General features: G+C 43.1%; 1 protein-coding gene across 2 annotated transcripts; it reads right to left on the bottom strand.

The window, feature by feature from the left end:
* Positions 1-68,857: 68,857 nt before the first annotated feature.
* On the bottom strand, positions 68,858-103,136 carry dipk1c (divergent protein kinase domain 1C). Of its 2 annotated transcripts, XR_008723394.1 has the most exons (5): positions 102,695-103,136; positions 84,886-85,581; positions 82,605-82,769; positions 78,278-78,356; positions 68,858-69,085 (listed from the first exon to the last, which is right to left on the bottom strand). XR_008723394.1 is itself a non-coding variant. In XM_055634889.1 (4 exons), the coding sequence occupies exons 1-4, from the start codon at positions 102,878-102,880 to the stop codon at positions 68,882-68,884; spliced, it is 1,251 nt and encodes a 416-aa protein (XP_055490864.1). In that variant the 5' UTR covers positions 102,881-103,134; the 3' UTR covers positions 68,858-68,881. The 2 variants fall into 2 exon arrangements, 1 of the variants encoding a protein (XP_055490864.1); XM_055634889.1 differs by lacking the exon at positions 78,278-78,356 and having other exon boundaries at positions 102,695-103,134.
* Between the last annotated feature and the right edge of the window lie 19,094 nt (positions 103,137-122,230).

Genomic DNA, 122,230 nt, shown 5'->3' with positions numbered 1-122,230 from the left:
CACTGCTAAGGCAACCTAGATGGTGTAGTGCCAGTAATATGTTTGTGGCTGCAGGAGTCAGTACTTTAGAAGCTATCCTAAGACACCACATGTATAAATTCATTTGCAGGATAAATGACTCTAAAAATGTAATTATTGTGGCCTTGACAAACATAAGGGTTAGCACTACACGCTACGTATCCCAGCTGTGGAGACACTGGTATCGTTGTCTTGTTGTAGGACATTGATCATCTTTTAATCTGGATTTTTAACTTAAGTATTGTGGGTTTTTGTTAAATATAAATTATGATGTTTTGTTGCGATATACCATGATTTTATATATATTTATGATATTTGATATGCAATGCATTTTTACTGTAATTTTGCCCCTTGTCTGGACCTTGAGTCTGAAATAAAGTTTATTATTATTATTATTATTATTATTATTATTATTCATGTGGCCCTGATAGGACAATGAAATTCTTGCTTTGCTTCAGCACACAGAACATAGTAGGCATTTACTACAAAACAGATCAGTGTGTCCATATACCATAATATAAATATATATACACATGAATAAATAAATTGATAAAGTGCAAATAACAGATAATGGGTTATTAATAATCAGAGTTTTGTCCGAGCCAAGTTTAATAGCCTGATGGCTGTGGGGAAGTAGCTATTCCTGAACCTGGTTGTTGCAGTCTTCAGGCTCCTGTACCTTCTTCCTGAAGGTAGCAGGGAGATGAGTGTGTGGACAAGATGGTGTGGGTCCTTGATGATATTGCCAGCCTTTTTGAGGCAGCGACTGCGATAAATCCCCTCGATGGAAGGAAGGTCAGAGCCGATGATGGACTGGGCAGTGTTTACTACTTTTTGCCGTCTTTTCCTCTCCAGGGCGCTCAAGTTGGCGAACCAAGCCACGATGCAACCGGTCAGCATGCTCTCTACTGTGCACCTGTAGAAGATAGAGTCCTCCTTGAAAAACCGACTCTCCGTAATCTTCTCATATCTCTCAATCATCGCATATTCCTTTTCTCTGGAGATGCTGCCTGACCCGCAGAGTTACTCCAGCTTTTTGTGTCTATCCTTTTTGTATCTATCCTTAAACCAGCATCTGCAGTTCCTCCCTACACATTTACTGAATGATGTTTGCCCCTCTGGCAGCTGCTCTGAAACTGCTTCCACTGGGTCCTGTCATGCATGTGCTTCCAGTTTTTGCTGCCAAAATAACGCCTTCCTTCAGAGGCACTTCCTGCGCCCTGAAATTCATTCTCAATGTTGACTGCTGTGTGACCAAACACTCCACTTATTTGCCACTATCATAACACCTCTTTAAGGACGAATACAAATCTTTATGAGCTGTTCACATTTTTTTGGCCCTCTGTTCTTTCTGAATACAATTTCCAAAAATCAAAAATCAATTTGATCTGAAAAACAGATCAGATTTGTAGGAAATCTCAATACAAAATTGTTAGCCCTTTAGAGCCTCCCACCTTATCATCTCCCAGCACCATACTGCCTCTATATCCTTCCCAAAATCCACAAACAGGACTGCCCTGGAGAACCATTGTTTCTGTCTGCTCCTGCCCCTCTGAACTCATCTCCATATACATTGATCCCATCCTATTGTCCCGCCCCTTCCTACCTACATCTGAGACACCTCACCCACCCTTCAACTCTTCAATAACGTACAATTTATAGGCTTCCATCAAATGGATGCTTTCACTTTAACATGATGAATGTCAAATTTTAAAATAGATATGTTTTTCTTTCTGATTACACAACTCTCTATACTGTTCTATAATCCTCACTAACGGATGAAGGCCAGAACAAAAGTCAATGTCACACTTGCTAAAGGACTAGTTTACCTCCTCGAATATATAGATGAGATCATCTTTGAAGGCTTAGAATAGTTTAAATGTCACATGAATCTGATCTTTGAGCAAATGCCATTCATCCTTTGAAAGTACTCAGATCTTAAAAGAACCCAGGACCGGATCCAGCACCTGCGTCATAAATATCTGAACTGACAAGTCATTTGTCAATAAAATACTAACTCAATACCCAATGCCCCATCAACAATCACTCTTTCAAAATATTTTTTATGGCTTTCCTCCTCTCCGCTTGAGATCCGACTGTTTCAGCAAAAAATGCACATGTCATACAAAATACCTTTCAAAACATGTCACTATCTAACCTGCTGGATAGACTAGATCATTGAGAGATACAGCATACAGCCATACAGGCTCGTCAACCCACTGAGTCTACACTTTCATCCATTAGTAAGGATCATAGAAACATAGAAAATAGATGCAGGAGTAGGCCATTCGGCCCTTCGAGCCTGCACCGCCATTCAATATGATCATGGCTGATCATCCAACTCAGTATCCCGTACCTGCCTTCTCTCCATACCCCCTGATCCCTTTAGCCACAAGGGCCACATCTAACTCCCTCTTAAATATAGCCCATGAACTGGCCTCGACTACCTTCTGTGGCAGAGAATTCCAGAGATTCACCACTCTCTGTGTGAAAAATGTTTTCCTCATCTCGGTCCTAAAAGATTTCCCCATTAAACTGTGACCCCTTGTTCTGGACATCTCCAACATCGGGAACAATCTTCCTGCATCTAGCCCGTCCAACCCCTTAAGAATGTTGTACGTTTCTATAGGATCCCCCCTCAATCTTCTAAATTCTAGCGAGTACAAGCCAAGTCTATCCAGTCTTTCTTCATATGAAAGTCCTGACATCCCAGGAATCAGTCTGGTGAACCTTCTCTGTACTCCCTCTATGGCAAGAATGTCCTTCCTCAGATTAGAAGACCAAAACTGTATGCAATACTCCAGGTGTGGTCTCACCAAGACCCTGTACAACTGCAGTAGAACCCCCCTGCTCCTATACTCAAATCCTTTTGCAATGAATGCTAACATACCATTCGCATCATAGAACAGTATTTAGAGTTGTGTAACCAAAAGGAAAAATATTAATTTTAAAATGTTATTTTATTTATGTTAAAATGAACGTGTCCATTTGATGGGGGCCTAGAAATTGAAAGTTATCGATGTGTGGAAGTGCATGTAAGGTGTCTTGGATGTAGATAGGAAGCGACTGGACAAGGGGTGGGATAGGATAGGATGCCGACCATTGATTACTTGTTCTCACTAGTTCTATGTTATCACACCTTTGCATTTACTCCCTACATACAACTGGCAATTTACAGAGGCCAATACAAACCCCTGCATCTTTGGGATGTGGGAGGAAACTGGAACATGCAGAGGAAACCCTTGCGGTCAAAGCACCTGAGGTCAGGATCGAACCCAAGTCTCCAGTGCTCGGAGGCAGCAGCTCTACCAGCTGCGCCACTGTACCACCCGTGTAAGATTAAAATGCATTGTTACAAAATATGAAAGATTAATACTTTATGCAGGTGCTGCAAGGAAAACCAAGACAGTCTAATTGATATATACACACGCAAGCACAATAATGGGTGAATTGAGGCTGAATACATATACGCAAACACATTAACATGTGCGCAGCGAAAACTTGCTTGAAATTTGCAAACAACTGTGTGATGTGTTCGGAAGGAACTGCAGATGCTGGTTTACACCGGAGACACACACAACATGTAACGGGACAGGCAGCACATCTGGAGAGAAGGAATGGGTGACATTTTGGGTCGAGACATTTCTTCAGACGTGATGTTGAGTTGATACCATTTAGAAATTCATACCTCCAGCTAATGGCCTCTTTTCTTTTTTTTCACTTTAGTCTTTATTGCTTTTATGCATACACGAATAAAACACAAATATAACCAGGAAACATACAACGATGCAGTGAAACGTACAATAGTGTAGCGGGGGGTTCAGTTTACAATTAATGATGCAGTATGCAGAACTATTTTCTTATTAAAATATTTTCCAATAACCTACATTATTTTATTTTTTATTTATTTAACTTTATTACAGACTCGAGGTCCAGACAAGGGGCGACATTACATTAAAAATGCATTGCATATTAAATATCATAATGCACATATAAAATCTTAGTATATCACATAAAAGCATCATAAATTATATTAAAAAAACACAACACATGAGTGAAAAAAATCCAGATTACAGGAACGATCAATGTCCAACAACGAGACAACGATACCAGTGTCTCTACTGCTGGGATTCGTAGCATGTAGTGCTAACCCTTATGTTTGACAAGGCCACAATAAGCACATTTTTAGAGTCATTTATCCTGCAAATGAATTTATACATGGGGTGCCTTAGGATAGCTTCTAAAGTACTGACTCCTGCAGCCACAAACATAGTACTGGCACTACACCATCTAGGTTTCAATATAATTGTCAATACAATTATACAGCGTTGATGTCTTTATTTCTATAACTAATCCATTGTTCCAATTTTCTGTTAAACTCGTCTTCTTTCACTCTTAGAGAATATGTCATTTTCTCCATCACAAATATTTCCTGTACTATGTCTAACCATTGTCTAAGTCTGGGTGTGCCCAGTGCAAGCCAGTTTCTTGTAATGGCCTTTCTGCCAGCTGTGAGTGTGATTTTAACCAAGTAATGATCTCCCTTCAGCACCACTGTATTTATGTTACCCAGGTGTAAAATGGAACACTTCTTGGAGACTATATATCCTAATACCTCCTTTAATGCTGAATTCACTCTGTCCCAAAATGGTTCTATTTTTGGGCATGATTTGGTCACATTGCCTCCAGCATGTTTGCAGCCTTAGAATTCCCTTGCTTTTTATGTTAGGCATAATAAAGAAACTAATCAAATTTTTCCAATTAAATTCTCTCCACCTCTTTTCATCTCCAATGGCTGAGTATGCATGCAGCAGCCTGGAGAGACCCGACTCTTGCTATTGAAAGATGCCAATAGCTATAAGAATATAGGAGACACTCAGCCCAACAAGCTGTCTGTCCTCTCCCCGTATTCTGCAGGTTTGTTGCTGGTTGATGTCGACTTCTGCTCCACACCGTTACAGTGCGGAAACAGACCCTTCAGCCCACTGGGTCCGCGCCGACCAGCGATCTCCACATATTAATGGGCCTGTCCCACTGTACGAGGTAATTCAAGAGCTCTCCCAAGTTTGAAACAAAATCAAACTTGTGGTAAGCACGTAGAATGTACGTAGCGGGTACGTCGGAGCTCGGGACGTCTCTTAGCGGCTCGTAACGCTAATGGCAGATACTCGGGAAATGGGGTAAGCTCTTGAAGACTCGTGAAGATTTTTCAACATGTTGAAAAATGTCCACAAGAGCCCCGAGTACCTGGAACGGCTATTACCGTAAATCTCCGCGTTCGAATCAGGGGAAACTCGGGAGAACTCTTGAATTAGCTCGTACAGTGGGACAGGCCCTTGAGACTATGGTACACACACTAGGGACAATTTTTACATTTACCAAGCCAATTTGCCTATGAACCTGTACGGCTTTGGAGTGTTGGTGGAAAGCGAAGATCTCGGAGAAAACCCACGCAGTCTCAAAATTTAATCCTGATAAGAATGAGATGTTGTAGTGAATAACAACAGAAGTCTGTTTTGTGAAACAAGGCAAGATATTGCTGTGGCCCTGACAGAGATGTTTGTAACTTCAATAGCCACCAGTGAGGGATGGGAAGATTGGAAGATGGTTATTGTTATGACTTCTTTGGCTACAAAGACAACCCGGAAAATTATAGGCTGGATAGTTATTGGAGGGGATTGTGAGAACCAGGTTCTCTACACATCAGTTAAGGACTGATTAGGGATAGTCAGCATGGTTCAGTGCATGGAAAATCATGTCTCTTGAATTTGATTGAGTGTTTTGAAGAGGTGGCTAAGAAAATAGACAGAACAAGGCAAAGGATGTTATTCACATTGGTTTTCGCAAGGCTTTTGACAAGGTCCTGCATGGTAGGCTAATTTGGAAGGTGAGGACACAGGGGATACAGGATTGGATAGCCAACTGGATACAAAATTGACAGTGGCAGAAGCCAGAGTGTGATATTGGAGGGTTATTTCTCAGATTAGATGCTGTGACTAGTGATATACTGCAGAGATCATTGTTGGGTCCCCTGTTGCTTATTATCTATATTACTAAATCTCTGATCTTGGCCGCTTTTGGACGACTGTGCTGCGATTTCCGAGAGAACACCGCCACCTACGGCTGTAATTTTTGGCCACCTCGCCTAGAGCCCCCCTCCGCCGCATGAGTGCAGTGGATTTTTTCCGTTGATGAAAAATGAGAGAGATATTAAAGTTTTTACAAAATTCCCCATTCTCTCTGCTGCCCCCGCTGAAGGCAAGGGGAGGGACTATAAACCAGGAAGTGTCGTGCCTCACTCAGTCTCTGCCAGAACCAGGAAGAGAGAGGGTCACAGCTCACGGTTCTCTGAGCTGTGAATAACAATGAAGGCACGTCTACTCCACAGTGAGTCCCCTCGATGCGGCTGTAAAGTGGCTGCAGCCCTTTTTAAAAAGTTTGTGTTCACAAAATGAATTTTGGTTGTCGGGTGGCTGCAGCCCAATTGTTTGCCTTGGCTTGGCTTTTAAAATCGTTGCAACAGTTGGATGCCTGCCCAAGCTTCCATACGGTCCACAATGTCTATACTAGCCCTCTGGAAACCAGTACCTTCGGCCCGCACCACCCATACTAGCGCAACAGACAGCCCCCCCCCCCACTGGCGAGCAGTATTGGAATTGGTGAAGAGGTGGAATATTGCGTTGGTGACCAGCCGCCCCGTGTGATGTTGGGACCCAACGGGTCCCACTTAGTCTAGTACACACTAATGATTTGGATGGGAATGCACATACCTTGAAGGTCAGCGAAGGAGTGGCAGTTGAAGGAGCGAACGCGGGGATTAGCTGCAGAAGTTAGAGCCTTGATGAGTTTTTACAGAGCAGGTAATTTAAAAACCGGTAACCAAATAGCTAATTAGAACACAGCATGCAGACCCATTGTAACATCATCACATCATCAACCAAAGCCAGCCGGTTTTATTTTTCAAAGTTTCTTCAGATTTTTGAACATTTTGATTGTTAACTCGAGAAAGAATGCATGAAATTTTTCAGACTAGACGATTTTGGACTCTACGGGATAAATCTCTATCGGAATATGTAAAAATGTTACCGTTAGCACGTCGGTTTTTCAAGAAGATGTGATTACACATAAACACGCACACACACACGCACACACATCCAAGATTAGAGTTTTATAGTTATACTAGACCAAGTGAGACCCGTTGGGTCCCTGTCACACGGGAGGCCTGGTCCCCCAACGCAACCCGTTCCCCAATGCAATATTCCGCCACTCCCCTATAGCCGACAACTGTGCAGGAGCTGCTCATTTCGCCTTATTCACCCTCCCTCATTTTTAAACTAAAAAAAAAAGCAATTGCACTTGCTCGCTAGCAGAATTCAGTGTACTGTGACTTTAAATAAAATGCATTTGCACTTGCTAGGGCTGGCAGGACTCAGTGTACTTGGATAGCAACAATGTTGTGAGCAGGGCTACAATCCCATTGTGATGTCACTGCTGTCAGCACAGGGAAAAGGCAGGGGCATTATCATTGATGTCGAGAAATATAGCATGAAATTTTGAGATAAGGCAATTTCTGACCACTGGAACATTTTCTACCGGAATATGTAAAAATGTCACCGTTATCGCGTCGTTAGGTATCATGAATGAAGTGGACTGACGGGCCAGTTTCCTTATGGGCTTGTCCCACCAGCATGCGACTGCGTGCAGCTAGCGCGACCTAACGTGGTCGCTTGAGCCGTACGGCCTCGCGGAGCCGGTCCCACTTCGATCACCGGAGGCATATGGAGTTGTGCGGGCTGGTCCCGACATCGCGTGGGGCTCCAAAAAACAGACACTGTCCAAAAATTCCGCGCGACGACGGCCTGTCTGCCCCCAACCGCATTGAGGTCGTACGCAGCGCCTCGATGGGCGTATGCAGTGTCTCGATGTCATATGCAGCGTCTTGACGGCGTACACCTAGCGCGTGGCGTTGCGTGATGACGTAACCGCCTGACGCCGTGCGATGTCCAAATTCAGTCGGCCCGCCTCCTGCCCAGCTGATTGGTGAGTATGATGTCGGGACCAGCCCCGCACAACTCCAGACGGCTCCGCGGTTGGAAGTGGGACCGCCCCCTGAGGCCGTACGCCTCAAGCCACCACGTTTTTTCGCGCTAGACGCATGCAATCGCATGCTGGTGGGACAGGCCCTTTACTATATAACAGTGGCACAGCTGGTCGAACTGCTGCCTCAACAACTGGAAACCTAGGTGCAATCCTGACCTGTCACAGCTTAAGGATAAGGGGGAAATCCTTTAAAACCGAGATGAGAAGAACTTTTTTCACACAGAGAGTGGTGAATCTCTGGAACTCTCTGCCACAGAGGGTAGTTGAGGCCAGTTCATTGGCTATATTTAAGAGGGAGTTAGATGTGGCCCTTGTGGCTAAGGGGATCAGGGGGTATGGAGAGAAGGCAGGTACGGGATACTGAGTTGGATGATCAGCCATGATCATATTGAATGGCGGTGCAGGCTCGAAGGGCCGAATGGCCTACTCCTGCACCTAATTTCTATGTTTCTATGTCTGTGTGGACTTTACATGGTCTCCCTGTGACCACATGGGTTCCCTGGGTTTTCACCCACATCCCAAAGACGTACATGTTTATAGGTCAATTATCTTCTGTAAAACTGCCCATAATGTGGAGGGAGTGAATGAGAAGGTGGGATGACATAGAATGGTCGATGGATAGCATGGTCTTGGTGGGCCAAAGGAAGTAACCATGCTGTGCCTTCCATCTAAAAACTAACCTCTGGGACTCGTTCAAGAAGGAACTGCAGATGCTGGAAAAATCTTTTGCTCCATAGATGCTGCTTCACCCGCTGAGTTTCTCCAGCATTTTTGTCAACCTCTGGGACTGTATGACTTTCACACCAGTACAACATGCTGACTAGTGGCCGCTCATATTCACACATTCACTCTGACCTCACCTTACCACTCTGGTCATTCACAGTCCACGGATAACATATTGGATTCATAAGCAACAACACTTACCCAACTACTTCAATAGTGCTCCTTCTGGGTAATTGTTGATCAAAGATTGTTCCAATTGTTTATATTGATCAAACTAGAATGGATTACTTTTTACTGGGAATTTCTTCCAGGTATTTAAAATCTTAGGGTTCATGTGATGAAAGTTCAAGGGATTTTTTACTCTCATTTTAGAAAAGTAACCAGCATTGTCATAAAGAAAACATTCCTATATGACGTTAATTAATTTATTCTCAATAATGCACTGCCACTGATTAAATGCTTCAAATGTTATACATTATGCAATGAACTCAATTGAAACTGTCAATCACAGATTATTAGAATTCCTTGTAAATCATTTAGATATAATTTTCTAAAGATTTCCAATGACTTTGCAATTATTTCCAGTAACAGGCCCATGATCATATTGAATGGCAGTGCAGGCTTGAAGGGCCGAATGGCCTACACCTGCACCTAGTTTCTATGTATCTATGTAAATAATCAAAGCAATCACTCCAGGTGCAATGATACAGTATATTATCGTTTATTTCCTGTCAGTTTATGTTCCATTCCACTGTATTCACCTTTTAGTTACTAAATACACAATAAAAGTGATTTATCATTCTCTTTAGTTCAAACTGATGGTTTTGTCAATATGCAAATGAAAGTGCAGTAATCTGATAGAGTTAGGCATGTTGGCACAGGTTTCAACAGGAATAGTAGTTAATTATATCAGTAGACACGAGGCCCAATTTCAATATTTTCTATTTTGTGAATCTTATTCTTTGCTGGTAATCTGTTTGAGTCTTACCTGCTCGTTCCAGTGACAGATCAAGCTATGAGTGCTGAAGGAATGGATAATAACACCGGCCTTGCCAATGAGGACTACAACCTGTGAAACAAAAATAAATAAATTAAGCACCACACGAATGGTTAAATCTTAACTGAGAACAAAGTTGGATTACTGAGCTACTGAGTGCTAACTTGGTCCTCAGTTAAGAGTCGTACAAGAGTCATACGTCCTCCAAGGACCTGTATGACCAGGGTCAAAAATTGGCCAGATTAGGAAGCAAAGGCTGAGTTCCTTCCATGAAGGAGACTTGTGAACAAAATGTCATTTTACAGAAATCCAGAGGTGATCATTTACATCATAACTATTTACATTGCTCAACCTCGCGTTGTATTCAGGTGAAGCTCTGGATTAATAGTCCAGGCCCATGGATACTAGTCCAATCTCTTAACAGCCATGTGACTCTTCCCTCTGAGTGTTGTGGATTGGGAAGGGAGGATTGTGTGGTGGGGTTTTATCTCTCCATGTACCAGTTGAGGAGTGTGCTCAATTTTGTCTTCATCTTGAATTGGGGATGGAGGGAAAATGGCTACAGTTGTCTACATTTGGAAGCTTTAGTGGACGTATGGCCCTCTCCTACTGTGGGCATCAAGGTGTACAGGATCATTGGGTTGATGGATGTCTTGCTGGTCTCCCTCTTTGGGCAGAGGTTGTGGTTTGTGCTCCCTGCTCCCACCCTTTCTTCTTTGCTTCCTCTTTCTCTCACTGTCCTTCTTTCATTGGGCATTTAAGAAGGGAGAGGAATTTTGTTACCTGTGGAATGGATGGCCATTTGTTAGATATTCCGGTGAAATTATTCATTTCCCACCCCTAGTAGTTTTACACTAAAATAGCTCTCTGCTTAGGATGCCAGCATCTGTAGAAAATGCAAGGTCATTTTTTTTCCTGACAGCTGAACAATTATACATTGTTCTTACAATACAATACAATACAATTTATTTGTCGTTTGGACCCCGTTGAGGTCCAAACGAAATGTCGTTTCTGCAGTCATACATACAAAACGAAAAAGACCCAAGACACAACACAATTTACACAAACATCCTTCACAGTGCATCTTCTCCTCGCTGTGAAGGAAGGCAAAAAAAAAACATATCTTGTTGGTAGGGCCAAAGAGGTCATTGGCGTTTTTGTTTGATCCATTGTTAAACTGCAGGTGGAATTTGTAGTTGGTTCCCATCGCCACCAGCAGCTCCCTCTCGACTGTCCGGTCTTCGGGCTCCGAGCTTCCCCCACACGGACCTTTGGGTCTTCGTTCTTGTCGGCCGACTGGGTCTTCTCAGCGGCTGATGGGTCTTATAAATGTCAAGAACTTTCAATAATCCTCTATGCCCAACATTAATGGAGCCCTCAAACCATTAAAAAAAATTGTGATTTAAGTCTTCTGATTAAATTAGAGGCACGAGATAGTAACATGAACATAAACATTTAATTTGGCTAATGTGGCCAAACTTTGCTGTCATCCTGCTTAGTTTCACTGTTTTTGTCCACTCGTTATCACCTTCTCCACAGCCAACAATGGACCATTGTGGGCTCCACCTATCCTTGATCATCTGGTTGGCTATGATTTGTTCCACTTCCCTGACACTCTGAAGAATGGTCTTGACCCAAAACGTCACCTTTTCCTTCTCGACAGAGATGCTTCTTGACCCACTGTGCTACTCCTACATTTTGTGTCTATCTTCGGTGTAAACCCGCATCTTTAGTTCCTTCCTACACCTTTAAATTTGCATATTTTGAATGGAAATTCGTAAAAGCAAATAAATTATTCTTAATAGTTGTCTGAACTTCAGTAATACAGACAAACTGCGTTAAAACACTGTGACGGTGTAAATTAAGTCTGATTCATAAAGTACTAATAATGTCGCCATATTTTCACTTCAGAAATTGATGAAGTATATTTTAATTTCAGCCAGATTTCATAGGATGGTCCTATTCCGTGAAGTTCCCATTAATGAAAGGCTGAATTTTAATTTCCTGATGCACTTTGTGCAAAGAGGCAAGGAGAGGAGTTGTTTGTGGGATGCAGCCCAGCTTTACTGCAACATGGATGAGCACAAACATGGCATTTTATATTGGAAATGTTTGGCCATTTAGGGTGAGTGGGTGTGACAATGGCATGTTTGACTCAATTCTATCTCACCTCTTCCCATTAATAATAATATTTAGTGGATTCTGAATTTGGCTCACAATAATACAGGATGCAAATGGAGTCCAGGTATACCGAGGCATGCCCGAGCGATGGTCACACCTCAGTGAATCTCATATTCAATTCAATTCAATTCAACTTTAATGTCATCACACAAATACAAGTATGAGTACAACGAAATGCAGTTTTGCGTCAGTCCGTAGTAGTTGTACATAAAGAAATTAAAAAATAGAAAGAGAGAAGATACAGAATAATCAAAAAATACAGAATAATTAAACAATGGGGACGGAGGGACCGGAGAAATCTATCGGCGGGACTCCGAGTTCAGCAATGTGATTGTATTGTTGTAGAAGCTGTTGCTCATCCTACTAGTACGTGACCCGAGGCTCCTGTACCGCCTCCCTGATGGGAGGAGGGCAAACAGTCCATGGTTGGGGTGTGAGGGGTCTTTGATGATCTTCCCAGCCCGTCTCAGACACCGTTTTCGGTGGAGGGCATCCATGGCAGGGAGCGGGGCACCGATGATGTGCTGCGCGGTTTTCACCACCCGTTGTAGTGCCTTCCTGTCCGCTACGGTGCAACTGCTGTACCATACCGTGAAGCAGGTGGTCAGGATACTCTCTATGGTACAGGTATGGTATGGTATTGTGGCTTCAAGACCCATTGAGAGTTAACATCCCCTGTAGACAAAGAAAAGACGCCTGCCAGTGACACCAAAACATGTGGTTGAAGGATGGTGCAGGCGTGAACACATGCAGAGTAATTCCATGTTCCTTGACTCAATGCCATAAATAATTCAATGATATTATCAGAGAATTAATGATGCTCTTCAGATACCTGACAATTAACACCTGCAGAATAGGCCCTGCAGGAACTGGCATGATGGAAGTTGTGACCTTTAGAAGTGAGAATCAAGAGCCTTACAGCTGTCTGGTAACAGCACTCCTTCTCTCCCAGCCCTGTCGCATGCAGCACATACCTCAAACTGTCATGAAGTTAGTAATGTGTGAAAAAGTATTATATTCTTCACAATAAGCATAAGCATTCTTACTCTGAGAGTTCTAATTTGTGTCGGTCATATCCCAGTGTTCTCGGCTATCTATCAGGATGTGAGGAGGTCATGCTGAGGACATGAGTCCATTATTCATGCACAAGATTCAGGGCTGTTATGCTCCAATCAAGATTCCTCCCATTTAATTGAGATATTGAAGATTATTTGCATTTTACTTGTGCCAAAGTTAGCAACTTCAGATGGCAAAGACATAAGCAGTTCTGGAATGTCCACAAAGAGAGTGGATGATCTCCAAGCTCTGCTCAAATGGAAAAAAAGATACTGCTCATATAAAGTTGACAATGAAGAGTTTACTGAAGAATCAGTAGAGAATGAATGATGCTCTTGCAGACATTCCACCTACACTGTTTTTTCAGAAAACATAATGTCCTGACTGATGAAGACCAATGTTCTGAAAGTCATTTTGGCCACTGTATCTGATTTGTGCTGAGTGGGCCGAAGTGCCTGTTTCCACGCTGTAACTGGAAAGTAAAGTCTTCAATGGAAGAGCTAGAATGTTGTTCGATTTCAATGAGATAGAACAGTGCTTTGCCATCTAGTTGGGTGGCCTACTGAAGTTTAAGTGAACCTGGGCATCAATTTATGCTACCTCTTTTTCATTGCTTGCAATAAGCATTCCCCGTTACACATAATGGGTCTACAGCCATCCCTGCTCCAAAGAGCACAGAAAGTTCTTGCTTGGTGCATTTTAATGTACATGTTGTGATTAACATCTCCAAAGCACATAAATGCTGTAACCTCAATGCATGCTGGTGTGAGCTTATGAAGGTCTGATATCTTCTGCCTATGCAAACAGAAGAGTGACAGAACTTTTTTGACCTAGATATATTCTGCCATGTAAATCATTTCCAACTGTACCCTAGTGGGGGAGAAACCGTGTGATGCCTTGAATATAGTTTAGGAATTTCTGCTAATGCTTGACCATTGCCTTCCTTGGGTGTAAGAGTTGGACCCGCACTGTCTTGTTTACTGATCCTTGGCCAACTATCCTTTCAGATGCATCTCATGCTACTTTTAGAGAGCATTGTACCAACACAGACTCTCACATAGAAACATAGAAAATAGGTGCAGGAGTAGGCCATTCAATATGATCATGGCTGATCATCCAACTCAGTATCCTGTACCTGCCTTCTCTCCATACCCTCTGATCACCTTAGCCACATCTAACACCCTCTTAAATATAGCCAATAAACTGGCCTCAACTACCTCCTGTGGCAGAGAATTCCAGAGATTCACCACTCTCTGTGAAAAATGTTTTTCTCATCTCGGTCCTAAAAGATTTCCCCCTTATCCTTAAACTGTGACCCCTTGTTCTGGACTTCCCCAACATCGGGAACAATCTTCTTGCATCTAGCCTGTCCAACCCCTTAAGAATTTTGTAAGTTTCTATAAGATCCCCCCTCAATCTTCTAAATTCTAGCGAGTACAAGCCGAGTCTATCCAGTCTTTCTTCATATGGAAGTCCTCACATCCCAGGAATCAGTCTGGTGAACCTTCTCTGTACTCCCTCTATGGCAATAATGTCTTTTCTCAGATTTGGAGACCAAAACTGTACGCAATACTCCAGGTGTGGTCTCACCAAGACCCTGTACAACTGCATAACCCTGTACCCTGTATAACAATCATCATCGATAAGAAACAAATCAGAATGGCACCAAAAAGGCAGCAGCCCAGAGGGAGGGTACAACTCAAAAAAAAACCGGCCATGCAGGTGTTGCCCACCCAGGAGGAGGAGTGGCAGGAGGTGATGTCACAGGAGGTGATGGTGCAGGAGGTGATGGTGCAGGAGGTGATGGTGCAGGAGGTGGTAGCTCTGCATGGGAGACCCCTGGAGGAGGAGACCTGGCTCCTCCACCACCACCCCATCCTTCACTGCCTCATTTGAAGGCAGCAAAGCAGCCCTTTCTCCTGTGTCTGACACAGCATCAGAGGCAGATGCCCCATTGGTGGTGAGGGAGGGAGAGCTGGAGGAAGGTTATGCCCTGCACCTTTAACAGGCAGCAGGAGGAGGGACCTCGAGGAATAGTTCCAGCAGAATGCCATCCTGTACAAAAAGGAGAATGAGGGGTACAGGGACAGGGACAAGAATGACATGCCTGTCATTCACTGCACCAACATGTGTGCTTAAAGTTCCATCTCTTGTCAAAGCCCAGCGCCACTCTCTTCCAGTCATCCGGTGTACTGGGACAGTCCATCACATCATCTCCATTCACCCATTGAGACCGCTTCTTGTGCATCCTCTTCACCCTTGCTCTTCCCTTTCTGCCTTTCTTAAAAGGCTGCTGAAGCAAAAGGGCTGCTGCAAACAGCAGTAAAAACGTACATGGTCGAGGCCAGTCTTCAACATGGTCGTGGGAGGTCGAAGGAGGTCTTCAACATAGTTGTGGGAGGTCTTCAACATAGTCTTGGGAGGTCTTCAACATAGTCGTGGGAGGTCTTCAACATAGTTGTAGGAGGTTGTAGACATGGTCGTGGAAGGCCGTAGGAGGTCATAGGTTACCGCGACCTTGAGTTTTATTTGAGGTCGTTTAAGGTCGTCAGAGGTCGCGATATAGGTCGTGGGACAGGGGCTTAAGACAGCATCTGTGGAAAAAGAGACAGAATTAATGTTTTGGATCAAAGATCTTTCAGCTGTGAACAGTTCAGGCGAAGGGCCTGGTTACAACATGTGGAGGAAGGAACTGCAGATGCTGGTTTATACCGAAGATAAGACACAAAATGCAGGAGTAACTCGGTGGGGCAGACAGCATCTCTGGAGAAGAGGAACATAGAACATAGAAGAAGGGTTTCGGCCCGAAACGTTGCCTATTTCCTTCGATCCATAGATGCTGCATCATCTGCCGAGTTTCTCCAGCACTTTTGTCTACCTTCGATTTTCCAGCATCTGCAGTTCCTTCTTAACCATAGAAACATAGAAAATAGGTGCAGGTGTAAGCCATTCGGTGCTTCGAGCCAGCACCGCCATTCAATATGATCATGGTTGACAATCCAGAATCAGTGTCCTGTTCCTGTTTTCTCCCCATATCCCTTGATCCTGTTGGCCCGAAGAGCTAAATCTAACTCTTTCCTTTGATTTTCAATTGAATTTTATTTCAATATTATTCTACCAACATTTGCTTCCGATTAGTGGATTTCAGGGATTTGTATTGGAGGCTGGGATGAGCATTTGATCCGCTCTTGTTAAAACCAGAATCTCTGCATTCCTATTTAAGATAAATGATTTAAGAAAAGTGGATTTTTGATTTTTATCCAAGAGACAACTGTTGGCTCGTGGTCCAAAGGTGAAAAGGGTAATCAGCACATGTGAGAAACAGCTGTTGTCAGGGTGATAATGTACACTTAAAGTAAAGTGCCACACTGTGGTTACAGCTAATCGTCAGTGACTTATTTTAATTTAAATTACTTTTCGAAATCAATCCAATCTAAAAACTTAAATAAAATGAGCAGATGGGATGTTGAGGAAGGTTGCAGATAGATGGAGCACCTTATTCTGCTTAAAACATTTTTTTTCCTGTTTTTGCCAGTTTCTGATCAAATGTCAAAGCTGAAATATTATTGTCTAAAATTCGTACTTCCAGCATTTTTTGTTTTTATTTTACATCTTTGACAAAATAGTTTTATTCAATGTGTGTAAACACTGTGAGGGTTTTATTGTGTAGTTTTCCAACAACACAATGGAACTGGTGCAGCTTACAGTAGCCTCCTAAGTCTCTGGATTGCCTCCAAAGTTTGCTGCAATAATCTGCAGATGTGACTGACTAGGTCATGAAGAAATATCATTTCTAATGAAGTGCCATGAAAACATAGTTCTCCGTCAGGGGCCAATGATGTTTCCCAACAGAAAACATGACCTCATTTCAGCTGCAAATTGTCCAAATGATGTGTGATAGATGATGACAATCTGTGTGTTTTTTTCTATGCCAAATATCTGCTTGGTACTGGTGCATACCACTCACAGGAATACCTGGCCAACTTACTTAAACTGTTCAATCTGTGCAAATGTATCACATTCCTGACACTTGCATTTTGAAACAAAAACACCATTCAGTTCCAAAGCTCAGGAAAACAGCTCTGAAAAACATCTCTATAGGGTGATTTCACCAAATGTCAAATGAGCGTAGATCCCCCCTCACGTGACCGAAAAATTTAACTGGAGGACATATGTCACTTCGGTACATGTTAGTGAATGGGGAAACACGCACTTTCACACCCGTTAAAAACATGGAAAACGGCCGGTTTTTGAGCTGAAATTTTCTGTGCTAGTCGGGGTGACCGTGAAGCACAGCGACCTAAATTTTCAGGCAAAAAAAAGATAGAAAGTAAGGTAATTACAAGAGGAACTGAAGGTGGAAAAACAGCGGAAGTGAACAGCCGACATTTGCCGTGGAGATTTAAAGATCCAAAATATCGGGAATTATCGCGTTTGCTCGCTGAATTTCATCAAAAGTAAGTCATTAATGACTTTAATGAGGGAGGGATCTATGCTCATTTGACATTTGGTGAAATCACCCTATACAGTATAACAAACCCCAGAAGTCTAGATATTGTATCTAAAACACCACACCACCTTGAAATAACCCATCCCATTATCCTTTAAGGCTGTGTCAAATTTCCTAGGCAGATTATTCAGTTCCACTAATTTAACTTTGCCTGACATTCAACAGAGCTTTTATTGGACACATAAATTAACTTAACCCATAAGGGTCGGCTGCAATTCTCTTAGCACAACCCAAAAATATAAGCTCTTTCTGTTCCTGTCAACTGGTTGCCACAAGGAAGAAATAATGAGACCTAAATGTAAATTTGAATTGGGACCTGCATTGTCATCAAAAACTGTTGTACCACGTAAAAGGAAAATCTTATTTACAAGGTCAAATCCTGGTTTGATAATTTCTACAATCCTTGTTCAATCTATTTAAATAATGTAATTTAGAGATACAGCGATCAAACAGGCCCTTCGGCCCACCGAGTCTGTACCGACCAGCGATCCTGGCACACTTACACTACCCTACACACACTAGGGACAATTTACACTTATACCAAGCCTATTAGCCTACCAACCTGTACGTCTTTGGATTGTGGGAGGAAACCAAAGATCTCGGAGAAAACCCACATGGTCCACACATGAAAACCCTGAAAACCCACAGGTGGGAACATACAAACTCTGTTCACTCAGCAACCAGCGTCAAGATGAAACCCGTGTCTCTGGCGCTGCAAGGCAGCAGCTCTACCGCTGCGCCACCCTCAAAGTGTCGATTTCCTGTCAACCAACATAAGATTTGGTTGCGAGGGAGTTAACTTGTTCCGTAGCCTTAATGTGCAGAAACCTGTGGGATCGTTGATCGTCTGTGCTCTTTTAATCCCTTCAGTGGTAAAAGCAAATGGGAGCCTTATTTGATCCAAAGATCGCCCGTTAGCATAAATTGCAGATGAGAATTTTTTTCTACGATGAATTTGCTCTTTTGCAACATAACTTTCACTCAAAATGAACCGCTAATTAGCCGTGTCAATGCTATTACATGGCCACATGTGTAGTCAGCTTTGTATGCATTTTATCACGACTGAAATGCGAAATGAACAGTGCCTCAAGTTTTATTTGTCCTTAATTAAAAATTAACAACAGTAACTTTTTGTGAAAGATATTTTTAGAAGTGTGTGATGGAGTTGAGAAAGATCAATTACTGCCATAGCATTGTAAAATCAATAGACAATCTCCAGTTTTCTAATATATTTGACAGTAGGCGAGGTTTCTCAAAATATACCTGCTAAGAACTAAAGACAGTAAATATCAACAGTTTATTAATCAAATGCTGTTTATCCATGCTTCTTTCATTTATGAGTAGATTTGTAAGGTACCAATATATTGCATTCCACTGGGTAAATCAGACTCAAGTTACTGTACATTGCCAGATGTAGTTGCACTGTGAACAGCAACAATAGAGCACTGTGTATATATTTACCAGCCAGTTACATTTTAAGGTGGGGGGAGTATGGCACAGAAGATCAACTTCTTAATACCTTTTAGCTTTAAAATGCCCAGAAGAAAGTTTTATGCTGCATGAGTAAAATGTTACACTAATGTGCTTGGTTTATATACATTCAGAGACCAGTTGTTAACCTATTAAGTTTGCTTTTGTATGATGTGCCTTTTCAACTTAGCATGAAAATATTTGAACAAAAACCTAGTATCTGGCACTCCTTAAGCTATAAATATTTGATTATCTTATTGCAGCAGGCCAAGGATGGATTTCCATTGAATGAAATGGAAATGGAAGTATGGGAAGGAGATAGAAAACTACAGAGAGGACAGGAAGGAGATCGAGAACCTGGTGTCCTGGTGTTGAGACAACAATCTTTCTCTCATTGTCAGCAAGATCAACTTCAGGAATGTAAGGGCAGTTTGCAACATAGCCCAGTTTGCATTGATGGTGACGAAGTAGAGATGGTTGAAGACTTCAAATCCTCGGAGTAAATATCACCTACCACTTCTACTGGACCACCCATGTTGAAGCAATGACCAAGAACGATTCTACTTTCTTAGAGGGCTTAGCAAGTTCGGCATGTCCCCAACAACTCTCACCAACTTCTACAGATGCGCCGTAGAAAGCATTTTATTGGGATGCATCACAACCTGGTTTAGGAACAGCTCCATCCAAGACAGCAAGAAGTTCCTCTCCCGTCGGGCAACAGGTGTAGAAGTGTGAAAGCGCACACCACCAGAATCAGTGACAGTTTCTTCCCAGCTGCTATGAAGCCAATGAACCATCCTACTACAACTAGAGAACATAGAAACATATAAAATAGAAATTAGGTGCAGGAGTAGGCCATTCGGCCCTTCGAGCCTGCACCGCCATTCAATATGATCATGGCTGATCATCCAACTCAGTATCCCGTACCGGCCTTCTCTCCATACCTCCTGATCCCCTTAGCCACAAGGGCCACATCTAACTCCCTCTTAAATATAGCCAATGAACTGGCCTCAACTACCCTCTGTGGCAGAGAGCTCCAGAGATTCACCACTCTCTGTGTGAAAAAAGTTCTTCTCACCTTGGTTTTAAAGGATTTCTCCCTTATCCTTAAGCTGTGACCCCTTTTCCTGGACTTCCCCAACATCGGGAGCAATCTTCCTGCATCTAGCCTGTCCAAACCCTTAAGAATTTTGTAAGTTTCTATAAGATCCCCTCTCAATCTCCTAAATTCTAGAGAGTATAAACCAGTCTTTCTTCATAAGACAGTCCTGACATCCCAGGAATCAGTCTGGTGAACCTTCTCTGCACTCCCTCTATGGCAATAATGTCCTTCCTCAGATTTGGAGACCAAAACTGTACGCAATACTCCAGGTGTGGTTTCACCAAGACCCTGTACAACTGCAGTAGAACCTCCCTGCTCCTATGCTCAAATCCTTTTGCTATGAATGCTAGCAGTGCTGAAACGACCTCATTGGAGACCGTCAAATTATCTTTGATCGGACTTTGCTGGGTTTATCTTACACTGAACGTTATTCCTGTTATTCCCTTTATCATGTATCTGTACACTGTGGATGGCTCGATTGCAATCATATATTGTCCTTCCACTAGCACACAACAAAAGTTTTTCACTGTACCTCGGTACACATGACAATAAACTAAACTAACCAAAACTAAAAAAGGGGAATTCCAAGTATGCCCAGACTGAAAGTTAATCCACACTAGGTCTAAACTATAAATAGTCACACATTATATGAAAACTTTATTGCACACTTTCTACACAATATATAACGTAAATGGAATTATTCTAGTAGATGATTTTGTGCAGAATGTAAGTTTTGATGTTGACTGAAACATCTCAAGGTGGGAGTGCAGGAATACACTCTTCATGCAAAAAGACAGAGTGGTGGAACGCAATGGAACTGTTTGCAGATTTGCTATCTGCAGATGGTGTCAATCTGAGTTTTCCTACTCAAAAGTGCAAATGCAAATCTTTAGTAATTTTTTTTCCAAAGAAAGACTAAATGAAAAGAGGCATATTGAAAATAGTTCATTCCAAATCATGCCCACAGCTGGAGAGGATGGATGAGAATATATGGCAGAAAAACTTCATATTGGCTGAGTTCTGAATGAAAGCACACATAGAGGCGCCATTGTTAGGCAAATCATTGTGAAGAAAGAAATGAGAGATGGTTTGAAGCATATAGATGTTCTCATATGATTGAATTAACTGCTGGGACACGATAAGAGCAGTCCCTGAGGAGATTTAGGTATTGATATGATACCAAGTGTGAGAGGAATTGCAGGACAGCCAGGTATCTGTCATACAATACATTTCTTGAAGTACAGCAGCCCCAACAACATTAATTCCAACAGAAAGAGTTGAAAGAACTCTTAACCAGTTACTTTACGGTGTAGTGCTCTAATAAATAAGCACCTGTTTCCCTGTATTTCACACATCTTGCTGAAGTATACACAGCCCTGATACCAGTAGCAGGCCTGAAACTACACCAGAGAAAGCCGGCACGTGATGATCTAATTGCTGAGATCTGTCAATGTCACTGTTCTTTCACGAATTATTAGTTCACGTGGAATATGGGACAAGGAAAAAAAATGTGTTTGTTGGAACCCCTGTTCCAATCTCATCTCCACTCCTACTCCCATCCCCAACCTCTGCTTCCTTTATATCTTTATGCCTCTGCTCCTCTGTGATTTGTTTAAAAGGGGCCAGCAATGCCTTGCCTTCCATTTCTGTCTACATTTACTGTATATCACATATATTGGAAAAATCTGGACAAGTTTTATTTTTAGCCTGAAAGATTAACTCCACTGATGCTGCCCGACATGCTGAGTCGAGGCATAGAGTCATGGAGTCATGCAGTGGGGGAAACATGCCCTTTAGCTCAACTTGTCCACGCCAATCAACATGCCCCATCTACACCAGTTCCACTTATCTTCGTTTGGCCCAAATCCCTCTAAACCTATCCTATCCCTAAACCTGTCCTAATTTGAGGAAGGACATTCTTGCTGTTGAGGGAGTGCAGCGTAGGTTTACAAGGTTAATTCCCGGGATGGCGGGACTGTCATGTGCTGAGAGAATGGAGCAGCTGGGCTTGTACACTCTGGAGTTTAGAAGGATGAGAGGTTATCTCATTGAAACATATAAGATTGTTAAGGGCTTGGACACACTAGAGGCAGGAAACATGTTCCCGGTGTTGGAGGAGTCCAGAACCAGGGACCACAGTTTAAGAATAAGGAGTAAGCCATTTAGAACAGAGACAAGGAAACACTTTTTCTCACAGAGAGTGGTGAGTGTGGAATTCTCTGCCTCAGAGGGCGGTGGAGGCAGGTTCTCTGGATGCTTTCAAGAGAGCAAGATGGGCTCTTAAAAATAGCGGAATCAGAGGATATGGGGAGAAGGCAGGAATGGGGTACTGATTGGGGATGATCAGCCATGATCACATTGAATGGCGGTGCTGGCTCGAAGGGCCAAATGGCCTCCTCCTGCACCTATTGTCTATTGTTTCTTAAACATTGTGATAGTACTTGATAGTGACAGTAATCAACTATCTCCTCTGGCAGCTCTTTCCATACATCCACCACTCTTTGTGTAAAAATGGTGCCACGCTGGTTCTTATTAAACCTTTCCTCCTCACCTTAAATATATGCCCTCTGGTTCTTGATTCCCCTACTCCAGGTATAAGACTGTGCATTTACCCTATCTATCTCTCAATCTTATAAACCTCTACGAGATCAGATCACTCTTCTCTGGAATTCCCTGCACTCAAGGAAATAAAGTCCTAGCCTGCTCAACCCCGCCTTATAGCTCAGCCAATGAGTCTTGGCAACATCTTTGTAAATCTTATCTGCACCCTTTCCAGCTTAACAACATATTTCCTTTCACAGTGTGACCAAAACTGAACACAATACTCTAAATGTGGTCTCACCAATGTCTTACACAACTGTAACATGACCTCTTATCTTCTATACTCAATACTATGACTGATGAAGGCCAATATATCAAAAGCCTTCTTGACAACCCTATCTACCCACAATGCCACTTTCAAGTAACGAGGTATCTGCACTTCTAGATCCCTCTGCTCGACAATACTCCCCAGAGCACTGCCATTCACAGGGTAAGTCTTGCCCATGTTAGACTATCTAAAATGCAACACCTTGCACTTCTCCATAGTATACTCCATCAACCATTCCTCAGACACCTGCTGAACCAATCAACAATTACAATTTTTGACAACCATCTTCACTATCTACAATACCACCCACTTTTGTGTCATCTGCAAATTTACTAATCATTTCTTATATGCCTTATCCAAATCATTGATATAGGTGACAAACAGCAATGGGCCAGCACTGAACCCTGAGGCACACCACTAGTCACAGATCTTCAGTCTAAAAAACAACCTCCCCACCATCACCCTCTACTTTCTTCCATGGAGCCAGTCAGCTATCTCCCCATGGATCCCATGTGATCTAACCTTCCAGCGCAGCCTACCATGTGGAGCCTTGTCAAAGGCCTTGTTTGAATCCAATGTCTACAGCTCTGCTCTCATCAAACTTTGTGTTCACAACTTCAAAAAACTCAATCAGATACACGGAGGCACAAAACCATGCATGCTGCCTATCCCTGTTCAGCCACTGTCCATCTAAATGCATATCTTATCCCTCAGAATACTCTTAACTTTCTGAGCACAGATGTCAGGCCCATTATCCCTGGGATTCCCCTGCAGCCCTTCTTAAATGGACAGACAACATTTGCCACCTCAATTCTTTCCAGCTTGCATTATTTTCAATTAACTTTTGATATCACAACACAGACCCTTCCATTTTTTTGTGTCAACCGTTGAGACACCCTTCTCTATCAAAACCGCAGACCTCCATCTTGCCACCAGTTGTCACTGCTCTAGTGTACCTCTGATCGATCTCTTTCATCCCCTCCCCATTGATAATGGTGTCATGAAACGTCTGCAGTCCAAATCTATTGCAACCCAAGGCCAGTTCACCCATCACCACTGCTCTTGCTGATTCCTATAATCCCCTGGATAAGCAAGAAAACCACAGTTCATCTGGACAGTGGCATCTGTGTTTTCATTTGGCGTGGTCTGTATTGTTCTCTGTGGCAGATGGCTCTGTTTGCTTGCTGCACACATACCACTCTGCTTGTCACACAGTAGCCCGACTACCCACTTTTGTTTGGTCATGTCTGAAATGCAGGAGAGAATTCTCACACAACGAGTGCATCGTAATTGTGGTGGCAGTTCTGGCCAGTCATTGGGAAATAGCCACAGTCATGCACTGGCTGCACATTAAGGGACTGGATTCAATATCAGTTCATGTACATGATTGAGTTCTCAGGAGGTATTACCACCCCCATCACCTCCCCAGATTAGTTCAGAAAGAGGGAATGTGTAAGGTGGATGGGAGGGGGGGGGGGCGGTGGGGAGAGCATTTGGCAAGTGAAGAATATAGAGAATGAGGAAGAGAATGGGGAAATGAAAAGAGAGGGGCTTGGTAGGAAAAGACAATGTAATGGATAAGGGAAACCAAAATCATCTTAGCCAATAAATCCTGTCAATGGGACTTCTGGTTTCCATTAGACATTCTATTTCCGTTCTGGCTTTCATTAGACTTCACCAACATTCCAGCGCTTAGATGGTGCTGGGAGAATGGGTGGGCTCATTGCTTCTGGATTTCAGTGGCATTATTGGCCCTGTTACTACCTGTAAGCTGCCTTGTTTGATGGGAGAGTATGTGTTTTCTAGCTGTAATAAACTGCAGGAGCTAAAAGCCTAGCTCAGAAACTGTGTCGGGGCCGATGCCTTCCTCAGTGAGCTGAAATATATACGTATGGATTTGTATAACGTGGAGTACAAGGTAGTGTGTACCTTCACCTCTAAATATCTTTCGCAATTGAACTAAGTTTTTGACTTGGAATACCTTCTCAAACCCAAAACATCTTCTAAAAGTAGGGAGGGGAAGAAGATACATTATGGCCCTTAATGATATTCCTTAATAACCATTAATCTGCTATTTGCGGAGGAGTGGACAAGGGTGGAGGTTCATGTCATCGAGATTCTGCTTTTAATTCTACATTCAACAAACATTTTGTATCTTAAGCATTTCATATTTGAAAAGCCCCAACAGCAATTTTGTCCTCGCCATTTCAAGCACATTCAGACTGAACCAGTAATTTAAGAGAACTGTTTGTAAAGATCATACAAACCATGTTCTTTCTTGCAAGTGTGACTAATTCGCTCATCATTCTTATCTGTCTTAAGCTAATATTGGCTGAAACCATGTTGAACGGCTGATAGAATTTAGTGTTATTTCCACCTCAGAGACAGCAAAAGAGCAAACCCAGCCACCCCCTTATACCTCCCTCGGTTTCCTTTAGAATTTTCCTTCACCTCTCTCATGGGAGTTACACTCTCTCTGTTAGCTATTTATAGCAAAGTTGTAATTGAGTATGTGTAAAAAATGTGTAGGAAACATGATTCTTATGATTGTAAATGGTTCCTCAGGCAATTGCATCCCTCCAGGGAATATCAGTAAAGTATTTGACTTTTGGAAAATTCACAAACAACCCACATCCCTTAGACATCAGTCTGAAGAAGGGTTTCGGCCCGAAACGTTGCCTATTTTCTTCGCTCCATAGATGCTGCTGCACCCACTGAGTTTCTCCAGCAATTTTGTGTACCCACATCCCTTAGTTGCCACATGCACAGGCTTTCCAACTTGGACCATTGAATATCATCCTGGACCTCAAACCCCAGTTCATTTTTTTTCCCCACTGACTGGACATTTCGGTACTTCCAATAACCAGACATTTTTGCTGCTTAATATTTAACTATGATATGTAATATTTAACTATGATATGTTATTGAAACGTTAGAGGCAGGTTGATAGTAATAGCAACTTCCTTTGATACTGAGAAAACTTAAAGATCTAGAAATTCATCAGAGCCACGGAGGGATGTTAACTGTGAGCTGCGCCACTTGGTTACTTGGCCTGTCCTTAAGTATTCAGTGGTACGTAAGGTCCAGGGTGCTGTTCCGTGGAAGTACCATATAACAAAGCAAGCTCTTTATCTAATGAGCTGCAGCCGTGGTAAACACACAAATAACATTTGGTGAGGCTGGGAAGGACTGGTTCAATGAAGATCTGGGAGAAATTGAACCAAGGAGAAATTGATCAATAGACAATAGACAATAGGTGCAGGAGTAGGCCATTTGGCCCTTCGAGCCAGCACCGCCATTCAATGTGATCATGGCTGATCATCCCCAATCAGTACCCTGTTCCTGCCTTCTCCCCATATCCTTTGACTCCGCTATTTTTAAGAGCCCTATCTAGCTCTCTCTTGAAAGCATCCTGAGAACCTGCCTCCACCGTCCTCTGAGGCAGAGAATTCCACAGACTCACCACTCTCTGCGAGAAAAAGTGTTTTCTCGTCTCCGTTTTAAATGGCTTACTCCTTATTCTTAAACTGTGGCCCCTGGTTCTGGACTCCCCCAACATCGGGAACATGTTTCCTGCCTCTAGCGTGTCCAAGCCCTTAACGATCGGGTGGCACAGTGACACAGCTGTAGAGTTGCTGCCTTACAGCACCAGAAACCCAAGTTTGAACCTGACCGTGGGTTGCTGTCTGTATGGAGTTTGTACGTTCTCCTTGTCACCTGCGTGGGTTTTCTCTGGGATAGCCGGTTTCCTCCCACACTCCAAAGACGTACAGATTTGTAGATTAATTGTCTTGGTAAAATTGCCCCTAGTCTGTGTAGGATAGTGGTAGTGTGCGGAAATCACAGGTCGGCGCAGAGTCGGTGGGCTGAAGGGCCTGTTTCCGTGCTGATATCTCTAACCTAAACTAAACTAAATTACCAGGAATTGAGGGAGGTTTGATGTTCGAACATAGGAATTGAGTCCAGGGCATGGACTAGTGATCAGTGGTGGAGGGTCCTGCTGTCACTGGCCAGGATCGAATGTCAGGAGATCAGAGCCCAAGGCAGGGGTCAACCATTGATTGGGGCATGGAGCACTGAGTTGATGCAGGAGCTGGTGTAAAATCAAGGGTGGATCAAGTAATGGGGACAAGACTGCTGAATCAGAGTGTGGTGATTAGGGGTGTAATTACTGACATCAGGACATTGATCCAAGATAGGAATGCTGACTGAAGGTAATGAATGCGGGCGGACACAAGAGTTTTGGACCCAACGCATTCCTTATCAACCACAGATGCTGCTTGACCTGCTGAGTTCCTCCAGCAGTTTGGTTGTTGCTTCAGTGAGTTGGGGGCTGTGTTACCAAATCAGGGAGAATCAGTGGGATGGGTAGGTTCACTAAGTCCATGGATGTTTGATGAATGGATAATGTGTTTTTTAAATCAGGAGCCAGTAGGTGATAGAGGCAGAATTTCGGAGTCGGGGAAAATCGGTAGGTGGGGTAGTGTTGCAGAATTAGAGTGAATGATATGTATCCGAGGGGGTCATTGAAATGGCATGATCAGTACTTGGGGCATAGTTGCTGACTCGGCAGCTGATTGATCAGGAGCAAGCTTGCTAAGCCGGGGGTAATTAGTGAGTAAGTTGATCGTTACTTGGCTAGGTCCAGTTGGTGAGTTGATAGAGTTTTCTTTGAATTGGGATGAAATGGTGTGAGGAGTGATTGGGAGATGGAGGACTGGTCTCAATTGATTAGTGCCCAGGGATAAGGAGTTCAATGGATGGGCTGAACAATGGTATCCGTTTGGGTGAGATAGAACCACTTCAATAATGGTGAATGGTTTTGAATGGGATTCCTAAGGGAGAGAAAGTAAAGGGCCTGTCCCACTTGGCCGTCATTTGCGCCTCATATGTAAATTAGGTCGACACACAAATCACGCGTCATCATGCCGTCTGGTGCACGTGACATCATTAGAATACCCTGCGGCGCGCAGCGATGCATGGTTACGCACGGTGATGTAACCATGCGTCACCGTGAGATACACGTGAGACGTCGGGACGCCAGTGCGTACGCGATACGTCATGCAGGTGGCCCGCGAGGATTTCGTGCAGCACGCACAGCGTTAGTGGAAATCACAGGTCGGCGCAGCACGAAATCCTGGAGCGCCGCGCAATACCGCACGCAACGCCATACTCCTCCACGCCTCTCCATGCGCCCGTCCCCCGCTACCCGTGCTTCACAACGCGACAACCACACTTTTGGAGGTTGCGTAAATGGCGCGCGAATGACGGCCAAGTGGGACGGGCCCTTAAGTTAGTGGATTCAGGAGAAACTCCCAGATCAGGTTTCTGGTGATGACCTGGGATCTGCTCCAAGAGTCCCTCTTTGAAATACATTACTGCAGCCATGAAAAAAAAAAATGGATGGACAAGTGTATTTCGGAACCAAATGCTCTAATTTTTCCTGGTAATGCTTGAAATGATCAACATACAACGCAGGTATATGGGACTAGGGGAGAGAGATTATGTGTTTGGCACAGACTAGAAGGGTCGCGATGGCCTGTTTCCGTGCTGTAATTGTTATATGGTTATATGGTTATACTGAATATTGAGGTTTAATTGGATAAGTGTAAGGTGCTGTATTTTGGGAAGTTAAACCAGGGCAAGACATCCAGTGAATGGTAGAGCTCTGCAGAGCATTGTAGAGCAGAGGGATAGAGAAGTATAGAGTTCCCTGAAAGTGGCATCGCAGGTAGTAAGTAGGGTGGTATAGAAGAATCTTGGTATGCTGGCCTTCACCGTCAATGAATATCAATGTTAGGACGTTTTGTTACAGTTGTAGACCATCTGAGACCATCTCAGAATATTGTGTTCAGTTTTGGTCACCCCATTATAGGAAGGATGTTGTTAAGCTGGAAAGGGTGCGTACAAGATTTACAAGGATGTTGCAGGACTTGAAGGCCTGAGTTATAAGCAGTAGTTGGGCAGACTAGGACTTTATTCCTGAGAGCGCAGGAGGTTGATGTGGGATTTTATAGAAATACTTAAAATCATGATGAGAATAGATAGGGTGAATGCACAGTCTTTTTTCCCAGCATAAGCAAATCAATAACTAGAGGGCATAGGTTTTATGGTGAGAAAGCTAAGGTTTAATAGGAACCTGGAAGGCAACTTTTTCACACTGAGAGAGACGGCTATGTGGTACGAGCTGCCAGTTGAATTAGTTGAGGTAGGTATAATAAATTTGTAAAGAAATTTAGACATGTACATGGATAGGAAAGGTTTAGAGAGATATGGGCCTGGCTCAGGCAAATAGAGTCACATGGCGTAGAAACAGGCCCTTTGGCCCAAAGCATCCATGCCCACCAAGATACCCTATCTAAACAAGTCACATTTACCTGCATATGACTCGTACAGTTTCACTGGATGGTAGTTCAGTAATGCTATCTCAGATTGCTGTCAAAATGTCCCCCTTAATCAATAAAACAACGCATCCTCTCTTACCCGCACCCCTATCTCACCTGTTGCTCCGGTACCTGGAATATTAAGCTGCCAGTCCTGCCCCTCCCTTGGCCAGACTTCCATAATGGCTATAATGACCCAGTCGCACATACCTATCCACGCCCTAAGTTCTGTCTGTCTTATCTGTAAACGTTTCCAGCATTGAATTAAATGCAATTTAAATGGGATTGACTTGGATGGGGCATGTTTTTCAGCATGGACAAGTTGGACCTGTTTCTGTGTTGTATGACTCTACATTCTATATATAACTTTAATTGGTTCTTGCAATTAAAACACAGTTTGTTATTGATGCAACAACTAACCATATCCAGAAATCGGCAGTTGAATTTATGGAATTATGTCATTCAACTCGGTATTCCTGTTCCACTAAAAAATCATATGTGATACTCTGAAATAAAGAGTTATATTATAGATTTTTTTAATGTGTGTATACCCTACAATTTTGTATGCATTAATTTTGCCCATGCGGAAAACATGATCATGTGGTATGTGGTTCTAGCCCCTGTATCCTCTCCGATATACATAGACAAACATAAATAAATATGCATGGATAACACTTACAAATGTTTTAATTACATACACATGTCAAGATATACAGATCTGTTGAAAAACACATTCTTATCTAGACTTGTGTGCAGGAATATACATACAAATATATACAAGTACTAGACTAAGTGGGACCCGTAGGGTCCCATGTTCACACGGGAGGGCTGGTCCCCCGCCGCAATATTCCACCTCTCCACTAATTCCAATATTGGTGGCCTGTGGGGGGGCTTTCTGGAGCGCTGGTGTGGGTTCTTGGGGTGGCAGCTCAGTCCCTCAAGCCTGATCTGCTGGCAGCTCACTCACGGCTGGTGAGCTGGCAGTTGACTCATGACTATTCCTTGAAATTCCATTTCAAGCAGGGTGCAAGGCCACCAAATTCAAATCCATGTTCCTACCATTTCAAGCAGGGTGCAAGGCCGCCAAATTCAAGTGCAGTTTCACTCCACTTCAAGCAGGGTCGAAGGCCAATGGACCATGTGTCAACTTCATGCCACCATTTGCAGTAAGTCGTGCCTTTCAACTTCAAGCCAAAGCACCCAAGCCACCATTTGCAGTAAGTAGTGCCTTTCAACTTCAATCCAAATCACCCGCCACCATTTGCAGTAAGTAGTGCCTTTCAACTTCAAGCCAAAGCACCCAAACAACCATTTGCAGGTAGTGCCTTTTACTTCAAACAAACCATATTTTCATTTTCAAACCACATTAAGGGTACTCACAGTTGTGTAGACATTTGTTCAGTTATTCAGAGCTCATAGAGAAGTGACCCTTGGCTTCATCCATCATGCAGAGAATGAGTGGGGCACACCACTTCCTGGTTTTATAGGCCCTCCCCCTCCCTCCAGCAGGTGCAGGAGAGAGAATGGTGATTTTTCTAAGCTTCAAGCCAAAGCTCCCAAGCCACCATTTGAGTAAATAGTGCAATTCAACTTCAAGCCAAAGCAGCCAAGCCACCATTTGCAGCCTTTCAATTAGTGCCACCATTTGCAGTAATTAGTGCCTTTCAACTTCATGCCACCATTTGCAGTAAGTTGTGCCTTTCAACTTCAAGCCAAAGCACCCAAGCCACCATTTGCAGTAAGTAGTGACTTTCAACTTCAAGCCAGAGCACCCAAGCCACCATTTGCAGTAGGTAGTGCCTTTCAACTTCATGCCACCATTTGAAGTAAGTAGTGCCTTTCAACTTCAAGCCAAAACACCCAAGCCACAATTTGCAGTAAGTAGTGCCTTTCAACTTCAAGCCAAAGCACTCAAACAACTATTTGCAGGCAGTGCCTTTTTACTTCAAACAAACCATATTTTCATTTTCAAACCACATTAAGGGTACTCACAATTGTGTAGACATTTGTTCCGTGTTATTCAAAGCTCAGAGAGACGTGACCCTTGGCTTCATCCATCTTGCAGAGACTAAGTGAGGCACACCACTTCCTGGTTTTATAGTCCCTCCCCCTCCCTCCAGCAGGGGCAGCAGAAGGAATGGTGAATTTTTAAAAAACATTAATATATCTCTGATTTTTCATCGATGGGAAAAATCCTCCGCACCCGTAAGGCGAAGAGGGGCTCTGAGCGAGGTGGCCAAAAATGACGGCCGTAGGTGGCGGCATTCTGTCAGCGAATCTGATCAGAGATTTAGTAATATAGATATAGGGAACACATAATCCTCTCTCTCTCCCTATAGATATATAGATATATATAGATATAGATATAGATATAGATATATATATGTGTGTGTATATATATATATATATATACACACACACACACAGATGGACTCACATGCGAGCAGAACACATGAATGCACATGTGTAAGAATGCATATATAAACTGTAAATTGACATGGTCTGGAAAACAGATGGCAAATTATATGTAAGAAAAATATTTTATTTGAGTGTATATATGCCTGTCATGTGCAATCTGGACAGTTACCATTTTCAAGTAATGAGTTAACTTCCTACCAGCATGCAGGGCAGAAAAATCTTCACATCAGATTGATTGCAAAAATCTGCAATAGGAGAAATTCTTAGCAGAAAATACAGTGGGTCAAGCAGGTGTTAATTGTTTACACGGTTGGAGTGTCCAGACTCAATCCATATGTGTAAAGATTGCCTTTGTACTCAGTAGTGAAGGATCCCCATGATTTAGTGTAATTCTGAATGATGTGGTCATTTGTTTCTGTATAACTTCAAAGTTGTTAAGATCATATTTCAGTGGGCAACAATGCCCGAGGAAGGAGTCAAGCATTATTTATCCATTATCAAGCTTGTAGGCAGAACTCATTGAAGATCTGGATTAGATCTAAGGTTGCAGCATGTTCCACAAACCAAGAATTTGATTTTAAACCATTAAGTGTATTCACAATTTAATGTTCATTCAACTGTGTCATGGAAATAAAAGTATGTGTTAGTTTCACTATTCATTGACATTTTTTTCAGTTCTGGAGACCCAGGTTTACAATGAGACAGTGGCTGGGGCATAGTGGTGTGGCACAGTAGGGTGGTACAGTGGCACAGCAGTAGAGTTGCTGCCATACAACGCCAGTGGCCTGGCTTTGATCCCGAGTACGGGTGCTGTCTGTTGTGGCGGGGACTGGCAGGAGTCCAGCCAAAAATTAGTCGGACACAGGTTGTGTGCTCTAGATGTGTTTATTCTTCTGCATACAGCTCCCTACTCCTCAGCTGACACTTAAATAACAACTTATGCCCCTGTCCCACTTAGGAAACCTGAACGGAAACATTTGGAGACTTTGCGCCCCACCCAAGGTTTCCGTGCGGTTCCCGGAGGTTGCAGGTGGTTGCAGGTAGTGGAAGCAGGTAGGGAGACTGACAAAAACCTCCGGGAACTGCACAGAAACCTTGGGTGGGTCGCAAAGTCTCCAGAGGTTTCTGTTCGGGTTTCCTACGTGGGACAGGGGCATTAGATACTGACCCCGTGACTCACGCCTCCCCCAGCAAGACGCCGCCCTCTAGAGCCGATGGTTCGTTGGGACCTTGGGTTGCTATCAGATGCCGCCACACTGTATGGAATTTGTACGTTCTCCCTGTGACTGCATGAGATTTCTCCAGTTGCTCCGGTTTCCTCCCACATTCCAAAGACGCACAGGTTTGTAGGTTAATTGGCTGTGGTAAAATTGTTAAATTGTCCTCAGTGTGTCGGATAGTGACAGTGTATGGGGTGATCACTGGTTGGTGCAGACTCAGTGGGCCAAAATGTTTGTTTCTGTGCTCCATCTCTAAAGCTTGGGATGTTGACCGTGACAGCCTCTCTACAACACAATACAATACGGTTTATTTGTCACATTGCACATAAAGTGCAAGTGAAATGAATATGTCAGCAGCGATACAATGATAAAGAACACACACAAAAACACAATAAAAATTTAACATAAACATCCACCACAGCATTCATCACTGTGGTGGAAGGCATACAATTTGGCCAGTCCTCCTCCATTTTCCCCCGTGGTCGGGACCTCAACCCTCCGCAGCCGTTGCTGCAGGCGTCCAGATGGTAAAAGGACAAGGTACAAGTCCAGGTAAGTCCAGAGTCGGCTCTTCCCCACCGGAGCCCGTGGCTTTAAGTTGGTGTAGGCCGCAGGCTGGCGGTCGAGATTTAAAGTTTAAAGTTCCCGCCTCGCCGCAGCCAGAAGCACGGCAGACCACAGGGCCGGCGGTCGAAGCTCCCCTCCAGGGGTGATGTTAAGTCCATGCAGGACCCGCGGTAGAAGTTGGCCGCGGGCCGGCAGTGATGGCTTCTTCTTCCCCCGGGTCCCCCACGAGGGATCCCAGGCTGTAGACGCCGCGCCAGCTGGAGCTGTGCAGAACGCACGCGGCTTCAGGCTGCCAGTTGCCCCGGGCCAGCGAAACGGAGCGCTCCCCTCCAGCGAGCCCCAGCGAGGGCTCACCTGCTCCATGCCGAGAGTCCACGCTGCGCCCGCCGCTGAAGCCCCGGGCGCGTCTCCGGGAAAGGCCGCGCCAATCCTTGCTGTTAGGCCACGGGGGAGGCGACCTGGAAAAAGTCGCCTCTCCATGGAGGAGGCGGCCAAAACAGTTTCCCCCTCACCCCCCCACACAAAGAAACATTAAAAACATACTTTAAAACATACTAAAAAAAATTTAAAAAGTTGAAAAAACTAACGCGCTGCTGACAGGGCTGCCGCCATTGCAGCGCCCCCACCGATCTAACGCAGTAATCCAGCCCGTCTGCATCAAATTTATGGAATAAAGAAGACATTTTGACAATTAAGATGCCTGAATGCTTTTGAAATCAAATTGGTCACCAAGAGAATTTTACTTTCAAATGAGGGAGAAACCCTTAAGACAATATTAGTGCTGGAGAAACTCAGTGGGTGCAGCAGCATCTATGGAGCGAAGGAAATGGGCAACGGTTCGGGCCGAAACCTTTTCAGTCTGAAGAAGGGTTTCGGCCTGAAACGTTGCCTATTTCCTTCGCTCCATAGATGCTGCTGCACCCGCTGAGTTTCTCCAGCACTTTTGTCTTCCTTCGATTTTCCAGCATCTGCAGTTCCTTCTTAAATATTTGACACAATGCTATTTTGAGTTTCATGAAGAATAAGAAATAAAGTGCTGATAAAAATCAAAATGCCAAACTCAAAACCGATACTCCAAGGCCAAAAGAATTAGGTGAATGCCAGTGTGACTGGAGCAGGCAGTCTAATTCCCTTATTCAGACAATATTTTGCTGGTTTAACTCTCATGCATTCAGGTTTTTTCAATTTTGTTATTCACATGGAATGGATTAAATGCGCAGATGGAATAGATCTGGCAAACACATTAAAGAAGTAAAACAAGACATAAATGGAGAGAAAGTTACATCAGCAGGAGATTCCATTGTCGACTAAGTTTATCTTAAACAGTCAATTTAAAGCAGGGCTTTTAAGAAAAATTGTTAATAGATTATAATTTTGCTCCAACTCAAATTAACTTTAACGTAGTCGTTATGTTCTGTTTAATCCTGCATCTGGATTTTTCTGCCTCGATTAGATTTATGTGACAGCTTCATATTACTCCACCCGAGTCAAACGACAATGGCAGAGATGGAATTTGGCTTTGGTGTTGCTCATAGAAAGCTTCTCATTTAATGCTATTCTCTTCTCTTTCCACATAACCCTGGGTTCTTTTGTCAAATTTTAATCCGATTCACTTTTGGAAGCAAGAATGAACCTTGAATTGGTATTGGTATCATTTAAAAATAAATTGGATAGGCATATGGATGAGAAGGGAATGGAGGGTTATGGTATGAGTGCAGGCAGGTGGGACTAAGGGGAAAAAAATTTGTTCGGCACGGACTTGTAGGGCCGAGATGGCCTGTTTCCGTGCTGTAATTGTTATATGGTTATATGGTTATATGGATCTGTCACTATTCCTGTAAGCATTTCTTCCCTCTCTTCCTACTCCAAGCTACAGTGTTTAGGTGCAGACAAAGTGAGAGCTCTCTGGTCCCCACAAGCACTGTAGACTTTGGCCTACCTTGCAAACGTGGCTCAGTTTGTGCTTCGGATTAAATTCCAGTGTAAACTGCACCCAAAATTACAGAGATCTTAAACAGCTCATCTGGATTTGTGTTACAGAGTCATAGTCACACAGTGTGGAAACAAGCCTTTTGACTCAACTTGCCCACACTGGACAACATGTCCCATCTACACTAGTTTCACCACTAGCATTTGGCCCATATTCCTTCCAACCTGTCCTATCCATGTACCTGTCTAATTGACTCTTAAACATTGCCACCTCTGGCAGCTCGTTCCATACACCCACCACTCTTTGTGTGAAAAAGTTACCCTTCAGATTCCTATTAAATCTCTCCCCCTTCACCTTAAACCTATGTCCTCAGGTTCTCGATTCCCTTACACTGGGCAAGAGACTCGGTGTGTCTTTCTGATCTATTCCCCTCATCCTCCTGCTCTCAAAGGAATAGTACCAGCCTGCCCAAAGTCTCCCTGTAGCTCAGACTCTTGGGTCCAGGCAACATCCTGTGTCTTCTCTGTACCCTTTCCAACTTGACAACATCTTTCCTGTAACATGGTGCCCTGAACTGAAAACAATACTCTAATGTGGCCTCACCAATGTCTTATATAACTGGAACATGACCTCCCAACTTCTATGCTGAATACTCTGACTGATGAAGGCCAATGTGCCAAAAGTCTTTTTGACCACTCTAGTCTATCTACCTGTAACACCATCTTCAAGGTGATCTGCGGTAAGCACGGATTAAATCGTGTCTTCCCCTCTTGGGTGTAAGCTGTGATTGCCTACAAAATGTATGTGTACATTTTGAGCATTTAGGGTTACATGTCAGGTTGAAACATGGTGGGCCCGATAATAACCAATTCAAAACACACAACTGCCAATGCCAATGCTCCAGCCCTCACAGGCCATTTACTCTAAGCCATAATACAAAATGGAAAGAGAAAATGTTGGAAGCACTGAGCAGGTCAGACAACATCACTTGCTTACATGGAAAAAGAAAGTGGAAGGTCGTGTCATTCTTACTAAAGCTGGCAGAGATTACAGAATATCCATCCAATTCATCCTTCTCATCTTTGCTATAAATTAAAACAAACTTGTTTTCTTTCTTTTCTCATCTGACAGAGGTATAGATACATCGAAACATAGAAATTATGTGCAGGAGTAGGCCATTCAGCCCTTTGAGCCTGCACCGCCATTCAATATGATCATGGCTGATCATCCAACTCAGTATCCCGTACCCGCCTTCTCTCCATTACCCCTGATCCCTTTAGCCACAAGGGCCACATCTAACTCCCTCTTAAATATAGCCAATGAACTGGCTTCAACTACCTTCTGTGGCAGAGAATTCCACAGATTAACCACTCTCTGTGTGAAAAGTGTTTTTCTCATCTTGGTCCTAAAAGATTTCCCCCTTATCCATAAACTGTGACCCCTTGTTCTGGACTTTCCCAACATCGGGAACAATCTTCCTGCATCTAGCCTGTCCAACCCCTTAAGAATTTTGTAAGTTTCTAAAAGATTCCCCCCTCAATCTTCTAAATTCTAGCGAGTACAAGCCGAGTCTATCCACTCTTTCTTCATATGAAAGTCCTGACATCCCAGGAATCAGTCTGGTGAAACTATTTGACATGAAACTATAACGGTTTCACTTCCATAATTTCCAGCATTTTCTGCATTTGTTTCAGATTTCCGGCATTTCCAGTTAGTTTTTAAGTTTTACCCCGTTAGAAAATAACTTTGAAGTGTTTTGAGTTATATCGACTCTAAATACTACCAGCTTTAACATACACGATTTTCAGACCACATATAATGCACATGGACACTCTCCAACTACAATCCCATTTCTTCAGCTACTCTCACTGTTTTACCCCTTTCTTAGCAATTCGTACTTCACAGACGTGTCCTTCACACACATATATCAGAAGTCAAATCATTGCAAAATGTTAAAAATAACTCTCCCTACATTTGCCAGGGTACAGTTGCTTTCACACCAAACCGGAGAGGGATTTTTCTGATGCTGAATGATCACCAGTCTGATAAATGGATTGCCATCCTCACTAAATTTGGAGTAATTTGGGCAAAAACTCATGCTGGAGTTGAATTTGTCTATCTATTTGACTTTTGCAATGTCATCTTCTGTCAAAGAAACACACGTGTTATCAACAGTGTATGTGTATGTTTTGCTGGCCATGTTGCCCTGCAGAACCATGCATTCACCATGTGTTTCAGCGTTTATCCATACAGAATCCCAGCTGTTATAACCCACTCAGCTACATTCAATACCACATCACCATCCAGGTATAAAGGAATAGCATCTATCAGACGACAAGGGAGAGGGACACATCATTACAGCTGAACACCACATGAATACGCACTGATGCTGGCACTGTGAGGATATGGTTAATGGAGTGTGTTTCACATGGATAGTCACCTGGCATAGTGTACTACAATAAGACCAAAGGGCAACGGAGGATAATGGGCCAGAAGTAAAAAAGGGAGTAATTGTGTGTAATCTGACCTTTATGTAGCTCATGACTGATAAAGAACCAGCACAAAACAGGTGCATGTGGAAGCATCACCTGGCCTGGTCAGATTGCAAGAGGTGTCAAGGAGCAGGGGAATTCATTCATAGAAACATAGAAATAGTTGCAGGAGTAGGCCATTCGGCCCTTCGAGCCTGCACCGCCATTCAATATGATCATGGCTCATCATCCAACTCAGTATCCTGTACCTGCCTTCTCTCCATACCCCCTGATCCCTTTAGCCACAAGGGCCACATCTAACTCTCTCTTAAATATAGCCAATGAACTGGCCTCAACTACCTTCTGTGGCAGAGAATTCCAGAGATTCACCACTCTCTGTGTAAAAAATGTTTTCCTCATCTCAGTCATAAAAGATTTCCCCCTTATCCTTAAGCTGTGACCCCTTGTTCTGGACTTCCCCAACATCGGGAACAATCTTCCTGCATCTAGCCTGTCCAACCCCCTAAGAATTTTGTACGTTTCTATAAGATCCCCCCCTCAATCCTCTAAATTCTAGCGAGTGCAAGCCGAGTCTATCCAGTCTTTCTTCATATGAAAGTCCTGACATCCCAGGAATCAGTCTGGTGAACCTTCTCTGTGTAACGGGTATAGCTTGGACCCAATAGCAGCACAGAATCAGGCAGGTATAATGGGTCATGAACTTTATTACAAAACTGTAACACAGAGTAGTAACACAGGAATGGGTACACCGTACTCACACAGAGGCTCAGGATTGAGCGAGGGTTCCGAAGAGGGGCAGGCAGGAGACGTAGTCGGGGTAGCGGAAGGTCCGGTAACCAGGAGATCCAACACACGATGCAAACAAACCAGCGAGGGACAGACGAAAGGGAGAGTCGAAGCCAGGCAGGAAGTCGAGGAGCCGTTGCAGGGATACACCAAACAGCCCAGGAGAGAGGCAGACAGAAACCAGGAGGCACGGGACGAAGGCCATGGTCGGGGACAGAAGGCTGAGGTGATATCCGGGAAGATGACAGGACGGAATGGTCAGGGGGCAGGCAGGTTCGAATCCGTGTAGTCAGTCGGGAAATCGCTGGAGAGTCTTGCATGAATGCTGAGAACAATCTGGCACTGTGTGAACGGTGAGGAGAGTCTATATACCGGGTTAATTGGTGATCAGAGGCAACTGAGTGCAACAGGTGAGAGTTGGGCTGATGAGAGGGGAGTGGCAGGCAGGTGAGGAGAAGGAGGGACCGGTGGAAAAGTACCAGGAGGTGAAGTGGATGAGAATGAAGAGAGGGCAGACTGTGACACTCTGTACTCCCTCTAAGGCAAGGATGTCTTTCCTCAGATTTGGAGACCAAAACTGTACACAATACTCCAGGTGTGGTCTCACCAATACCCTGTACAACTGCAGTAGAAACTCCCTGCTCCTATACTCAAATCCTTTTGCTATGAAAGCTAACATACCATTCGCTTTTTTCACTGCCTGCTGCACCTACATGCCTACTTTCAATGACTGGTGTACCATGACACCCAAGTCTCGTTGCATCTCCCCTTTTCCTAATCGGCCACCATTTAGATAAAACGTTCTTGTTTTTGCCACCAAAGTGGATAACCTCACATTTATCCACATTATACTGTATCTGCCATGCATTTGCCCACTCGCCCAGCCTATCCAAGTCACCTTGCAGCCTCCTAGCATCCTCCTCACAGCTAACACTGCCCCCCCAGCCGTGTCATCCGCAAACTTGGAGATGTTGCATTCAATTCCCTCATCCAAATCATTAATATATATTATAAATAGCTGGGGTCCCAGCACTGAGCCTTGCGGTACCCCACTAGTCACTCCCTGCCATTCTGAAAAGGACCCATTTACTCCTACTCTTTGCTTCCTGTTTGCTAGCCAGTTCTCTATCCACATCAATACTGAACCCCCAATACCGTGTGCTTTAAGTTTGTATACTAATCTCTTATGTGGGACCTTGTCGAAAGCCTTCTGGAAATCCAGATACACCACATCCACTGGTTCTCCCTTATCCACGCTACTAGTTACATCCTCGAAAAATTCTATAAGATTCGTCAGACATGATTTACCTTTCATAAATCCATGCTGAGTTTGTCCAATGATTTCACCACTTTCCAAATGTGCTGCTATCCCATCTTTAATAACTGACTCGATCAGATAGATCAGAGAATGTACACACAGATAGATAGATATGCCATTTATTGTCACTATACATGTACAGTGAAACTGAAAGCTGCTCGTACTCAGTGCGTACATACAATTTAGCACAAAAAACAAGAAACAGAAAAAACAAAAAACAGAAGGGAGATGGGGGTTGGAATAGGTGCACAATTTCTGCGGCGCTACATACATATATACATATATACAGATGGAAGTCCGTGTTGGGCGGTGTAGTCAGTGCATGTGTGAATTCTCGTAGACTCCTAGTTATGAGAGATACAGCAAGGTAACAGGGCCTTCAGCCCACCAAGTAAATGCTGACATCAATTACCCATTTGCACTAACTCCACATTAATTGCTTACTTATACTCCACACATTCTCATCAAGGGTGGCACAGTGGTAGAGTTGCTGCCTTAGAGTGCCAGTAGACCTGGGTTTGATCCTGACTCGGGGTGATGTCTGTATGGAGTTTTACATTTCCCTCGTGACCATGTGGGTTTTCTCCGACATCTTCGGTTTCCTCCCACACTCCAAAGACTTACAGGTTTGGAGGTTATTTGGCTTGGCATAAGTGTAAATTGTCCCCAGTGTGTGTACGATAGTGTTACTCTAACTAAACTATCTTTATTCAGAAATATTTGCTTGGGGTGTTGCTGCTGATTGCAAAGAAGATGATTACAGTGTTATTGAGAACTGAAATGCCATCAAACATTCAACAGTGGAGGGAAAGTCTGAAAAGTGTATATTTGATGGAAAGTATAACAGCTAAACTCCAGTTAAGGACTGATGCTTTCAACATTATGTGGACACTGATATTACTACAACTGCCAAGACTGATTAAGGACACGATTGGATGAGCTTGCTCTGGTGCCTGTGAATAGGATGCTTTTACGATAGAATGTTAAGATGATTTGATGTGATGCGATGTGATGCGATGCTGATACATGCTAGGTGATTTGTATATTTTGTTTGTATGTGTATTTTGTCTCGGCAATAAATATTGAGTGCAAAATAAATAAATAACTAAACTCTCTCTACAATGGTGAAATGGTTCAATGGAATAAGTAGCCCCCAACATTGGTTCCTTTTAAAGTTTTTACCATACATTGATGTAGACATAGTCACTTGTTGCTGTGCGTTTAAAAACAATGCCTGCCTTGACCAATGTCTGCCTCGACCAATGTCTGCCTCTTGACCAATGTCTGCCTCTTGACCAATGTCTGCCTCTTGACCAATGGAAATGTTGGTTTACTCTCAGCTGATCTTGTGGCTGCCCACAGAGTGAATGGTGATTGGCTGACCTATGGGGAGGTTTGTTGCAGACGCTGAAATCTGAAACATAAACAGAAAGTGTGGAAGATCTCAGTCAGTTAGTTAGTATCTGTGAAAGAGAAACCAGTTGACTTGTTTGTTCAATGATCATTGACCCAAAATGTTGATTAGTTTCACATTCCCAGATACTGTATATGTTTAGTATAATAATCCAGTTCATTAAATGTGAACCAAAAATACTCTTGCTGCTGGAATTTCTACATTTGCAAAATCAATAAGCATTATCTTCTAATTTAACTGCACTAAAATGTTGGGAGATCTTATTGTTTCCGTGTATAGCATTTATTTAACACACTGTCTGCTGTATTCTCTTATATTAAAACTTAAACTCACGTAAACAGAGTCTGATAACAATCTTTCCACTAAAAACATGAAGTGATTTTTTTGAAGTCTGCAGACTTTTAGTGGGACAGGTTGAAGGGGGTTGTTGAATAATTACTTCGGAGAATTGTGCTTGGAGCTTGCTATGTCTGATTCAAGTATTTGCAGATTTGTACTTTTCATTCATTCACTTCCGTAGACATAATATCCTGCAGGAAAGTTGACCTCCACCACGGGCCGATCAAATGGATACAATATGCCCTCCTCCAGCAACGTTCATTAAGAAACAACAAATATTTCCTACGCAGCAGACATTTCCATCTACCTTCACGAGGGAAAACATTAACCATTCCTAAATTCTTATCCTTGCTAAAGGCATTCCAACAATCGTGCAGTTTGAGCAGCCATTCGTGAGAACATTGAAGGAGGTTTTCTACATATGCTTCTCATTAATGTTTTTCTTCTGGTGGGTGAGTTCGTACCTGACTGCAGGACAAAGTACTGATGTCATGCTGCTTCCTGTATTTTTTTCTATTGTACTACTCAATCCCCGCTGCTCATTATCCTGCTCAGATTTCCAGTTTTGTCCCAATGGTGTTTATTACACTCATTCAGTGACATTGTGAATTCACTATTCTGCATTTTTAAAACAAGAATATAAAGTTGATTTACTGACATTAAATCAAGTTTGTAAAGATATGTCGTGTAACATGTGCGTGTGACAAGCTATCGCAGCAGTCATATGGAAGATGTTGAGTACTTTATTATTATGGGTAATAAAACTCAAGAATGATTCATTGAGTTAACAACCAGATTTCAAACTTTATGATGGATCCAAGCCCATGATTTACTATACTATTTGAAACAGTTATATTTTATTTCTGAATGATTAGGCGCAAATCATTTCTCTCTTGCAGTTTGGGAATTTGTCCGTTCCACATTTTGCAGCTTGAAGGCAGAACAAGTCTCTGGTAGGGGACTTATTCCCAAACTTCCATCGATAATTGGTCACGAGGCAGTCTGTGAAAGCAATCCACAGAAGACTTGTTTCAGAACTTTTCCTCTCTGTGTCTTGCAGAAGCACAATGTTTCCGTACTGTCCCTTGCAGAAGCTTTCGTGGAATATAGCTTCAGGATCTCATCCCGCGGGGGACAATACAATGTGATATCCACTTCACCTGGTTACTAGATTTCATTACCACACAGTTCTCAGGATTTTATTTGGCATCTGGATGGAACTATCAGTTTCCATTGCAATGTTCTTTCAATCCACATTTTAAATCTGATCCAGATATGTATTGCAGCAACAATACTAATGTAAAATACAATGTTCTGCTGAACCTATTCAGTTTGAAAGAGGTGAGAAGAAAGGTTGTCTCCATGTCTAAGCTACTGCCTCCATCATTGCCTTCAGTTCTGAAGTGGCCTTAATTATCTGTTCCTACCACTTGTGTAAAGCCGCAGCAGGTTATTGAAAATACATACTGTTGGCAGACCTTGAAAGGTTATCTGGCTTGGTTCCACTTGTGGAAACACAGAATCTTAATTAAGATGCTGAGAGGGTAAAAAGGCCCTGATGAGTATTATATACAGGCCTCGGGATAACAGTCAGGATGTAAGGCACTAATTACATCAGGAAATAGAAAAGGCATGTAAGAAAGACAATGTTACAGTGATCATGGGAGATTTCAATATGTAGGTAGATTGGGAAAACCAAGTTAGTACTGGATCCCAAGAGAAGGGATGTGTAAAATGCCATGAGCTGGCTTCTTAGAGCTGCTTGTAGTTGAGATCATTAGGGAAGGGGTAATTCTGGATTTGGTGTTGTGCAATGAACCAGACTAGATTAGGGAGCTTAAATTGAAGGAACATTTACAGTGAGAGGCAATGATCATAGTATAGAATTCAACCTGCAGTTTGAGAGGGAGTAGCTGAAATTGGACTAATCAGAAGGGGTCTCTAGCAGGAATGACGGTGGAGCAGAAATAGCAGGAGTATCTGCGAGTAATTTGGAAGATGCAGGATCTTTTCATCCCAAAGAGGAAGAAACATACCAAGGGATAAATGAGACCATTGTGGCTGACAACAGAAGACAAAGATAGCATAAAAGCAAAAGCAAAAGACAATCCCCTGCTAGGAAGCGGCCGTTCCAGGTGGCCCAGCCACTATGAGGACTCTCCCGACGCCGGGGCAACTCCACCCGGCCAGAACGGCCAGGAACATCGGGCCTCCATAGAGGCAACTGTGGAAGCCTCAATAGGCCTGACTTCTGGGAGAACTGGGGTTGGAGACTGGACTTTGTGCCTTCACCCACATTGGTAACCACAGTGGGGGGATGATTTTTCTGTCTGTAAGTAAACATGTTAGTCTGTGTCCAAGATGGCTGTCGGAAGAGAGAGTGGACGCTGGCACGCTTTAGCTGCCGCTGCTCTCTCTTCACATTGTGTTTTTTTGATTTTCTTTTTTGATTTTGTGTCTTTGGAGCGATTTCTATCTTTAATTTGTATATTGATGATGTCCTTATTATTTATTTTTCTCTGACTATATGTTTTTTTCTCTTCTGTTTAATCTTTGTAAGGTGTCCTTGAGATTTGAAAGGCGCCCGAAAATAAAATGTATTATTATTATTATAAAAGAGAAGTGATGTAACATGGTAAAGATTATCGGGTACAAGAGGATTGTGAAGTTTTTAAAAACCAACAGAAGGCATCTGAAAAAGCAATAAGCTGAGAAAAGATGAAAAATCAGAACTCTGAATGCCTTCATTTGTCATTGGAAGCACTGTATACACCAAACTCCATTGGTGCATAATATACAAACATAAAAACACAGGACACAATTTAAAGTAACATAGCATAGAATTCAATCTGCAGAATGAAGATAAGCTAGCCAATAAGAGAATGCCAAAAGTATTTTCATAGATATATAAAGAGTAAAAAAGAGGGAAGTGTGGACATTGGAACACAGGAGAATTACAACAGAGAAGTAGTAATGGGGTCAAAGGAATAATAATTGAACAGAATACATTTTTTACATTTGTCTTCACAGTGGAAGATACCAGCCATGTGCCAGAAATTCAAGAGAGTCAAGGGGCAGAAGTGAGTGCAGTCGGTAATACTGAGGAGAAAGTGCTTCGGAAACGGAAATATCTGAAGGTGGATAAATCACCTGGACCAGATGGACTTCACCACAGGGTTCTGAAACAGGTCATTGTGATTGTGGAGGCATTAATAATGATCTTTCAGGAATTACAGGTCAGGATGGTTCCAGACTGGAAAATCACAAATGTAACTCCAGTGCTTAATGGGCCTGTCCCACTTGTGCGTCATTTACGCTTCATTTACACGACATCCTAAAAATTGGTTTGCGCGTTGTGCGGCGTGGTGGCGTATGCCGTGACGCGCGGTAACGTGAGCTGCCCTAGGATTTTAGAATGCTCAAAATCCTCGCGTGCTACCTGCATGACGTATTCCTTGCGCATGCTGACATACTGATGGCGTACACTGACGTACTGACGATGTACGTGTAGCGGGTGGTGACACAAGATTACGTGCGGTGATGCAGGAACATTGCCTATGCTAATTTATTATGCGTCACCGTGCGTCAACGTCCATACCCATGCACCGCCCGTACGCCATTAACGCGCCATTTGAGCGACGCACCGCGTGACCACCCGGGTATAAAGCGCGCGTAGTTTTGAAACATTTTCACTGGGAAAATCCTTGCCACGGAGATCGGACTAAGTGTGAACGACATCGCAAATGGCTCCCAAAAGAAGCAGGGCCCTCAAGAGCACTTGGCACGCGACTGTCGTGCATCAGTCACTACCGGCCTGTTGCGTAAATGACACCCAAGTGGGACAGGCCCTTAAGGCAAAAGAAAGGAAATTATAGGCCAATTCGTCACTTTTGTGGTTGGTAACATTTTAGAGTCCTTTATTAAGGACGAGGCCCCGAGTACTTAGAAGCATATGATAAAATAGGCCAAAGTCAGCATGGTTCTCATAAGGGCAGATCTTTCCTGACAATTCTTTTGGGAGTTTTTTGAGGAGGTAACAAGCAGGATAGACAAAGGAGAGTCTGTGGGTGTTGTTTACTTAGATTTTCAGGCCTTTGATAGGGTGGCACACGTGAGGTTGCTAAACAAGATAGAAGGCCATGGTATTGGAGGCAAGTTGTAGAAGAGTGACTGACTGGCAGAGGACAAAGAATCAGAATAAAGGAGGCCTTTTCTGCTTGGCTGCTGGCAACTAGATTTGTTCCATGGAGGTCGTGGTGGGCCCGCAACTTTTCACGGTGTATGTCCATGATTTGGATGAGGGAATTGGTGGCTCTTTGGTCACATTTACAAATGATACAAAGATAACCATATAACATATAACCATATAACAATTACAGCACGGAAACAGGCCATCTCAGCCCTACAAGTCCGTGCCAAACAATTATTTTCCCCTAGTCCCATCTACCTGCACTCAGACCATAACCCTCCATTCCTTCCCCATCCATATACCTATCCAATTTATTTTTAAATGATAAAATCGAACATGCCTCCACCACTTCCACTGGAAGTTCATTCCACACCGCTACCACTCTCTGAGTAAAGAGGTTCCCTCTCATGTTACCCCTAAACTTCTGTCCCTTAATTCTCAAGTCATGTCCTCTTGTTTGCATCTTCCCTACTCTCAATGGGAAAAGCTTGTCCACGTCAAGGCACCCCACTAGTCACCGGCCTCCATCCCCGAGGCACCCCACTAGTCACCGGCCTCCATCCTGACAAACAGCCATCCACCATTACTCTCTGGCTTCTCCCATTCAGCCACTGTTGAATCCATCTTGCTATTCCTGCATTTATACCCAACAGTTGAACCTTCTTAACCAACCTTCCATGAGGAACCTTGTCAAAGGCCTTACTAAAGTCCATATAGACAACATCCACTGCTTTACCCTCATCAATTTCCCTAGTAACCTCTTCAAAAAATTCAAGAAGGTTAGTCAAACATGACCTTCCAGGCACAAATCCATGTTGACTGTTCCTAATCAGACCCTGTTTATCCAGATGCTTATATATATTATCTCTAAGTATTCTTTCCATTAATTTGCCCACCACTGACGTCAAACTAACAGGTCTATAATTGCTAGGTTTACTCTTAGAACCCTTTTTAAACAATGGAACAACATGCGCAGTATGCCAATCCTCGGGCACTATTCCCGTTTCTAATGACATTTGAAATATTTCTGTCATAGCCCCTGCTATTTCTACACTAACTTCCCTCAATGTCCTAGGGAATATCCTGTCAGGACCTGGATATTTATCCACTTTTATATTTTTCAAAAGTGTCAGTACTTCCTCTTCTTTGAATCTCATAGTATCCATAGCTACTCTACTAGTTTCCCTTACCTCACATAATTCAATATCCTTCTCCTTGGTGAATACCGAAGAAAAGAAATTGTTCAATATCTCCCCCATCTCTTTTGGCTCTGCAGATAGCTTTTGAAAGAACCATGCATCTTTAATGCAGCCCTGAGGCCAGATGTGAGCGTCACTTAATATCTCATTCAATAGATAATATATCTGACAGTTGAGCACCCCACCCTAGGCTTTTATGTCAGGTTTCTGCAGTGGGGATTGAACTTGCAACTATCTAGACGTCCTCAGGCATGTGAAGGTAAATAAATCTCCCAGGCCTGATCAGATATATCCAAGGATACTGTGGGATGCAAGGGAAAACATTTCAGGAGTCCCGGCTGAGATATATGGATCATTATTAAACACAGGTGAGATGCCGGAGGACTGGAGGATGGCTAATGTTGTGCCTTTATTTAAAAAGGGCTGCAACTATAAGCCTGAGAACTATAGGTAAGTGATCCCTGACATCTGTGGTAGACAGGTTACTGCAGAGGATTCTGAGGGATAAAATATATATGCATTTGGATAGATAAGGACTGATTTGGGATAATCAACACGATTTTGTACATGGGAGATGGTGTCTTACGAATTTGATTGAGTTTTGAAGAAGTAACTAAGATGGTCGCTGAGCATAAATTCATAGATGTTGTCTGCAGCGACTTCAGCAAGGCATTATAGGCCTTAGCAAGGCTTCATAGCAAAAGGATTTGAGTTTCTACTGCAGTTGTACAGGGTCTTGGTGAGACCACACCTGGAGTATTGCGTACAGTTTTGGTCTCCAAATCTGAGAAAAGACATTCTTGCCGTAGAGGGAGTACAGAGAAGGTTCACCAGACCGATTCCTGTGATGTCAGGACTTTCATATGAAGAAAGACTGGATAGACTCGGCTTGTACTCGCTAGAATTTAGAAGGTTGAGGGGGGATCTTATAGAAACTTACAAAATTCTTAAAGGGTTGGACAGGCTAGATGCAGGAAGATTGTTCCCGATGTTGGGGAAGTCCAGGACAAGGGGTCACAGTTTAAGGATAAGAGAGAAGTCTTTTAGGACCGAGATGAGAAAAACATTTTTCACACAGAGAGTGGTGAATCTGTGGAATTCTCTGCCACAGAAGGTAGTTGAGGCCAGTTCATTGGCTATATTTAAAAGGGAGTTAGATGTTGCCCTTGTGGCTAAAGGGATCAGGGGGTATGGAGAGAAGGCAGGTACAGGATACTGAGTTGGATGATCAGCCATGATCATATTGAATGGCGGTGCAGGCTCGAAGGGCCGAATGGCCTACTCCTACACCTATTTTCTATGTTTCTAAGTTACTGCATGGTAAGGTGCTCTGGAAGGTTAGAATGTATGGAATCCAGGGCGAGCTAGCCAACCAGATATTGAATTGGCTTCATATAAGGAAGCAGAGAATAATGGTGGAAGTTTGTTTTTCAGACTGGAGGCCTGTGACTAGTGCCGTGCCTCAGGGGTCACTGCTGGGACCATCGCTGTTTGTCATCTGTACCAACAATTTGGACGAGTGGACTCCGAGTGTTCTAGGAGTGCAAGTATATGTTTTCCTGAAAGTAGCATCATATAGGGTGGTCAAGAAGGCTCTCTCTATATTGTCTTTCATTAGTCAGGGTATTGAGTACAGAAGTTGGGATGTTATGTTGCAGAAGTTGACGAGGCTGCATTTGGAGTATTGTGTTCCGTTTTGGTCACCCTCCATGTTATTAAGCTGGAAAGAGCGCAGAGAAGATTTATGAGGGTGTTGGCAGTATTTAAGGGTCCAATTGTGGGATGTTGGACTGGTTAAGATTTTATACTTTGAGCGCAGTTCGCTGAGGGGTGATCTTATAGAGGTTTATAAGATCATGAGGAGAATTGATAGGGTGAATGGACAGAGTATGTTACCTATAGTAGGGGAATGAAGAACTAGAGGACATAGTTTTAAGATGAGAGGGGAAAGTAATAGCAACCTGAGGGGCAACGTTTTCACACAGAAGGTGGTGGTATATGAAATGAGCTGCCAGAGGAGATAGTTAAGACAAATACAATAACAGCATTTAAAAGACAATTGAATAGGTACACGGGTATGAAAGGTTTGGAGGGATATGGGCCAAACGCAGGCAGGCGGAACTAGCGTAGTGTAGCAAATTGATTGCATGTTTGAAGGGCCTCTTTCTGTGCTGTTATAACTCTTTATGACTCTAAGAAAAATTCAGTGAACAGGACAGGCAGGAGGATGGCAAGGAATGAAGCAAGGCTGATGGATTAAACTGCATTTGTTGTTAAGTTATTAGAGGGGATTCTGAGAGGAGGGATATGCATACATTTGGAAATACAATGAGTGATTATGGATAGTCAGATAGACACAAGGAACAGCAAATGCATGAAACACTAAGTGCCGGAATAACTCAGGGTTAGACAACATCTCTGAAGGACATGGATAGATGGCATTTCAAGTTGGGAACTGTGTTCAGACTGATTGTAGCAGGGGGAGAAAGCTGGAAAAGAGGTGGGGCAGGTCAACTTTTGGCAGGTGGATACTGGTGAGAGGGGATTGTTTGACAGATGGGTTGAAAAGGAAACAAAATGAACAAAAGGAGACAAAAGAATGTTGGACGAGGGAGGAATATAGGTAGAACGGGAAGATGGGGGGTACGGAAGGAGGGGCAAGATAGTGGGAGAAATGGGTGCACACTGGGATTGGGGGGGTGAGGATACCTTATTGTTTCCATGTTGTATAGTTCTGTGACTATTGCTTCAAGGAAAAAACATCTCCTGTAACATGATGAAGGCAAAGGGTCTCCCTCCGATCAGAGCAAGATGGCCCTCAAATGACATGCAATCTTCAGATAGAAATATATTTCTCCATTCCTGACTAGTTCTTTGTTCACTATTTTGGAGCTGCCCTGATGACAGTATTGTTATGAGATTCTTCACCTGCAGCTGGCCAGGAGGGTAGCCATCAGCACATTGACAGAGAGTGGCGATCAATAAATGCAGATCTCACAGTTACACTCACCACATACAAATAAAGAGAATCCCAAATCCCCACAGGAATACATTTGCAAAGCATTTTTACTAATCATCCCGGGTGAAGAGAGGGTTAGGACTGGTCGAGAGGCGGCACGGTGGCACAGCAGTCGAGTTGCTGCCTTACAGCGCCAGAGGCCCAGGTTCGATCCTGACCACGGGTGCTGACTGTACACAGTTTTTTGTTCTCCCCGTGACCTGCGTGGGTTTTCTCTGAGATCTTCGGTTTCCTCCCACACACCATAGACGTACAGGCTTGTATGTTATTTAGCTTGGTATAAATGTAAATTGTCCCCAGTGTGTGTGGGGTTGTGCTTGAATACGGGTGATCGCTGGTCGGCACGGATTTGGTGGGCCGAAGGGCCAGTTTACATGCTCTATTTAAAAAAAAATGAAAAATACTATTATTCCAATTTAGTAAAATCCCCAAAACGAATTGAACTGTATTTCTCAAGATACAAAATGTTCCTTTCCCACAAAGGTACATAAATTGTATAGTTATCAAAATGAATTCTAACATCCAGATTCCCAGTAAGTTCAAAATAATGCTCTTTCAATTCCTTGTTTTTAACATTGTCCTTCTTGAGTATTGGCCTGTCTCTGTGCCATGGAAGCATTTGCAGACTGCAATGAGCTGCTTAATCTAATTGCTGTTTAGTGAATTTCCTGGAAGAAAGTCAATAAGGGCAGCCTGTGTCATGGAAATTTTCAGAATTGTTTTTCTTTCATTTCCACCTTTTCTTAAAGTTTCCTCCTTTTGGAGCGGTGAAGTCGCGTTTTAGAAAGGTTATTATAATTAGATTAATATTTATTCCAAAACAGTTCAGATTGGTAATTTGAGATCTCTTTCATTGCTTTCTGGCAATGAAGCCCATGCAGCAAGCAAGTGAGTATGGCCAAGTATAATACACAATCCACACAAGGAATGGCTGGAAGTCTGCTTCTAATGAAAGTCCAAACATAATGTTTAATCAGATTAGTTTTGTTATTGGTTACTGTGTAAGACTGGTGATTGTTATGTCTAAGATGCTGCACATATCTTTTAAGAGTGGTGAACAATTAATTAATAGATGAGAAAAGATTTTGTTTTGCAGCCATGATTAATCAAAGTGAAATGCAGCAATGCACTGTCTCCATGGTTGCAGTTCCTATTACAGCGAAAGCTATTTTTATGTTCAGCATTAGTCTGGAGGGGAAAATCGGACATGTTATAAAGCAGGTTGCTGATATACTTTTACCCAAGTTTCACTGCTGAATAAGACCAATAAGCTCCAAGTTGTTTTAAGTAAAATGTAACATCAAAGACGAAAAGCATGTTGAAACCTAGAGTTTGGATTCAGATCCAAATACCATTTATATTCATGCTCCATAATGCTGGAACCATTTATTCAACATCTTTCATTCACTGAGGCTGAATAATAATATCTACTATTTTCATTTCTCTACTCTCCTATATCTTGATTAGTAAAATCTTAGGGATTGTAATATCCAGTCCTGCTAATCAATCTATCTAATAATGATGATTGGCAATTAATGTGCTTATTGGGAATTAATCCTAACATGTGCCCGAGATTCAGATATGTAGTTGGTTTGAAAGTATTTTAATTCTGTTACGGGAGTTAAGAATTTGGTGGGAAAGTCAGATACAAAGGCATAACGCCCATTCTAACATATCCACTGAATTTCAAATAGAATGACAAGCAATAATAAAGGCAAAGCTGAAATCCATCTATTCATATTACAATCGTGCAAGTAAGTTAAGATTTTGAGAAGAGGATTAGTAACCTGCAAGACTTGTTAAACCTGAAAATGGTTGTTTTCTACATTTTAAATATTTAGTGAGTAGCTCTTTGACTGAAATGAGTTTTTAATTCTTATCTTGGGTTGAAGCACTATTTTGTTATGGTCTTCAATATGGGATTCACGCTGTTGATCTCCTTTGAGTGAAGGAAGTGCAGAAGGAAAAGATGTATGACGGAATGTGTGTGCCAATCTGAGTCTTTCTCTTAATTTGCCCACAATATCTTTTCAAACCCTTATTGTATTGTATTGTATATCTTTATTGTCATTTTCCTGAGTACTCACATACCCAGAGGAAACAAAAAAACGTTGCTCAACCAGTGTCCATGCATTTTAATCCTGCATTAAAAAATAAATAGAAATAAAAATACATATATCATGAACAAATTAAACACTACTCTCTACTAAACATCAACAGGCGTTCCGATCGGCAGCGGCACAACAGTGGCTCTGCTGCAGTGTGTCCAGGTTGGTGGTTGGTGCGCGATACTTTGGCAGGGGGCAAAGTCCGTTTATCAGTCTTATAGCCTGCGGGAAGAAGCTGAGGAGCATCCTGCTGGTTTTGCAGCTAATGCTCCTGTACCTCTTCCCAGATGGCAGGATGGAGAATATGTGATGCGATCTGTGGTAGGGGTCTTTGATGATGGAGATGGCTCTGCTGATATATCTCTTCCTGTGTATGTCCAGCAGGAAAGGGAGTGGAGCACCAATAATCCTGCTGGCGGTCTTCACAATCCTGTCTAGTTGGTGCCGTTCGTACGCCTTACAGCTCCCGAACCAGGAAGTGATGCCGTAGGTTAATGTGCTCTCGATTGTCCCCCTATAAAAGGTTCGTAGGTGTGTAGTGGGGAGACCTGCTTTATGTAGTCTTCGGAGAGGGTGTAGTCGCTGCTGGGCTCTCTTGACCAGTGCTGTGGTGTTGGTCGTGGACGTCAGGTCATCTGACAGGTGGAGTCCTAGGAACTTCACACTGCTGACCCTTTCCACATCAGCTCCATCAATGTGCAGAGGTGTATGGTGATGTTTTCCCGCCCTCCTGAAGTCAACCACCATCTACTTAGTTTTTCCCACGTTGAGAATGAGGTTATCAGCCGATATGCAGTTTCACTAATCAGGTAACATTCTATTCATCACCTGTATCTGAAGAAGGGTTTCGGCCTGAAACGTTGCCTATTTCCTTCTCTCCATAGATGCTGCTGCACCCGCTGAGTTTCTCCAGCACTTTTGTCTACCGTCAACATTCTGTTCACAGTCTCGCATAAATATTGAAAGATTGTGGTAAAATTGTAGGTATATCATTTTCCAGGGAAGCCACTGAGCACACAAACGACTGCATTTCGTTGTCTCTGTACTGTACACTGACAATGACAATTAAAGTCGAATCCGAATGAATCTGAATCTAATGTTACATTAAAGCAGAAAATTAACAAGAAGGGTCCATTCCCTTGATTAATAACTGTCTTTCTCCCCTGACAATGTCTCAGAGACTTCTGATTCAAGAGTCAATGGATCAGTTGTGAAGTTTAGTAGGGGTTTGAATAGTTCGTCCGTCATGCTACCAGGGATGAATATATTAAATTTTCTCAGAACAATTCATCAAAGCATTTGGCAATATACCATTGGTGAAGGGTTCTGTAAAGTTTCCAAACAATAGAGAGCAGTCCTTATTCAATGGCCTCATTTATTTGGTATCATCTTAATAGATTAAGGTTTCAATAAGACTTGTCTGCAATATAACTTCAGTAACTCTATTAATACTTTAACTAACAATACTAAATATATTCAGCATATGTTGGAATAAAATCAGACTGTCTTACAAGGATTTATCACACGGAATATGGAGAGAAGGCAGGTACGGGATACTGAGTTGGATGATCAGCCATGATCATATTGAATGGCGGTGCAGGCTCGAAGGGCCGAATGGCCTACTCCTGCACCTAATTTCTATGTTTCTATGTTTCTATGGAACCGATTTGCCACTTTGGAACCGATTTGCCACTTTGAAACATGTAATCAGTGAGTATCCTTGTTCAAACCCCACGGTGACTGCTGCCAAATCTGTTGGCCCCATTGGAATCACCAAATATCTTGAACATTCAACAATAGCAACTATGACAGGGCACTTGCAGGATTCCTTTTGATCACAAATTGTGTCAATGAATCTCACTTGTTAACTTCATGAGGGGAACTTGAGGGTCCAAAACTTGGTATTCAATCTGTTTGCATCATTCATACTGTTATCCCAGTTATCCTGTTATCCCTGTTATCCCAATTGTATTTTGCTGGGAGTATCCTCAGAGTATCCCAATGGGATAAGGGATATCAGAACAAGGGGTCACAGTTTAAGGATCAGGGGGAAGTCTTTTAGGACCGAGATGAGAAAATCATTTTTCACACAGAGAGTGGTGAATCTGTGGAATTCTCTGCCACAGAAGGTAGTTATGGCCAGTTCATTGGCTATATTTAAGAGGGAGTTAGATGTGGTCCTTGTGGCTAAAGGGGATCAGGGGGTATGGAGAGAAGGCAGGTACAGGACATTGAGTTGGATGATCAGCCATGATCATATTGAATGGCGGTGCAGGCTCGAAGGGCCGAATGGCCTACTCCTGCACCTATGTTTCTATGTTTCTATGAATTCCAAGGCCTTTAAGTATGAGATGAATCCCAGAAATCTCACCATAGCAATGGCACCTATTTGGGAATATTTAGGGAAGATTGGTAAAATCATTGGTGAGGGTTGTAAACAGACAACAAAACAGTAGTGGTGATGTTGATTATGGTTACAAACAACAAACTAGAGACACGGTGATATGAATACATTTCTAATTATGCATGACTTCAATCTTCATCTGGCCTGAGCACAGTAAATGAGTGAAACTAATGAAAGAGTAGGAATACATGAGTACATTTGGCCTTATTAAGAAACCAACTAGAGAAATGGACATCTTAGGCAGTGTGCTATGAGAAAAGATTAATAAACATTTTTTTTCATGAGGAGAAGACTGGAGAAGACTTAACACGAGATGAAATAATTCATAATTGGGATGGATGGCGGAAAGAGTTGATTCTGAGACGAAGATCCTGAATCTAACAAGGTACTACTCCCAGACAAGCTCAATCCATTATATGCTTCAATGGGCAGAACACTAATGAATGGCAGATTAGATTAGTTTATCTTGGCATTATGCTTGGCACATACATTATGGGGTGAAAGGCCTGTTCCTGTGTTGAATTGGTCAATCTTCAATCTCAACATATCTACATGCCTATTTAAAAACTTCTTAAACACATGCTCTGAAATATGTGTTCGATTGATGAACATTTGAAAGCGAGAGATCACAATCACCAGGAGTTGGGTGAAAACTTTACAAACTGAGTTTAGTTAAGACACTTCTAGTTAGAAAACATGGGACTGGATAAGCGTGAGGTTATACATTTTGGTTGCAAAAAAAGGAAAGCAGACTATTATCTAAATGGTGGCCGACTAGGAAAAGGGGAGATGCAGCGAGACCTGGGTGTCATGGTACACCAGTCATTGAAAGTAGGCATGCAGGTGCAGCAGGCAGTGAAGAAAGTGAATGGTATGTTAGCTTTCATTGCAAAAGGATTTGAGTATAGGAGCAGGGAGGTTCTACTGCAGTTGTACAGGGTCTTGGTTAGACCACACCTGGAGTATTGCGTACAGTTTTGGTCTCCAAATCTGAGGAAGGACATTCTTGCCATAGAGGGAGTGCAGAGAAGGTTCACCAGACTGATTCCTGGGATGTCAGGACTGTCTTATGAAGAAAGACTGGATAGACTTGCTTTATACTCTCTAGAATTTAGGAGACTGAGTGGGGATCTTATAGAAACTTACAAAATTCTTAAGGGGTTGGACAGGCTAGATGCAGGATGATTGCTCCCGATGTTGGGGAAGTCCAGGACAAGGGGTCACAGCTTAAGGATAAGGGGGAAATCCTTTAAAACTGAGATGAGAAGAACTTTTTTCACACAGAGAGTGGTGAATCTCTGGAACTCTCTGCCACAGAGGGTAGTCAAGGCCAGTTCATTGGCTATATTTAAGAGGGAGTTAGATGTGTCCCTTGTGGCTAAGGGGATTAGAGGGTATGGAGAGAAGGCAGGTACGGGATACTGAGTTGGATGATCAGCCATGATCATATTGAATGGCGGTGCAGGCTCGAAGGGCCGAATGGCCTACTGCACATAATTTCTATGTTTCTATGTTTCTATGACTTACAGGCATCAGCTTTGTTTTTGTCTGTAACATTAGTTTCTACATTGACAAAGGTAGCAGAATGGCTGGTTCTTCTGATAAAATGTGAAATTCCTTAATATCCATGGCATGGGGATCAGGCTACAACTCTAGATCCAAGCTTCTGAAAGTAAATTTTTTTAAAATCTCTACATAATCTAGCTTTTTATAGAGTTTTTGATAAAAGGGTTTGAATTTTATCTGAACTGGTTTAAACCAAGACAGCTATGGTTGAATAGCTAAAGGGCCTGTCCCACTTTCACGACCTTTTTTACTCGTGGGGGACATTTTTCATCATGTTGAAAAAACGCCCCGACCTACTTGAGGCCACGAGTACCTACGACTAGCATCACGACCTACCTACGACCTCGTGACGACCATGCTGCGAGTATGAGTCAAGGGCAAACTCGACAAAGGTCGTGAATTAGGTCATGAAAGTGGGACATGCCCTTAAATTGGATCATTGATAAACGTTTATTTATTTTTCCGTATTTGGGCTCTGCTGGCAAGGCAAATATTTATCCCTAATTGCCAAAAACAGGTGGTGGTGAGTGACTTTCTTGAACTGTCACCTTCCTCAAGGTGGATGTGTTCCTATGGTGTTGTTGCATCCAGTGTGCCAGAGATTAGACCCAGCAATGATGAACAAGTTAGACTCAGCAATACATCTCCAAATCAGATGTTGTGGGGTTTGGGGGACTTTAAGCAGATGTTGGTGTTCCCAATTGTCCTGCTTTTGGATATGAAGATTAGTTTTCATTTTTTTTGTTTTTAGTTGTAGAGATACAGCGCGGAAACGGGTCCTTCAGCCCATCGAGTCCGCACCGACCAACCGTCTCCGCACATTAACATAAGCCTACACACACTAGGAACAATTTACCCTTATACCAAGTATACCACCCCAGCCAATTAACCTACAAACCTGTACGTCTCTGGAGTCTGGGAGGAAACTGATGATCTCGAAGAAAACCCACATGGTCACGGGGAGACTGTGACTGTGAAAGCACCCGTAGTCAGAATCTAACCCGGGTCTGGTCAAAGGTGTGCACTAGATTTAATGCGTTCTTCAATCCTTTGCATTATTAGTGGAACAAAGTTTTGCCTGATTGATTAAATTCTCATCCTCAACATGTTACCATTGCCTATCTGCAACAACAGCCACTCCCTGCAGTAATTCGGAATCATGTCCCTGTGCTCAAAGCTTTCATTGAATGTATACACTGTACTTTATGTGCAGAATGCTAGGAAAGACCTGAAGCAAGTTTTCACCATTCTGGTAATGATCTTGCATCAGCAGGAATAGTTTAAAATGTTTGCCATGTCTCTGCCAATGACTATTACATCTGCCAAAGAGTTTGCTTTTTAATCCAATATATCATCTCTGAGATATTTTAAACTAAGGAACTGATCGACGTTCCTTAAAATATCGAGTGCTGATCCACCATACAAAAGCCACCCAACTGGTCACAAAAATGTCTTGCACATTTAATCAAAGACAGTGGAGGATTTGTTCAAGTATCAGGCTTGAGGCTGCCAATGAGCTGAAGTACATTTTTGTTTAGTACTTTCATTGAACGCAGCTGCAATTGTGACAAATCGTCAAGACTATTTTGGAAGTTTGATGTCGATGGTGATTGAAAATATCTGTAGTTTTGCATGTCACAACTAAGATACATTAAACCAGTTTGTCAGGAAATATTACACAAATCAGGAATTGAATTAAATGGAGTAAAGCTGCATTCAGTGTAAAACTAAATCAGTTTGAGACACTGCTGCAGGTGATCTGACAAAGCATTAAAAGCGACTGGATTCAGCTGCTGTTATTCCTGCGATCTCTATGACAACAGGAGGCGGGATGGATGTAGACTAGAAGGTTCAAGAGTTTTCTCCACGGGCCAACAACCAAAGTTCTTTTCAGATCTTGTGATTACTAACTGTTTCAAAATCAAAGCTCTGATCGTACCTCCAATCCCCTCCTCATCACAATGTCCTCAGAGGCTTTGTGATCTCCCCTCCAACCTTCTCAATATTTGCCTCAAATTCACTCTCCCTCATCCTCCAATGTCTTTTCTGCCAATTTCATGTCTCCCTAACTTGTGTTTTAAACTTATAGAGGCATACAGCATGGAAACTGTCCCATCGACCCAATTTCCCCACACTGACCAACATTTCCAATTACATTAATCCCACCTGCCTGCATTTGTCCCATATTCGTCTAAACGTATCCTATCCATGTACCGGTACTTGTCCAAATGTTTTTTTTTTACATTCTGAAAGTAACACAGCATTAAACATTTCTTTATTAAATCAGACCTGTCACTTGTCTGCCCATTCTGCTCACTTATACATATCCTATTGCAGTTGATGGGTGTCATCTCATTGTTTGCCATATCCACATGTTGGGTATCATTATCAAGCTTTACAATGCAATGCTTTAAACTAATCCAAGTTATTTATATATATTAAGAAAAACAGTGGACTTGGCACTGTTATTTAAGGCACATCACTGTCTTCCAAGATTACTTTCGCAAAACAACCGTTTGTTTAAACAGCCAGAGGTATAGTTGTGGAAGATGATAGTATTTCAGCATTCAAGCTGCTTGTCTGCTGCTATACAATTCTACCCATTGAAGTTAGACAGAGGTAACATGCCACCAATCACAATATCCAGGCTAATACACTTTAACAATCTCATGTTGTAAACTGTTGGAAGAGCTTTAAAATGTTGCTTAAAGATTGGTCTTAAAGGTTTGGGTTTGGAAATTGTCCAACCATGGGATGAAGGCTGCCCTATACTGATTCAGTATGAGCAGCCAATCTTCTACATAGGTGTGGTGGTGGTGGTGGTGGTGGTATGTTGGTGGAAGTGAAGCTGGAATTTCTTTTTTAAAGAACACCGAGAGAAATGGCATTACACTTGAAATTCTCAAAGAAGTGAGGTGAAGCAATGTTGCAAACGGAGCTAGTCATTATTGGGATCCAGTGGCATGTCTCCCCTCAGTCCTCCCTCCAGTCATTATTTCTGTATTTCCTATCCCTCTGTACACCAATCCACATTTATTTATTCTTCTTAGAATAGAATAGAATAGAATGGTTTCTTTATTGTCATTGTAACATGAACCATGTACAACAAAATTAAAAAATGTCAGCCAGTCAGTGCACCATTCAATCATTTCTAAAAGCTAACGATACATACAAGGTAAAATATTAAAAGATAAACAACTAAAATAAATATCACAAAAATAGCACGCATAAACACCCAACCCTCCATCCTTCTGTCGATTTCACAGTGTACCACAGTCCCTTAGTATGTCTCGCCCCTGCGTTTCTTGGCGGCTACATTTAGTGCTTTTATAGCAGTGGGGTAAAAACTGTTTTTTAGTCTGTTCGTCCTTGTCCTTGTAGATCTGTACCGTCTGCCTGACGGCAACAGTTCAAACAGGGAGTGTCCGGGGTGGGAAATGTCCTTTATGATACTCTGGGATTTTTTGGTGCAGCGGGAACTGTGTAAGTCCTCCAAGGTAAGGAGAGGGCAGCCGACAATCCTCTGGGCGTTGTCAATGGCCCTCTGGCCCTTCTTAGTTCTGCATTAATGTAAGTAGCAAGATTAAATATTTTTTTGCAATGTTTTGCATCAGTATACGTTTAAAATAAATGTATTGTATCTCAGCATGGCTCTTTTTAAATGAATCACTGCATTAGTGGTAGTGACTCTGCTTTGTTGCTCGTGGGCACCTGCACTGTGGACAATTCATTACTTTTTTTCAAATTAATTATAATTCTTTACAACATAGTGTGAGGAGGTACATGAAAGGTATGGTTTAGTGGAACTCTATCTCTGTTCTGTTCCGTTCCGTTCCGTTCCGTTCCTGGAGAAAATGCAAGGGCGGGTTCCATGTACCACGATAGAAGGGAAACCATACTTTCTGAAAAAGGAGAATATTTCAGATGTCCTGGAATGAAAAGCCTGCTCCCCTGGTCCTCACTTTCACCCTACTAGCCTCATCCTTTGTCACTTCTGCCAGTTGGAAAGGGATCACACCGCTAGTCACATCATCACCCTTTTCTGGTTTCCGCAGGGACCATTCCCTCTGTGACACCCTGCTCTGCTCATCCCCCTCTACCCACCTCTCCCTGACCCCTGGTACCGCACTCCTCCCCTGCAACCCCAGGTACTGCAACACTTGTTGCTACATTTTATCTCCCTCACACTAGGTATGTTACAATACCTACCTTCAGTGGCGCTGCAGTTCTGCCACTGGCCGTGTGCGTGACTGGCGCCTTTGAAGGGGGGGGTGGGGGGGGGAATTAAAATGCCGTTTTCTCCTACCTATCCGAGATATATTTTCTCGGGCTACTACCTGATGCTGAAAAATCGTTCCAACTTCTGTTCTCAGAAGTTTTTTTTTTAAATCGCGGGACAATTAAATCGCTACTTCTAACGCCGTCAACGCCGACAACAGGACGGATCTCCCGCATGGGACAAAATATAAGGTAAGTCGTTTATTTTACATATAATCTTGCTTCTTTGGATGACTTTAATCCAAATTTCCTTGGCGAAAATGTGATTTTGGCCTCATACGAGCCAGCAGTGTTTTTCCTGCCGATATGGGGTTCAAATTCACCGCAAACCGCAACGTTCCAATCGATCGCGTTCCACAAAAACTCACTCGCAAGATGATTTAAATGCCCATTAATTTACGGGAATTAAACATTAAATTCCTTCCATTTGGCCTATAAATTCATGACAATGAGATTTAAAAATCATGTTACATTGTGAATTCTTGTGTGAATGTTACTTGGACACTTGGGCTATTTAAAAATGTTAATCTTTCCTTAAGAAATGGATAGATGTTTAGATCTAATAATTGAATTTTGTAATTAGCTACAATTGGGTAACTAACTAATTATATGCTTTAATTTCAAGTCATCTAAGTAAGATTGTTTCATATTTTTTCAGAATGCTTCAATCTATAATAACTGAAAAAATACTTCAGTTCTCTTTATTTTTAAGAAAGTTATGGGTTTTTGACTGTCCTCGATCACAGCTTTTGTGTTAAGTCAATGGAAAAGCAATAGGGAACAAGATGTTAATTTCTGAGTATGAAAATGACCATAACGTTTTTAATACTGAAGATATGAAAGTGAATAAGGTGTCAAATTAAACCTATTTGTATGCTTTATCTGATGGGATAAATTGCAGACTTGAGTTTTAAATCTCAAAATTTTGTAACATTGCTACACCATCATCCAGAAGTGGAAACTGCCCTTCCAGGTGAGACAATGATTTGCGCGCACTTCCATCAAACACATCGAATGCATTTGGTCCTCCTGTTGTTGCCTCCTCTACATTGGTGAGATGGAGAGCAGGCCCCTGTACCCGTGTAGACCAGCTGGCAGAAGTATATTTAAACTCTCCCTCCTCCAATCTAAGTTTTCTATCTGCTTTGACCACTATCATTCCAATACCAAATAAAAACAATGTAATGTGCCTTAATGACTACTGCCCACTATAATGAAGTGCTGAGAGAGGCTGGTCACGGGCACATCAAATTCAGCCTCCAATTGTAACCAAGGATCACTCGCACCTCAGTCATTCTCTCTTCCACTATATAAGCCTTCTAGACCGCTAAGATCTTCTGAAACCAATCTGTTAGTGATTCCCAGAGTAAATACAAAACATGGGAAAGCAGGATTTAGTTACTATGCAACAAATAGCTGGAATAAACTTCCTGAAGATTTAAGACTTGCCTCAACTTTGACCACTTTTAAAACAAGACTGAAAACTTTTATGTTTACTTTAGCTTTCAGCTAAATCTTAACTACATTGCACTTTTAACTTTTTCACTTTTTATAATGCATTTTTAATTTTGCTTTTCTTTTCTTTTAGTTCTATTTTATTTCATTTTATTATTTCATTTTATTGTATGACATGTTTTTATGTGAAGCACTTTGAGTCTGCCTCGTGTATGAAATGTGCTATATAAATAAAGTTGCCTTGCCTTGCCTTGCCTTCTCTCCCTCCAGTCGGGCAGACGATACAACAGCTTGAAAGCACGTGCCATCAGATTCGTCAACAGCATTTTCTCCACTGTTATCAGACTCTTGAATGCATCCCCCATTTGCTAAGGATCTATCACCCAATGTACCTCATTGTGGTCCTTGTACTTATTTTTATCTCCACTTTCTCTGTAGCTGTAACACTATATTCTGAACTCTGTCGCCTTACTCGTTTTCCACCTTCTGTTGCAGACCAGCATGGTATGATTGTCTCCTGCATGGTGTGATTCGCCTGGAGAGAATGCAAACACACTATTTTGGTACACATGACAATAAAGAAACCAAAACCAAAACCAAGATATCGCCCAGATGCCTGTTTTATACCCTCTATTCCATTCAACCGCAACTGGCTCAACCTGCTCATCATTTTTCACCCCACCATGGTCCACATACCACCTACTGGTCCTTGACTCACCTTGCCCCTCTCCTCTACTGGTTACTTTCCCTCCTCACTCTCAGTCCTGATGCTGGGTCTCAACTCAAAATGTCGACAGTTCTTTCCCCCCCCACTAATGCTGCTTGCCCCTCTGATTTTCCCCAGTGGTTGGTTTTTAGTTTCCTATTTTTATGCAACATATTCCCTGTAATATTGGTGATTGAATAATTAATCTACTAAGTACTAGCTGTATCTGTGCACCAACCTTGAATGTTTCAAGTAGTGGGAATCACAGATGCTTTTGAAACATATTTTACAATCTTATCCCATTTAAATATATATTTTAATCTATTTTTAAAATTATTTCTTCATTAGAGACTTTTGGAAATAGCTCAGACAAGGTAAAGGTGTTTGGTAATGCTATTTTATAAATAGCTTATGTGATGCAGCAGGAAAATATGACTAGGTGGTAATATAATTAATAACTCTCAAGCCCGAGTAAGTAAAAGATTTGTTTTGTATATTTGGCCTTTGGTCGAGTGACAGCTTGAAATTATTGACATTAGAGACAAAGGTCTTCAGCTTCTTTTACAAGAGTGAAGAAAAAATCAGTCCAAGATATTGGTAGCGGCAACCCAGGAACACACATTGTAAGAAGGAGAGCCCAGGTTTCGAAGCTCCGAAAAGCTATCCCCAGCAGAGGAAATTAATCTGGCTGTTCATTCACATTTGAGTCCAAGCTGAGAGTGTTATGATTTTGTTTAAGAAATGATAAAATGGAACAGTAAATCAATTGCGAGATTATTAGAAGTCAGTGGTTTGCATACATGCTTAATGACTTAATAAAGATCTTGTACTAAATTTTGGTTTAGAAATTAGAAAAAAAAAATTCCAATGCATCAGTTGATGCCCTATAGAGGTATTAATGTTGACATGCTTGTGTATGCTGCTGGGTGCTGTTGTTTGCATAGGACTGGTTGATTTTATATGCCAGGCTTCATGCTCATGTGAGTGGCAGAACTAGTCAATCCTATCAGCAGTAGACACCAGTTTTCCACCAATGTACGTCATTTTTACATGTGAATTCACCCCATGAATGCAGATTGTATTTATGAATTTAAACACTGTGTCTGTCTACTTTCATTTTGTTGGATGTTTCAAACAGTTGTGGCAAGGGTGAAAGGTTAATCCACATTGGGGGAGTCCAGCACCAGAGGTCACGTTTAAGAATAAGGGGTAGGCCATTTATGACTGAAATGAAGAAAAAACAGAGTTGTGAATCTGTGGAATTCTCTGCCACAGAATGCAGTGGAGGCCAATTCACTGGATGTATTCAAAAGAGAATTAGAATGGTAGATATACAGTAGCTCTTAGGGCTAATGGAATCAAGAGATATGGGGAGAAAGCAGGAACGGGGTACTGATATTGGATGATCAGCTATGATCATATTGAATGGCGGTAATGGCTCAAAGGTCCAAACAGCCTACTCCTGCACTTATTTTCTGTTTCTATGTTTCTATTCCCCTGCATCTCTCTGGGGCTGATCTTACCAGAGGTCAGAAAGCAATTGTTTTGCTCTTGAAGAAGAAAACGATGAAGAGTTGTTATGGCTGACACAGTTATGACTGTAAGATGCTTGGAGATACAGCATGGAAACAGTCTTTGTTGACCATCAATCACTCGTTCACTCGTTCTATATTATCCTAGTTTCCCATCATACACTCTAGAGCAGTGGTTCCCGACCTTTTTTTGGCCATGCCCCACCTAATCACCTCTAAAATCCTGATGCCCCCCCCCCCCCCATGTGGTGATATATAATTCTTATCATTTAAAAAGTGAACTCCGTTTCAGCTGAAGAAGCTTAAAACGCCAATACCTTGGTTTGAACAAGCTTCAAAAGAACATGGCATCCATGAAAAAGAAAAATGAAATAAACAAAAGATAGTTAAAGTTCTGAGCAAGAAATTACTAAAAAATTGTAAAAACAAAAGAAAAAAACATTAGGTGGTATTAAAATAATAATAATGATAAATATGATCATAAAAGAATATTCACAGGTAATAAAGAGAGAGAAAATGTATATATTAGAATATTGAAATATTTGTGATTGTCTCATACGAAAATCGAAAATTTGGACCCAGACCTCCTCAGTTGCGTTCAATTGCCCCCCTTAAAAATCAAATTGCCCCCCTGTGGGGCGTTGGGAACCACTGCTCTAGGGGCACTTTACAGAAGCCAATTAACCTACTAAGCTGCTGGTCCTTGGAACGTGGGAGGAAACTGGAACTCCTGGAGAAAACCCACATGGTCACAGGGAGAATGATCAAACCTGGCACAGGCAGCTCCCGAGGTCAGGATTGAACCTGGGTCTCTGTCGCTGTGAGGCAACAAGACCACCACTGCTTCACTGGGCATGAAATGCCCCGAGCAGTATGGAAGGTAAAGAACTACAATCATGATATTTTTATGCAGCAGAGAATAATTCTTCTTGTATGTAGCTGAGGAATAGCAGCACAATGATTTGACAAACCAGCCACTCTTATTTATCACTGCTGATTTCCTTGAACAGATACATTGGTTCCCCTCCACGATGAAGACCACTTGCAGATAGGGAATGAAAGGAGCAATGCCTTCAAATGTTTTGTGAGTGGGAAGATATCATAATTCAGGGGAAAGTGAGAATCGCAAGGACTTCCATTATGTAACTCAATAGTGTTGCAAATTAAACCAGCTGAGTCCCAGTCACGGTACATAGTATCACAGTCAATGCTGATCATCAAATTCACACTCACACTACCACCACGCTCTCAAATTCCCATTGATTTCCCAGAATCTACCACTCACATACACGTTGCAGAATTTACAGTGGCCAATTAATCTACAGACAGCCTGTCTGTGGCATGTAGGAGGAAACTAGAGCACCTGGGGGAAGGCCACATAATCCCAGGGAGAACAATCCCTCACTGATATCTCCCAAGGTCAGGATTGAGCCTTGGTCCCTGAAACTGTGACACAGCAGCACCAACCATTAAACCACTGTATCACCTGCTGAATAGTGTGAAATCAGTGGCGGACTGGCCAGGGTGTCAGCTTGCCCGATGGCAAGTGGGCCCCTGATGAAGTGGGCCCCCTTTGTCTCCTGGCAACCAATATTTTTAGACCCAGTCCGCCACTGTGTGAAATGCAAGGCTGAAACGGTTGTAACCAGTATGCTAGAAATGCCGAGGAGATCTTTCTTAACAATCTCCTTTACCCCACACCAACCTGGACCAATCTGTCCTGTATTCTCAAGAAATAGTTGGCAGCACTTGACGTAGTCAGTTATGTGCTTGACTATTGATATATTACTGAAGGAATTGCTCCTAAAATAACCTCTACTATAGCTAAGCTGTTGTGGTCCAATTTTAACACAGTTGTGGAAAATTACCATAAAGTGTACAGAATTGTTATTGACTTTATGTTTAGAGTGCCATAAAAATAGAATGCTGGTGATGTATGTGCACTCCATTGAACATGACAGTTTATTGAAAATAACAGCCTGTACAATTAGATGCATGGGCTACAAAGGCCATAAAGTTAAGCTAAGTTTGTATAAAAGCGTACACTGATCCCAGCTGGAATATTTAATCCAGATCCAGGTATGGTTGTTTAGAAAGTCTATGAGGAGTTGGGAGAGGGCAATGGAAGGGTATAAATGATAAGTGCTGCTTTTGTCAGGGAATAGAGTTGAATGATTTGCTCTCCTTAAAGCATTGATGATTGAGACTGGTTGAGATTGTGGGGCAACACAGTGGCTCAGCGATAGAGTTACTGCCTTACAGCGCCAGAGACCAAGGATCGATCCTGACTATCTGTACTGTATGGTGCTGTCTGAACAGAGTTTGTAGTTTCTCCCCGTGACCTGCCTGTGATATTTTTCCCAATGGCGTTTATCCAGCAGGTTAGATGAAAGTTGGACATCCTGATTTCTGACTTTAAAACTACGACGGGTCTCAATTTCATCATAAGCTATCGTTCCATTCCATTCACAAGGCTTCAGTGAAGCTCAGTGGTAGAGTTGCCAGGATATTCCAATAATGAGGGAGAGTTTGTGTATGAGGTTTGTTATAGGGGGGCCATGGGCAGGATGAAACATGCTTTGTGATATACCAAATGATTGAATGGGGGTAAATGTATCCTGTAATTGTAAACACCGTATCACATATTATTAAATGAAGGAGGAGAAAGAAAATATCATGCAGGATAAAGCACTGCTTGAAATCTGATCGTTTATTGAGCATACTGCCACCCTACAAATTCCTTCGTAGCAGGGCACCATTTCTGCATGGTCTTCCTCAGAACGTTTATCTTGGAATTCTCCAAGTTTGTGTACACATGCCAGTCTCTTGCGAAATTAAGTAGAGAGGCTAGGAAAGGGATGTTGATTCAAAGAAATCATATACACACCACACCTTGAAAACAGCTCTTTGGAATTGGGCTAATGGGAAACCAGTATTCACTAATACTCTACACATGTAATAGTCATACTGTAGAAATGTGTCCACCAGTGTTGTACAAACTCCTGGCTGTGTTTCTGTAACCATACACAAAGCTAGAGGATTGAATTCACCCTGTCATGTTCCCTGATTCTCTTGGCGTCTCGTCACAGTATCTGAGCCCTGTGGTGCCAGGCCTGGCACAGTTCCTGGCACCAGGGAATAGATTGCATCTGAAATATTGGTCTCTCATCCAGGTCCAGGCACCTCCATGGTGCCAGGCACTGTCCACTCCCTGAGAATGCACCCTAGAACATTCAAGCGTTACTGAACAGGTATCAGATTACCCATGGGGACCTGGACTGGCTCCAGGTCAGTCTCAAAGATCGGGCTTGGCATTGAATGGGTGATGAAGACCTGACAGGTGATGGGTGGAGTTGAGTGCTCAGGATCTTAGTCACAACCTCCTCGACAGTGCACCTCCAGTCACTATGCACTTCTAACCATGCAATAACTATATTTGGCCAGAGTCCGAGCTAGGATGGGCCTCTCAACACCAAATCCACATCTTTTTTATTGGTTCCATTGACATTAAGTCGAGACTTAAAACTCATCTGTATGCCCCTGTCCCACTTAGGAAACCTGAACGGAAACCTCTGGAGACTTTGCGCCCCACCCAAGGTTTCCGTGCGGTTCCCAAAGGTTTTTGCCACTCTCACTACCTGCTTCCACTACCTGCAACCTCTGGCAACCACCTGCAACCTCCGGGAACCGCACGGAAACCTTGGGTGGGGCGCAAAGTCTCCAGAGGTTTCTGTTCAGGTTTCCTAAGTGGGACAGGGGCATAACTCTCAAGGCTTTCTTGACGTCCTCTGAGGGAGGGCTATATGTATGTTATTTATGTATGTACTTAATCTATGAACCAATGTTGTATAACGTTAGTACCTCCACCAATGTAAAGCACTTTGGTCAACAAGAGTTGTTTATTAAATGTGCTATAGACATAAAAGTGACTTGACTTGATCCCATGTCAATATCTAAGACTTTGCCTCCATCACAGTGAGAATGTGTTTGGTGAACTCATTGTGGTGGATGTTTAATTTGTGTTTATTGTATGTTTTGTTATTATTGATTCTGTGTATAACTGCAGGCAACATAATTTCGTTCAGACCGAAAGGTCTGAATGACAATAAAGGATCTATCTATCTATCTATCTATCTATCTATCTATCTATCTATCTATCTATCTATCTATCTATCTATCTATCTATCACATAGAGAAACCAACTGTCCTTTTCAATATAGGAGAGTTATTCCATCCAGAATTAGGGCAACATGGCTCTTAAGGTGCCTGCCTACAATATGCCTTCTACCAAAATGGTGGTGGATACAAAAAGATTGACAAAGATCTGTTAAGAGGATCAAGGCATTCTTTATATAACCTTCATATTCTCCTGTCTTGCATTGTCATTGCGCATGTTTCTGCAGTTTCAGTTAGAAGCACCAATATACAGATCAGTAAAGTGACAGCAAAGACGTCTTATGGAGATGGCTTGGATACTGACGTATGTGAAGGAGACTACTCTTTAACTGTTTTGGTAGTCAGCTTATTTTATTTCATTGTTTTCTCTGACCAGCCTTAAACAAATTGTACAGTTCAGAGAATGTGTCCTCTGTAGTCCTCGTGTCCACATTGCCATGCTTGGACAGCTCGGCACACCTCGTTACAGCTCTGTACAGCTGGGATTGCAGTGGATGGCGCACCCTGTGTTCACTCAGCTGTGGCGAGAATAAAGGGCGGAATATTTTGTCACAAATGACCTGTGGGAAACAAATAAACCAATTAGTCAAGCTTAACCAAGTGTTTTGTGCTGATACACCCATTGTGGGAACAGGAAACCATTGGCAACACATTGCAATAAGTTTATAAGCCATGATCATATTGAATGGCGGTGCAGGCTCGAAGGGCCGAATGGCCTACTCCTGCACCTAATGTCTATGCTTCTATGTTTCTATAACATTGTTGTGGGTTGCAAGTACATTCAGCCTTTGCTAGTTCTTTGTAGAGCAATTGATTCAGTACCTTTCATCTGTTCTTTTCCCACACTCCTGAAAATTATTTCCCCTAAGATCTGCAACTGTACCTGCTGAAATCCCCGAGTTCGGTTTCACCATCCTGATGGCCAGTGAGTTTCAATTGACAACCACTGTGCATCAGTGTTTCTTCACTCTTCTCCTCCTCTTTGTCCATCACTGTTCATCTGTTTCCCCAAGTTGATCAATGATATGTTAATTGAAACATTTTTTTCTATCCATTCTCTCCAAATCTATTTTACTACATTGCTTCTATGGGAGTGGGGGGGGGGGGGGGGGGTTAAAATGGTTAGTAACCGGGTGGTCTGGTCGGACCAAGTGCAAGTGTCCATCAAAAGTCACCTAGTCTATGTGGTCTCACCAATAACTAGTCTGCCCATTGTGCCAGCTATCCTGTAGCAGATTCTTCTCACCCTCTTCACTGTTTACCACATCACAACATTGAGTACAAGTTCTGATAACATGTCATTGGTCTGAAACTTTGACCATGAGTCTCCATCCACAAGTGTTTCCAGACATTGAAGGTGTTCACCTTTTTTGTTTTTATTCCAGATTTCCAATATTTGCAGTCTTTCATTGTTCTATCTGGGACATATGGCAATAAAACACTCTCGCCTCTTGAATCTTTAGCCTTTGAATTGTTGTTTAATCCATATCTGGTGCTCTGTGCGTTACTTTTGATATTTTACTGCAGATCCAAGCAATATATTTGAAAAGCAATGACCCCAGCAGTGACCCTTGCGTACCATGTCTGACTGCCATCCTAAGTCAGCTAAAGAACGAACTACTTGAACTGCCTGTTTTCTGACCAAACTAATTATTATCTATTGACACAGATCTCTTTATTTCACATTGCTCAATTTTGCCAACCAGCATTTGACTTGGGACTTTATCATATGGCATCTGAAGATCAATATAATGTGTTTCTTATTCTCTCTTATGATGCAGAGGGAAGCTATTCAACCCATCAAGTCCACGCCAACAATCACAGCATTTTCATCAGCCTCATCCCTCACTTATTTCACTGTAACTGTTCTCTCTCTTGTATGACTGCACTAACATGATGCTAAACTAAATAATCCATCTACCTGCACGTGATCTGTACCCATATTTTCCCTGCTTGCTCATGTGTCTGTCTGTAGGACACCAAGAGGTTGTTATTGTATCTGCTTCTACCGCCTCCTCTAGCTGCACGTGCCAGGCACCTGCCACTCTGCCACATAGAAACATAGAAAATAGGTGCAGGAGTAGGCCATTCGGCCCTTCGAGCCTGCACCGCCATTCAATATGATCATGGCTGATCATCCAACTCAGTATCCCATACCTGCCTTCTCTCCATACCCCCTGATATCTTTAGCCACAAGGGCCACATTAACTCCCTCTTAAATATAGCCAATGAACTGGCCTCAACTACCTTCTGTGGTAGAGAATTCCAGAGATTCACCACTCTCTGTGTGAAATTTGTTTTCTCATCTCGGTCCTAAAAGATTTCCCCTTTATCCTTAAGCTGTGACCCCTTGTCCTGGACTTCCCCAACATCGGGAACAATCTTCCTGCATCTGACCTGTCCAACCTGTTAGGAATTTTGTAAGTTTCTATAAGATCCCCCCTCAATCTTCTAAATTCTAGCATGTACAAGCCGAGTCTATCCAGTCCTTCTTCATATGAAAGTCCTGACATCCCAGGAATCAGAAGACATCCCACAAACACTTTTGCACAATAGAATTGCCAAAATGCAAGACTCAAAATTCAATATTCCTGCGTTTCTTTGCCAGCAGTATCCAGCTGTTACCTCGTGTACGAGGTGTTCTTCACACATACGCCTTGCCATGATCTGGACAATTAGGCACTTCAGTTGAACATCAATTGTTGTCTTTGCCAGACTTCATGGTCCACCTCCAAGGCAGCTTTTACATGATCATTTAGGCATGGAGCACAGATCATACACTCAAGCGCATTAAATCAAGTCTGCTAACAATCGGGGAACAAGCAAAATTGACCGAAAAAATAATTTGATCAGTGGAATAAGAGTTGGGCAGATGTTTTGATCAATATATCGACCTCAGACAGGAATACATTTAATCCATCTCTTATTGGGGATTTCAAAGCTGTGTGCAGCTGGTATGATAAAAGAAAATTATTTATTGTAGGTCTTGGGTCTGAAAAAAAACCTGAAAAGTGTGGCGTGCAAAAGTATTCAGCCCCCGAGTCAATACTTTGTAGAACCACCTTTCGCTGCAATTACAGCTGCAAGTCTTTTGGGGTATGTCTCTACCAGCTTTGCACATCTAGAGACTGACATTTGTGCCCATTCTTCTTTGCAAAATAGCTCAAGCTCAGTCAGATTGGATGGAGAGCGTCTGTGAACAGCAATTTTCAAGTCTTGCCAGAGATTCTCAATTGGATTTAGGTCTGGACTGATTTATGCTGACAGGAATGAAAGTAGGAGTTGTGAGAAAATTGGAGTTATTAGGTATGCTCGGAAAACTTTAGACAGCCTAAGTGGACAACAGATGTAGGCACCCAATTGGTAGTTTCTTCTCAGTCTATAATTAAGTGGATGAGTGTGATTGATGGATATTTAAAATATTCTGATATAAATGTGCTGCATGATATTTAATATGTAATGTATTATGTACACATTCGTGACAATGTGAATATAGTAATTCATGACTTTCAATTCTATTGAATACACCATGATGTTTTACTTTGCAGTGATTTTTAAAAGTTCCTTCAATAGTCAGCTCTCGATTCACTGGTTCTATGTGTAGCCCATGTACCGTTACCCATAAATGTACTTAAGATTTCAATAATCAGGCTGATGAGAATTATCCATCAAATTCTAGAGTCCCCCTTTGATCATGTAAAATGTGCAGCGAGTCTCGCCAAGCCATCCCTGCCCCTACTGCCAGCCATCAACATCAGGGCTACTACTCCACCTTTTAATAATTAAGGTTGATTGATTAATGACAAGGAATGATTAAATTGGACTGTGGACCTGTCTGGTTCATACATCAGACTAAATGTCCGGGGCAGAAAATTGCCCTGGTTCCATGCTTCTTTCGGTAGACTTGTTAAATGCCCCAAAGGGATTCCTGCTTCCTCCTCCTCCTCCTCCTCCAAGGGAAGGCATTTGGGAAACCACTGATCAGTAACGGTTTCAGTAAATTTCTGGGAATGAGTGCTTGTAAATCCTTGTGAAATATAGGCAAAACAAATGCAGGGAAATAAATAATAAGCTAGCAAAGTGATTGAATTTTGGGGGACAGAGGGGTGAGAGGTAAAGAGATATATACAGTGGCTTGCAAACGTATTCATACCCCTTGAACTTTTCCACATTTTGTCACGTTACAACCTCAAACGTAAATGTATTTTATTGGGATTTTATGTGATAGACCAACACAAAGTGGTGCATAATTGTGAAGTGGAAGGAAAATGATACATGGTTTTCAAATATTTTTACAAATAAAAAACTGAAAAGTGTGGCATGCAAAAGTATTCAGCCCCCCTGAGTCAATACTTTGTAGAACCACCTTTCGCTGCAATTACAGCTGCAAGTCTGTTGGGGTATGTCTCTACCAGCTTTGCACATCTAGAGACTGACATTTTTGCCCATTCTTCTTTGCAAAATAGCTCAAGCTCAGTCAGATTGGATGGAGAGCGTCTGTGAACAGCAATTTTCAAGTCTTGCCAGAGATTCTCAATTGGATTTAGGTCTGGACTTTGACTGGGCCATTCTAACACATGAATATGCTTTGATCTAAACCATTCCATTGTAGCTCTGGCTGTATGTTTAGGGTTGTTGTCCTGCTGGAAGGTGAACCTCCGCCCCAGTCTCAAGTCTTTTGCAGACTCTAACAGGTTTTCTTCCAAGATTGCCCTGTATTTGGCTCCATCCATCTTCCCATCAACTCTGACCAGCTTCCCTGTCCCTGCTGAAGAAAAGCATCCCCACAGCATGATGCTGCCACCACCATGTTTCACAGTGGGGATGGTGTGTTCAGGGTGATGTGCAGTGTTAGTTTTCCACCACACATAGCGTTTTGCATTTAGGCCAAAAACTTCAATTTTGGTCTCATCTGACCAGAGCACCTTCCTCCACATGTTTGCTGTGTCCCCCACATGGCTTGTGGCAAACTGCAAACGGGACTTCTTATGGCTTTTTTTCAACAATGGCTTTCTTCTTGCCACTCTTCCATAAAGGCCCGATTTGTGGAGTGCACGACTAATAGTTGTCCTGTGGACAGATTCTCCCACCTGAGCTGTGGATCTCTGCAGCTCCTCCAGAGTTACCATGGGCCTCTTGGCTGCTTCTCTGATCAATGCTCTCCTTGCCCGGCCTGTCAGTTTAGGTGGACAGCCATGTCTTGGTAGGTTTGCAGTTGTGCCATACTCTTTCCATTTTCGGATGATGGATTGAACAGTGCTCCATGAGATGTTCAAAGCTTGGGATATTTTTTATAACCTAACCCTGCTTTAAACTTCTCCACAACTTTATCCCTGACCTGTCAGGTGTGTTCCTTGGGCTTCATGATGCTGTTTGTTCACTAATGTTCTCTAACAAACCTCTGTGGCCTTCACAGAACAGCTGTATTTATACTGAGATTAGATTACACACAAGTGGACTCTATTTACTAATTGGGTAACTTCTGAAGGCAATTGGTTGCACTGGATTTTATTTAGGGGTAGCAGAGTAAAGGGGGCTGAATATTTTTGCACGCCACACTTTTCAGTTTTTTATTTGTAAAAAAATTTGAAAACCATGTATCATGTTCCTTCCACTTCACAATTATGCGCCACTTTGTGTTGGTCTATCACATAAAATCCCAATAAAGTACATTTACGTTTGTGGTTGTAACGTGACAAAATGTGGAAAAGTTCAAGGGGTATGAATACTTTTGCAAGCCACTGTATTAGATATACTGGAAAAATAAGAAGATATAAATAAATCATCATCTATTACCCATTATTCTCCCAAATAAAAGGTTTAACAATAATGTACACTATTAGAATGTTTAAGAGGGAACTGCAGATGCTGGAGAATCGAAGGTTACACAAAAAAGAGGAACGTCTGAAGATGCTGCTGACCCGGGGCTTTTCGGCCCGATTCTACAATTTACAGTGGACAGAGAGGCGGATTTGCCTTTTATTAAGAACTAGACTAAGTGCAGACACGTTGGGTCTGCTCCCCCAACGCAGCTGTTCCCTACCCGTAGCCCCCACGGGAGACGTGGTCCTCCAACTCAAGCCATTCCCGAACGTAAGATTCCAGCACTCAACAGTGCGGCTGTTTTTAAATGGCGTGTTTGAGGCGAGAGGCGGGCGCCAGCAGCCGTTATGGTCGCTGGCCAGCAGGAGGCGACAAAATGAGTGAGTGGGGGGTGGGGGGGGCCCACAAGTCAGGCAGGAACACACACACACACAGTTTTAATATTATATAGATATAGATGTTGCCAGACTTCACATTCTGTGACAAATTTAAAAGACAAGGCACAAGTCCGACAAGATTGTAATAGTATTCAAAACAAAGCAGATTGGACAAAGCAAACGAGTAGCTGAAATTTCCCAATAGGTTTTGGAGTTGTGGTCTACTTTTTAATCGTCTATATTTTCAGACTGATTGATATATTAGTAACAGAGTGCACTATTAGAATACCTGATTTCTACAGCAAAATCCTGGTTAAGTTACATTCTTCTCAAGGCCAATGATGCAGCCATCTGCTTCAGTTTCAACTTACTGTTCATTAATAGCGTAACACTACTAATGATGCTGACTGCATAGGATTCTAAAGAATTACAAATGCGTACATTTGGGTTCCCCAACTTAGATCCTTACTGTTTAATACCAATTTAATGTAATGTTCATGAGATTCATCATTTTTAAATTCAGATCTTTGAACATTATAATTAATCATAATAATTTGCAAATAACTATCAGATGTGAGTTGGAATCATTTTCAGGAAACAAAGTAATGTGCAGCATTCATCATAAATCTATTTCCCATCCTGTTTCACCAGACTTTGTTACTTTGTATCACATGCAAAACTAATTTATTTTAAAATATATAATCATTAAAGAATCTTTTAAATTAAATATATGAAAAAATATGTATAAGTTTCTTCAGGGAATATTCATTAATTCTTTTACAGTCAAATGTTTCCATGAAATATTGAGTGAGAAAGCTTGAGACATCCATAAAAGTACAGTTGTGGATCTGACCTAACGTCTTTGGTGAATTGGTCTGGGCCATATTGGTTCCAGCCTCTGTGTGCACCCATACCATATAACCATATAACCATATAACAATTACAGCACGGAAACAGGCCATCTCGGCCCTACAAGTCCGTGCCAAACAAATTTTTTTCCCCTTAGTTCCACCTGCCTGCACTCATACCATAACCCTCCATTCTCTTCTCATCCATATGCCTATCCAATTTATTTTTAAATGATACCAATGAACCTGCCTCCACCACTTCCACTGGAAGCTCATTCCACACCGCTACCACTCTCTGAGTAAAGAAGCTCCCCCTCATATTACCCCTAAACTTCTGTCCCTTAATTCTGAAGTCATGTCCTCTTGTTTGAATCTTCCCTATTCTCAAAGGGAAAAGCTTGTCCACATCAACTCTGTCTATCCCTCTCATCATTTTAAAGACCTCTATCAAGTCCCCCCTTAACCTTTTGCGCTCCAGAGAATAAAGACCTAACTTATTCAACCTATCTCTGTAACTTAGTTGTTGAAACCCAGGCAACATTCTAGTAAATCTCCTCTGTACTCTCTCTATTTTGTTGACATCCTTCCTATAATTGGGCGACCAAAATTGTACACCATACTCCAGATTTGGTCTCACCAATGCCTTGTACAATTTTAACATTACATCCCAGCTTCTATACTCAAGATTCTAAGATACCTAAGATTCAGATTTCCCATCACTCACCTATGTCACCCGGAGAGAAAAAAACATGATGTCTAATGAGCCCTGTAATAAGTCTGCATTTAGAGGTCATGGACATTGCTTGCTCTAAGCTGGCCTCGATGATGGCCAGGAAGTGCCAATGAAGGCACAATGAATGGCAAATGCTGGAATCTTGAGCAAAACACAAAATGCCGAAAGAACTCAGCAGATCGAGCAGCAAATGTGGAGGAAATGGATAGCTGACCTTTCAGGTCGGGACCTTTATTCACACTGTTTGTAGCAGGGGAGAGAACACTGGAAAAGTAGTGGGGGTTGGCGAGAGATTGGTGGATACAGGCCAGGGGGGGGAGGGGGGGGGGGAGGGGAAAATTGACTGGCTGGCTGGCTGGTAGACAAAGATGTACCTTTAGAAAGGACATGAGGAGAAATCTCTTGAGCCAGAGGGTGGTGAATCTGTTGAATTCATGGCTGCAGCTGGCTATGGAGGTCAAGTCTTTGGGTATTTTTAAAGCCGAGATTGACAGGTTCTTGATTAGTAAGGGTGTCGAAGGTTGCGGAAAAGTGAAATATAAAGCCAGAGGGAGGGATATAAGTGAAAGGGGGACAGGGAAACAGGAGCAGAAATGTAGGAGAGCTGGGTGCACAGCAGGGTGCTTAGGCACAGGAAAGAGAGAGAGGGTAGGGGGTGCAAATGAACATGTGGATGAAGGCATGTTGGACAAGGGCAAGAATTGGATTCTTGTTGCTAAGTGCTTAGTCCTGTGCTGAGAAGGCTGGTACTTGCAGAGGATGGATGCATCTGAACAGGGCCAAGTCCAATAATGAGAGAGCACGGTTTGCTGATGATATTGAAGAAGGTTTAAGGTAGCCAAAAATGCTGGAGAAACTTAGCGGGTGAGGCAGCATCTATGGAGCGAAGGAATAGGTGACGTTTTGGGTCGAGACCCTTCTTCAGACTAATGTCGGGGTGGAGGGGGAGGGGGGCGGAAAAAAGAAAGGAAGAGGCGGGGACAGTAGGCTGTGGGGGAGCTGGGAAGGAGGGAGAAAGCAAGGACTACCTGAAATTGGAGAAGTCAATGTTCATACAGCTGGGGTGTAAACTACCCAAGCAAAATATGAGGTGTTGCTCCTCCAATTTGCGGTGGGACTCGCTCTGGCCATGGAGGAGGTCCAGGACAGAAAGGTCGGATTTGGAATGGGAGGGGGAGTTAAAGTGCTGAGCCACCGGGAGATCAGGTTGGTTATTGCGGACTGATCGAAGGTGTTGGGCAAAGCGATCGCCAAGCCTGCGCTTGGTCTCACCGATGTAGAGCAGCTGACACCTAGAGCAGCGGATGCAACAGATGAGGTTGGAGGAGGTGTAGGTGAACCTCTGCCTCACCTGGAAAGACTGTTTGGGTCCTTGAATGGAGTCGAGGGGGGGAAGTAAAGAAACAAGTGTAGCACTTCCTGCGTTTGCAAGGGAAAGTACCAGGGGAGGGGGTGGTTTGGGTGGGAAGGGACGAATTGACCAGGGAGTTACAGAGGGAACTGTCTCTGCGGAAGGCAGAAAGGGGAGGAGATGGGACGATGTGGCCAGTGGTGAGATCCTGTTGTAGGTGACGAAAATGTTGGAGGATTGGAGGGTTGTATGCGACGGCAGGTAGGGTGGAAGGTGAGGACAAGGGGGACAATTGGCAACTGCTGCTTGAAGATGACCCTGTCCCAGAGCATTGGGAGGTGTTGTAAAGGTTCAGAACAAATATATGCCCAATAAAAGAAAAAGGAGGAGCTCCTAGTTTTACACCAGTGGATGTCAAAGAACATCCTAGAAAGATTAAAGCAAAAACGTAATGTGTGGACTGATAATGACAGAGTCTGGAAAAGTGTAGAAGCTGCAGGGTTGAAATGGGAAGAACATTTTGAAGACAAAAAAAAAATGGCAGTTAACATCAATTAAGATTTTACACACATTTGTAAAGAAGAATTAGAGAGGGAAGGAGAGGTTCTAGTCAAGATCACCTGGCAACTGGCATGTGGAAGTGGAAGATAAATGGATACCTTGCATCTGTCTTCATGGAAGGAGTGAAATTGGCGTTGACTGTAGGGAAGAAGAAGTGATAAACACAGGGAGGTAGGATATATTAATGCTTCCACATCTTCAAAGGGGGATAACTTACCAGCCCCAGATACAATGTACCTCAGATTCTTATAGGAAGCACAGTAGTGCAAGTTTTGACATCTATTTTCCAGTTCTCATTGGTTAAGTGATACCATGGTCTAACAGAACATAACAGAATAGAATCGAATAGCTGAAGATTACTCTAAAATTGAGTATGGGAAAATTGTTGGAAAAATGGTTGGAGGGCTGCTTTAATTAGAGAGATACTGGTTTGTCAAGGACAAATAGCGTGGAATAGGATGTGTTTGGATGATTTCCATTTTTGAGGGATTAGCAAGGACCATTGATGAGGGCAGAGCATTTCATGTGATATATATTGATTATAGCTAAGTCCTCAACAAAGACTTTCATACAGATTGATTTAGGAAATTAAAAATGTATTAGTGGCAGAAAGCATATTGTGATTTGAGCTAATGATCAAATGTACAGGTAATGCATTTCATAAATAGTGCATTTTGAGTCATTAAATAACAGGTAATGAATATGTGGATGTCTAATACTGGTTGAATATCTACACATTACTAAAACTCTCTTCTTGACCGCTTTTGGCCTGCATTGTAATTACATTTGCGCAAAAACGATCCCTCATAGTGCTACGACTTTTCGCCACCTTACTCACCATTCTCCTCTGCTGCAAGTCAAATAGGTTTTGTTCCGATCGGTGAAATAGTACAAAGTTATGAAGGTTTTGAAGGTTCCCCCTCCCCCTCCCACACATCCCCTCCCCCTACAGGATGCAGTATGGAATGAAGCATTTTAGTTATGAGGAAATACTGGACAGGCTGGTATTATGAGGGGAGATCTAATGGAGGCTTATAACAGCATGCGGGACATGTATAGGGGAGATATATACCGTCTATTCCCAGGCTGGGGGAGTATAAAACCGAAGGACATAGGTGAAAGTGAGAGGTATACTACATAAAGAGAATTCTAGGGGCAGGTTTGTCACACAGACAATGGTGGACCCTTCTGAAGAAGGGTCTCGACCCGAAACGTCACCCATTCCTTCTCTGCAGAGATGCTGCCTGTCCCGCTGAGTTACTCCAGCATTTTGTGTATAGACCAGCATTTGCAGTTCCTTCCTACACATGGATAGGAAAGGTTTAGAGAGATATGAGGTGAACACAGGCAAACAGAATTAGGGTAGACTTGTGTTTAAGAAGGAACTGCAGATGCTGGAAATTCAAAGGTAGACAAAAGTGCTGGAGAAACTCAGTGGGTGCAGCAGCATCTATGGAGCGAGGGAAATAGGCAACGTTTCTGGCCAAAACCCTTCTTCAGACTGATGGGGGGTGGTGTTGGGGCAGGGAGTTGGGTAGACTTGTGATCAATATCAACAAGACAAGCCTGTTTCTGTGCTGTATGAATCTAAACCTTTCACATATGTCTTGAAGGAACCCAGAATTGGACACAATAGTCCAATTGTAGTTGAACTAGTCCTTTATGTAAAATCAGAATATACATTCCCCTTTATGCACTCTGTGCTTCTGTTTATGTCCTGAGATCCCTTATTGGCTCAACATGTCCTGCCATTTTAGATACTTTATGCTCATGTACAACAAGGTCCCTTTGTTTTGCATCCCCTTTGAAACTGTCTTTTAATCAAAATTGTCTCTGCTTATTCTGTCCATCAAAATATATTACTTAACACTTTTAGTTGTTAAATTTAATTTGCCACTTCTCTGTTAATCGTGCCAGCCTATTCCTTAACAATCTTTTCTTATCTCTGTACAGTCCTCACCCCCAGAGGAACAACTCCAGGACTGTTTGGAGTCTGTAGACTGGGCAATGTTCAGGGACTCGGCAACGGACCTGAATGAATACGCCACAGTCGCTACAGACGTCATAAAGAAATGTGTGGAGGACTGCATCCCAACATAAACCTTCCGAGTGTTTCCTAACCTGAAGGCTTGGATGAACCATGAGATCCGCATTCTTCTGAAGACCAGATCCTGGGCATTCAGGTCTGGAGATACAGAGGTCTACAAGTAGATACGACCTTGGTAGGGCCATCAATAAGGCCAAAAGGGATTTCTGCTCCAAACTGGAGGATGAGACGGATGTTCGACAACTGTGGCGAGGCTTGAATTGGGAGAATACTGATGTGCCTTCCTGAGCCCCCAGTCGCTGTGATGTCATTTCAGTCACAGTCACAGAGGCCGACGTCAGAAGATCCTTCAGAGGGATGAACCCTCGGAAAGCACCTGGACCTGATGGTATACCTGGCCGTGTTTTAAAACCTGTGCGGACCAACTGGCTGGAGGTTTTACGGACATTTTCAACCTCTCACTTCTGAGGTCTGAGGATCCCACCTGCTTTAAAAGGGCATCAATTATACCGGTGCCCAAGAAGAGCAAGGTGACATGCCTCAATGACTATCGACCAGTGGCACTAACGTCTGTGGTGATGAAGTGCTATGAGAGGTTGATCATGGCGCAAATCAACTCCTACCTCGACAAAAACCTGGACCCACTGCCGTTCGCTTACCGCCACAACAGATCAACGGTGGATGCGATCTCGCTGGCTCTCCACTCCGCTCTCCACTTGGACAACAAAAACTCATATGTCAGGCTGTTATTCATTGTTTACAGCTCGGCATTTAACACAATCATCCCCTCCAAACGGGTTACCAAGCTCACAGAACTGGGTCTCTGCGCATCCCTCTGCAACTGGATCCTCGACTTCCTCATTCACAGACCATAGTCTTGTCTGTGTTGGTGGAAATCTGTCATCCTCGATAACAATCAGCATGGGAGCACCTCAAGGCTGCGTGCTCAGCCCCCTGCTGTACTCACTCTATACTCGTGACTGCGTAGCCGGTCACAGTGCGAACTCCATCATCAAGTTCGCTGACAACACCACTGTTGTGGGACGTATCACTGATGGGGACGAGTCAGAGTATAGAAGTGAGATCCACCGACTGTCCATATGGTGCCAGCACAATAACCTGGCCCTCAACACCAGCAAAACCAAGGAACTGATTGTGGACTTTGGAAGGGGTAGGATGGGGACCCACAGTCCCGTTTATATCAACGGGTCGATGGTGGAAACGGTCAAGAGCTTCAAATTCCTGGGCGTGCACATCTCTGAAGATCTCTCCTGGTCCCAGAACACTGATGCAATTATAAAGAAAGCTCATCAGCGCCTCTACTTCTTGTGAAGATTACGGAGAGTCGATATGTCAAGGAGGATTTTCTCGAACTTCCACAGGTGCACAGTAGAGAGCATGCTGACCGGTTGCATCATGGCTTGGTTCGGCAACCTGAGCATCCAGGAGCGGAAAAGGCTGCAAAATGGTTGTAAACACTGCCCGGTCCATCATCGGCTCTGACCTTCCCGCCATCGAGGGGATCTATCGCAGTCGCTGCCTCAAAAAGGCTGCCAACATCATCAAGAACCCACACCATCTTGGCCACACACTCATCTCACCAGTGCCATCAGGGAGAAGGTACAGGAGCCTGAAATCTGCAACAACCAGGTTCAGGAACAGCTTCTACACCACAGCCATCAGACTATTAAACACTTCAAACAAACTTTGTACTATAACAGCCTTTTGCACTCTATCTGTTTATTTGTGTGTGTGTGTGTGTGTGTGTGTGTGTGTGTGTGTGTGTGTGTGTGTGTGTGTGTGTGTGTGTGTGTGTGTGTGTGTGTGTGTGTGTGTGCGCGTGTATGTGTATTCTACGGTATATGGACATACTGATCTGTTCTGTATTTATGCCTACAATATTCTGTTGTGCTGCAGCAAGCAAGAATGTCATTGTCCTATCTGGGACACATGACAATAAACTCTCTGGACTTGACTCTTGACTCTTGTGTTAGTCAATTGGCAGAAGGACTGAAAGTGCATGGAGAAAAAAAGCCTGGTAGAATTGACACAGAAATCCTCACCACATATATAAAGATTCTGGCTAAGCCCTTGACAAGCCCTGTAACCTGCAGGGTAATGGGTCAAGAATTAAACAACGCTCTCTTTTTGGCAGTAATGAGATACAGTTAGAAGTGAAGATAGGACTGGAGAACTGATGTGTTAAATGATTTATTACTGGTGAGCACCAGTCAGAGAGCACAAGCAATAATTGTCCTAGGCAACATTACATCAGATGCATGAACGTTAAAGTGTTGATGAAAATACATTCATGTAACTCAGTGATTTGTTTAACTAACCTGCAGGTTGTTATTTGAACGCTCTGCTCTGCATCTTTGAGTCTTTAAATTACAATGAGAGAAACAGTCAAAAAAACTGCAGTCTTCGTCCTTTGTACAATTTTGTTCAAGGATGTCACGCATTTTGGGTTCAAAAAAAGCCATGTCTACATCTATTGCAACAACCTAAAACAGAAAAACGGAGGTCAGCTAACATCCCCGAAATAACATCCACAGATGGGCTCTCTTTCAATCACCTTAACAAAATGAGTTTGTTTACATAAATCCCAAAAGGACATACGTACAATATTATTAACAGTAATCAATTTAAAACTCTTCGCTTCACGACATTCCAATTGTCTACTTTAATGGAAACTAGACCCCAAGTGCCTCAACCCGTTGTGAGGGGAGGGGAGGGGGGTCTGTTCACACCCCTAACCACCCCCATTGATATTGTGAGGGAGGGAGGGGTAGGGGGCAACCTCAGAGGAGTCAGCTCCACACACATCCTCGGCACTTCAGACCCCGAGTACGGGGAGGGGGGGAGGGAGGGTAGTGGGTGGGCGGGGCATCCACAGCCACACACCAGCGAGGACGGCGAAACCGGGGAACCCCCATTTCGGCATTATATTAAGGGAAGGGATGGGAGGAGTGCTGATAGGGTTACCCAGCAGCCGGGGGGGGGGGAGTGAGCGGGGGGGGGCCTCGGAGTGGAGGAGTGCCGGATGGCAACAGCCGTTATGGTCGCACGGGGCACAATGCTATTAGTGGCCAGTGGGAGGCGAAAAAATGACTGAGTTGGGGGGGGGGGGGTGAAGGATTTTATTAAAAATGTGTACAGAAAAATGACTAAATGTAATGAGGGGTGGATTTGCGGTTGTAAAAGTAAAATCGCTAGCAAAATGGTAAAAATCTCAGGGTTTTTGCTTCTGGTTTAAGCGGAGTAACGAATCAAAGGCAAAATCAAAATGACATACACCCACACACACACACACACACACACACAGTTTTCAAAGTATATAGATATTAAACCAATCCTGTAATTGTCAAGTCACCCATGCTTGTCTCTGATCAACACCCCAGCTCAAGATTTACCTTTCGTAGATTCCCTTGGTGTCAGGCTCACTTACTGCTCATGGCAATGCCCTGGGGTCCGGCAGACCTGTGTAACCTATGACATCATGTAGGCGAGCCATCAAAGCCCCTATCCATTTTGACAGTCAGCCAAGCTGCACAACAGAGCATAGCTTGCCACAAATATTTTATTCAAAATAAATGTTTAAAATTATATATTTTTTAAATGAATAAAATGTTAATTAAATTTTAAATGTAAAACTTGCAATATTCTTAAGGGGTTGGACAGGCTAGATGCAGTAAGATTGTTCCCGATGTTGGGGAAGTCCAGAACAAGGGGTCACAGTTTAAGGATATGGGGGAAATCTTTTAGGACCGAGATGAGAAAAACATTTTTCACACAGAGTGGTGAATCTCTGGAATTCTCTGCCACAGAAGGTAGTTGAGGCCAGTTCATTGGCTATATTTAAGAGGGAGTTGGATGTGGCCCTTGTGGCTAAAGGGATCAGGGGGTATGGAGAGAAGGCAGGTACAGGATACTGAGTTGGATGATCAGCCATGATCATATTGAATGGCGGTGCAGGCTCGAAGGGCCGAATGGCCTACTCCTGCACCTATTTTCTATGTTTCAATGTTAAAAGATATAAAGGTAAAACTTAAGTATACTTAAAATATATGTTAATATAATAAAATGTAATAAGGGAAAAATATTTATAAAAGTAAATTAATTCAAACATATCATTGCAATTTGTCACCAGCTATTCCCACCAAGCCTATACAAAGGGGATTTTACAGTGGCAGGTACAGGATACTGAGTTGAATGATCAGCCATGATCATATTGAATGGCGGTACAGGCTCGAAGGGCCGAATGGCTTACTCCTGCACCTATTTTCTATGTTTCTATGTTTCTATGTACTGCCTCGGTGAAGTCTACTATTCTCAAAATGCAATTGGTGCACTTTTACATGCAGTTATGCTTGTGCTTAAATATAGTTTTACCTCACAAAATTGTACACAAAACAAAGAATTTCACTAGAGCTCAGTACGTGAAAATAACGTATCATTGTACCATTGAAACCCATTGCATCGAATGGAAGGTTAACTTGGTGTATTATATACACCACATGAAAATGATAACTGTGCACCTTGAATTCATAACATTTTAAATGCATTTATGAACCTATACTTTCAATGTTGCCATTCTCTCGTCCCATGCGCACAATTTACCGTTAGATCAGCCCTGATAGCAAAGTTCTCCGGCTTGATGTCACAGAGATGAAGCGGGTGGGAAAAGTCATTCTCAAAGTGCCTCGCTAGATCAAGGAAGCTAAGTGCAATGCTATTAGTCGCCTGCCACAATGCCTTGCTGCTGCTGCCACGCCAGGAGTGGGGGCTCAGCTCCTCCAGGGAGAAAAGGTTGTGATGCCAAGCGTGGCCGGCTGTAAGGTACTCGACAGCATAGAAATGTCCACAGGAGCCTATCATTTTGAGAACATGTTTACTGAGATCCTGCAGTAACTGGAAGAATACGTATTCCTCTTGCTGCAGCAGGGACCACATACTGGCCAGCTCTGCCCTTGAGAATGAGCCCCTCCTGTCTTTTAAGTGCTTGGTCCATAGTTGTGGTGCTGTAACATTCTTCACTTCCAGACCCAAGGAGTGTTTGATTTCCAGTGCAGTAAAGACCAAGATGTCAATTTCTGGAATGGACCTGCTTTCTTGTTCATCCAGGAGGTACAGGCTGTCGTAGCTTAAGAAGTCTTCTAGCTTGGATTTCAGAATTATTGGTTGTCCATTCCAATCAGCCTGTATAACTTTTTTACCTTTATCATAGTAGAGGCATCGTTTATAAACCATTGTTTGGGTGACACACAAATCCTTGCACAGGTCTCCTGTCAGTAATCCCTGCTGGTAACCAAGGCACTGTAACAGACATGGAAACCAACATCAGTCTGCTACATCCTACTGAAGCAAAGGACACCAAAATATGAAACTTCAAGGTGAATTTAAAGCTAAATTAAACATAAAAGATTTATGAATTAATAATCTTCAGGGTAATAATAATAATAATAACTTTATTTATAAAGCGCTTTTAGACAACATCAGTTACCACAAAGTGCTGTACATGGGAAGTCAACAAAAAGTTATTACAAACTACTAAAACCATTAAGACGACAGGACTATAAAAACAGTAAAAATTAAAAGACATTAAAAGCACTAAAACAGGAACAAAGTCTCAGCCAGTGTCGAAAGCCAGTGAATAAAAGTGAGTTTTTAGGGAGGATTTAAAGATGGACAGTGAAGGGGCCTGTCTGATCTGCAGCGGCAAGGTGTTCCAGAGTGCCGGGGCAGCAACAGAAAAGGCTCTATCCCCTCTGAGCTTCCGCTTAGACCTTGGTAATATTTCTCACAGTTCTGTGCATTGCATCTGAAATTAAGGTTAAGGCTCACTGCTTACTATTTTAATAACAGCTCGACTCTTATGTCCTATGCATAGAGAATTGAAACAAAAGGAATGATATATTTCAGTAACAAAATGAAATGAACATTTCTAATAGTTGTCTTTACTTTAAAGCAAATATTACAGAAAATACCCTCCAATAAAAAGGGACACAATTAAACAAATTGGCTCACATATAATGGCCCACTCTTAGTCACGTGTGTGACCTGACTGATGAGAAATTGTGGAAAAAATCTCTTCTAATTCTGAAAGCATTACAGGTATATTGTTTTGTACTGTATATATATGTTTCATATTTTTCTTTCGGTTTTAGAAAGTGAAATGTTTATGTTATGCCGACCATGTTTGTTTAGGGTCAGAGGTAAAATAGGACTGGTCACGTGTGTGACATCACATGGAAGCATTTTACAAAGTCTGTGAATTTAATTAAAAAAACTAGAACGTTCATATCTTTAGCAGACGTGCATTATCGTTCTGTAGGTAGGAAAATAGCGATGAATAAGATTAATCTCTTACGAGAATTTTGTAATGTATTACTTTGTGGTGACATCTGGTCACGTGTGTGACATTTTGGGTTCACCTTCCAGAGAACGGGCCAAATGAGATATTTTGAAGCGCGGAAAATGAAGGTTTCGTCTGAAGTAAAATAGAAAAATCATTTACATCAATATTTGAGTAAGAAAATGGCCAAAAGTATTACCTTTCTTTGGATTAGCGCGGTGTTGCATTTGGTGCAATAGGCGTATGTGAGTAATTCAGGTTACCTGAATTTTGACATTTCAGCCAAACCCGCACCCCCCTCAGCATCAGGAAGCCCAGCATAGATCACACAACTTAAAGCCTGTCCATTAAATGGCAACATTCCATCATCATTGTAGAAAACAAAGGGCTGCAGATACTGGCAACACCAAATGCTGGAGTAAATCAACAGGTCAGGCAGCATCTCTGGAGAACATGGACAGGTGATGTTTTGGGTCAAGACCCTTCTTCAATGAATGTGGGTGGCAAAAGAAAGCTGGAAAGGGGGAGAGACAAGACAAGACGTAGCAGGTAATAGGTCGACACAGACCAGGGAGGTTTCTTTACAGGCAGATAGTTGGAACAAAGGCCAAAGATAAGAAACATAGAAACATAGAAATTAGGTGCAGGAGTAGGCCATTCGGCCCTTCGAGCCTGCACCGCCATTCAATATGATCATGGCTGATCATCCAACTCAGTATCCCGTACCTGCCTTCTCTCCATACCCTCTGATCCCCTTAGCCACAAGGGCCACATCTAACTCCCTCTTAAATATAGCCAATGAACTGGCCTCAACTACCCTCTGCGGCAGAGAGTTCCAGAGATTCACCACTCTCTGTGTGAAAAAAAGTTCTTCTCATCTCGGTTTTAAAGGATTTTCCCCTGATTCTTAAGCTGTGACCCCTTGTCCTGGACTTCCCCAACATCGGGAACAATCTTCCTGCATCTAGCCTGTCCAACCCCTTAAGAATTTTGTAAGTTTCTATAAGACTCCCTCTCAATCGCCTAAATTCTAGAGAGTATAAACCAAGTCTATCCAGTCTTTCTTCATAAGACAGTCCTGACATCCCAGGAATCAGTCTGGTGAACCTTCTCTGCACTCCCTCTATGGCAATAATGTCCTTCGTCAGATTTGGAGACCAAAACTGTACGCAATACTCCAGGTGTGGTCTCACCAAGACCCTGTACAACTGCAGTAGAACCTCCCTGCTCCTATACTCAAATCCTTTTGCTATGAAAGCTAACATACCATTCGCTTTCTTCACTGCCTGCTGCACCTGCATGCCTACTTTCAATGACTGGTGTACCATGACACCCAGGTCTCACTGCATCTCCCCCTTTCCCAATCAGCCACCATTTAGATAATAGTCTGCTTTCCCGTTTTTGCCACCAAAATGGATAACCTCACATTTATGGCAAGAACTTTAGGTGTGAGACTAAGTTTTCTCCCACTAGCTTCACAATCTGCAACTCTTCAAACCCATCTTACACCTATAGTTCCATCTGAGGTGCTGTCTGACCCGCTGTTACCCCAGCTTGATGTGTCTATCTTCGATTCAAACCAGCATCTGCAGTTCCCTCCTACACCTAGAGTTCTTATCTCTGGCCTATGTTGCAACCATCTGCCTGTCAAGAAATCCCCCTCACCTGTGTCAACCTATTACCTCCATGCTTTGTCTTTCCCCTTCCCTTTTCCAGCTTTCTTCTACACCTCTACAATCATTGCACAAGGGTTTTGTCCCAAAACGTCACCCATCCATGTCCTCCAGAGATGCTGCCTGACCTGCTGATGTACTCCAGAGCTTTGTGTCTTTTTTTTTAATCAACATGGTGTTATTTTCTCTACACCAAGCTGTAATATCTGATGTTGGCTCATTTTCTGAAGCAATGTGTACAGCTAGGAGCATTCAGTCAAACGATCATTTGGGCCACAGCCATACTGTGAGGGATAATAAACCTGCTGACATGTTTGATCAATACATTAGCTGTGATCCTACTTTCAATAGTTAAAGGCACGTAATTATTCTGAGGACATTTCTAATCAGTTAAGTAGGAAGAAAATTAGTAACATTGGCCTCTAGAGTTGTTCAGAGTGCTCATAGATGCTCCTTTTAATGGCACCATTGTACAATCTTTTCCCATGAAAGAGATTAAAATTTCCCATGAAAGTCTGGAGAGGACCCTGCGCTGATGGTGTGGCGGTCGATGATGGCAACAATGTGGAAGTGACGCGATGCTACCAGGGGAAGGAACAAAGGAGGACCAGGCTTGGGGGGATCGGCCGCGAGGCAGGGGTGGGGAGAAGAACAAAGGGGGTCCTGACACGGGGGTACTTCGTAATTTTGTAAGTACCCTTCATGGGCGACTATAAAAGTACCCTTTATGGGTGAAAAGACTAGGCTTGTATTCACGGGAGATTAGAAGGATGAGGGGGCATCTTATAGAAACATATAAAATAACAAAAGGACTGGACAGGCTAGATGTAGGAAAAATGTTCCCAATGTTGGGCGAGTCCAGAACCAGGGGCCACAGTCTTAGAATAAAGGGGATGTCATTTAAGACTGAGGTGAGAAAAAAACTTTTTCACCCAGAGAGTTGTGAATTTACGGAATTCCCTGCCACAGAGGGCAGTGGAGGCCAATTCACTGGATGGATTTAAGAGAGAGTCAGATAGAGCTCTAGGGTCTAGTAGAGTCAAGGGATATGGGGAGAAGGCAGGCACGGGTTATTGATAGGGGACGATCAGCCATGATCACAATGAATGGTGGTGCTGGCTCGAAGGGCCGAATGGCCTCCTCCTGCACCTATTTTCTATGTTTCTATTTGCATACCTTGGGCATGCAAGCAAAGAATCTCACTGTAACTTGTCACATGTGGCAATCAAGTATTCCATCCAATTCAGTTCAATTCAAACCAGGGGAAGGAACAGGGGTGAACTGTAGATAATGCTACAGTGATTGTGTTCTGCAATATTTCAATCTCTGTATGGTAATGTGCACTATTTCCAGTGAGTGTGGCACTGCAGGAAAACAAGTAATACTGCTGCAGTTGCTTCTTATGGAAATAAATTGGATAGGAAGTGTTTACTCTCAAGATGATTCTCTTTGCTGTTATGATGCATGCTGAGATAAAAAGAAAGAACCAATTAAAATAATATATAGTTTCAGAAAACGTTGAAAGAGCAGACTAATTTCAGTTATTTATTCCCTAAGTACTGCATTTTGTGAGCATTACTCTTGAATTTGGCTGCCCCCTGAAATCTGTCTTCATCAAGCATCTGTTGCATGATGGCAAAGTGGTTGCTGATGGCACAGCAGCATAGCCTGAAGCAATATTTTATTATAAAGTATCATGTATGTCGGCTGTATTTATACTCCACCAAATAACTCTGCCAAACAGAGTACTAGATAAAAGGTACCAGGACATCCCCAGTGCCCCAAGAACTATCCCCCAAGTTGCCAAGCTAATCTAAACTAAACCAATATCTCAACTGGGCTAGTGGATAGATTAAGCATGGGACAACCAGACTCCAATCAAAAGGCAGGGGTCTACAAGGACAAGGTGATCATGCAGTGAAGGTGATGTCAGATGATGCACCATCTGATCTTAGAGCGGGTGTCAAGGGTTATGGGGAGAAGGCAAGGAACTGGTATTTGGAGGCAGAGATCAGCCGTGATTGAATGGTGGAGTAGACTCGATGGGCTGAATTGCCTAATTCTACTATCACTTGTGAACTTGTGAACTTGTGAAAGTCCCTATATTGGTTAAAATGGTTCACTTTATCGCTAAATGTGTATAAAAATACCGTGCTTTGTAAAAGTGGAGAGAAATGAATGGACTGTGTTGGTTGAATCACAACTCTCCTTCCTTGTGGTAAAAAATCAATCAAATGCATTTCTGTCTGAGCTGAGAATGGACAGAGAAACATAGAAACATAGAAAACAGGTGCAGGAGGAGGCCATTCGGCCCTTCGAGCCAGCACCACCATTCATTGTGATCATGGCTGATCATCCCCTATCAATAACCCGTGCCTGCCTTCTCCCCATATCCCTTGACTCCACTAGCCCCTAGAGCTCTATCTAACGTTCTCTTAAATCCATCCAGTGACTTGGCCTCCACTGCCCTCTGTGACAGGGAATTCCATGAATTCACAACTCTCTGGGTGAAAACTTTTTTTCTCAAATCAGTCTTAAATGACCTCCCCTTTATTCTAAGAATAAGAGACAGTGTCAGTGGTTCTCTTGCTCACAATAATATCATTCAAGCCATGGTCTTGGACAATAAATCCTCAACAGATCACTCTCAGCACAGACTGGTATCAAGCAAAAGCTGTGCCATCCCTTCAACAAGTGTCTCAATCTCTCCCACTGCAATAGGAGTAGGCATTCGGCCCTTCACCACCATTCCGCATCGCAAATTGTCCCCAGCCACAGGCCACATCACCAGCCATGAACTGGCCTCAAGTTGCAGAGAGTTCCAGAGATTCACCATGCTCTGTGTGACACAAGTTCTTCTCATCTCGTCTTTAAAGGATTTCCCCCTTATTTACCCCTTGTCCTGGAGACATCGGGAACAATCTTTGCATCTAGCCTGTCCAATATTTTTGGCCCCTCTCAATCTCCTAAATTCTGCCATGTCTTTCTTCATAAGAATTGACTGACATCAGTCTGGTTCTCTGCACTCCCTCTATGGCAACTCCACCAAAACTGTTTTTCACCAAGACCCCAAAGTAGAACCTCCCTGCTCCTATGCAAATGCATAAACTAACAACTTTTTATATTTAGAGACCTTTTAAGATATTTTGCTTCTGTGACCGACCATCTTTTTCACTTCTCCTAAATGCAAGAAACTCATGGATTCTATTTTGCTTCTGTCGACATGACCATGCAGCCGATTGCTTGGTCTGCTGTTGAAACTGAGTTAAAAGGTTCATAAGTCATAGGAGCAGAATTAGGGCATTCAGCCCACCAAGTCTACTCTGCCATTCAATCCTGGCTGATCTATCTCCCCCTCTCAAACCCATTAACCCACTTTCTTACCATGATCTTAGAAAGACATGGTGGAGGCATGAACATTTGAAGCAACAGTGATGTGTAAACTGCCTGCAATGATCTTCCCTTGGGTAGACAGCAACCAATGCTTTCAAACTTCTATAAAACCTATTGCGATGTTGCTTTTCTGTAATGTCCTGGTTGTTTGTCACTAGTAACATAGAAACATAGGAAATAGGTGCAGGAGTAGGCCATTCGGCCCTTCGAGCCTGCACCACCATACAATATGATCATGGCTGATCATCCAACTCAGTATCCTGTACCTGCCTTCTCTCCATACCCCCCTGATCCCTTCAGCCACAAGGGCCACATCGAACTCCCTCTTAAATATAGCCAATGAACTGGCCTCAACTACCTTCTGTGGCTGAGAATTCCAGAGATTCACCACTCTCTGTGTGAAAAATGTTCTCCTCATCTCGGTCCTAAAAGATTTCCCCTTATCCTTAAACTGTGACCCCTTGTTCTGGACTTCCCCAACATCGGGAACAATCTTCCTGCATCTAGCCAGTCCAACCCCTTAAGAATTTTTGAAGTTTCCATAAGATCCCCCCTCAATCTTCTAAATTCTAGCGAGTACAAGCCGAGTCTATCCAGTCTTTTTCATATGAAAGTCCTGACATCCCAGGAATCAGTCTGGTGAACCTTCTCTGTACTCCCTCTATGGCAAGAATGTCTTTCCTCAGATTAGGAGACTAAAACTGTACGCAATACTCCAGGTGTGGTCTCACCAAGATCCTGTACAACTGCAGTAGAACCTCCCTGCTCCTATACTCAAATCCTTTTGCTATGAATGCTAACATACCATTCGCTTTCATCACTGCCTGACTGCTAGTATAATGATCAAAAGGCACAGGATGTCTCTGTAACTGTGTCTCACTAAGTTCCTACATTTTCCCAATTCCATCTTATTCACTTTGTCTGTCAGTTCCACAGGCAATACTGATCCCATGGAATGAGCAACGTTTATTATTTTGAAAGAAGACAAGAGGTCCTGGAGTAACTCGACAGGTCAGGCAGCATCTCTGGAGATCATGGATAGGTGACCTTATTCCTTGTTTCTCCACATTGCTTCTTTAAAATGCTGTTATTGCCGCTGTGTGTTACATTCATTTTAACTGCTCAGAATGCATTTTGGATGCATACGGAAATCCACAAAGGAGAATCAGTAAAAGTTACGGGATTGGTGAGACTTTGCAGGGAAGAAGTTTTAGTTGGATGCTGAGCAACTGCAAACTAAAATATAAAACATTTGTTTTATTTATTCATTCACAGATGTGTATGCTATTGGCAATCCTAGTGCGTATTATCTATCCCAAATTGCTTCTGATACCGGAGAGGCAGAGGAACTCCAAACCAATACTACAAGTAATCTCCTCAAACTTTTAAGTGTAGTCATTACATTCTCCCATTTACTTTAGAAATGCAGGCTGCTAGTCAAATATCTCTTCACATATGAAGGAGTGATAGATAATGGGCAACTCCCTTAGTAAATCTAATTACAAGCTTATGATTGCCTGTGAGTAGATTATAGGGATAGCAATGAAATGAAGTATTAAGATGACCCATAAATCATAAAAAGCATAGAACTACAGGGTGTTTCTTGGGTGTAGAACAACAGTCTTTTTCAACTCGAAGGTAGACAAAAGTGCTGGAGAAACTCAACGGGTGCAGCAGCATCTATGGAGCGAAGGAAATAGGCAACGTTTTGGGCCAAAACCGTTCTTCAGACTGATGTAGGGTGGGGAAAAGAAAGGAAAAAGTAAGAGGAGCCCAAGGGCTGAGGGAGAGCTGAGAAGGGGAGGAGACAGCAAGGACTACCGGGAATTGGAGAATTCAATGTTTATGCCGCTAGGGTGCAGACTGCCCAATATGCCTTAAGTCTTTTAAAGACTTTTAAGACTTAAAGTCTTTTAAGTCTCTTAAAGTCTTTTTCAACTCATTTATTTCTCCCCAACTCCCCTTAGTTTGATTTTCACAATACCTTTAAACTCATATCTAACTATCTGTAGTTGAAATAATTAGTTTGAGGGATACCATGTAGAAACAGGTCATTCGGCCCACCTAGTTACAATGACCATTGACCCATACACTATTTCTATGTTATCCTACTTATCACATCAAACACACTAGGGGCAATTTACAGATCCCAACGAACATAAAACCCGGCATGTCTTTGGAATGTGAGGAAACTGGAGAATCCGGGGAAAAACCATGCAGTTACAGGGAGAACATACAAACTCCGCAAAGACAGCACCCCCCATAGCCAGGATCAAACCCGTGTCTCTTGTGCTGTGAGGCTGCAACTCTACCTCTGTGCTGCTCTTTTGAATTTGTTTTTGATTTATTGTTTTGCAGTACATATATATGGCTGTCAATGTTGGCATTCATTGTTCACACCTACAGTGGCTTGCAAAAGTTTTCATACCCCTTGAACTTTTCCACATTTTGTCACGTTACAACCACAAACGTAAATGTATTTTATTGGGAGACCAACACAAAATGGTGCATAATTGTGAAGTGGAAGGAAAATGATACATGGTTTTCAAATGTTTTTACAAATTAAAAACTGAAAAGTGTGGCATGCAATAGTATTCAGCCCCCCTGAATCAATACTTTGTAGAACCACCTTTCACTGCAATTACAGCTGCAAGTCTTTTGGGGTATGTCTCTACCAGCTTTGCACATCTAGAGACTGAAATCTTTGCCCATTCTTCTTTGCAAAATAGCTCAAGCTCAGTCAGATTGGATGGAGAGCATCTGTGAACAGCAATTTTCAAGTCTTGCCAGAGATTCTCAATTGGATTTAGGTCTGGACTTTGACTGGGCCATTCTAACACATGAATATGCTTTGATCTAAACCATTCCATTGTAGCTCTGGCTGTATGTTTAGGGTCGTTGTCCTGCTGGAAGGTGAACCTCCGCCCCAGTCTCAAGTCTTTTGCAGACTCTAACAGGTTTTCTTCCAAGATTGCCCTGTATTTGGCTCCATCCATCCTCCCATCAACTCTGACCAGCTTCCCTGTCCCTGCTGAAGAAAAGCATCCCCACAGCATGATGCTGCCACCACCATGTTTCACAGTGGGGATGGTGTGTTCAGGGTGATGTGCAGTGTTAGTTTTCCGCCACACATAGCGTTTTGCATTTAGGCCAAAAACTTCAATTTTGGTCTCATCTGACCAGAGCACCTTCCTCCACATGTTTGCTGTGTCCCCCACATGGCTTGTGGCAAACTGCAAACGGGACTTCTTATGGCTTTTTTTTCAACAATGGCTTTCTTCTTGCCACTCTTCCATAAAGGCCCGATTTGTGGAGTGCACGACTAATAGTTGTCCTGTGGACAGATTCTCCCACCTGAGCTGTGGATCTCTGCAGCTCCTCCAGAGTTACCATGGGCCTCTTGGCTGCTTCTCTGATCAATGCTCTCCTTGCCCGGCCTGTCAGTTTAGGTGGACAGCCATGTCTTGGTAGGTTTGCAGTTGTGCCATACTCTTTCCATTTTCGGATGATGGATTGAACAGTGCTCCATGAGATGTTCAAAGCTTGGGATATTTTTTATAACCTAATCCTGCTTTAAACTTCTCCACAACTTTATCCCTGACCTGTCTGGTGTGTTCCTTGGGCTTCATGATGCTGTTTGTTCATTAATGTTCTCTAACAAACCACTGAGGCCTTCACAGAACAGCTGTATTTATACTGAGATTAGATTACACACAAGTGGACTCTATTTACTAATTAGGTGACTTCTGAAGGCAATTGGTTGCACTGGATTTTATTTAGGGGTATCAGAGTAAAGGGGGCTGAATATTTTTGCACGCCACTTTTCAGTTTTTTATTTGTAAAAGCATTTGAAAACCATGTATCATTTTCCTTCCACTTCACAATTATGCACCACTTTGTGTTGGTCTATCACATAAAATCCCAATAAAATACATTTACGTTTGTGGTTGTAACGTGACAAAATGTGGAAAAGTTCAAGGGATATGAATACTTTTGCAAGCCACTGTAATTACCCATGAACTGATGAAGCAATTAAGAGATAAAAACATTGTTGGGTTGGTGTCATACATAGGCTGGATTGAGTAAGAATGATGGATTTCCACCACTGAAAGAATAGTGAATCAGATACAGGGTACTTGAATTTCGATTTCCATTCCCTCTGCTTCCTGGTGGGATTCAAGTTCATGTTTCTGGATGAGTGGTGCAGAACACTTGCTGCTAGTCCAGCTTCTATCACCCTGGTCTCAACCCTCCCATCCTCACTATGGAGTCCATCACCCTTCACTTCCATTTGAACAGAAGACAATCAGTTCCCCTCCGCAAACACACTTCCACACATTGTAGAACCTGTTCTTCCATTGATCAAATTCTCACTTGGCTCCACTCACTTCATCCAAATAAATGTTGTTGCTATAGGGACCTACAGATCCAAGTTATATTCCAAATTTGGAACATGTGGAAAAATTCTTGCATCAATTCTGCTTGTGTATCTTCCCTCACCTCTTTCTCAACTATATTGATGACAGGAGGTACAAGAGACTGAAATCTTGAGCAAAGAACATAGAAATTAGGTGCAGGAGTAGGCCATTCGGCCCTTCGAGCCTGCACCGCCATTCAATATGATCATGGCTGATCATCCAACTCAGTATCCCGTACCTGCCTTCTCTCCATACCCCTTGATCCCCTTAGCCACAAGGGCCACATCTAACTCCCTCTTAAATATAGCCAATGAACTGGCCTCAACTACCCTCTGTGGCAGAGAGTTCCAGAGATTCACCACTCTCCGTGTAACTGTACGCAATACTCCAGGTGTGGTCTCACCAAGACCCTGTACAACTGCAGTAGAACCTCCCTGCTCCTATACTCAAATCCTTTTGCAATGAAAGCTAACATACCATTCACTTTCTTTACTGCCTGCTGCACCTGCATGCCTACTTTCAATGACTGGTGTACCATGACACCCAGGTCTCGCTGCATCTCCCCCTTTCCCAATCGGCCACCATTTAGATAATAGTCTGCTTTCCCGTTATTGCCACCAAAATGGATAACCTCACATTTATCCACATTATACTGCATCTGCCTATCCAAGTCACCTTGCAGTCTCCTAGCATCCTCCTCACAGCTAACACTGTCCCCCAGCTTAGTGTCATCCGCAAACTTGGAGATATTGCCTTCAATTCCCTCATCCAGATCATTAATATATATTGTAAATAGCTGGGGTCCCAGCACTGAGCCTTGCGGTACCCCACTAGTCACTGCCTGCCATTGTGAAAAGGACCCGTTTCCTCCTACTCTTTGCTTCCTGTTGCCAGCCAGTTCTCTATCCACATCAATACTGAACCCCCAATGCCGTGTTCTTTAAGTTTGTAACAGGATCAAGGGATAGGCAAGAGACCATTGACTTAGCACCAGCTCAAGAACTCCCACAACTCCCGCCCCGCTTCGTCAAAGAACTACATTCCTTCTACCCCAACTCTCAGTCTCCGCTGCATTTGTTTATGCAATGCCCCCAAATATCCTAGCATTTCCTATGCATCTTGGGAGCAGCATCTTGCAAGTCTCAAGGTAGCTGGTCATTGCAGAATATTCATCCTCAAATCCATCCTTACATCATATTAATGGAGAAAAAGGATGGGTGACGTTTTGGGTCGAGACTTCTTCCTACCGAATATCGACACAAAGTGCTGGAGCAACTCAGTGGACCAGCCAGCGCCTCTGGAGAAAAATGATGGGTAGCAGCATCTCTGGGGAAAAGGTCCCCACCTGTAGCGTCACCCATCCATTTTCTCCATAGATGCTGCCTGACCCACTGAGTTATTCCAGCACACTGTTTCCATCTTCAGTATAAACCAGCATCTGCAGTTTCTTCCCACACATTTGGTGCAGTTTATTCATTCAGCTAGGGGGGGGGGGCACAACTTGAAAATGTAATCAATCAATTGGTGCATGTACCCATGATTTAAAAGATGTATGTCTCCAACAGAATACCAATAGGATTGATTACAAATTTAATTAGTTCAAAACTGTATGTTTTTAATATCTGTTTAATACGCTAGACATTACTTTTCTCCCAGTAATGGAAAACGTGGTGATGCTAGGATTTTTTTCTTAAAGTACATCGAGCAACCTAATTAAATGGTTTCTATTTTCTTGCTCATTGGACGTTTTATTGGTATGTGTTTGAAACATAGAAAACATAGAAACATAGAAGAATAGGTGCAGGAGTAGGCCATTCGGCCCTTCGAGCCTGCACCGCCATTCAATATGATCATGGCTGATCATCCAACTCAGTATCCCGACCTGCCTTCTCTCCTACCCTCTGATCCCCTTGGCCACAAGGGCCACATCTAACTCCCTCTTAAATATAGCCAATGAACTGGCCTCAACTACCCTCTGTGGCAGAGAGTTCCAGAGATTCACCACTCTCTGTGTGAAAAAAGATTTCTAGCTCATCTCTCGGTTTTAAAGGATTTCCCCTTTATCCTTAAGCTGTGACCCCTTGTCCTGGACTTCCCCAACATCGGGAACAATCTTCCTGCATCTAGCCTGTCCAACCCCTTAAGAATTTTGTAAGTTTCTATAAGATCCCCTCTCAATCTCCTAAATTCTAGAGAGTATAAACCCAGTCTATCCAGTCTTTCTTCATAAGTTAGTCCTGACATCCCAGGAATCAGTCTGGTGAACCTTCTCTGCACTCCCTCTATGGCAATAATGTCCTTCCTCAGATTTGGAGACCAAAACTGCACGCAATACTCCAGGTGTGGTCTCACCAAGACCCTATACAACTGCTGTAGAACCTCCCTGCTCCGATACTCAAATCCTCTTGCTATGAAAGCCAACATGCCATTCGCTTTCTTTACTGCCTGCTGCACCTGCATGCCTACCTTCAATGACTGGTGTACCATGACACCCAGGTCTCGCTGCATCTCCCCCTTTCCCAATCGGCCACCGTTTAGATAATAATCTGCTTTCCCGTTTTTTCCTCCAAAATGGATAACCTCACATTTATCCACATTAAACTGCATCTGCCAAACATTTGCCCACTCACCCAGCCTATGCAAGTCACCTTGCAGTCTCCTAGCATCCTCCTCACACCCAACACTGCCCCCCAGCTTAGTGTCATCCGCTGAATGATAATGGCTGTTTTCATATATCTCCGATAGTCTGTAATTGATTCCTGCTTCTCGTTGCTCCCCACTACCTATTCAATTGAAATTTAGTGCAACTCCATCTCCAATATTAAAACGCACCTGATCAGCTGCAAATATTCCGCAAACATTTTCTTGTTTCCTGATTCTGACTTGCATATAGGATCAACGGGACAATTAGTGAACTGGTGGACAAAAATGCTGGAGAAACTCAGCGGGTGCAGCAGCATCTATGGAGCGAAGGAAATAGGCAACGTTTCGTGCCGAAATGTTGCCTATTTCCTTCGCTCCATAGATGCTGCTGCATCCGCTGAGTTTCTCCAGCACTTTTGTCTACCATATAACCATATAACAATTATAGCACGGAAACAGGCCATCTCGGCCCTACAAGTCCGTGCCGACACAACTTTTTTTCCCCTTAGTCCCACCTGCCTGCACTCGTACCATAACCTTCCATTCCCTTCTCATCCATATGCCTATCCAATTTATTTTTAAATGATACCAACGAAACCTGCCTCCACCACTTCCACTGGAAGCTCATTCCACACCGCTACCACTCTCTGAGTAAAGAAGTTCCCCCTCATGTTACCCCTAAACTTCTGTCCCTTAATTCTCAAGTCATGTCCTCTTGTTTGAATCTTCCATATTCTCAAAGGGAAAAGCTTGTCCACATCAACTCTGTCTATCCCTCTCATCATTGTAAAGACCTCTATCAAGTCCCCCCTTAACCTTCTGCCCTCCAGAGAATAAAGACCTAACTTATTCAACCTATCTCTGTGACTTAGTTGTTGAAACCCACGCATCATTCTAGTAAATCTAGTATATACCTTCGATTTTCCAGCATCTGCAGTTCCTTCTTAAACAATTAGTGACCTGGCTTGGGTGAAGAGTTTTGAATAAGTGTGCATTTCAAATATTTATATTATTGTGACATCCGTCGATAATGATAAATTGTGATTCCATTTGTGGCCAATAAGAAAAATAATAAAATAATTATATTTTAATATTTAATACTGCCGCACGTGTTAATAAATGTAAAGTTAAGGGGAATGGAAAAACAATTTTGTATTTATGACCCTTAGTAAGAAAAATGGTAAATAAGGCCTAACAAAATACGTCTCTGGATAATAAATGCTAGCTTTTGCCAAATGCTCCGTCTGAACTCAAAAAAATGTATGCACACTAAGTGAAGGAAAAAAAGTCCTATATTCGCTTTACACATCCCTGGTGGACTCTTCGGAAGGTACAAGGTGCACGTGATTTTTGTCAATTCTCTTTTAAATTTGCAGATAACTGGAGATTCTGAAATGTTATTCGATTTGAATACAACTGTTAGACATGCAGCAAACCAACATCTAAAACGTTTCCTCCCTTCACCGTATTTAATACCAGGGTGATCGTGTACCAATTGACTATATTGTTGCATAGAAACATAGAAACATAGAAATTAGGTGCAGGAGTAGGCCATTCGGCCCTTCGAGCCTGCACCGCCATTCAATATGATCATGGCTGATCATCCAACTCAGTATCCCGTACCTGCCTTCTTTCCATACCCTCTGATCCCCTTAGCCACAAGGGCCACATCTAACTCCCTCTTAAATATAGCCAATGAACTGGCCTCGACTACCCTCTGTGGCAGAGAGTTCCAGAGATTCACCACTCTCTGTGTGAAAAAATGTTCTTCTCATCTCGTTTTTAAAGGATTTCCCCCTTATCCTTAAGCTGTGACCCCTTGTCCTGGACTTCCCTAACATCGGGAACAATCTTCATGCATCTAGCCTGTCCAAACCCTTAAGAATTTTGTAAGTTTCTATAAGATCCCCTCTCAATCTCCTAAATTCTAGAGAGTATAAACCAAGTCTATCCAGTCTTTCTTCATAAGACAGTCCTGACATCCCAGGAATCAGTCTGATGAACCTTCTCTGCACTCCCTCTATGGCAATAATGTCCTTCCTCAGATTTGGAGACCAAATGGTGCTAATGATGGAGCATGATGGTGCTAATCCTGTGATGGAGCCATCTCGACAGGGGGGGACTTGCAGCAGCTTAAAGCAAGGCCGCTTAAAATAGTTTGTGTAGGAAAGAACTGCAGATGCTGGTTTAAACCGAAGATAGACACAAAAAGCTGGAGGAACACAGCGGACGGGACTCATCTCTGGAGAGAAGGAATGGGTGACGTTTCGGGTCCTCAGTCGAGGGGCTGGGAGGGGGGGTCAGTGGAAAGGGAAACGAGGGATGTAAACGGAGATGTAGAGTGATCAAGAACAAATGAATGAAAGATATGAAAAAAGTAACGTGAGCTGTCAATCCGCTTAAAACTGGGTGCCAGAAATACACATCTAAAGTCTGCAATACTTTGCAATACTTTTAAGTCGTCCTCACCATGAGTTGTTTATAGGCAAACATTCGATAAAATGCACCAATTTCTTAAAGGTATGGAATTATTTTGATCACATTCCCTCACACCAATTATACAGAACAATCTCTCACTTCCAATCGGAATCATCAAAAATATTTGAAATAATTTGCTATTTGATTTGAGTATAGGAGCAGGGAGGTTCTACTGCAGTTGTACATGGTCTTGGTGAGACCACACCTGGAGTATTGCGCACAGTTTTGGTCTCCAAATCTGAGGAAAGACATTATTGCCATAGAGGGAGTGCAGAGACGGTTCACCAGACTGATTCCTGGGATGTCAGGACTTTCATATGAAGAAGGACTGGATAGAGTCGGCTTGTACTCGCTAGAATTTAGAAGATTAAGGGGGAATCTTATAGAAACTTACAAAATTCTTAAAGGGTTGGACAGGCTAGATGCAGGAAGATTGTTCCCGATGTTGGGGAAGTCCAGAACAAGGGGTCACAGTTTAAGGATAACGGGGGAAATCTTTTAGGACCGAGATGAGAAAAAAAAATGTCACGCAGAGAGTGGTGAATCTGTGGAACTCTCTGCCACAGAAGGTAGTTGAGGCCAATTCATTGGCTATATTTAAGAGGGAGTTAGATGTGGCCCTTGTGGCTAAATGGATCAGGGGGTATGGAGAGAAGGCAGGTTCGGGATACCGAGTTGGATGATCAGCCATGATCATATTGAATGGCGGTGCAGGCTCGAAGGGCCGAATGGCCTACTCCTGTACGTATTTTCTATGTTTTCAACGTTTCATTTGCTTTCTCTGAGAGTGAGCTTCATAATTATTCCAAATGATGTAACGCTTTTCCAGTTAGAATGACACAGTTAATCGATCAACATCTCGTTACACCGTCAGGTCCTAATGCATACAAACAGCTCGATTTCATTATCATTCACAATCTTTTCCCATTATATATATATATATATGTAAAATTCGGGATAAAATAGATTTCCGAATAGGTCTAAACCTTGCTAAATGTTAGCAAGCATGTTTTGTGGGAGAATCAGTATAAAAAAACTACCTTGAAATAAAGATAGACACAAAATGCTGGAGTACCTCAATGGGACAGGCAGCACCTCTGGAGAAAAGGAATGGTGACGTTTCGGATCGAGACTAAGGCTCTGAATAAGGGTCTCAACCCGAAACGTCACCCAGAGATGTTGCCTGTCCCGCTGAGTTACTTCAGCATTGTGTGGGTACCTTCGTTTAAACCAGCAAGTTCCTTCCTTGAAATAAAGCTTAAGGTACACAACAATGCTGGAGAAACTCAGCGGGTGCAGCAGCATCTATTGAGCGAAGGAGATAGGCAACGTTTCGGGCCGAAACCCTTCTTCAGACTGATTGAAAAGTTAGTTCTCTCAATATAAATCGCTCTTTCTGTTGCATCAGTCAGTAGTTTCTGAGCAGTCGTATTTTGTAAATCACGATAAAATGTTGTAACATTTCTTACCAGTCTACCGAGAATTCCTTTACTTTTCTGGTCAGTGCAATACTCCGCAAAGATATTTCTGTGTATGAAGGTTGATATGTTTACAAGAAACCAGCAGGCGACCCACAGGAGGACACAGAGCAGCGCAGGTTTCCTCACGCTCTTCGGTCTAAAGTGCCGACAAGCCACACTTGCGAAGCCTGACATCGCTGCCTGGAGTCACTTCTCAACCTCCAGTCTTCGGAGCCGAACAAATAGTACAATCAAAGCCGAGTCTGTGGCTCGTTCTGCCGATGGTCCCGACATCTCCTTGAGAGCGGCTTCAGGCACAGAGACTCGCGTCCGAGCCCAGGTCTGGGCTGTGATGCAGCAACATAAAGCAGGAAGAAATCCCCATGGGCTGCCAACACGCACACACACACACTCACACACGCACACTCACACACTCACACTCACACACACACACACACACACACACACACACACTCACACTCACACACACACTCACACACACACACACACACACTCACACACACACGCACACTCTCACACACACACTCTCACACTCTCACACACACACTCTCACACTCTCACACACCGACTCACACACACACACACACGCACACACTCACACTCACACACACTCACGTCTGACAGTTCAGTCTGCCCCTCCCCTGAGAACACTTCTGTTACCAGATGCGCGGATACAAAATAAACCCAAAACAAAGGCTAGGTTTATTCCGGGCTGGGTTTTTTTTGACGGCGGTTCTCGCTATTTAAACCACGGACTTCCGCATTTCTCCTCCTCCTCCAGTGCCCAGGTGTCGCTCGCTGAGTGCCGCAAGAGTCGGCTTCAAATGGCCCAGGGCTGCTCGCCACTCTGCGTCTAACCTTTGGTCACAAGGCGAAGCAAATTGAAAGGGCACGAACTGGACTAATTAACATTGCAACACGGCGGCGGGGCAACACGTTGCTTGGGAAATAATTGGGCGTGGGCAGAATTGTGTGCGGTATAGTGGCGAAACAGAAATAACCTGGGGGGGAGGGAAATAAAATTCAGCTGCATCTGAAACAAAGTGATGGTATATTTCCCATCTACTGCGGCACGCCTGATTCCCTGCTGCCAAGGATTGTGGCCACTTTTGACTTGGTGCCACGTTACAGTCAGCAGATCAGGCTAATATCCCTCTGTACCGTTGCGACAAGTTCGGCTCAAAAGTCATAAACTTTAATGTTGATTTTCTTTTCCGGATGCATTCCTTAATTCCCCGGTGCAAACGTTGCCGGCTTCGCACCGTGGCTATTCCCACCACATCACCGCAGGCAATGCTTTCCGCTCGTTTCCCAACCCCGCTCTAGGCCAGTTGCTGTGTGTGTATATACGCATTACTTTTCCGCCCCATTACTGGCTCAACTGAGATGGTCGTTTATGCCTTTCACTCCCTTCCTGCTCCTTATTTTCAAATACAAACTTTAATCATATATTATTTTAAAACAACAAAACAAAATCCGTGCAAGACTCCCACTACGTTTTGAAATTGCCCTCTGTAACGCTGGTAACGGTTCCCCATCCTCACCTGCACCTCTTCTCTCCACTCCCCATCCCCATCCCCTCCCGCGCCCCTCCCCACTTTTTTCACACGGAGAGTAGTGAATCTGTGGAACTCTCTGCCACAGAGGGTAGTTGAGGCCAGTTCATTGGCTCTATTTAAGAGGGAGTTAGAAGTTGCCCTCGTGCTAAAGGGATCAGGGGGTATAGAGAGAAGGCAGGTACGGGATACTGAGTTGGATGATCAGCCATGATCATATTGAATGGCGGTGCAGGCCCTCCGCGAAGGGCCGAATGGCCTACTACCTGCACCTAATTTCGGTGCATGTGTCTACCTGTTTCTATGTTTCTTAGGGGCTTTAAAGCCTTTTGCCAATTGTCCGAGGATTCATGCACCAAACATTCCCTGTATTTCCAAATTTCAACTAAGCTGCCGACTTCTTTCAGCATGTTAGCACTTCTTGCTAATTGCAACGGGCATGTTGCATCACCCATCACCCGGACGTTGCTTGGACGTCGCCAGCGTGTCAAGGGCAAAACCATACTCCAATCTATAATTGGAAACATGTTACAACACACAAGGCTATTCAACCCATTGCCTCCGTCGCTCAAATCCCTTTACAGAGGCCCGGGGTTACTTTTAATTACAGGTACAAGTGGGCACTATTCTTCTGTGCGGTGTCGCTTCCATGAGCCTGGAACACTTTCGGTAATCCGTAAGTAATCCACAATGTTGACAGAAACTGCTTGCCCACCTCAAGGGTCATTCTGGGTTTCACTTTGTGGACAGGCACAAAATGCTGGAGTAACTCAGCGGGACAGGCAGCATCTCTGGAGAGAAGGAATGGGTGACGTGTCTGGCCGAGACCCTTCCTCAGACTGATCACATTTGATCAAACTGATCAGATCACAAATATTTATTTTTGTGGCAATCTGCTCTGAGAGAAAATCCTCAATTGGCAAGTGAAGGGTATAACATGATAATTGATTGGTCTGTTTATGCATGGGTGCGAGACCATGGTTACAGTAAATAAGAAAGACTTATCTCCATTAGCCCCGCGGGCATAGATTGATGGAATGATTAGCGGGACGACGAGGATAAGCATTTTCATCCAGAGGCCCCAGCTGGGAAAATGAAGTTAGAATGAAGTTTTCAAATCAACGGGTTTTGTTTTAACACAAAATAATCCATAACTGTTTAAAATGCATTTACTATTCGTGTTTTTTAGTGCATTCCCCCCCCCCCCCCCCCCCCCCCCCCCCCCCCCCCACCCCACTACCACCGACTCCCACACCAATGGTTCAAAGATCAGATTTAGCATGCTGACTCTCAGACCGACTGGCCAACACCTGGAAAGTTGACCTCTCCGCGCCCTGGCTGTGCTGTTCTCAATCGCCAGAATTGTGTATTGTTGGTTTCGTTTTATTTTCTCTACTCAATGCACAGGGCAGGTCAGAGACGTCCCCACGGATCATCGCATCTCGGGAGAAACATCTGCAGCTGCCTCGGTCACTGCATGCAGAGAGAGGGGAGGGAGCTTGACACTTTCACCCTGAGCCGCTGGTGAATGAACAACAGGGCCGCAGAGCTTATTCCTCGAGGCCACTCAATGCTCCTCAAAGGCCTCGAAAAAGAACGAGGAATTGAAATAAACGCAGGGGGGGGGGGGGGGGGAAAAAAAAAAAACGTGCAATGGATTCTACAATACTTTTACAACAAGCTCGAATGACTAACTTCCCCAAAAAAAATAAATCCCAGTTCATTGTGAAATATAACTGGACGTCCCCATTTCTGACATTGTGAAGGAAACATTATTGAAGGAAAGATGGGGCCCAGTTTATTGATACGCCCCACAAAGCAGATTTTTAGGGGATTGACTGAGGAGGTTGGGCCCAGTACATATGTAGTTTTGTCTAGAGGCAAAAATCGCCCTGGGAGTTCACTTTTTAAATGATAAGGATGACATGGGACCTCCAGGTGATTAGGTGGGGCACAAAAAAATAGGGACTGGTCTAGAGGCAAAATCCCCGGCAGTCAGGTCACGACTCATGCCAAGACATAGACAATAGGAAGTTTCAAGTAGCCGGGTACACCCATGCGATGAACTGCAGGTAGGCATTCACCATTGTTTCCAGCGTAGCGGGCCCGTTAAAACTCACTGAAATTGTCAATTTTTGCGCTGTAAATAATTATGGAAATCGGGATAAGCTTGAGAGATATTTAGCCTACTTCAGAATTCCAAAAGTGAGGAGAAATGACGGTAGATAGAAGCGAGGGCTGAAGGGACAACAACAGCCAGAGTGCTTGGCGAACATTGGCCGTTTGCTCACTGCATTTCATCAACTAAGGTATTATTTGTGTTTTTTCTTGATTCCTTTGGCATCTAAAAGGTTTCCGAAGTGATAAATCTGGCTGTAATATATTAAAATCGCCCATGGTTCTCAAGTGGGTTTTTACATACAAAAAGAAAACGCCTCTGAAGCAAAATTTACAGCTAGATTTATCGCTTCTGAGATTTTTTAGATACCAAAGGAATCAAGAAAAAACACAAATAATGCCTTACTGTTGATGAAATGCAGTGAGCAAACGCGATAATTCCCAATATTTTCAATTCCGATATCTGCACAGCCAAAGTTCGCCAAGCACTTTAGCTGTTGGTGTCCCTTCAGTTCTGCTTCTCTTTACCTTCATTTCACTTCACGTTTGGAATTCTGAAGTTGGGTACGTGTCTCTCACACTTACCCCGACTTCCACAATTTTTTACAGCGCAAAAATTCAACATTTTGGCGGTTTTTACCAGGTAGGAAAGTACGCGTTTCTTGCATTAATAACATATACCGGAAGTTACGGATGTCCTCCAGATGGATTGATCAGCTCCATGCGTCAAGCCCTTTGACCCAGTGACCTTACATGCAACCCCCCTATAGGTGCAGGAGTAGGTCATTCGGCCCTTCGAGCCAGCACCGCCATTCAATGTGACCATGGCTGATTATCCCCAATCAGTACCCCGTTCCTGCCTTCTCCCCATATCCCCTGACTCCACTATGTTTAAGAGCCCTATCTAGCTCTCTCTTGAAAGTATCCAGAGAACCGGCCTCCACCGCCCTCTGAGGCAGAGAATTCCACAGACTCACAACTCTCTGTGAGAAACAGTGTTTCCTCGTCTCAGTTCTAAATGGTTTACCCCTTATTCTTAAACTGTGGCCCCTTGTTCTGGACTCCCCCAACATCGGGAACATGTTTCCTGCCACTAGCGTGTCCAAGCCCTTAACAATCTTATATGTTTCAATGAGATAGCCTCTCATCCTTCTAAACTCCAGAGTGTACAAGCCCAGCTGCTCTATTCTCCCAGCATATGTCAGTCCCACCATCCCCGGAATTAACCTTGTAAACCTACGCTGCACTCCCTCAATAGCATGAGCCGTCTTCCTTTGTGTGAGGTTGAGCCCATCTACTGAGAGGTTTGATCTCTGATACCCACCGACATCCGTTTTATTCGGGCTGTTTAATGCAACGGTTGGTTGAAGTCTACCAGGATGTCCTTTCATTCACCTGAGATTCAGTTCTTGAGCCTATATTTTGGACCAAGCCTTTGATGAGGGCCAGAACAGGGTGGATCTGACAAAACCTGAACTGGCTGTCAAAGAGTAGATTATTTGAGAGTAAATGTTGTTTGATGGCACTGCCACAATACTTTGCAAACATTTCCTGATGTATGAAAATAGACTGACATGGCTGATAATTTAAACAGTTGGTTAAATTGTTGGAACACATGACCTATTTCTATAGAAATTCCAAAATATTGATACTAATAAACCTAATACATAACTATGTTAAATAAAAGATCACACACACAATTCAAAAAATACTTATTATGAGTCATAATAAGTCAGAGCCCTATTTCATTAGAACATTTTCTTTATTTTCCTTTTATTAATCATGGGTTTAAATTAGTCATATGCTTACAAATTTGAATATCCAATAAGGCACTACTTTCCTCAAACAACAGATCTTTGTGTTTCAATTAATGAACAGGCAGTGTTGCCTTGGCAAAGCGTATTCATTTTTTGAACCTCATACTAGTTTGAAACACTGCTCCCTTGTTGAGAGAGAATGCTTGTGTGCTCTCCCGGGATCTCACTTGCAATTATTGCTTTACAAGTATTCAGAATGAGGACTTTTTTCCCCCATTAAAAGTAAGAATGAACTGTGTGAACCCAGGCCGGCACAGGGAGGTGTTTAGTTTTTCCTTTGGATTGGAAGCTCCTCTTATCCCCTTAATGTGCACTCATTTGTTCAAAACCCCCACCATCCACCTCTTGAATGTCTCCGACAAGCTTGTACGATTGCCAGGTTCTGCATGAGAAATGATCTCTTTTAGATCATATTTCTAATGCACACCCTTGCTGCATCAAACAATATGAAACTATTTTGTAGCGAATCATGAGTAAATATAGATAATACCCAATGCCCCTAAGGAATCAACTCCCCCAGCTTTTGCCCCACTTTACCACCAGCCAGAAAACAGGCAAGGGAGAGAGGTTGAAGTCATTTATACTTTGCACAATCTTTGTTTATCGGTTCTGTTGCTGCAAACATAATGAGAAACCAAACAACGTTAGATGCAAAGTGTCTCGCTGACCCATCTCTGTCAACATCCACAATTTTTATCTTTCTTTAATCAATTTTTATGTTTCTTTAAAGTATATTTTATTAATTTGACATGGATTGAAGAATGAAGACAGCAGACTTATTTATCCCCAAATCATCCTAGAATTAGCTCTGGGCATACTTGTTGGAGAGTTCATCCTGAGCCTGGAGATGAAGCAGAGACAGGCTGATCAATACTTTGATAGAGACTGAATGGGTACTTCAGGTCCAGGATGTTCCACCGCACAGCATTATTCAATCATTTCATAGAAACATAGAAACATAGAAAATAGGTGCAGGAGTAGGCCATTCGGCCCTTCGAGCCTGCACCGCCATTCAATATGATCATGGCTGATCATCCAACTCAGTATCCCGTACCTGCCTTCTCTCCATACCCCCTGATCCCTTTAGCCACAAGGGCCACATCTAACTCCCTCTTAAATATAGCCAATGAACTGGCCTCAACTACCTTCTGTGGCAGAGAATTCCAGAGATTCACCACTCTCTGTGTGAAAAAATGTTTTTCTCATCTCAGTCCTAAAAGATTTCCCCCTTATCCTTAAACTGTGACCCCTTGTCCTGGACTTCCCCAACATCGGGAACAATCTTCCTGCATCTAGCCTGTCCAACCCCTTAAGACTGGCCACAGTCATGGTTGCAGTGAATTGAAATTCTGCTAGTGTGGAGCTGTGGTTTAAACGGGAGATAAATCAAGTAATTGAAGAGCAGTCAGTCTAACATCAAGGATGGGAAAATCAGCAACAATTCAGAGAACAGTGAAAATCATTAGTTTGAAAGGCTTGAAATAATTAAAGACTATCTGCTCAATGCTGACCCACTGTTTTTTTAAGTACTTAACGAGTCAAGAGTCAAGAGTGTTTTATTGTCATATGTCCCAGATAGAACAATGACATTCTCTCTTGCTGCAGCTCAACACAACATGTAAACATAATGTAATATAACAAAATCTCAGAAAAAAAAGAACAAACAATAAGTGTAATAATAATAGTCTATTGTAGTACATAGCTTACGAGATTGTAGTGTTTAATAGCCTGATGGCTGTTGAGAAGAAGCTGTTCCTGTGACCTGGACGTTATGGTTTTCGGGCTCCTGTACTTTCTTCCTGATGGCAGGGGTGAGATGAGTGTGTGGCCAGGATGGTGTGGGTCATTGATGATGCTGGCTGCCTTTTTGAGACAGCGACTGCGATAAATCCCTTCAATGGTGGGGAGGTCAGAGCCGGTGATGGACCGGGCAGTGTTTACAACTTTTTGCAGTCTTTTCCGCTCCTGGACGTTCAAGTTGCTGAACCAGGCCACGATGCAACCAGTCAGCATGCTCTCTACTGTGCACCTGTAGAAGTTCGAGAGAGACCTCTTTGACATACCAAATCTCCATAATCTTCTCAGAAAGTAGAGGCGCTGATGTGCTTTCTTTATGATTGCATCAGTGTGCTGGGCCCAGGAAAGATTGTTGGAAATATGCACGCCCAGGAATTTGAAGTTTTTGACTCTCCCCACGATCGTCCCATTGATGTAAACATGGTTGTGGATACTCAACCTTCCTCTTCCAAAGTCCATGATCAGTTCTTTGGTTTTGCTGATATTGAGAGCCAGGTTGTTGTGCTGGCACCATTTGGTCAGTCGGTCGATCTCACTTCTATACTCTGACTCATCACCATCTGTAATTCGTCCCACACGGTGGTGTCATCAACGAACTTGAAAATAGAGTTTGCACTATGTCCGGCTACCCAGTCATGAGTATAGAGTGAGTAGAGCAAGGGGCTGAGCTGAGCACGCAGCCCTGAGGTGCTCCCGTACTGATAAACACTGAGGAGGAAATGTTTCTGCCGATTCGAACAGACTGTGGTCTGTGGATGAGGAAGTCAAGGATCCAATTGCAGACGGATGCACAGAGACCCAGTTCCATAAGTTTCGTAACCGAGCTGTTGTCAATAAACAACAACCTGACATAAGCGTTTTTTTTGTCCAAGTGGTCCAGTATGGAGTGGAGAGCCAGTGAGATTGCATCCTCCGTTGACCTATTGTGACAGTTGGCAAACTGTAGTGGGTCGAGGTTCTTATTGTATTGTATTGTATTGTATATCTTTATTGTCATTTCCTGAGTATTCGCATACCCAGAGGAAACAAAAAAACGTTGCTCAACCAGTGTCCATTCAGTGTGCATGAAAAATAAATAGAAATAAAAAAAATAAAATAAAAAAAAATACATGTATCATGAACAAATTTAACACTCTACTAAACATTCAACAGGCGTTCCGACCGGCAGCGGCACAACAGTGGCTCTGCTGCAGTGTGGGGGTTTGTGCGCGATACTTGGCAGGGGGCAAAGTCCATTTAGCAGTCTTATAGCCTGTGGGGTGAAGCTGAGGAGCATCCTGCTGGTTTTGCAGCTAATGCTCCTGTACCTCTTCCCAGATGGCAGGATGGAGAAAATGTCATGCGATGGGTGGTAAGGGTCTTTGATGATGGAGATGGCTCTGCTGATACATCTCTTCCTGTATATGTCCAGCAGGAAGGGGAGTGGAGCACCAATAATCCTGCTTGCGGTCTTCACTATCCTGTCCAGTTGGTGCCGTTCGTACGCCTTGCAGCTCCCGAACCAGGAAGTGATGCCGTAGGTCAATGTGCTCTCGACAGTCCCCCTATAAAAAGTCCGTAGGTGTGTGGTGGGGAGGCCTGCTTTACGTAGTCTTCGGAGAGGGTGAAGTCGCTGCTGGGCTCTCTTGACCAGAGCTGTGGTGTTGGCCGTGGACGTCAGGTCATCAGACAGATGTAGTCCTAGGAACTTCATGCTGCTGACCCTTTCCACATCAGCTCCGTCGATGTGCAGAGGTGTATGGTGTTGTTTCCCCGCCCTCCTGAAGTCAACCACCATCTCCTTAGTTTTTCCCACGTTAAGAATGAGGTTGTGGGATTTGCACCAACCTGTGAGCAGCTCCACCTCCATCCTGTACGCCGATTCATCATTGTCACTGATGAGACCCACCACTGTTGTGTCATCAGCGAACTTGTTGATGAAGTTGTTATTGAGTCTGGCAGTACAGTCGTGTGTCAGCAGACTAAACAGCAGGGGGCTTAGGACACAGCCTTGGGGTGAGCCAGTGCTCACGGCTATGGTTTTTGATGTCCTGACTGTCTGCTGCCGTTGCGACAGAAAGTTCAGGACCCAGTTGCATGTGCCAGCATCAATCCCCAATAGCTTCAACTTCTCCACCAGCTGCTGCGGAATGATTGTATTGAAAGGAGAGCTGAAGTCTATGAAGAGGATCCTGGCATAGGTATTTTTCCGATCGAGATGTGACAATACGAGGTTCAGTGTTGTTGAGACTGCGTCCTCTGTGGATCGGTTGGCTCTGTAGGCGAACTGCAGTGGGTCTAGGTCGGCAGGTAGACTATTTGTGATATGCTGTATAACCAGTCGCTCAAAAAAATTGAGGTAGTAGTTGATATGACCCATAACCACAGACGTTAGTGCCACTGGTCGATAGTCATTGAGGCTCGTCACCTTGCTCTACATGGGCACCGGTATTATTGATGCCCCCTTAAAGCAGGTGGGAGCCACAGACCTCAGCAGTGAGACGTTGAACATGTCTGCAAAAACCCCAGCCAGTTGGTCTGCACAGGTCTTGTGAACCTGACCAGGTTACCTTCAGGTCCAGGCGCTTTCCGAGGGTTCACCCCCCTGAAGAATCTTCTGACGTCGGCCTCTGTGACTATGACTGTAATACGATCAGGGCAAATGGGGGCTCGGGAAGGCACATCAGTGTTCTCCCTATCAAAACGTGCGTAGAACACATTGAGCTCGTCCGGGATTGATGCTTCGCTGTCGTTTGAGCTGCCTCCTGATTTTGCCTTGTAGGAGGTGATGGTATTCAGGCCCTGTCACAGTTGACTGAAATTTATATTTAGCAGTCATAACTAAGATGTTTTCAGTTGATTGAGTCATTGGTTATATGGTTAATAAAGAAAGCTGCTAACATCAGAAAGATCTCTGATTCTATGACTATGTCAATGAACCAGTCAGGCAGGAAACTTGGATATGGAATTCAATACAGACAAGTAAGAAAAACATTACATTGAAAAGATATCCATATGATTATTGCAAGACTGTGAACTGCGGAACTGTGTCTTTGTGGTAAAGATAACATAAAGGTACGCGTGCCTTCATTGATCAGGGCATTGAATATAAGAGTCAGGAAGTTAAGATGCATCTTTATAGGACACTAGACCAAGTGCAGACCCGTTGGGTCTGCTCCCCCAATGGTGTGATCCCCCGACCCAATATTCCACCATGCACCCGTCTCCTCCAATGGAACTGAAGCATTGTCAAAATATTCCAGCAGAGCACCTCCCCTGCCAGGAAGTTAAGATGCTGTCTTGCAACTTTTTCGAAGTGTGTTAGCTGACATGTAAACTGGAGACCTGTTTATTTTTGAAATACTGGGGGTGGGTGGGGGTGGGGGGAGAAGGATTTGATTAAAAACGTCATAGGATAGGCCACAATTGGAGTATTACATGTGGTTCTGGTTGCCACTTAACAGGAAGGATGTGGAGGCTTTTGAAAGGATGCAGAGGAGGTCTAGCAGAAAAATGTTTTGATTAGAGGGTATTAGAGACAAAAAGAGGTTGGATAGATTTGGATTGTTTTCTCATTATTTAAAAATAGCGATTTCAAGAGTTCATGTCATGCAGGTTTCTGTTGAAGGACAAGCAAGGTGGGAGTAAGGAAGATTGGATGATGAGAAATTGAGGCTCTGGTCAGGAAAACGGAGGCATGGGACATGTCGAGGCAGCTGAAATCAAGTGTATCATTGGTGGAGTTTTGGGGATGGATGAGCATAAGGAAATAATATGGATATATGCGTTTGAATATACAGGGACAGATTAGGGAGACAGAGCATGATATTGTACGGGAAATAATGTCTTGCGAATCACATTGAATTTTTTAAAGAAGTAAAAAAAGGTTGATGAGGGCAAAGACATGGACGTTGCATATATGGACTTCAGGAAGGCATTTGATAAGATTCTGCATGATAGGCTGCTGTGCAACGTATGATTGCATGGGATCCAGGATCAGCTAGCCTCATGGAAGGAAGTAGCTTGTGGAAGGTTGTAGGTTGTTTTTTCGGATTAGAGGCCTGTGACTCGTGGCCTGCCTCAGGGATTGTTGCTGGGCCCATTGCTGTTTGTGGTTTATACCAATGATTTGGATGAGAATATAGAAGGCGTGGTTAGTAAGTTAGCTAATGACGCAAAAGTGGGTGATATCGGAGACAGTGAATATGGTTATCAAAAATTATAGCAGGACAAGATACAAAATACAAGATACAATTTAATTGTCATTTGGACCCCTTGAGGTCCAAACGAAATGCCGTTTCTGCAGCCATACATTACAAACAAATAGACCCAAGACACAACATAATTTACATAAACATCCATCACATCGCTGTGATGGAAGGCCAAATAAACTTATCTCTCCACTGCACTCTCCCCCCCCCCCCCCCCCCCCCCCCCCCGATGTCAGAGTCAAAGTCAAAGCCCCCGGCTGGCGATGGCAATTGTCCCGCGGCCATTAAAGCCACGCCGGGTGATGCAAGGTCGCACACCGGGTCTTGGTGTTGGAGCCCCCGGCGTGCGCTCGCAGAGTCCCGCGACCATTCCAAGCCGCGCGGGGTGGTGATGTAAGGCCCCGCTCCAGGAGCTCTTCAACCCCGCAACTCGGGCGGGAGAAGTCGCCGTTGCGAGAGCCCTGAAAAGCGGTCTCCCTCCAGGGACCCACAGGCTCCCGGTGCCGCCGTCCACCAAACCTGCAGTTGAAGCCTCCGACTCTCCAGAGGTCGGAGGCTTCAACATTGATCAGTTGGGTAAATGGGCTGAGGAATGGTTAATGGAGTTTAATGCAGATATGTGTGAGGTGTTACATTTTGGGAAGTCAAACCAGGGCAGGACCTTAAATGTTTTTACATCAATTACATAAATCAATTAACCATAAAAGCACCCTGATAAGTGTTGTAGAGTAGCGGCATCTAGGAGCGCAGATGCATAGTTCCTTGAAAGGAGAAGTTCCTTCACAGGTATAAAGGGTGGTCAAGAAGATTCCAACATGGGGCATTTTGGTCGATAATGGCAAGTTGGGTCGAGGGGCCTGTTTCCATGCTTTTTGACACTATGCCTCTCAACAATTGCTTAACACATTTGTAATAACACAACAACAACAAGCAGGATGGCCCATCTGAGAATATTTTAGTCATAATATTTTGAACACAATTTTCTTCAAATGAGAAACTGAACACAATAATTTGAAATACAATTGATGACGCTATATTTGATGAGTCTGGCACTTTATATACGCCACATATAATTATTTTTAATGTCGCCAGATGTGGCTCAAGGATGCATTCACACAGCACCATTTTGGCCACTATGTACATTGTATGGAGAAGTACAAACTGATTCCAACTGGTGAAGTTACGAGTTCACATATTTCTAGCATAAGCTTTCGCCAAAGTGAATAAATGAACAAGTTCCCACCTTTGATGTTGTTGCAGTGTAATTACAGGATTCATGCCAGTTTTAGTTGCTTGGAACAAAGTGAACTGCATTTTCATCCAAACATCTGGATTCATTTTGCATTAGATTTTATGTGAATATTTTAATTGCGTTTACCAAATATATATCACATCATTAATTGCAGCCATGGATTAGCTTTTAATAAAAACGGCAAATAAACTAATCCTGTACTTGGAATCTGCTTTTGGCTAAATGCTGCGCTGTTCTACACAAACAGCTCCAGAGCTCACAATCAAACCCTGGTCACTGGTGGTGTGAGGAAGCAACACTTACTGTGCATCACTCTGATATCTTCTCATCCCAGTTGCACTTACCCCCATCATCACCAAGTGCTTCGAGAGGCTGGTCTTGGCACACCTCAAAAGCTGCCTACCCCCCACACTGGATCCCTATCAGTTTGCCTACCGCAAGAACAGGAGTACGGAGGATGCCATCTCAACGGCACTTCACTCCGCCCTCTCCCACCTCGACAACAGAGACACTTATGTAAGAATGCTGTTCATCGATTACAGCTCAGCATTCAACACCATTATTCCATCAAAACTGATCACCAAACTCGGTAACCTGGGCATCGACCCCTCCCTCTGCAACTGGATACTGGACTTTCTAACCAACAGACCCCAGTCTGTGAGGTTAGACAAGCACACCTCTTCAACCCTCACCCTGAACACCGGCGTTCCTCAGGGCTGTGTGCTGAGCCCCCTCCTCTACTCCCTCTTCACCTATGACTGCACACCTGTACATGGTACTAACACCATCATCAAGTATGCAGATGATACAACGGTGATTGGCCTCATCAGCAACAACGATGAGTTGGCCTGCAGGGAGGAGGTCCAGCACTTGGCAGCATGGTGCGCTGACAACAACCTGGCCCTTAACTCCAAGAAGACCAAGGAGCTCATTGTAGACTTCAGGAAGCCCAGAGGGGGCACGCACACCCCCATCCACATTAACGGGACGGAGGTGGAACGTGTTTCTAGCTTCAGGTTCCTGGGAGTCAACATCTCCGATGACCTCTCTTGGACCCACAATACCTCTACTCTGATCAAGAAGGCTCGCCAGCGTCTCTTCTTCATGAGGAGACTGAAGAAGGTCCATCTGTCTCCTCAGATCCTGGTGAACTTCTACCGCTGCACCATCGAGAGCATCCTTACCAACTGCATCACAGTATGGTATGGCAACTGCTCTGTCTCCGACCGGAAGGCATTGCAGAGGGTGGTGAAAATTGCCCAACGCATCACCGGTTCCACGCTCCCCTCCATTGAGTCTGTCCAAAGCAAGCGCTGTCTGCGGAGGGCGCTCAGCATCGCCAAGGACTGCTCTCACCCCAACCACAGACTGTTTACCCTCCTACCATCTGGGAGGCGCTACAGGTCTCTCCGTTGCCGAACCAGCAGGTCGAGGAACAGCTTCTTTCCGGCGGCTGTCACTCTACTCAACAATGTACCTCGGTGACTGCCAATCACCCCCCCCCCCCACCCCCTGGACACTTATTATTATTTATTCAAATCATTTGCTATGTCGCTCTTCCAGGGAGATGCTAAATGCATTTTGTTGTCTCTGTACTGTACACTGACAATGACAATTAAAATTGAATCTGAATCTGAATCTGAATCCTGAGCATAGGACACCTCCTAATGACTTTCTTTCTGAACAAATGGCAAGATATGCAATTATCTTATCCAGTGAACTGTGTTCTGTGAATATACCTCTGGCTGTTAATTAATGCACTCCTCTAACTTTGCTCATGCATGCACATGCACACCATTCTTATTCATCTTTAAAGACTCCCAAAAAGTTCCCTGAAGGCATCTTGTGTACTTCTATAGACAATCTGCAAGGATCCACTGGTGATCAAATGATGATCATTGTGGTGTCTTATGCATAATGGTTTTAGCTGTTAATCAAAACCAGCTCAGATGCACTGTAATTTCCCCCAATTCATGCATGTCTTCTTTAACCTAAGAGACTTGTTCATGATTACACCAAATCACTGTGGGGTCATGTACGTTGGATGTACCATGGATTTATTTAACAGGTTTAACGGGTCTTAGAATAAAGGGGAGGTCATTGAAGACTGAGGTGAGAAAAAACCTTTTCACCCAGAGAGTTGTGAATTTGTGGAATTCCCTGCCACAGAGGGCAGTGGAAGCCAAGTCACTGGATGGATTTAAGAGAGAGTTAGATGGAGCTCTAGGGGCTGGTGGAGTTAAGGGATATGGGGAGAAGGCAGGCACGGGTTATTGATAGGGGACAATCAGCCATGATCACAATGAATGGTGGTGCTGGCTCGAAGGGCCGAATGGCCTCCTCCTGCACCTATTTTCTATGTTTTTATATATCCAATAGTGCGATTCTGATATAAAGAAGCAACACTTAGAGTCATAGACTCATAGAATGATACAGTGTGGAAACAGGCCGTTCTATCCAACTTGCCCAGACCGGCCAACATGTACCAGCTACACTAGTCCCACCTGCCTGCGCTTGGTCCATATCCCTCCAAACCTGTCCTATCCATGTACCTGTCTAACTGTTTCTTCAGATTCAGATTCAGATTCAATTTTAATTGTCATTGTCAGTGTACAGTACCGTGACAACGAAATGCATTTAGCATCTCCCTGGGAGAGCGACATAGCAAATGATTTGAATAAATAATAATAAGTGTCCGGGGGGGGGGGGGGGGGGGGGGGGGGTGGGGTGATTGGCAGTCACCGAGGTACGCAGACAGCGCTTGCTTTGGACAGACTCAATGGAGGGGAGCGAGGAACCGGTGATGCGTTGGGCAATTTTCACCACCCTCTGCAATGCCTTCCGGTCGGAGACAGAGCAGTTGCCATACCATACTGTGATGCAGTTGGTAAGGATGCTTAAACATTGGGATAGTCCGAGCCTCAACTACCTCCTCTGGCACCTTGTTCCATACACCCACCACCCTTTGTGTGTACAAATGACCCCTCAGATTCCTATTAAATCTTTTCCCCTTCACCTTGAACCTATGCCCGCTGGTCCTCAAGGAATGGAAATAATTTTCTTACACCCCAAATATGTTTCTGGCCATCCATCTTTACAATTGACATCCTAAATGCAGGGCATTGATTGGTTTGACTTTAAACACAAAGCTACTAATTCCACAAAGGTGTTCATTTGATTAACACAACCTTCTCTTTTGATAGTACCATCATTATTCTGTATGTTTGATGTCCAAACATTAAGCTCAACAAAGATGCTTTGAAGGATAAAGGGATTCTTTTATAGTTTAGCAAATGTTTCCACTGCTGGAAATACATATATCACAAATACTTTTCTCTTCCCACTTTACAGCCTGTTTGAAAGGTTCATTGTGACACTAGGACCCCACAACACCTTGGGATAGGAATTCCAGGCAACCTTTGTGTCATTGTTGAGTTTAGCATGAGTTATGTATTCCTATTCAGGGTTTAGGTAGGACACAGATCACAGGCATCTGACTACAGAACATAATAACGTGTTCCAGAATTGTGGTTAATGAATAAACTAGTGCTGGAACCAGACTCGGCAGTTTGTGTCTGCCCCTGTACTTCTGTGGTAGGCTTCTTCAGGGTTTAACATTTTCCCCAGCCCTCAGGCTGGGAGTTGTGGACTTGAGTCTGCTGTGGATGAAATCTGATCTAGTGTTGCAGCCCCCATTCACATGAATGGTGCACATCCATCCATCCCTAGGATTTGTACTTTTAGAATGAATTTAAAACACCCAATGAATTCCTTTGATGTTTAGTGTTGGCGTGCAACAGCATTTCCACTGTAACATTAAACTTTTATTACGTTTAACTTAATAAAGGGCAGCATAGTGGCACAGTGGTAAAGCTGCTGCCTCACAGTGCCAGAGGCCCGGGTTTGATCCTTTCTACAGGTGCTGTCTGGGCAGAGTTTGTACATTCACCCAGTTTATTCCTGGGCTTGATTGGAATGGTTGGGTGAGGGACAAGCTGGATGTAGAAGTTCCAGATAGATCTTGCTGTTGAAGATGATGCACGGTGCGCCAAGAATGCCCAGTTTTGAGCTGCATGTCTGTTTTGAAAACATCCCGTTGTTCCTAATCTCTAATAGCCACCCATCATGATGGAAGGTGACCTTGATGTGAAAGTGTGATTTTGGCACCGTAAGTCTCTTCCACGAATCCCGTGAACAGAAGATGGACACAAAATGCTGGAGGACCTCAGCGGGACAGGCAGCATCTCTGGAGACACTGAATGGGTGATGTTTCAGGTCAAGACCTTTCTTCAGACTAGTCAGAGGAAAGGGAAACAAGTGATATAGACAGCGATGTAGAGAACTGTAAAGAAGTTATATCTGACACACTGTAACTTTACTGAGTATTTAATAAAGGCACATGTGAAGCACGTCCCAGTACTGACTGCATCTAGTCTTCAGGCCTACTGGAACCAAGGGAGGAGGAAGGGGAGGATATCACAGTTGTACTGAGATGACTAAGGCGTGGTTAGTGGTCTTGAGGTAGCTACATTATAGGTTACATGCATAAACCATCTACAAGAACTATATAAAAAATGAATGAAAGATATGCAAGAAAATTGATAAAAGTTTAAAAAATGATGGTAATAGAAACAGGCCTTTCATTGTTAGCTGTTTGCTAGGTGAGAACGAGAACCTGGTGAGAATGGTCTCCGTGGATGGCTGAAAGGGGTGGAGATGGGAAGATGTGTCTCGTGATGGAATCCCATTAGAGGTGGCGAAAATGTCAGAGGATTATGTCTTTTATGTGATGGCTGATGGGGTGAAAGGTAAGGACGAGAGGGACTCTGTTGCGACTAAGGGGAGGGGGAGCAAGGGCAGAGCTGCAGGGTACCAAGGAGGCACGTGTGAGAGTCTCATCTAAGATGGAAGAGGGGAATCCCCATTCCCTAAAGAATGAGAACATCTCGGATGTCCTGGTATGGAACACCTCATCTTTGGCGCACATGCGGCGTAGACGGAGGAATTGGGAGTAGGGAATAGGGCCTTTGCAGGAAGCAGGGTAGGAAAAAGTGTAGTCAAAATAGTCGTGGAAGTCAGTGGGTTTGTAATAGAGACGTCCGTCGATGGTTCCACCACATGTAGTTCATCCCCTATGATGTTTCACTCAGTAAGTACTTACTTAGAGTTAGCATAACTTCACAGTCATTCTCATTGATGGGCACTAATGTCGAGTACATTTGTTTTTCTGACTGCTTTCAATGCTCTTTCCACGTGTTGTTCAAGATGGCAAAGTGTTGATTCATCAGCTGAGGGAAGAAGGGAGATAGTGCCAAGAGAAGGTTTCCTTGCCAATTTGTTAACTGATCCCATGAGACTTTACAGGGTGTGGAGTAAATGTTGAAAATCCCAGACGTCCTGCCTCCCACTTATATATGGGACTGTTCTGCAGCTGGGATGGAGCATACACAGGAATTGTGAAGGAGGAGTGTGGCACATTGTCTGAAATAAATTATTTTATGAATATACCTGTGTCGGATTGATGCTTGACTAGTCCACAGGACTGCTCACCCAACCCTGATCTCAATTCCCAGGTATTTGAGAAGTGGATTTTGGGAAGTAGATTAGTGAGGTTTAACCATGATGGTGGCAAGGTTGATGTTGGGTGCTTTATCGAGTTTTAATCTTTTTGTTGCTCCAACAGAACAATTTGATGCAGCTGAGGGATTTGCTAGGTGATTCCTGTGGGCAGTTAAGGCTCAATAACTTGGTGATGGGTGTGAATCTTTATGAATTAGGCGCTTTCCATTTCTGTTTTATTTAGCTCTGCCTTCTTTGGATTCTTTACTTATTTCCTTTCTTTTTTTAAAGCCCTCATCTCTTTGCGGCCTCACACTTTCAAGCACGCAGTCTACTTACCCATCGTCATTCATTTAGAATAGAATAGAATATGTTTATTGTCATTCCACAAAACTGAGCAAGGAAATTCCATTTGCTTCTCCTCCGTTAAAAGGAATACAACACGACACCAATGCACATATGTACAGTTAATAGTAGAATATAAATACATTTTTAAAAGCAATTAAAAGAATTTAGCGGTATTCCTCGAATTTACTTCTTGCTTCCCAGTGTTCACTATTGGAGTTAAGCTCTTTTATCGCACAATGGTAGAAACTATTTTTTAGTCTACCGGTGCGAGCCTGCAGAGACCTGAATCGCCTCCCGGAGGATAGCAGAGTAAAAAGGTGGTTGGCAGGGTGGGATGTGTCCTTCTTGATATTTGTGGCCCTGCGCAAGCATCGGGCCTTGTATATGTCATCCAAGGAGGGCAGGTTAGCCCTCTACTGCCCCAACTACTGCCGACTACACTTCACTACTATCCTCATTCTTCTCTTCTTTCTCTTATCTCTTTTTCTATTACTGGTTAAAGTTTAAAAAAAAAGTTGTACACAAAATGTATTATGTTGCATATCATGGTTAAGATGTATGTGCATTGCTTCTAAAAAATAAAAATAGAATCAATAACTTGTAGCCTGGAGAATGGTTATGGGGAAAGGTTAGCAGAATTAGGTTAGGAAGGGGAAATAGATCAGCCATGATTGAATGATGGAGTAGAGTTGATGGGCCGAATGGCCTGATTCTACTCCTATTCCTTGTGACCTTATCACCTTGTGAGAAGCATCAAATGCATGCATTTCGTTGTCTCTGTACTGTACACTGACAATGACAATTAAATTGAATCTGAATCTGAATCTGAATCAAATAAGGGCAGTACATTTCTGTCTCTGAAGCACATATATGGATCAAGTGAGTTT

This window comes from Leucoraja erinacea, chromosome 4, assembly GCF_028641065.1.
Source record: "Leucoraja erinacea ecotype New England chromosome 4, Leri_hhj_1, whole genome shotgun sequence".
In the NCBI taxonomy this organism is placed as follows: Eukaryota; Metazoa; Chordata; class Chondrichthyes; order Rajiformes; family Rajidae; genus Leucoraja; species Leucoraja erinaceus.
Note: the sequence above shows the minus strand (reverse complement) of the source record. Positions and strands in the feature narration are given on the sequence as shown.

Bases quoted from the DNA above. Each gene is read 5' to 3' on its own strand.
- dipk1c (XM_055634889.1), bottom strand. From the start codon at position 102,880: ATGTCAGGCTTCGCAAGTGTGGCTTGTCGGCACTTTAGACCGAAGAGC. The intron at 85,582-102,694 runs GTAAGAAATGTT...TGTCTGTTACAG, and splicing joins AAGGAATTCTCGGTAGACTG to TGCCTTGGTTACCAGCAGGG. The intron at 82,770-84,885 runs GTAAATTGTGCG...TTTCTGTTTTAG, and splicing joins CTATCAGGGCTGATCTAACG to GTTGTTGCAATAGATGTAGA.